Below are 140,009 nucleotides of genomic sequence, written 5' to 3' on the forward strand. Positions count from 1 at the left end.
CACTGTCTCCTGGGCTGCTGCAACCTTCGCCTCCCGGGTTCAAGCAATTCTCCTGCCTCAGCCTCCCGAGACGCCCACCACCACAACCAGCTAATTTTTTGCATTTTTAGTAGATATGGGCTTTCACTATGTTGGCTAGGCTGGTCTTGAACTCCTGACCTTGTGATGTACCCACCTCAGCCTCCCAAAGTGCTGGGATTACAGGCTTGAACCACTGCACTCAGCCTTCACAAGAGACTTTTATTAGGCCAGTATGTCTTGTTCACTGCTAAAGCCTGGCATGTAGAAAGCAATTCATACTTTTTGGTTTTTTTTTTTGGAGACAGAGTCTTGCTGTGTCCTCCAGGCTGGAGTACAGTGCCGTAATCTCGGCTCACCGCAACCTCCGCCTCGTGGGTTCAGGCAATTCTTCCTCAGCCTCCCAGGTAGCTGGAACTACAGGTGCATGCCACCACGCCCAGCCAATTTTTGTACTTTTTTTTTTTTTTTTTTTTTTTGAGACGGTGTTTCGCTCTTGTTACCCAGGCTGGAGTGCAATGGCGCGATCTCGGCTCACCGCAACCTCCGCCTCCTGGGTTCAGGCAATTCTCCTGCCTCAGCCTCCTGAGTATCTGGGATTACAGGCACACGCCACCATGCCCAGCTAATGTTTTGTATTTTTAGTAGAGACGGGGTTTCACCATGTTGACCAGGATGGTCTCGATCTCTCGACCTTGTGATCCACCCGCCTCGGCCTCCCAAAGTGCTGGGATTACAAGCTTGAGCCACTGCGCCTGGCCTTTTTTTTTGAGACAGAGTCTCACTCTGTTGCCTAGGCTGGAGTGCAATGGTGCAGTCTCAGCTCACTGTAAACTCTACCTCCTGGTTTCAAGCGATTCTCTTGCCTCAGCCTCCTGAGTAGCTGGAATTACAGGTGCCTGCCACCACAACCCACTAATTTTTGTACTTTTAGTAGAGACAGTGTTTCACCATGTTGGCCAGACTGGTCTCGAACTCCTGACCTCGTGATCCACCCGCCTTGGCCTCCCAAAGTGCTGAGATTACAGGTGTGAGCCCATACATGTTTTTTGGAAGTTGAAATGAATACACCTTAGCCAGGTGTGGTGGCTCACATCTGTAGTTCCAACACTTTGGGAGGCTGAGGCAGGTGAATCACATGAGGTCAGGAGTTCCAGAACAACCGAGCCAACATGGTGAAACCCTGTCTCTACTAAAAATATAAAAATTAACAGGGCATAGTGGCAGCTGCCTGTAATCCCAGTTACTTGGGAGGCTGAGAAGGGAAAATCGCTTGAACCCAGGAGGCAGAGGTTGCAGTGAGCCGAGATTCTGCCACTGCACTCCAGCCTGGGCAACAGAGCAAGACTTCAGCTAAAAAAAAAAAAAAAAAAAAAAAAAAAGAAATGAATACACCTTAAACACCAGCTTCATCATGAAGTTCTGTTGCTGAAGTCCCTGCCATGTGTCTCAGTTGCCCCCTCTGCCATCCAAATGCCCAGACAGGCTCTCTGGGCCTCTCAGTATCCACCCTCCTCACCTTTTCCCACATCTTCCTCTGCTCTGGTCCAGACAAACTGCTCATCACCCCTTCCCCAAGATGTGCGTTTACCACCTGCAGACATCCTTCCCTCAGAGTCCTGCCTGAAGTTCCTTCCTTTTTGACCTCCCTTTAAAAAGCATGAGTAGGCCTGATGCGGAGGCTCACACCTGTCATCCCTGTGCTTTAGGAGGCTGAGGAAGGAGGTTTGCTTAAGGCCACGGGTTCGAGACCAGCCTGGGCAATATAGCAAGACCTTATCTCTACAAAAAAATAAAAAATAAAAAATTAGCTTGGCTACAGGCTTAGTACACCCTTGTAGTCCCAGTTGCTCAGGAGGCTGATATGGGAGGATCACTTGAGTCCAGGAGTTCAGGACTACAGTGAGCTCTAATTATGCCACTGCACTCCAGCCTGTGTGACAGAGCAAGACACTGTCTTTAAAAAAAAAAAAAAAGTGCGCCGGGCGCGGTGGCTCAAGCCTGTAATCCCAGCACGTTGGGAGGCCGAGGCGGGTGGATCACAAGGTCGAGAGATCGAGACCATCCTGGTCAACATGGTGAAACCCCGTCTCTACTAAAAGTGCAAAAAATTAGCTGGGCATGGTGGCACGTGCCTGTAATCCCAGCTACTCAGGAGGCTGAGGCAGGAGAATTGCCTGAGCCCAGGAGGCGGAGGTTGCGGTGAGCCGAGATCGCGCCATTGCACTCCAGCCTGGGTAACAAGGGCGAAACTCCGTCTCAAAAAAAAAAAAAAAAAAAAAAAAAAAAAAAAAAAAAGTATGAGAGAGAGAGAGAGAGAGAGAGAGTGTGTGTGTGTGTGTGTGTGTGTGTGTGTGTGCGTGTGTGTGTATGAGAGAGAGAGAGAGAATGAGCTAGAACTTTGGACCTATAGAGGATTTCTATTTGGAAAGAAAAAAAAAAAAAAGCTTTTACAGGCTGGGTGCGGTGGCTCATGCCTGTAATCCCAGAACTTTGGGAGGCTGAAGTGGGCGGATCACTCAGGTTTGAGACCAGCCTGGCCAGCATGGTGAAACCCCATCTCTACTAAAAATACAAAAACTTAGCCAGTGTGGTGGCGTACACCTGTAATCACAGCTACTCAGAAGTCTGAGGCAGGAGAACTTCTTGAACCCAGGAGGCGGAGGTTGCAGTGAGCTGAGATTGCACCGCTGCACTCCAGCCTGGACGACAGAGCAAGACTCTATCTTAAAAAAAAAAAAAAGAAAGAAAAAGTCTTTTACATATACAACATTATTTAATAGCAAAATTGGTCATGCAAGTATTTTACAATTATACGTATTAGGAAACTAATGCTCAGAGAAGTTATATTTGTAATTTTCAAACACGTGTGGACCAAGCAATTTGATTGATTGACCTCCATTCAAAATAGAAAGAGGGCAGGCCGGGCGCGGTGGCTCAAGCCTGTAATCCCAGCACTTTGGGAGGCCGAGGCGGGTGGATCACGAGGTCAAGAGATCGAGACCATCCTGGTCAACATGGTGAAACCCCGTCTCTACTAAAAATACAAAAAATTAGCTGGCCATGGTGGCGCGTGCCTGTAATCCCAGCTACTCAGGAGGCTGAGGCAGGAGAATTGCCTGAACCCAGGAGGCGGAGGTTGCGGTGAGCCGAGATCGGGCCATTGCACTCCAGCCTGGGTAACAAGAGCGAAACTCCGTCTCAAAAAAAAAAAAAAAAAAAAAAAATCAAAATAGAAAGAGGGCCAGGCATGGTGGCTCACATCTACAATCTCAACACTTTGGGAGGTCAGGGTGGGAGGATGGCTTAAGCCCAGGAGTTTGAAGCCAGCCTGGGCAACATAGCAAGACCCCATGTCTACAATAAATTTTAAAATTAGCTGAGTGTGGTGGTGCACACCTGTAGTCCCAGTTACTCAGGAGCTGAGGTGGGGGGATCACTTGAGCCTGGGAGGTGGAGGCTGCAATGAGCCATGATTATGCCACTGCACTCCAGCCTGGGTGATATAGTGAGACTCCATCTCTACAAAAAAGAAAAGAAGGAGAGAAAGAAAGAGGGAAGGAAAGGAAGGAGAAAAGGAGGGAAGGAGGAAAAGTAGAAAATGTAAGTATGCTACACATACTAAGCGGTGTTTATGAAACTTGCTGTGTATTTGTGTGTATGTGTTCATGCACGCATGTCCAACTAGCTTGTGATATAAAATATATTTCTTCCTATGGGTCATGGTCAAAGTGACAGGATTACACGACATGCTGAAGGCTAACTAGTAGAGCTCATGCATTACTAATTAGGGTAGAGCTGAGACCGACCAGAGAGGTAGAGGTGTGATCCGTCAGAGCCTGGGAGGCATCACAGAAATCTCAACAGTGCCAGAGAGGGCCCCGGGAGGCCAGTATTCTGGGAAAACCAACTGTTGTGTGCTGGTCATATGAAGTGCTGTGTTGTTGTGGGTTGCATGCTGGTTGTATGAGGTGCTGTGTCGTTGTGTGTTGCGTGCTGGTTGTATGAGGTGCTGTGTCGTTGTGGGTTGCGTGCTGGTTGTATGAGGTGCTGTGTCGTTGTGGGTTGCGTGCTGGTTGTATGAGGTGCTGTGTTGTTGTGTGTTGCGTGCTGGTTGAGGTGCTGTGTTGTGTGTTGCGTGCTGGTTGTATGAGGTGCTGTGTTGTTGTGTGTTGCGTGCTGGTTGTATGAGGTGCTGTGTTGTGTGTTGCGTGCTGGTTCTATGAGGTGCTGTGTTGTTGTGGGTAGCGTGCTGGTTGTATGAGGTGCTGGTTGTATGAGGTGCTGTGTTGTTGTGTGCTGCGTACTGGTTGTATGAGGTGCTGTGTTGTGTGTTGCGTGCTGGTTGTATGAGGTGCTGTGTTGTGTGTTGCGTGCTGGTTCTATGAGGTGCTGTGTTGTTGTGGGTTGCGTGCTGGTTGTATGAGGTGCTGGTTGTATGAGGTGCCGTCAACTATGGCACCCTTTGTGTGGAGGGACTGAAGGGCCTGCTGGGTGTTTGGGAGCTCCAGGTTGGAAGACATGCTGTGTGGAGGCGAGTTTACAATCAGTATATGGCTATATGCCAGTCCCTCATGGCCTAAGGCCGTGGTTCTGGGAGTGTAGTTCTCAGGCCACTGCATAGCATCACCTGGACACTTGTTAGAAATGCACATTCTCAGGTCCCACCCCAGACCTCCTGAATCAGGCACTCTTGGGGTGGAGCCTGGGAATCTGGAGGTAACAAGCCCTCCGGGTGACTCTGAGGCATAAAATGTGAGGCGCATTCTCCCAGGGATGCCTGTTCGGCATTCTGTGTGTGGTGTGTCTTCACACAAGTAGGCAGGGTCCAGTTTCAAAGCGGTCTTGCTGGGAAGCAAAAGTGCTGGCCTCCACTGCAGCGTTCCTTCTGTCACCCACTCAGCCTCACAGCTTACCCAGCGCATGCACCCACAGCACGTATGTGTGAAGGATGCTGCAAGTTTCCCCCATCCCCCGTGCCTTCCACACTGCTGACTCCACCCACACTACCTGTAGCAGCATGGTAGAGTTTTGCATTCTGCTTTGAAAACGTGCCCAGTTGCATGTGCATATGAGCGTGCCAACTTGCATGATGTGTCTGTTTTGCTTTGTCTGTTAGACAAGGTGCTCCTCCAGCAGATTCTCCCCTCTGGCTGCTGCTTAGCTCAGTACTCAGTATACAAATGCCTGATCCAAGCACCTGACTCACTCTAACCCTGGCCACACAGCCCGCTCCGGGCCAATGTTCCCAAGCTCTCTCGTGGCCCCTGTAACCTTGTGGTAACCTTCATGTGCCTACCCGGCACCTGCAGCCCATTTCCTCCCTGTAGGACTCTTGTTTCCTAACGAGAGGAGCTGTGCGTGGGTGCCGGCTGCCGGCAGTGGCAGCCTTTACCACCCCACTTCCTGTGTTGACTTGTATTGGGGTGTTGGGTCGTGCTGCCTGAGCTGTGAACATTCATGCTACTTCCCATTACTGTCTGAAGCTTGGTTTCCGCATCTGCAGTGCGGTAATAAAAATACTCAACACTCAAAGACTGTCCAGGGGAAGAAAGGAAATGACATGTGAAGAACCTGTTATAGTTCGTGGCACATAGAAAGTACCTGATGAAGAGCCCGTGCAGGGCTTAGGCATGGTTTTCCCCTTAGCCAGCCAGGTAAGTGCCTGTCCTTTGCAAAATGGCGCCTCTGAGAGAATCCCATGTGGTCTTGTGGAGGGAGCCCCAGATTTGGTGCCTACAGGGCTGATCAGGCCCTGACTCTGCCACGAAACCTCCCTGCAATCAGGAGCAAGAAAAGGAGACTCTGTCTCCTTATCCCTCCAAAATACGGCCAGGAGTGATGCAAATCCCTCCTGCACAAGCTACCTCAAGGACTGCATATAATTAAATGTGAAGATTAAAATATAAATTAAGTAGGCCGGGCATGGTGGCTCACGGCTGTAATCCCAGCACTTTGGGAAGCCGAGGCTGGCAGATTATGATGTCAGGAGATCGAGCCAGCCTGGCCAACATGGTAAAACCCCGTCACTACTAAAAATAATTTTTAAAAAAATTAGCCGGGTATGGTGGCGCACGCCTTTAGTCCCAGCTACTCCGGAGGCTGACGCAGGAGAATCGCTTGAACCCAGAAGGCAGAGGTTGCAGTGAGCTGAGATCGGGCCTCTGCACTCCAGCCTGGTGACAGAGCGAGACTCTGTCTCAAAAAAAAAAAAAAAAAAAAAAGATTAAGTAACATTAAATTTAAACTCTCACGGGGCTGTGTAAACCGGTGAGTGCTACGCAAGTACTATGGCGAGTTTCCTTTGATGCTGAGAAGCATACCCTACTCTTCCTGAGGCCGATGAGGTCGCGACTTGGGAGCTCAGCTGTTGGGAAAGATCCAGAGAAAGAAGAGAACAAGGTCTCTGGCCAGGTCAGAGAGGGAGAGAGTTCCAAGTTAACAGAGGGGGAAACCCCAGCCCATTCCCTGCAGCAGCACCCCAAGACTGTATGGAACAGCTTACTTTTTACGTGGAATATGGAAAATGAACTCCAAGACAAGTGATTGTATCTAATCTCTGGAACAAATAGAAATTTAATGTAATCCATGGACAGTAAAGTATAATTACTGAGAAAAATCTACCTGAGCTGATGTAAGCAGCCACCCATGCCGAAACCAGACACAAACCCAGTCTTGGCAGATGCGTCAGTAGTTTTTCTGACTTTTTTTTTTTTTTTTTTTTTTTTAGATAGGATCTTGCTTTGTCATCCAAGCCAGAGTGCAGTGGTGCAATCTCAGCTCACTGCAGCCTCAACCTCCCAGGCCCAGGTAATCCTCCCACCTTAGCCCCCTGAGTAGCTAGAACCACCAGTATGCACCACCATACCCAGCTAATATTTTTATTTTTTATAGAGACAGGGGTATCCCTATGTTGCCCAGGCTGATCTCAAACTCCGGGGCTCAAGTGATTCTCCCACCTTGGCCTCCCAAATGCTGGTATTACAGGGGTGAGCTACTGAGCTCAGCCTCCAGAGGTCATTTTGACAAGAAGACCAGAAAATAATTTAGCCTTGGTTAAACTGCCTATCGGGTGGGGATTCGGACCCTGCATAGGTGAAATATAAACAAGTTGCAAACTGAAATAGAACTTGGGCTGCCTGACCTGGAAGGTCCTCTCCCGTCTGATTGTCACACACAGGTGGAACCTCTGCCATCTCGTCTTCAAAGGCAAAGGATCATAGCTCAGGCATTGCCCTTTTTATCCTAGGGAGCTAGTCTGACTTTACATGTGTGAAGATCATAAGATCATAGTTTTGTTTTGTTTTTTAATGGGAAAAAGTGGGTACTAAAGATCATAGTTTCTAGTGGACACAGTAACTCTCTGAGCTTCCCAAGACAATATTAGAACTCCTGGTTGCCAGTCATGGTGGCTCACGCCTGTAATCCCAACACTTTGGGAAGCTGAGACAGGTGGATCACTTGAGCCTAGGACTTCAAGACCAGCCTGGGCAACATGGTGAAACTCTGTCTTGACAAAACATGCAAAAATTAGCCAGGTGAAGTGGCACGTACCTGTAGTCCCAGCTGCTTGGGAGGCTGAGGCAGGAAGATGGCTTGAGCTCAGGAGGTTGAGGCTGCATTGAGGCATGATCATGCCACTGCACTCCAGCCTGGGTGACGAAGTGAGATCCTGTCTCAAACAAAAAAAAATAAAAAAAAAAAAAAAAGAAGAAGAAGAAAGAAAAAAAGCCTCATGATCAGGAGGTATTTGCCATTTAGGGCAAACTGAGTTGACTATTAAAGGTCAGTAGCCAACACAAGTAGACCCTGGGAAGCTGTAGTGTGTCCGTCCAGCATCTGAAGAGAAGGATGAGATCTCTGAATGGGCCAAGAGTGCAAGAAGCACCAAAAATTCAAAGATTTCAGGTGACAGTCACAGATGTGTCTAGACTATGAATCCTGGGTCAGCCATATAGAAGCTGCTAGGCTACCTCTCTGCTGCCCCAATCATCATAGCTGAAACTGGCCAGAGCCTGCTGCTACCGCACCTGAGAAGTAGTCTTGAGCCTCCCCCAAAACTCTTCTCTTTTTAATTTAATTTTATTTTATTTTTGAGATGGAGTCTCATTGTGTTGCCCAGTCTGGAGTGTGGTGGTGTGATTTTGGGCTCACTGCAACCTCTGCTCCTGGGTTCAAGCAATTCTCCTGCCTCAGCTTCCTGAGCATCTGGGATTATAGGTGCCTGGCACCATGCTTGGCTAATTTTTTTTTCTTTCTTTTTTTTTTGTTTTTAGTAGAGACAGGGTTTCGACATCTTGGCCGGGCTAGTCTTGAACTCCTGACCTCATGATCCACCCACCTCGGCCTCCCAAAGTGCTGGGATTACAGGCGTGAGCCACCACGCCCGGCCCAAAACTCTTCTTCTAGGCCTGCAGCACTTTGTGGAACACATAGAACTGTGGAAAGAGTAGGTGAGGAGAAGGCTGTAGAGCAGGTCCGACACCTTGCCCAGTACATGCTCCAATCACCTTGGCTCCTCCCCCTGCCCTATCTCCTCCTCCTCCTCATCACCATCATTATCATTGCCATAGCCATACCCACCACACACAGAGTGCCCATGATGGCCAGGCACTGGGTAATTCTTTCTACACATTTTTTCCAAGCAGTCTTCTTCCTGTCCCACACTCTCTACCCTGTCCCCCTCTCCAGGCACACCAAGCCTTCACTCCCCGCAAGCCTTCAGTGGCCAAGACTTCCATGAAGTCTTTCCTGACCTTTGGGTATAGTAGGTCTCTAATGACTTGAAGTAGTGTTCTGGTTTTGGCTTTACCCTGTCAATATTTGCCATCAGGACTTGGATAGACCCAAGGATGACTTATTGATGTTGTTATCACATCACTAGTTGACAATCAGGGTCACAAAAGTTTCCCTTTATAGGTGCAACGATGGCCCAGAACCTTCAAAATGAAATCCATTAGGCATGTTATTAAGAGGACTAGGGGCCCGCAGGAAAGTCCAAATGTATTATAGTTACCTAGTTGTAGAAGTATGGAATCGTTTATCTTTTTTTTTTTTTTTTTTTTTTGAGTGTTACCAAGGCTAGAGTGCAGTAGAGTGGTCACAGCTCATTGTAACCTCAACCTCATGGGCTCAAGCAATCCTCCTACCTCAGCCTCCCAAAGAGCTGGGACTACAGGTGTGAGCCACCATACCCAGCTGATTTTTGTATTTTTTGTAGAGATGGGTTTTTGCCGTGTTGCCCAGTCTAGTCTCAAACTCCTAGGCTCAAACGATCCTCCCATTTGGCCTCCCAAAGTGCTGGGATTACAGGCATGAGCCACCACACCCAGCTTGGAAATGCATCTAGTCCTGTATTTTTTCCTAGTTAGATAATATCTAGACCATTGACAAGAAATCACCCAGAGGTCAAAAAACAAGGTGACAAAGAACCCAGAAACCAAGACTTCGAATAATGACTGAAGACACTGTGAAAGTGTGTCTTGGGGAACAGAAGCCTCTCGGGATGTGCTGCCTGTCTTCGGAGGATGCTTATTGGAAGAGGAGCTACAGTCCAGACAGAAGGCACAGCCAGGACCTCTGGGGAGGAGTTACAGGAAGACATATTTTGACTCATCATGAGGAATAGGTTTCTAATCACGAAACCATCCTCCATTGAAACACGATCTAAAGGAGCAAATGTCTCACCTTCAGTGATGTTTATCTAACGCTGATAAGGACAGTTGTGACAAGAATCTTGCATTTGCTGGGGGTGGGGGTGTGGTTGAGGATAGTCTTCCAAAGTCCCTTTCAATTCCTCTATGATATATGCTGTATTCCTTCCTGATCAGCGTCCCTAGCCAGGGTGGCCAAGGCTGAGGGATTGGAGTGTGCTGAGGGATTGGAGGGACAGGAATGTTGAGGACAGGGTAAGTAGAAAGATGAGTTCCCAGTAAGCTTGGGACATAGAAAACCTTGGGGCAGCTTCCTCCCGGAGGTTTCAGGACTGGAAGTGCTGGAGAAGAAGTGTGATACCTTGTCCTGAGAGCCTTCCTCCTTGAAAGCAGACTCTAAAGGCAGTGAATGGAGCAGAGTGAGGAGGAAACCACCCCAATAGCACCAACAGAGGCTGAAAACTCCTCGGGCTGTTTAACCCGAAGAATGATGCATCTGTTGGGGATGCCCTGGGGACTGTAAGCAAGGTGTAAAATGGGGAAAGAGGGAAGATGAATACGGAGGAGAGGGTGAAGGAGGGCACTGGAAAAGGTAGGATCCCAGCAAAGGGTGATTTGGCTGGAAGGGAGCGTGATAACAAGGGTGGGGGTGGGGGTCAAGAAACAGCCACCGTGTGCGGTGTCTCTGTGCCTGCAGTCATTGCTTTCACATCAATGTAGACCAAGAGTGAAAATGCCCGCTTCTGGAAGAAAAAGCACAAAGATGAAACTTGGAGGGGAAATTGACCAACATCTACACAAGGGTTTCTTAAAGGAAGAAGCCCTCAGACAGGGCAGAGTTGAGGGAAAGGACAGGGGTTATGAGAGCCTGCAAGCGTGGCAGCCTGATGGAGTAGAGAAAACACTAAACATGGAGTCAAAAGACCTGAGTTCAAGTCCCGTCTGTGCCACTGGTTAGCTGTGGGATCCTTGGTAAGTTGGCCTCACGGACCTCCTACATAAAAATTGGGGGTTAAACTGGATGATCTCTGAAGTCCTCTCTAGCCTAATACTTTATGAGCTGGCCGGGTGTGGTGGCTCACGCCTGTAAGCCAAGCACTTTGGAGGCCAAGGCAGACGGATCATCTGAGGTTGGGATTTCAAGACCAGCCTGACCAACATGGTGAAACCTGTCTTTTTAAAAATATATATATTTTTTTTTAAAAAAGAAAAAACAATTTATGAGCCAACCAAGTTAATTTATAGATAGAACATCATTATTTTTGAGTCAGAAAATGACTGTAACTATAAGCTTTTCTTGGCGATTTCACTTTTTTTTTTTTTCCTTTTAGAGACAGGGTCTTGCTATATTGCCCAGGCTGGTATTCAGCTCCTGTCCTCAAGTGATCTTCCTGCCTCAGCCTTCCAAAGTTGATTTCATTTTGTCTTCCAGTATTGTTTTACTGTTGTTCCCTTTGAAAACTTCTAACTTATCTTTTCCGAACTTGAGCTGAGAAGGGAAGGGGTTTTGTCCCTGCTGGGCAAAAGGATGGTGGCAAGTAGTTTGACCAAGTGCCTTGATTTGCTGTGACTTAGGGGTTTCCCAAGTCAAGGGACTTTCAGTCCCGGGCAGACTGGAATGGTTGATCACCCTAGTGGTGAGGAAGATGAAGGTTTGGAGGTGGCTTGGAGGAGAGGTTGCTGGGAGAGCGCTTCTCCTGTTCTCTGTGGATCAGGGGTTTCCCTTAACAGCCTGATGACTTTGTATGGTGGTTTCATTACAAGTCGTGAGACCCTTATTGGGGGTACAGGGAGGAGAAGTGAGGGCAGCCTTTAAACTAGTCATCGGCCCCAGTTGACACGATTGTTGCCGGGAAAGAAGCTGAAATGCTTGACTAGCACTGATGCTGTGGGGGATTTTCCCTATCTTCAAAAAAACAGAAAAGACCCAGTGGAAAAAAAAAAAAGTGATGAGTTGTGAGGCAGGTTGCAGGCCCTAGCCGCCCCAGGAGACGATGCGCAGCTCATTTGCTTAAATTTGCAGCTGACGGCAGCCACCTCTCTAGAGGCACCTGGTGGGGAGCCTCTCGACATCAGACAGTGACCAGTCTGGTGATTCACGGCCGGCGCAGCCATGAACTACCCACTGATGCTGGAAATGGACCTCGAGAAACTGGAGGGCCTGGTGAGTAGACACAGGTAGCTTCCTGTCGCCCAGGCCCTGCCTGGAATTCTAATATCCTGTGCCAAAGTCCCAGGGAGAAGGGACAGCTTGGGAATCCCCTCCCACTGTGGATTTGTGGACTCTTGACAGGTCTGTCAGCTCCTGCCCTTTAAGAGTTTATTTTCCATTCTGTAGAAGAAGCAGATAAGGAGAGGTGCTGCCCTTGGTAGACATCTTTTAGAGGAACCTGGAAGACATGGGTTCAGGCCCTGCATCCTCCCCTGAGTTGCTATGTGACCGGGAACAGCATACTTCACCTCTCCATTCTTTCTCTCCTATTTGCTTAGGGTCGGAATATGGGACTAGACAGGAAAGTACTTTGGAGGTTTTCTTACCGAAAGGAGGCTGGCATTGCTAATCAGTCAATCAACGCATAGCTGTTCATCTCTCGCCATGTGATTATATCATCAGGGAACTACCTTCTGTGTTGGGTAGAAAAGTTGAGGATCTGGTCTTTGCCCTCAAATAGCTTCCACTTTGGCCAGAGGAAAAAAGTCACTCACTGGAAGCTATTAGACAACAAGTATATGCTAAACGGAGGAAGTGTGAGACCAGATGGTAGCAAGGAAGAGGATCCCAGCAGGCTGGAGTCAGGGAGCGCTTGAGAAAACCGTTAATCTGAAAAATGTCTTAGAACTTGTAGAATCTCTAGAGATAAGATATTCTTGGAAGGGTTTCTTGGGTGGGCTAAGAAAATGGTCCCCAGCACCACACTGCCGCCACTCAAGTCTCTCCAGTGAAGCGTAGTGGTACAGTTGACTTGGTTGTCACTGGACTTCCAAAAGACGTGTGTATGTGGAGCAGCTCAGCCAGAGAAACACAGGGCCGTCGGCAGAGGCTGGTTGCAAGGTTTCTTGGAAACTTCTTCACGGTCTTTTCTCCCCCCGGGGAAAGGTCTTGTCTCAGAGCTGCATTCTGGGTTAGATCATGAAGGAACCAAACTCTGGCTCCTACCAACTCTCCTGGCCCAAACTTACCCTGAGATGTTGTCTGACTCCCTCCTGCTCCCCCAGCTGGAGTGGAACACCAACCGTGTTCCCAGACTTGCTTGGAGAAGCCTGCCTCTGGCTTGCCCACATCCCAAGGCTGGGAAGTATAAGACACGGGGAGAAAGTTAGCAGAAGGGCTAGCTACCCAAAGCCTGGCCTCTGGAATACAAACCACAGGTGGAATCAGAGCCGGACCATTCATCTAATCAGAACCTGATGCATAATTTGCGGGACCCAGTGCAAAATGCAAACGTGGGGCCCCTTGTTGAAAAATTGTTAAAAAGATCAAGAAGGCAACAGCAGAGCACTAAACCAAGTCGGGGGTCCTGCTAGCTGCAGCCCCTGTGTGACTGACTGCACAAGCTGCACACCCATGAAGCTGCCCTGAGCCTAATCGCAGAGTCTGGGCAATACTGCAAATCGGACTAAAAACCCACGGCCCCAAAGGAGCAATGTGCTCCCACCCTGGCCCCCGGGCACAGTCGCTGGCCTCACCTGATTAGGTTACTGGGTGTCTTCCTCTCCTGCAGCTTCAAACTGACCACGAGCCCTGACCCAGTTGGATATCTTAGTAACCAGCTGGAGACCTGGCTGGTCCTGGCTTCTGAGAAACCTAAGAGTTTCCTCTAACTGCGCGCCTCGCCTCACTGAGTGACCTACTAGAGACAGGTGGTGGCAGGGGGCAGGGGCAGCAGGTTATGTCCCAAGAAAACCTATATCTGGGGGAAAAAGACCTAGTGACTTGTTTCATGTCACACCTCAAATGAGTGATCCTCAGCCAGGCATTCAAATGTCTGGATCCCTCACTCAGGTCTAGCCAGGAGCCCAGGAGTTCTAGAACTATCTGAGCTCTGGAGCTCTTCAGCTAGCCACCACCGCCTCGTCCCCACTTCACGGACCTCCTACATATTCTGTCTCGGGGTCATTGTCCTCTCAGAACACTGACCCTCTTCTCCACCCCCACCCACTCACTGAAGGGCCGTGAGCAGCCTTGGCAGACTGTCCCTCAGTGTCGCAGCACAAAAACCTTGGGGTTAGCAGTACAGGCAAGAGAATCTTGAATGTAGTAGCTTCTCAATAAATATTTATTGATTTGTGATGCAGTAACAGTCTGAGCTGACCATTTCCCTCTGGAGTTAGTGTAGATTCTTCTCTATTCCTTCTGCTTCCTATTCTCCTCCTTGTCCTTGCCCATACCAAGTACTGGTTCACATTCCTTGAACACTGGGTTTTACATTTTAATGTTGGGTTAAGAAATGGGGGTTTTTTAGGCCGGGCACGGTGGCTCAAGCCTGTAATCCCAGCACTTTGGGAGGCCGAGGCGTGTGGATCACGAGGTCGAGAGATCGGGACCATCCTGGTCAACATGGTGAAACCCCGTCTCTACGAAAAATACAAAAAATTAGCTGGGCATGGTGGCGTGTGCCTGTAATCCCAGCTACTCAGGAGGCTGAGGCAGGAGAATTGCCTGAACCCGGGAGGCGGAGGTTGCGGTGAGCCAAGATTGCGCCATTGCACTCCAGCCTGGGTAACAAGAGCGAAACTCCGTCTCAAAAAAAAAAAAAAAAAAAAAAAAGAAATGGGGGTTTTTGATTATACAAACTTGCCAGAAAAAAAAAAAAGAAAGTGGGAGTGCCTGGCCATAAGCCAGGTTGGTCATTCTGTATTCTATTTGTCCTCTGTAATTTGAAGACCAACTCTAGCTGCTTACAATGTCCACTTCTTCAGGTCAGGGGCCAGGGGTGCTGGAGAAAAGGGGCTGCTAATTCTCATGAATGAATGGTCCAAATAGGAAAAAATCTAGATGGCTAAGAACCAGAAACAAGAAGATTCCAGGTTCTGGGCATTCCGGGGACCCATCCTGCTGGAAAGGCAGATCCAGGCAGACCTAGAGCAGATCCTGTCTATGGGAACCTTGATCTGAGAGCCTCCCCCCAACAGAACCAGGGCCTGGGCTAGGACACCCACAGAGCCTGGTCATAAAGCACACCTCCAGCCCCACCCTGCATACCAGCCAGGAGGGGAAGCTGCTATAGCGCAGGGTGAGGCTGGCCCAAGCTCCAGAGCTGGCTTTATGCCCCCTCTCCATAGATGATCGCCACACACCATGCCTTCAGTGTGACCGGAGCGTCGCAGGCTACACAGCCCGTCCACATGGACCATCTCATTTCACCATGGAGGTGTGAAGAAGAGGAACCAAAACCAGCTCAGGCTGTTTCTGGGCTTCATCTGGGAGGAAGGGAGGTTCTCCACCCCCCGAACCAGGTCAAAAGTCCCAGAGGAACCCCGGTGGAGGAGGCCCCAACTGGGGGTGTGGTTGGAGGGGTCAGAGATGAGGGAGAGCCCCAAGGCCATGCTGAGGATGAGTCAGGGTCGAAGTGAATCTGGGTTCAGGCATACAGGCTGCCGAGTCTCTGTCAGGAGTTCTTGCCTTCCCTAGGGATGCAGGTGGCAGCTGATCCCACTCCTTTGGCTGAACAGCATAAACAGTGGCCATGCATGTGGACCTGAGAATCAGGACACAAGAATGAGAATTCTTCCAGGAGTGACGGGGCAAAATATTTCCAACGCAGGAGATGGTTCAAGAGGCTGCCACACACGCCTGGGAGGCCTGTCTACTTGTGCCTTGGACTGTGTGACTCTGTACCTAAAGGACAAAGAGACGCTGGGGTGCCAGGTGGGGCCCCTTTAACCCTGAAGCCTTGCTGCAGAGGTTTGGAGTAGCTTAACCTCTTCCCCTAAAACCACACCCAGAGCAGTACCTGCTTCTAATGGCCAAAACTCGTGGATAGAGATTGAAGAGGAATCTCGCAGGCTTGTCCCTGAAGGCTGTGGGTGGGGAAAAGGAGATGTGACAAATGGCAAGCCAGTCTTAGATGGTCTTTAGAGGCTGCGGGCCTTCTGAAGAAAGAGGGGATACGGGTACAAACCTACACCTTCACCACAGCCCAGTCTCCCTCCTCCAGACCCCACACCCCTTAGGCCGCTGAAGGCTGGAATGAGTGATGCCCTGGCCGGCCCTACTCACAGCTCCTGATTCTCGGCTGGGAATATCCACGCAGGCCCATCAAAGGAGATGGAGCTTGTGTGCTCCCCCTGGTCAGAGCAATGACTGACATCTGTGTGCAGACAACTCCCTCGGCCAGCATGACTCAGGCCTAGGAGTCCTGGGGTTCAGCCTGAGTGAGCCATGCATGCAGGCAGCCCTGCCCCCTCCTCAGGGCTGAGAAGCAAGGTCATGCTGGGGCATTCATTGGCGGCATGATGGACTAGAAAAGCAAAGGCTCTGGCCCCTGAGCTAAATGGAGATCATGCTGAGAACCAGCTCAGCCCCAGGCAGGACAGGACGGACAGAGGATCTGGGAGTGGGAGCCAGGGGCATTTGAAGGCAGAGTCCATCCTCCTTCTTCCCAGGGCAGGAATCTCCTCCCACACACTTGGGCTCAAACGTTCCTCTCCTTCCCAAGGGTCCCATCTCATGGCTGGACGGTTCTGCCTGTTAGGAAATTCTCTCTCGTTTGACTGAAACACCATCCCCTCAGCTTCTGCCCACTCTTTCTGGACTGCCCCTGGAAGCTCACAGCATAAGTCCATCGCCGCCTTCATGCCCATGGGTCTTCTTTCCAATCCTTGACATCAGCCCTCACGGACTCAAGTCTTCCCTGTTCTAGACACTACACCCCTAGTACCTAAAAACTTCCTCCACGGGCAGGGTTTTCCAAGCCCCTCAACGAAGTGGTCACCCTTGTCCAGACCAACCAAACTGGGCTGGTGTCACCTGCCCACTTACAGGCTTCTGTTCATCTAGGTGAAGGTAACAGTGGCCCTTCTGGTGGCCACATCACCCCCATGACTCATCTTAAGCTTATAGGCAACAAATTCCCAAGTTTTTCTCACGAACTGTCATTACCTGGTCTTCCCTAACTTATCCCTGGATGGGTAATGTTTGAAACCTGAGTCCTGGTTTGTATATTTTTCCCCATGCAATTTCATCTAGTTAGGTTGGGCCCGTGGTTCCAGCTTGTAAAGACCTCTTCGTTGCCCGAGTGTGCCCCCAAAGCTGAGTTGAGAGTGCTGAAGAGGAGGGGACCTGGGATAGATCCCTGAGGCATGCTAGACACCCCTGCCCAATGCACCCGCTGACGTAGAATCCCCATTAGCAAATGTGCGCTGAGCTTCGCGCTGGCCAGTGCTGGGCAGTTGGGCAGCCTCATTATTTGGAGAAGTCAGGTGGGGCTTGGGGAACTTAATTATCCAGGGAGGAGCCTGTGCCCTGCAGTGGAGGAAGGAGAAGGGTAACATTATGGGCCCCACTGCAGGCCAAGCGCTTTGCATCTCTTTACACCCCCACCTCCCGCTACTCCGCTCAATACTAGGACAGTCTTACCGCCCCTTCTCCTCCCCAGTGCCCACAGCGATTTTCTAACTAGATTCTAGCTCCCCACTCAGCCTCATTTGGTCATTGTGTTTCTTCCCTTCTTGGGGGCATGAGGCCCATGGGCTATGACCCGGCTGTTGTCTGCTGGGTGACTGTCGATGCCACATGCTGGTGTGGCCCATCTTGGCACCTGTGTCTATGCAAGGTGTGTGTTGCTGTCAGAGTGTGTGCATGAGGGCCTTGGGTTTCTGCAGCTTTTCATGTCAAAGAATGGGAACACTGCTCATGCAAATGGTCTGCCCTGTGCTCCCTGTGGGCGTGGGTCTTGGAGGGCTTCCTTCAGCACCGCATGCCCCATGGTGTTCAGGATTCCTGATTCCTCAACTTCCTATGAGGCCAGAGCCAACCTTGCTTTATTGCCTTGCTCCATAGTTTGGGGGAGACTGGGGGAGCTAGAAATCGTGTGTGGGAAGTGGCTTTAACATGTGCCACTCCCGAACCCCCAAAAATGTCTGTTTGACACCTCCTGCTGAGATGTGCTGCCGGTTCCCAGCACCCCTCAAACCAGCTTCCTCCCATCTTCCCCCTCTGAACACTGCCAAGCAAATGCCTCTTGGCAAGCAGGAAGAGACAGACCCCTCCCACCCCCCTTAAACCTGGTTCTCACTGCATTGACTTTATTTTTTTATTTTGATTTTTTGAGACGGAATCTCTCTCTGTCACCCAGGCTGGAGTGCGGTGGCGTGATCTCAGGTCACTGCAACCTCTGCCTCCCAGGTTCAAGCGATTCTCCTGCCTCGGCCTCCCAAGTGGCTGGGGTTACAGGCATGAGCCACCATGCCTATAATTTTTGTATTTTTGGCAGAGATGGGATTTCACCACGTTGGTCAGTCTGGTCTCAAACTCCTGACCTCGTGATCAGCCGGCCTTGGCCTCCCAAAGTGCTGGGATTACAGGTATGAGCCACCACACCCGGCCTGCATTGACTTTAGATGAGCAATAACCCAGTCAGCCTGGAGGCTTTGGAGGGCGAGCCCAGAAACCCAGGGCTTTCTGGGTCAGATAGGTTGGCTGGACCTAAGCCTTCCCCAGGCACAGCCAAGGTAGGTGGAGTCCAGCCTGCTGTCCACCCCAGGCCATGCTTCTCTCCTCCCTCTGTCTGAAAGGCTTGGCTCTGCATGAAGACTGCTGAATGCCACTATTAGTCAAGCGGGTGTGCTCAATGACAATATTGGAAATAGCTCCCAGTAGGGAGAGAGAACACAAGATAGGATCTAGAATCCAGGCCGTCCAGGTTATTGGGAGAAGGCAGAATGCAGAAATTTACGGAGTGAGTCCCTGAGAAGGCACCTACCTAAGTCTCAGTTATAAAGGCTCCTGGCCCTCTCTAGGAAACTGCTTTCAGAGCGGGTCAACACACATCTGTCCTACGTAAAACACATGGCCTTGGGAGGGCGACACAGAAGGTCTGCTTCCAGGACCTTGCCATCTGGTTAGAAAGTGGTCATCCCAACCCTGAGTGCTGTAATAAATGCACATGCATCATAAGGAGAAGGGAGAATTTCAAGTGGGGAGCCGGGAAGGATGTAGGAAGATGGGATTGAATTCAGCTTTGGAGGAAGGGTAGAGATTAGATAGGCAAACTTGGGCAGAAAGTCTGGCTAGGCAGAAGGAAAAGGCCAAGTAGAGGTTTGGAGACAGGAATGTGTTGGGGTGTTGGGGGACAGGCTTGGGGGTGGCCTAGAGCAATAATATATTAATGGAAGACAAAGTTTGAAAGGTCAGAGGAATATACATTTGGGAGGAGCATAAAGGCTCTGTTGGGAGGTTAGACTTCATCCCACAGGTCCATGGTATTCTTTTTTTTTTTTTTAAGACGGAGTTTCGCTCTTGTTACCCAGCCTGGAGTGCAATGACGCGATCTCAGCTCACCGCAACCTCCGCCTCCTGGGTTCAGGCAATTCTCCTGCCTCAGCCTCCTGAGTAGCTGGGATTACAGGCACGAGCCACCATGCCCAGCTAATTTTTTGTATTTTTAGTAGAGACGGGGTTTCACCATGTTGACCGGGATGGTCTCGATCTCTCGACCTCGTGATCCACCCGCCTCGGCCTCCCAAAGTGCTGGGATTACAGGCTTGAGCCACCGCGCCCGGCCATGGGTCCATGGTTTTCAAATGAAAGTAGAACCATTTTTTTTTTTTTTTCAACAAAAGCTTACGTGTGAAACACCACAAGTCAAAAGTGGAGAGCTCTAGTTTAAAGGCAAAGAGGGGAGCCTGGAGCCCCAACACCACTCCCCACCCCAGGGGAACCCTGTGGCACACACACAGTCATGGGTACTCTAAAGAAAATCCATGGAGCTGGGCACTGTTGGCACACACCTGCAGTTTCGGCTACCCAGGAGGCTGAGGCAGGCGGATCACTTGAGCCCAAGAGGTCGAGGCTGTAGTGTGCTGTGACCACACCTATTAATAGCCACCGCTCTCCAGCCTGGGCAACATAGCAAGACATTATTGATCCAGAAACAAAAGCAAAGGTGTGTGTTTGGGGGAGAAACACACACCTTTGCTTTTGTTTGTGATATTCTGAAATTAGTTCTAAAATTTACTTTATTTTTTTTTAATTGTTTTGAAGAGATGGGATCTTGCTATGTTTCCCAGGTTGGTCTTGAACTCCTGGCTTCAAGCAATCCCCTCACCTAAACCTCCCAAAGTGCTAGAATTACAGACATGACCGCTGTGCCCAGCAGTTCTGAAATTTAGCAATGTGTGAAGGCCACTACGTTTGGCTTACTCCAATCTTTTTTTTTTTTTTTTTTTTTTTTTTTTTTTGAGACTGGATCTTGCTCTGTTGCCAGGCTAGAGCATAGTGGCATGATCATAGTTCACTATAGCCCCAAATTCCTTGGTTCCTAAAAGGGGGGCAGCATTAAGCCAGCCAGAGCCTGGGAGACAGAGTACCCCATCCCATCCTCTGCCTCCCTGGGGCTCATCATTTATAGAATTGCCTTTTTGAACCCACATAGGTTGATTGTAATTGGTTTTGAATTGCCTGGGGAGGGGCTTGGGTAAGGAGGGTGGGAAGAGGAGAGCTGGGAAGTGAGGAGGAACAGGTGCAGGGGACAGCTGTGAGTGAAAGGTGTGAAAACAGGCACATGTCTTCCTTTGTGGTTAGCTGGGTAAACAACCTGAGTGCTGGGGTGATGGGGGGGCGTGATGGGGAGAGGAGGAGGAGAATGGGGAGGAGGGAACTTCCGGAGACATCATGGGCACGCCCCCGCACTTGGAGCAGGCTCTCTCCTTCTCTCCTGCCGGTCTCTCCGGTCTCCGTGTCTCCCTCACTTTCTCCTGCCTCTCTCTGCCTCTGGGCTTTCTGCTTCTGAGTGCTCCTAGCTGCAGGGAGGTTGCCAGTGACGGGAAGTAGCAGGGAGCCTGCATCTGCTGCCTCTAGAAGGAAGCCCAGGCAGGGTTGCTCAGTGGGAAGTACTGGCTTTGGAAGTAGCTGAACATCGGTCCACACAAACCTGATCTTTAGCAAGACACATCTGTGAAACACGAATAATATTACATACCTTGAGTGGGTTGTGCATACTGAACCAGATGGGAGGCTATTACTGCCATTTCAGTGATAAGGGAGATAGGAACAGGGAGACAGTCAGGAACAGGGAGACCCATGAAGAGGGAGCCCATACCCGCCTGCCCCCAGACCCCAGCACGATGCTAAGTTGCTAAGAACTGGAACGGATGGCTCCTTGTACCAACCAGGTCCATTCCCCAAATTGAAGTCCTGCGACTCCAGCCCCTAAGACCACAGGCTTCCGTACGTGAGAACCCAAAAACACAAGCTGACTTATGGGGCAAGCCCTTCAGCACTTAGAAAACATGGCCACTCCACACTCCCCTCTTCATCTGCACTATGACACTAAAGAACGCTTCCCTTTGATAGGCAAAAAATTGAAGCTGGAAAAGACAAAGTGATTTGTTCAGAATTGAAATTCAAAACTTGAGACTGGGCGGGTGGCTCACACCTGTAATCCCAGCACTTTGGGAGGCTGAGGTGGGTGGATCTCAGGAGTTTGAGACCAGCCTGACCAACACGGAGAAACCCCGTCTCTACTAAATATAAAAAATTAGCTGGGCATGGTGGTGCACGCGTGTAATCCCAGCTACTTGGGAGGCTGAGGCAGAAGAATTGCTTGAACCCGGGAGGTGGAGGTTGTAGTGAGCCGAGATCATGCCATTGCACCCCAGCCTGGGCAACAAGAGCGAAACTTGGTCTCCAAAAAAAAAAAAAGAAACAAATTTGAAACTTGACATTGGCATTTGGTCAGCGGGCCCTATGTAGGAAAACCTCCAAGAGAGCTAGGGTTCCTCTCAGAGAGGAAAGACAGGTCCTCAGCTCCTCACCCTCCTGTCTCCTTGCCCTTGCAGCTATGGGAATTGGACAAATTTGACAACTATAACGACACCTCCCCGGTGGAAAATCACCTCTGCCCCGTCGCAGAGGGGACCCTCATGACCTCCTTCAAGGCCGTGTTCGTGCCCGTGGCCTACAGCCTCATCTTCCTCCTGGGCGTGATCGGCAATGTCCTGGTGCTGGTGATCCTGGAGCGGCACCGGCAGACACGAAGCTCCACCGAGACCTTCCTGTTCCACCTGGCTGTGGCCGACCTCCTACTGGTCTTCATCTTGCCCTTTGCCGTGGCTGAGGGCTCTGTGGGCTGGGTCCTAGGGACCTTCCTCTGCAAAACTGTGATTGCCCTGCACAAGATCAACTTCTACTGCAGCAGCCTGCTCCTGGCCTGCATCGCTGTGGACCGCTACCTGGCCATTGTCCACGCTGTCCACGCCTACCGCCACCGCCGCCTTCTCTCCATCCACATCACCTGCGCCACCATCTGGCTGACGGCCTTCCTCCTTGCCTTCCCAGAGATTCTCTTTGCCAAAGTCAGCCAGCCCTATCACAACAACTCCCTGCCACACTGTACCTTCTCCCAAGAGAGCCAAGCCGAAACGCATGCCTGGTTCACCTCCCGCTTCCTCTACCACGTGGCGGGATTCCTGCTGCCGATGCTAGTGATGGGCTGGTGCTACGTGGGGGTGGTGCACAGGTTGCGCCAGGCCCAGCGGCGCCCTCAGCGGCAGAAGGCAGTCAGGGTGGCCATCCTGGTGACGAGCATCTTCTTCCTCTGCTGGTCACCCTACCATATTGTCATCTTCCTGGACACCCTGGCGAGGCTGAAGGCCATGGACAATAGCTGCGAGCTGAACGGCTCTCTCCCTGCGGCCATCACTGTGTGCGAGTTCCTGGGCCTGGCCCACTGCTGCCTCAACCCCATGCTCTACACTTTCGCTGGCGTGAAGTTCCGCAGTGACTTGTCGCGGCTCCTGACCAAGCTGGGCTGTACTGGCCCTGCCTCCCTGTGCCAGCTCTTCCCTAGCTGGCGCAGGAGCAGTCTCTCTGAGTCAGAGAATGCCACCTCCCTCACCACTTTCTAGATCCCAGTGTCCCCCTTTATTGCTGCTTTTCCTTGGGGCATGCAGTGATGCTGGATGCGCCTTCTAACAGGAGCTGAGATCTTAAGGGCTCACCGTGGCTCACCTAGGAGTGTCCTCAGTTGGGGTAGCTAGAGGAACCAACCTCCATTTCTAGGACATCCCTGCCAGCTCTTCTGCCAGCCCTGGGGCTAGGCTGGAGCTCAGGGAGCAGAAAGCAGCCCAAAGGCACAGTGAAGGCTGTCTCTACCCACCTGTGCCCCCTTAGGCTGAGAGAACCCCACACACCTCCCATCGTAATCATCCGAAGCTCAGGAAACAACTTCTACTTCCGCCCTTGCCAAGGAACAGCGCTGGTCCCTCCCAGAACACACTCCACCGGCTTAGGGGCTGCTGACCTCCACTGCTTCCCCTCTCTCTTCCTACCCACCTGCCAAACAAAGCCAGGAGAAGCTGAGCACCAGGGGATGAGTGGAGGTTCAAACTGAGGAAAGGCCAGCTGGCAGCAGAGTGTGGCCCTCAGACATTTCAGTCCCTAAAAACACACATAACGCAGACATTCTGCCAGGCCCCCAAGCCTGAAGCCATCTTGACCAAGCAGGAAGCTCAGACTGGTTGTGTTCAGGTAGCTGCCCCTGGCTCTGACAGAAACAGCACGGGGTCCACCCCAGGTCACTGGGTCCTGGGTGGTCTGCAGGCAGGGCTGACTCTAGGTGCCCTTGGAGGCCAGCAGTGACCTGAGGAAGCTCAGAGGCTGAGCAGCAAGAGATAAGCCCAACAGAGGGAAGGAAAGAGCCTTCTTCCCCAACCCCAAGGAGGGACATGGATCAATCAAATTTGGCCATCCCCTCCGCCAGGGGACACGGAGTGGGGTGGAGAGCTCCTGTGGTGGCTGGGTCCAGGGATGGGGGATTGTGGACACTGATGGTGAAGGAGGCTGCCTTGTCCCCTCCCTACTCCCTTCTCACAAGCTACAGGCCCGAGGAAACTCAGAGTCTGAATGGAGAAAGGCTGCCTGGAGGGGGCCTGTGGGAGTCATCTCAACCAGCCCCTCTGTGGCATCACCCTAGGCAGGGAAGTAAAACAGACTGGGGCAGGGAAGTCCCCAGGCCCCAGGAAGCCGGGCCCTGCCCCGGTGAGGATGTCACTCAGATGGAACCGCAGGAAGCTGCTCTGTGCTTGTTTGCTCACCTGGGGTGTGGGAGGCCCGACTAGCTGGCAGTTCTGGGTGCTCCCTCCTGCCTCCCCAGCCTCGGATAGTGTGGAGCCAGGGACCAGGGACCCCTGCACTCGTCCCACTCAAGCCCAGCAGCCAAGCTCCTTGGGAGGCCCCACTGGGGAAATCACAGCTGGCCCAGGGGAGAGTGTCTTCATCGAGGAACAACGAGGAAGCCCTGGGATGCCCCTTTTTTCCTCTGAGTATCTCCTAGCAAGCTGGGCAATCAATGGAGGAGTCTGAAGCAGAGGCAAAGAGGCAAGAGGCTGGATTTTGAATTTTCTTTTTAATAAAAAGGCACCTATAAAACAGGTCAATACAGTACAGGCAGCACAGAGACCCCCGGAACAAGCCTAAAAATTGTTTCAAAATAAAAACCAAGAAGATGTCTTCACATATTGTATTTATATATTTATATTTATATATATATTTATATAATGGTACAAAATGGCTGGGGGTATGGCCATGGATGGAGGGAAGTAGGCTGGCCTGTGGCGCGGGTGGGAGAAGAGGGGACGGAGAGGGCACTGGGCCTGCTGCAATCTCACCCCTCTCTCCTCAGGGCAGGAAACACAGAGTCAGACAGTTTGGGGGGTCTTGGGCCAGGGGTAGAGGGCTCAAGGGCACAGGGCCCAGGCTGAGGCAGGGTGGGCAAAAAGCGCCTGGCAGGATGAAGGGCAGGTGCCCCCCTAAACACAGAGGCCCTGGCCATGGCCCCTGGGAGGTGGCTGGGGGGAGTCAGGGGCCTGTTGTCAGCCCCAGAGGAAGCGCTGGACCTGGCCGATGGCGGACCCAGAGGACAGCACCAGGCTGGGAGGAGTGGGGCGAGTTCCCTTTGTATTACAGCTGCCAGTGCGAGACCAGGCCCTCCAGGCTAGGAAGGCTAGGGATGGGTCCTGGTAGAAGACACCCTGTCTAGAACGGCCCCTTGGCCCTGGAGGTGGGGCACAGCCAGGGAACTGCCCAGCCTCCTCCTGAGACAGGAAAGGAAGTAAGAAAAGAAGTTTTTTACTCCTGGGGCCAAAGTAGGGGACAAACACCCAGTCGTATATGGCTTCAGCTCTGACCAGAGGCGGACAGGGGACTCTTCTGGGGAAGAGCAGGGAGCCGAGGGGGAGGCAGTGGCTGTGCCTGGGTGGGCACAGACAGGTCTGGTACATGGCCCTGAGCCCTGGGCAGAGGGACAACCTCGTCGGTGAGTGGGCAGGCAGAGAGGAGGTGGCGGGATGCTGTTCTCCCGATTCCATTCTCGGGGGTGGAGGCTGGAGGGGAGGTGGACTGACTCAAACTAACGGTTCCCCCTTCTTTGATAAGAAGTAGGTGGCAGCCTCTGGAAGTGTCAGGGCCCTGGAGGTTACTGGCCCAGGGCTACTGCAGCCACAGGCCCCAGCGGCACCATGCCACCCTTCCATGGCTCCACTCACGGGGGCCACACAGCCACCGCCTCTTCCTCCTTTCCTTCATCCCAGACTGGGACAAAAGACTTCAAGTTCTGGCTAAGATGTAGCAGCAGAGGACACCCAGGCATCCAAAGTGGGAAGCCAGGGCCCCGTGTCACCGGTGTGGGCAAACAGCGTGCACACGCACGTGTTCTCCCTGAATCTCTCAGCAGCAGACAGGCTGCCGCCCTGGGGGTCTCAGCCCTGCTAGGGCTCACCAGGTGGAAGCCTAGGTGGTCTGACCTCAGTTTAGGAGTGGGGCATTTCGTCATTTTACCATTTGGGGAGGGGACAGGAATGGTATCCCTTAAGGACTCAGACACTGCAAACACTGGGTGGCCGTGTAGGGCTGCATGTCCCTGGGTCCAGGGGAATGGAGGGAGTAGTAACTTGAAGAAGGGGGAAAGGTTTCTTTTATCCTTTTTTTTTTTTGTGTGACTTCTATCAAAACACAGAAATACAGCACACGCACAAACCGGCACAAAAGCGCAGCGCTCTATTTACAGCTCCAGCTGGCACCTGCCCACCTGGCCAGCCGCCTGCAGGGAGGGGTGGGAGAGGGGTCAGCCACATCAGCAGGGAAAGGATACGACGCAGGTAAAGACAGAAGGAAAACAGGTGGGTGCAGAGAAACCGAGAGGGAGGTGGAGCTCCAGCAACGCAGACACGAGGAGACAGGAGCAGAAGGGGCTGGGGGAGACCTGACCTCTCCTTCCTCTGTCCCCCCAGATCCCATCCAGGACTCCAGAAGCATAGCTGAAGTGGGCGTGGTGGGTGCAGGAAAAGAGGTAAAATAGAGAGGCTCCATAGGAACTGGGAGTAGGGGAGGGGCAGTCCTGGTGGCCGCAATGGAACCAACCCCAAGCCAAAATCCCCCACCCCACTCTGCCACTTCCCCCTAAGCTGCCAGCACATCTGGTTTCCACAAATGCCACTCCCCACACAAGCCCCCTCCCACCCCCTCCACCCCACCCCGAGACCCAGGCCATCCCAACACTGAGGGGAAGAACTTTGTTAAGGTTATCGTATTTGCAACATTGCCCCGGCTCCAGCCCCAGCAGTGACTTCTAGAAGGGCAGGTTGGCCATGCCGCCTGGTGCCGGGAGGTAGCCCATCTGGCTGTCCAGGGACACACTGCGCTGCCGAAGGGGGTGGGACACCATGAGGTTCTGCTGGGGTGGGGGGCCCATGAGGGAGCCCTGCGGGGACAGCATGTGGGGAGGCTGGCTGTAGACCTCGCCCCCCACGCCCCGCTGCTTCATCAGCATGAAATTCTGCTGGGTCATGAGGCCTTGTGGAGGGGACATGACCCCCTGGTGCAGGCCATGGGGCACCATGCCTTGCTGTGGGGGCACGCCTGTCCTGCCCAGCAAGGACATCTGTCCGGGGTGGCACATGGACATGTTGAGCCCCCGCTGGACACCCTGCTGGCCTGGGAGGTTGGGGGGCCGAGAGGGAGTCTGCTCCGCCATCATGTTCTGCAGGTTCATGAGATGCAGATTCGGGGGCTGAGCCTTGGGGGGCTGGTTCTCGCTCTTGGGGAAGTACTGGAGGGTGCTGCTTGGCTTCTCAGAGGGGATGATCCTCGACAAGTCGAACTCGGGGATCCCCGTTGGGGTGGGCCGGATCACCTCGCTCAGCTCGGGGTCGTTCAACACTGATGCCACCCCAGGGAGCACGCCCGGTGGGTATGCGTCGCCCATGCGCCCAGCCATGCCTTTGCCCATCAGGTGCTGCTGGGGCGGCATGGGGCCTGGTGGCTGGTTGGGCAGGTCCTCGGGGGGCAGGGGCATGCCTGACGGATAGTGCTGTTGCAGGCCAGGCCCCCCACCCCCACCCCCAGTGGGGGCCATGGCACCATGGGGCTGCTGCAGCCGAGGGGGAAAGGGCATCATCTGGGAGGAGCTGGGCACCGGGCCGCAGGGGGCAGTCAGGGAGTCGGGGCCCCCTGGGGCCATCATCATGGAGTTTTGAGGGGGCCCTCCTGTCCCCTGTGCATTGGGGTGCAATGGAATGTTGGAGCCCAGAGGCGTGGGGGAGGGCAGCATGGCAGGTGGGGGCTCATGGGACAGGGGCTGCTGGCCTGGCAGGTTCATGCCCATGGGGCTCTGGGCAGCAGCTGAGTTCAGGTGCATCTGGCTGGGCTGGCTGTTGTTGATCCCTGTAGGGAATAGAGGAGAGGGTCAGGCATGGTGCCCCCAGCTGGGGGAGGATGCAGGGCTCAGGCCTTCCCCAGTCTGCAGCCAGGTGGTGCCAGGGCTTGGAGCTTTCCCACTGGCTTCCCCTGGCTGGGAAGGAAGGGACTAGAGGCATTGAAGCTAGAAGCCAAGAGACTAAGTTCTGGCCCAGTCCTCCACAGACATGCCATCAAGTGTTGGAAAGACCATTCGAGTGCTCTGGGCTGGATTTCACTAATGACTCCAGTGAGTGGGAACGGGAGTGCATCCAGGAGCCTCCACCCCAACACCCAGGGCCTTCAGAAGCTCAGAGAAGCCAGCACAACCACAGCTGTAATCCCCGTTCCCAGTGCCCACACCAGCTGGCCTCCCCCGAGCCCCAGCCTGTCCTCGCACCTGGCCCGGAGCCCTGCGGTGGTGGGGGGGGTGGTAGAAGGGGCCGGTCAGGCAGCAGCTCGTCGTCTGAGGTGGCGATGGTCTTGATGGCATTGTGGTAGAGTGGGGTGGAGCTGGGCATGGCGTACTTGGACATCTGGGTCATCATCAGTGACAGGGGGTTCTGGGAAGGCGTGGGGTCTGGGGAGGAAGTGAATGGTAGGCTGGGGTTCATGAGGCCGCTGGGAGGGTTGGCGGGAGGTGCAGAGGAGCTGCTCCGGGGGCCGCTAGGCGGGAGGGCACCTACAGAAACGTGGAGACAAAGAGAGCAGGGGGTGACTGGGGAGGGGAAGATGAATTTGGCTGTGGATATTGGGGGGTTTAGGAAGAGGTCAGCTCCCCATATCACCTGATCCTTCAGACACGCCCACAGGCCCCCACTATCTCCAGAGCCCACCAGTCTTCAAGCAATCTCTGCAGCCTTAGAGCCCCAGGCAAGAAGATCCCGAGCCCCAAGTACGATCCCTCGAAATGCCTGGGAGACTCACATGGTGCCCCCTGAGAAAGCCCAACACAGCTGTCACCATCTGCCCTGCAAGCAGAGCCATCCACCTCTGGGCCCCTAGCACAGAGGCCTTGACTCACTGCCCAGCCCCAGCAGGGACACACCCGTCTCAGAGGCTCCCAGTATCAGCGCTCGGCGCCTGCCTGCGCAACGGACTCACCCTGTTCCATGTTGCTCAGGGTGGTGGAAGAGTTCATGGTGAGAGGCGGCTGCTTGTTCTGGGAGACCCCAGGGCTAGGCATGGCCGTCTTGGGTGAGGCAACCCAGCCTGGAGAAGGCACCGCCATGGAGGGAGACTTGAGCCTGCTGGGCGAGCCAGTGGGCGAACGGACGCTGAGGGAGGAGCTGAGGACCTGGGGCGACTTGAGAGGTCCTGGCGGGTTGGCGGAAGGCAAGGGCACCATCTGTGAGGGAGTCTGGGGTGACTTGAGGTTGGCAGAGGGTGAGGTGACCAGGGGTGAGTGCACCTGGCTAAGAGTGGGCGACTTCAAGTGCCCCATGCTGGGTGAGCCCATCTGATTAATACTGATGGTGAGGTCCGAAGGCCGCCTGCCTAGCCCCCGGTTTGGGGCTGAATGCACGGTCGCGGGAGGATTGGATGCAGGGGGCAGAGGCATGTGGCTGAGCCGGGTGGTGCCCACATTGCTCATAGGCATTGAGCTCTGGTCAGGGCTGAACATGTCTTGGGTATTGCCCATGTCCTGGGACATGGCTTGGTAGGGTCCCTGGCCCCCAGAGAATCCCTGCTGGCCCTGGTTGGGAAACTGTGAAGGCATCAGCATCTTCTGTGGGCCGCCCATCACGCCACTGCTGTTCTGGGCCCGAACCCGGGCCATCTCCTCAGGACTGAGGCCCTGGGGTCCCATCATATCCCCAGGACCCCGCATTTTCTGAGACATCAGCATCTGCTGCTGCGGGGTCATCTGCACGTTCAGGTTCATGTTCATGTTCATGTTCACATTCATGTTCATGTTGAGGTTGCCTGGCCCCATGGGCGGGTCCACCTCCCTCAGCCCAGACTGTCCCATGGGAGGGCTCAGGAGGCCTCGGCCTCCACCAAACTCCATGCCCATGGGAGTGCCAGCCAGGCCCTCACCACCAGCCATCTGCCCGGGGAACATGGTAGGATCCATCTGCCGGTGCGCCTGTATCATCCGCTCCATCTCCATGCTCTGTCCCATGCCACTGCCGGCCATGCCCAGAGGGCGCTGCATGCCCATCGACCGCTTCTCCAGCAGCTGGTGCCGCAGCAGCTCCTCACGAACCCGGGGGGTCATGAATCGCTCTGCCTCACCCTGCCCACCTGGGTAGGGCATGGTATTCTGGGCAAAATTGCTGGGTCCCCCCATAGGGGGCAAGTCTTCAGTCCAGCCCAAGCCTGGTCTCACGGGCCTCTGCATGGCATTCATGGGCACCTCCATGGGCATACTCTGCATGCCCCCAAACCCAGGCACCCGTTGTATCTGGTTGCCTGGGAAACGGGGGCCGGGAAAGGGAGGTCCGCCCCGGAGCTGCATGGGATCTTGAACGTCTATGGGCCCCCGCAGCTGCGCACCCATTCCAGGAGGCCACTGATCCCCAGGCTTGCTGTGGTAAGGAGGCGGGGGTCCCCTCACCATCATGCCCCCCATGCTCATCATGTCCTGCAGAGGGCGGCCCCCATGCAGCCCAATCTGTTCCTCTTTCCGCCGTTTCTCCTCGTAGTACTCCTCCTGCAGCTTGCGCCAGGCCACCTGCTCGGGCGTGAGGCTGTCCTGGCCCAGCCTCTGTATCATCATGTTCATCTGCTGCCCCATGTCCCCACCTGGGGGGTGCCCAGGCACTTCGTGCTCCAGCGGGGGGCCCCCCAGGCTCTGTGTCTGCGAAATCATGGACTGCAAGGGCTCCTCATACTTCTTCAACCCGCTGGGAGGGGCCGTGGGTGGCTGCTGAGGGGGAGGGGGGCCTTGTGCTGGTGGGCCCCCCTCACCCACTACTCCTGGGGGGCCCTTGAGGAAGGGCTCAGTCTCTCCGCTGCGGAGCAGCAGTCGCTCAATGTCTCGCAGCGTCTGGAGGGACCGCTCCCGATGCTCCAGCTGCTCTTTGGACAGGCCCTCTGAGCCCACCAGGCTGCGCTGCCCATTTCCAGTGGGGGCTGCCTCCCCCAGCAGGGCAGAGCTGGGGGCACTGCTGGGGTCTCCTCCAGGAGGCAGAGGGTTGTTCGTGGTAGCCGTCGGGGTGTTAGGGTGGGTGCCCCCCGTCCCACCACCTGTGCTGGCAGCTCCCACAGAGTTGGGGGCCAGGTCCTGACTGCTGTCCTCAGGAGGCCCCTCTGGGGGCAGAGCAGGCGGGGCACTGCCAGGGGCCGGGGGTGGCGGTGGCGGCAGTGGAGGTGGCTGGGACTGCGGGGTGCCCGCTGACGGCGTGCTCAGGGGTAGCGGTTCTGGGGTGGGGGGCACTTTAGGGGCCTGCAGAAGGACAAAGAGAGCATGAGGCAGGTAAGAGGACATTCTGCCCAGTCCCACTGCTCACAGGTGCCACACTCACCTGGTCAAGCTTGGCCCGGGGCACGTTCTGCTGATGGTAGGCGAGGATGGAGTCTGCCCGGCCCTGCAGCACTGCCTCCGCAGCCCTGCATGGAGTGGGGACACCGGCAGCTCAGAGAAGTGAGCAGGAGGGAGCCCCGCCCTCACCCACCTCACCCTGCCCCTGCACAGGCTCCCTCGGGACCCCAGGCTGAGAGGTACTGGGCAGAGAGACAGCCTGCCCACCAGGCACTTACGTGTTGGCCAGGTGGGTGGTGAAGACATACACGAACTGCGAGGGAGGCTTTCCGGAGACGCCTCCGCCCCCACCCCCAGGGGCATCAGGCCGAAGGCCGGGAGGGGGGCCGTGCGGGGCGCCTGGCACGTTGCTCTCGCTGAGGGGCAGTTGGGTGGTTTGGCCTGGACCCAGCTGTGGGGCCGCCATGGCTGGGTCTGCTACATTACAATCTGCAGGAGGAGAGAGGAGAGGGAACAGGGCTAAGAGGTGCAGACGCAGGAAGGACCAGCTGATACCCCCTCCCACTGATGCTCTCGGCCTTACAGCTCCTGCCCACAGGAACATCTGGTGTTTTCACCAGGTGGCTTTTCAGGAGTGCTTGCTCTAGACTAGTTATTTGACCAGGATGGCAAGAGTGGTGACCACATGGAGAGCAGGGACAGAGAAAATGTGTCCTTTCCACAGGCTCTCACGGGCCTGGGAGTCTGCTGGGGACTTAGCAGGTGTGATTTCCTCTCATCGACATACCCCGGGAGGAATGTGTCACACTCCACTTTACAAAGGAGGATAGAAGTTCCTCAGTGCACAGTTACACAGCCAGCTAGTGCAGAGCCAGAACTGAACCCAAGGCAGGGATTCCAAAGCCCTTCTCTGAGCTCTGCTGCCCTCACACTGGGTGAGTGTATGTGTGCACAGTCTAGTGACCCAGGTGGGGAGAAGCCAGAAACAGTGCACAAGCTGATGACTCAAACCATGGATGGTTTTTCACTCCAGCCTCACCACTGTCTTGGTGATTTTATGAACCACACATCCCTCTAAGCCTCAGTTTCTTCATCTATAAAATGGAAACACTAACCTCCTCCTTGCACAGGGGGCAGGTCAAAGATTTTTTTTTTTTTTGAGACTGAGTCTTGCTCTGTCACCCAGGTTGGGGTGCAGGCTCATTGCAACCTCCACCACCCAGGTTCAAGTGATTCTCCTGCCTCAGCCTCCCGAGTAGCTGGGATTACAGGCTCGTCTCTCTCTCTATATATATATATATATATAATATTATATATATAATATATATATAATATATATATATATTTGTGTGTGTGTGTGTATATATATATACACACACACACACAAATACACACACACACACACACATATATACATATATATATAATTTTTTTTGAGATGGAGTTTTGCTTTTGTTGCCTAGGCTGGAGTGCAATGGCGTAATCTCAGCTCACGGCAACCTCCACCTGCTGGGTTCAAGCGATTCTCCTGCCTCAGCCTCCTGAGTAGCTGGGATTACAGGCATGTGCAACCATGTTTAGCTAATTTTGTACTTTTAGTAGAGACAGGGTTTCTCCATGTTGGCGAGACTGGTCTTGAACTCCCGACCTCAGGTGATCCACCCTCCTCAGCCTCCCAAAGTGCTGGGATTACAGGCGTGAGCCACTGTGCCTGGCATGAGATAAATAATATATATATATTTTTTTTTTTTTTGAGACGGAGTTTTGCTCTTGTTACCCAGGCTGGAGTGCAATGGCAGGATCCCGGCTCACCGCAACCTCCGCCTCCCGGGTTCAGGTAATTCTCCTGCCTCAGCCTCCTGAGTAGCTGGGATTACAGGCACGTGCCACCATGCCCAGCTAATTTTTTGTATTTCTAGTAGAGACGGGGTTTCACCATGCTGACCAGGATGGTCTCGATCTCTAGACCTCATAGTGCTGGGATTACAGGCTTGAGCCACCACGCCCGGCTGAGATAAATAATATTTTTATAGATGAGGAAACTGAGGCCCTTTCCCAAATTTACAGAAATAACCAGGCAGCCTGATGGCAGAGCTAGTACTGTTAAATGTCTACTTCTATCACCCCTCCAGTAAGAACTCTTTAAGAATCTAAGAGCAGGCTGGGCATGGTGGCTCACACCTGTAATCTCAGCATTTTGGGAGGCTGAGGGGGGCGGATCATTTGAGGTCAGGAGTTTGAGACTAGCCTGGCCATGATGGTGAAACCTGTCTCTACTAAAAATACAAAAATTAGCGAGGCATGGTGGTGCATGCCTATAATCCTAGCTACTTGGGAGGCTGAGGCAAGAGAATCGCTTGAACCCAAGAGTCGGAGGTTGCAGTGAGCCGAGATTGCACCACTGCACTTCAGCCTAGGTGACACAGTGAGTGAGACTGCATCTCAAAAAAAAAAAGAATCTAAGGGTCGTGCGAATAAAATAAAATAGTCACTTGAGTATAGGTCGCCTTCAGTATAGGATGTTAGCAATTTCTACTTTGTACTTCCCATGTTTGCCAGGCACAGTGGCTCACTCCTGTAATTCCAGCATGTTAGGAAGCCAAGGCAGAAGGATTGCTTGAGGGCAGAAGTTCAAGATCAGTCTGGTCAACATGGCAAGACTGTCTCTATAAAAAATACAGAAATTAGGCCGGGTGCGGTGGCTCAAGCCTGTAATCCCAGCACTTTGGGAGGCCGAGGGGGGGCGGATCACAAGGTCAAGAGATCGAGATCATCCTGGTCAACATGGTGAAACCCCCGTCTCTTAAAAATACAAAAAATTAGATGGGTCGTGCCTGTAATCCCAGCTACTCGGGAGGCTGAGGCAGGAGAATTGCCTGAACCCAGGAGGCGGAGGTTGCGGTGAGCCGAGATCGCGCCATTGCACTCCAGCCTGGGTAACAAGAGCGAAACTCTGTCTCAAAAAAAAAAAAAAAATACAGAAATTATCCAGATGTGATGTATGCCTGAGTCCCAACTACTTGGGAGTCTGAGGTAAAAGGATCACACGAGCTTAGGAGTTTGAGGTTGGAGTGAGCTGTGATCACACCACTGCACTCCAGCCTGGGTATCAGAGCGAGACCTTCTCTCTAAACAATGAATAAATAAAACCCACAAAGTTTCTATAATGGTGCAGTCTGGGCCGGGTGCGGTGCTCACGCCTGTAATCCCAGCACTTTGGGAGGCCGAGGCATGAATCACAAGGTACAGGAGTTCGAGACCAGCTTGGCCAGCATGGTGAAACCCTGTCTCTACGAAAATTAGGCTGAGTGCGGTGGCTCACGCCTGTAATCACAGCACTTTGGGAGGCTGAGGCGCAGCCTTCCAAAGTCAGGAGATCTGGACCATCCTGGCCAACATGGTGAAACCCCCATCTATACTAAAATACAAAAATTAGCCAGGCGTGGCGGTGCACACTTGTAGTCCTAGCTACTCGGGAGGCTGAGGCAACAGAATCACTTGAACATGGGAGGTGGAAGTTGAAGTGAGTCAGGATGGCACCACTGTACTCCAGCCTAGAGATAGAGCAATACTCCGTAAAAAAAAAAAAAGAAAGAAAAGAAAAGAAAAGAAAATTAGGCGGGCATGGTGTCATGCACCTATAATCCCAGCTACTTGTGGGGGGGGCTGAGGTAGGAGAATCACTTGAACCCAGGAGGCAGAGGTTGCAGTGAGCTAAGATTGCACCACTGCACTCCAGCTGGGGCGACAGAATGAGACACTGTTTCAAAAAAAAAAAAAGGTGCAGTCTGATGTGACATAAGTGAACTGGAGGTGGTGGCTATGGGGGGAGACAATTAACTCCAATTTCTATGGTCAAGAAGTTCACAATTTAACAGTCTCTGGCTAGTTTCTTTCTTTCTCTTCTCTCTTTTTTAGAGATGGAGTCTCCCTATGTTGGCCAGGCTGTTCTTGAACTCCTGGGCTCAAGCAATCCTCCAGCTTCAGCACCCCCAAATTGTGGGGATCACAGGTGAAAGCCACCATATCCAGCCTCTCTGGCTAGTTTCTTATATCTCTCCCCCAAAGAAGATATAAATATTGAAGGAAAAATAAATAAATAAATGTGTACAAGCTTCCCAGGGGCAGGGGTGATGGCTGGCTCTCCCCCATCGCTCATGGAAGGCCAAACTACAGGCAGTTCCATAAAAGAACCAGAGGAGGAGTGGGCATCCCTCCACACCCACTCCTTGTCCTGGTGACACACCCTGCTGACACACCTTGCCAGGAGTCAATTAGAGGTTAGGGAAGGGCACCAGAGACACAGCAAAGTGGCCGTTCACACCCAGGCTTAGCAGGGCTTTGCACAGCAGAACCAACAACTGTCCGGCTCCCAGGGACGCTGGACCTTTATCGCCCTCCCTCCACTAACCAGTAGGTGGCAGCATAAGCCAGGAATTCAGGGGTAGAGGTGTAGGTGATGTGACCAGGAAGGGGGGCCACTCCATTCTGCCCCATCTAAGGTCCTAGGGAGAGGAGGCCACTGAGCCTCTGGAAGGGAGAGGCGAGGCTGTTGCAGTGCAGGGAGGAACAGAGTCTGAAAGGTGGGATGGGAGAGAAAAATCCTGGGCTCCCAGGCCCTCGTTTCTTGCCCAGGCTCAGTCCTCTCAAGTCCACCCCCGCCCCCCACCCCACCCCCGCCCCTGGCGTTACATCACGGGCCACAGCACCCTGGCATGGGCAGGCACTCACTGTGGGTGGCCCCAATGGGCTTGTCGTCCTCCTCACTGTCTGGTCCAGAGCACCATTCGTCCCCACTGTACGGCTGCTTCCGTTCCAGCACACAGCGCCGCTTACTCCGGGGCGCCACCTCTGCCCAAGCAGGACGGAGGAGAGAGTTGAGTGTCCAGAGGCCCCACTCACCCACACCCAGGGTCCCTCCCAAACCCATCCTCTAGGATGCCCCCCCTAGAGAGCACTGCCCAGGCCATGGTGGGCACTTCGCCAGCCCGTGGCCCCCACCACACCACCATTTGTTTCTGATTTCTCTCTATAGCCCATGCCTGTCTCCCCTCCCCCCCCCCCAACACCAAGTACAGCATAATCCCCAACCACAACTGGTTCTAATTAGGGCGGGGGGGCGGGGGAGGGGGAGCTGCTGCTACTCTTCCAGGCCCCAGTGCCTGCTCCCAAAGGGCTACCACTAGCCGGGACACCAGAAGGCTCCTGGGAAGTGTATGGGTCTGGGGTCTGCTCCTCATTCCACAGGACCTCCCTCTCCCGCTCTGGAGCTCTGATGGGGAAGCAGGAGGGGAAGGGGTCCAGAAGTCCGACCGCTCTGTGTGGCCCCTCCATGGGTGGCACCATGGCCAACCCCAATCCCAAATGACCCAGTTGGTGGGTATCAAAAGGTACCCATACAAAAACTCTGAAGAACGTGGGATGAGGACTTTGGACAAGCAAGGGGCAGTGAGGTGATGTCCCAGAACGTCTGAGCCTTGGACTATGGGGGATGGTAGGGTGTTAGGGATCAGGAAATGGGGTACCTTTGGCCTCCGAATCCAGGGATGGGGTCCCAGCCTCTCGCTGCTCTCCAGAGTCCACAGATACACTCCGTTCCCTCTTCACCTTGCCCTTGAGAGAGCTGAAAGGGGGCACCCCTGCCTGGGGGTTCTTCAGACTTGAGTTGCTAGGCGAGATCTGGTTGGCCTTGGCCCCATGGTTCCCCGCCCCCACGCCCTTCGAGCCCAGGTTGCAGGTGGGTCCTTGGTTCACATTCTGGTGCTGAGATTGGGCCCCGCCATTCCCTGTCTTGCCATGATTGGTCAATTTATTTTCTGGGTGCATTGGCTTGGCTGGGGCAGGGGGGCAATGGCCGCGGGGGGACAGCGGCGGGCTCCCTGGAGCTTCTCTCCTCCTGGGGTGGGGTAACCTGGGAGAAGGTAGGAGAGATGTGAAAAGTTAACCTTGCTAGGGGCTAGGCAGGCCAGGAGCTTAACTGACCCTTCCAGCCTCTCCTAATAATGGGGAAGGATGGGGGAAATGGGTGGCATCACAAGACCACCAGCAGCTATTCCCTACCTCCTCCATGGCTTCCTCAGACAAGGGCTGAGGCCCTTATCCACCTTGGGAAGTGGAGATGGGGAAAATCCTCCACCCCTCAGCCTCCACAATTTGAATGGAAACCAAGGCCTAGAGTTGGCAGAATTCGCCCACCCCAGCCCCAACAGCCATCAGCCTGCAAGCTTCTGTGGCAACCCTGCCCTCTGTATCGGACTTAAGCATCCTCTTTTCTAAGATCTGTTGTCTTCAGACTCGTTCCAAGGTCTCAGACCTCAACTCTCCTATGTCCCAACACCAGCAGAGAAGGGCCACAGGACCTGAGGGTCACCGTGCATGCCCGGCTCTCATTCCCCAGGGGCGGTGGGGAAAAGCACACCCGAGGGTGTACCCACTGGCCCAAACAGCCAGAGGGGAAGGTCTGAGGAGGGTGGCCCGGTAGGCCAGGCCAGCAGGCAGAAGCAGGAGGAAAGGAGGAGGGGAGCGGTGTGTCAAGCAGATGGGCAGTGCAGCTTGAAGCCAAGGATTCCTGCAGCCTAGGCTGCGGGCCCTTTAAGCTCCAGCCCGCTCCCCCCGCCGCCTCCCCCTCCCCGGAGACCTATTAATAGCCGCTGGAAAGATCACATCACGGGAGAGGATATTTATCCCCCCTCATTCCACACCAGCTCAGATTTATTTCAGCTCTGCTGTCCTGCTGCTGCCGCCTGGCCCTGTCTGCCGGCTTCTCCGGGGAGGGGGAGGGAGGCAGGCACCGCCCCCCACTCCAGCTCCCACCTCCAGCTAGACTGCGGCCAGAGGCCGCCTTCGGACCCCACAGTAGGGTGGGAGGGGGTCTGCTCAAACCATTTTAAGGAGGGAAGAGCTAGAAGGGACCAGAAGCCTCAAGCATAGCTGACTGCCAGTCCCCTCTGCCCCCGGGGCCCAGGCTCTAAGGCTGGCTGCGCCTCCTGCCTCGGGCCAGGCCTTCCCTTGCTAACCCCTCTTTAGCCCACTGGTGGCCTGGGAGCCAGGTACCCAGGGCAGCTCCTCTCCTATAGCCAGGACAGCTTGGGCCCCATCACCACTGGACCCTTCCCTTCCCGCACTCCACACACACACACACACACGTCCCGCCCTCCACGACACCCACACACCTTGTCTTGTTAGCCAGGATCCTCATGGCTCCCACACACAGTGGGGCTACGGCCCCTGTGCGTGCCCAGGGCCCAGCCAGGTACTCGGTACTGGAGCACGGACTGCAGCAACAAGCCCCAAAGAGAAAACTCGTGACTTGGGGAGGGGGTGTGAGAGGGGGAGGGGAGAAGGGAGGACCCAACAGCCCTGGGACTTGGGAGCTGGATAGGGTGGGGTGGCACTGGAAAAAGAGGACTACGAGATGAGATCTCGATCCTGGAGGCCGGCCCTGTCCGCATCCCTCCCGCGCCTTGCCCTCAGGGGGCTTGCAGTCTCCAGCAAGCCTCCGCCCCGACGGGTGGCACAGACAGAATTCACTAAAAGGCTACGTAGCAAAGGTGCCTCGTGGGGCGGACGTGAGGTCTGCCGTGGCCCCCTGAGGGATTCCCGCTCCCAGACGCGCCCCTCACCCAGGGTGGGGAACCCCTCGCGCCCCGCCCCCAGTGCGCTCCAGCAGTGGAGGAGGCCCGGGATGGGGGCCACGCCCCGCCCTGTCCCCAGCTCGAGGCCTAGCCCGTGCCCATCCCAGCAGGCCCAGGCGGGCAGCGAGAGGCCTGGCGGGGCCCCGGGGCTGCAGCTGGGCTCTTCTGGAGACCAGTAAGGCTGGCTCGGATTCCTCCCCGACCGCAAGAATGCAGGAGCCTCCCCTCCCCCCGCCCTGCACCCCACCCCGCCCCCTTCGGCAGAGCCCGGGCGGGGAGGCAGAGCGAGCGAGCGACAGCCAGCGAGGCAGCGAGCGGGAGGCAGACAGGACTGCAGCGTGCTTCTCCAGGCCCCGCGCGCGGACAGATACACGGACAAGTCCCGCCAGGGGCTGGGCGCGCGCCGGCCGGGCGAGAGCTTGGCGAGCCCTGGGTGCTGCCGGCAGGGGCTCAGAGATCCACAGACACCCGAACTCTGACTCACACACACACTCACAGCTCACACGTGGACAGGGAGACAAAGACACGCACGGAGCCCAGGAAGCTAGAGACGCGCCAGAGGCCAGGGAAGCGCCGGCCGAAGCGGGAGCCGCGGAGACAGCCTGGGGCACGCGAAGACACCGGGGCTGCCCGAGGGCAGAGTGGGAACGCCCGGACTCATTGAACAGATGAAAAGACTGAGGCCGGCCACAAGGGAGCCGAAGAAAGTTGAGCCTGGTAGTCACAAAGAAACACGCACAGGGCCATAGATACAGCAACAGACTTACACAAGCACAGAGGCCTCACCCAACCGCCCCCAGCCCTGGCTCCCCCCTCGCCTCCCCTACCCGCCCTCCAGCAGCCGATCTCGGTCAAAGGGGAGGAGTCTTGGGCTCAGGAGCTTCGTCCCGGTGACAGGCCCGGCCAGACACCGGCGCACACTCCTGCTACTCCCTGCGGGGCTGCTGGAGGCTGGGCGGGGACCTCGGGGTGAGGGGCCCCCATCTGCCACTCTGGGGGAGTCTAACCCCAACTTAACCCTAGGGCACATTGGCCTTTGCCACTTCAGCCCTGTCTCTGGGGAGGAAGGCTCTTGGGGGAAGGTTCCAAAGTCCAGGACCTGCCTGGGAAGCAGCCCGTCACCCTCAGCTTCTTCATCACAACCAGGAAAGAGCAGAGGCAGAGGCTGGAGTCACTGGACACACCAGGGCTCGGAGCTGGCTCCTGGCTGGCATGCGTCTCTGGCTCTCCCTTCACCTACTGGCTGATTCTCAAAAGGATCGACCCCATTTCACAACAAGGAAACTGAGGTCTGGGAAAAGGAAGTGATGTAACCTTGAGTCACATAACCAGTATATGGCACTGTGGGGACCCTCATTCCAGACACTGCAGTGACCCACCTCGCCACCCCAGCCATGACTGTTCCTCTGAGCCTGCATCAGATAGGTAGGCTTCCCACATTCCAGCCACAGCGCCCAGGCCCCCCATAAGCAGGGAGGGGCAGGGCAAGGGCCACTCACTACCTCTTATATTCACAGCCTCAAAAATTGAGGACCTGTAAAAATTTGGGAAGGGGCTATTAAAAATCCTCTCTAGTGGCCATTCAGGCCTAGGCTCCTCCCCAGAAGACTCTCCCAGTCACCCTCCTCTCCGGGACTCCACCCCCTCTCTCCCACCCCGCCGCAGGGCGAGCTGAGTCAAGCGTGGATGAGTCAGGACTTTCCCATCTCACACCTCCCCCCTTTGCCCCTCAGAAGTCTGACCCAGCTCCCAAAGACCCCTCCTCCTTCACACACTCTGATACCTGGAAGGCCTGGTGATAGGAAGCAAGAGGGTTAATCCCAGCCAGTGCAATTTTAAAGTACCCAGTGAAGGGGGCTTCCTAGTACCAGGCCAGGGGCCCCTGGGGTGGGAGAAAGCAAAGGGATGGGGCTCTGGGAACACAACGCCTTGCCTCCCTCTTAGAGGGTAAGGTGGGGAGGAATAGCGAGCTCACAAACAGGGAGCAGGTGCGAGTCACCTGAGTGGAAGGCCAGGCACATACCAGGAGAGTGAATGTGCCCCGAGGAGAGGAGGCGGCTTGACAAAGGGCCTGAGATATCCATCCGTTCCCCCACCTGCCACCCCCATCCCCACCCCTAGTGACTCGAGGGTAGGGGCCAGCAGCCTAAGGGTTGCTAAGGGTCAAACTGGACCCGATTCTGCCTGGGGAGGGAGCTGAGTAAGGCCCAGATGCCCAGAGCCTCCAGGTGTGACACACCGACTCTGCTCCACACAGCTACCACAGGTATGGCAGGCGTTCACACATCCAGTGGCAACCTGCCTGCTTCCAGCTGCCCCCATGTTGGGAGCCTCTGCTTGGCTCACCAGCTGGCCCACCAGCCTGACTGGCTTGCTCAAAACCACCCCAAAGAGACAGTAAGAAAATGTTTTGGAGGGTCTATGATCCTCTGCTGCCAGGGGCCCCTGTGATGAGGTGAGGGCTCAGGGCCCTGCTGGGGACGAAGGAGACAAATGAGATCCTTGGCTTCTGGCTCAGGGAGATACAGTGCCTGAGACGACAGGGTCCCAAATCCCCTTCCTCCTGGGTGTCAGGACCCCTTGGTCCTCAGAAGCTCTCTCTAGCACTCAGGTCACTTCCTCTTCCTGAGGTGGTGACTCAGTGGGTGGGGAGGTCAAGGATTGGTAGCCCAGCAGGAAATCTGCTCAAGGACCAAGGTGCTGCTCTGGGACCCTCGGTGTGGGGACTTCCAGGCTCAGGGGGCCTTCCCATGGCCCTGGTTCCTAGTAGTTCTCCCCACTTCCCCCCACCCTGTGCCAAAGGAGACCATGCATATCAGCCATTTTTGCTTGGGAGGTTTTCCCTGGGAGTTTCCAGCCCCACCCCACCTGCAGCCCCAGGGTAATGTCATACAACCCCAGCTCCACAGGGCCCTGGAAACTACTGGTCCCAGATCTTTCTAGTCTGGGATCTTTGAACAGAGTACTGGGGGGCGATTGGCAGTTTTGCCCATTCTGGCCCACTGTCCCTTCTGGAGCCTGCAGGGACAAGTGACATTGCTTGAACAGGCCTGCTTCTCTTGGCTCCTACAGTCATTGTCAATGTGTCCGGGCCTCGGGAAGCAATCATGGCCTGGCACTGGGGTGCCCCCAAAGACGGCTACCCAATCCCCAGCTGCTCCTTCCCACAGGGGGAGGGGTGGGGAGGGAGTGGGGGGCACAAGGAAACAAGACAGGGCAGGAAGCCCAGGCAGGCGGCGGGCACTCTGGGCCAGGCACAAACAACCAACACAGGAAACCACAGCCCACCCCCGCCCACCCCACCCGCCCAAGGCTCTGGGAGAGAGGAGTGCCAAAAGCCTGGTACCCCAACAGAAGCAAGGACCAGGGGTTAGCCCAGGGCAAGGGAGGAGCAAGAAGCTCTCCAGTCCCTTCTCTGCCCCAGACCCTACCTGGGGAGGGGGAGAGGAAGCCAGGCTGGCAGGGATGGTGCTGCCTCTTTAAATCCACCGAAATCCTGAGCTAGGCCCAGCCTAGCTCTGGTTTCACAGGAAGGAAAGGAGCTCAGGAGCCAGTAGGGCAGGCAGTGGTGGCTGGAATTAGCCCCACCGGCCCAAATATATCTGGTCTCTGCCCGCCACCCCACTGGTACTTCCTGTCCCCTGGCACCTGCAGCAGGGTGGGGGTGGGAGATGGTCCAGGTGCCACTCTACCCGGTGAAGACTCCCATCTCAGGAGGTGGCCTGGTGCTGGGTTCACGTGGGTAGACGGTAACTTCCCAAGCCTGGGTTCCCAGAATAGGCAGAGATGGGCAAGGCAGCTCCCTGTGGGCCCTCACCTGGCCTCAGTCCTCCAAGGGGTTAATCTGGCCCCTACTTAGGGGGGTAGGGGTGGCCAAGGAACCTCCTCCAAACTGCCGGGCTGCTGGGAACAATGGGGCCATTGTGGGAGGAGTGGAGTGCAGCAGACTGCTGGCACAGCCAAGCGCACCACGGTGGGACCTCACCCAGCGCCCGTCCGCCTGCCCGCCCGCTCTGCTCTCTCCCCAGGTAGGACCAGAGGCAGAGGCATCGTCCTAGCCCCTCACCTCGACGGCTGGCCCACACTCTTGGCACTAGCAGCACCTGGGGGCCCCATGAGCTCTGCCCACATTAACATCCAGACTGCCATGACCCTCCAGGATGCAGGGGCACGTGGGCCAGGCTGGGAGGGGTGGGGGTGATGAGACAGGATGTATGCCTGTGATCCTCTGCAGGGGAGACAGGAAGGCCACACGGGGTTTCTGGTGTCAGTTCTGGCACCCTCAGGCAAGAAGGGCTTAGGGGATTGTGACAGCAGTGACAGGCAGGGTCCCCTGTCTCCAGGCCTCCTCTCCCACACCCATTCAGTAAAACTGCTTCCAAAGGAGGTCTGGTGCCTGGTGGCCTCGCCTTCTCAGGTTGGGGCCCTGGCAGGCAGTATGATGCAGTGGAATAAGAAACTGAGTTTGAGGGCCTGGCGAGATGGCTCACGGCTGTAATCCCAGCACCATGGGAGGCTGAGATGGGCGGATCACGAGGTCAGGAGTTCAAGACCAGCCTGGCCAAAATGGTAAAACCCCATCTCTACTAAAAATTCAAAAATTAGCCGGGTGTGGTGGTGGGCCCCTATAATCCCAGCTACTCAGAAGGCTGAGGCAGAGATTGCTTGAACCTGGGAAGTGGAGGTTGCAGTGAGCCAAGATTGTACCACTGCACTCCAGCCTGGGTGACAGTGCAATACTCTGTCTCAAAAAAAGAAAAAAACAAGAAAAGCTGAGCACAGTGGCTCATGCCTATTACAGGAGCCACTACAAGCCCCCCCAGCATTTGGGAGGCCAAATTACAGGCCTCCTAGCACTTTGGGAAGCCAAGGCAGGCAGATCACTTGAAGTCAGGAGTTTGAGACCAGCCTGGTCAATATGGTGAAACCCTATCTCTACTAAAACTACAAAAATTAGCCAGGCATGGTGGCGGGTGCCTGTAATCCCAGCTACTCAGGAGGCAGAGGCAGAGAGAATTGCTTGAACCTGGGAGGTGGGGGTTGCAGTGAGCCTAGATCATGCCATTGCACTCCAGCCTGGGCAACAGAGCGAGACTCTGTCTCAAAACAAAACAAAACAGGCCGGGCGCGGTGGCTCAAGCCTGTAATCCCAGCACTTTGGGAGGCCGAGGCGGGTGGATCACAAGGTCAAGAGATCGAGACCATCCTGGTCAACATGGTGAAACCCCGTCTCTACTAAAAATACAAAAAATTAGCTGGGCGTGGTGGCACATGCCTGTAATCCCAGCTACTCAGGAGGCTGAGGTAGGAGAATTGCCTGAACCCAGGAGGCGGAGGTTGCGGTGAGCCGAGATTGCGCCATTGCACTCCAGCCTGGGTAACAAGAGCGAAACTCCATCTCAAAAAACAAAACAAAACAAAACAAAACAACTAAGTTTGTAGTCAGACAGTGCCCATCACACCCTGCCCCTTCTCAGCTATGGAGCATTGTTCTTCCCTTTGTCCCTCTGAGCCTCAGTTTCCTCATCTGCAAAATGAGAATAATTTTATACAGTGAGGTAATGGGAGTGAAACTGGCAGAATGCCTAAGACACATCAGCCCTCAACCAACCACCTGTGGCTCTGATGTCCTCATCTTTACCTCCTGCCATAACACCCAAATATGTGGGCCTTTGGTAAAGGTGGGCACTGTTCAGATATTTGCCCTTTGAGTGTCCAAGTGAATAGGGCCCATGGGCGTCATATTAGCTATACCAAGTACAAAGACTTGGCTCCTCCCCTGCTTTCCTCTCACAGGCCAGCTCCCTCCTCTGGCACACTCCTGGGTATCTCGGGCTTACTGACACACTCAAACCCAGGACATGAACCCAGAGAGGGGCTGGGCGGCTGTCCGTTCTCTTAGCCTCAGGACTATGTCTCAAAAGCCCAGGAGGCAAAGCGAAGGGGGATTTCCCTTCAAGAGAGCCAGCCTCCACTCTGCCAGGTACCCTTCTCCCTGCCTGCCCCCTTGGCAGTCACCCTGTAGTACCTGGGCTGGAAGAAAGCTTAAGCCTACTCTCTTGCCAAGGATCTCAAAGGAAAAGTCTGGGAGAGAAAGAGAAACTGACAAGCAGTTCTGCAAAGTAGAAGGCCCAGGGAGAAGACCTGTTATCTTCTCAACTAGAGAGGACTCTATCTCTCAGGTGGCCCCACAAGCCCCCAAAGGGTTAACAAGGCCCTAAAAATAACCTGCGCCCAGCAGGACCCACTGATCGGAACCCTCCAGCCATCTGTTCCCATTTTCTCCCGTTCACACTGGAACATCTGAAACCAGCCCCAGAGCCCCAGCCCAATCCCAAAAATAGCCCCAGCCTGCCCAAGGAACAGGCCCCAGGGGCTGGGCACAGGAGGCATGGCCAACCCAGCAGTGAGGCATGGCCCAGGCAGACCCTGAGCCCTCATCCCCAGGCCCATGGAAGGGAGGTGTCCTCTCTGGATCCAGAGCGACATGGTAAGCAGGGCCAAGGGATCCGCCCACCCCTCTTGGTGCCAAGCCAGAGAGGGCACCTGCTAGCCAAGTTCCAGGCCTCAGACCCAGGGGCCCTGGGATCCTAGGTACTTCCACCGCAACTTAGTACCTGGAAGATTTTACCCACCTGTCTGCATAGCTTCCCCACCTAATTGTGGGTACCTCATCCCTGCTGCCCACTCCTGGGCTCCTCATCCAGAAGTTCCCAAGCCTCAGCCCCTCCACCATGTCATCCCAGGCTTCACTCAGCATTCTCCCTTGCCAGCACACAGGGATAAGGCAGAAAGGCAGAACTTTTCCTAGCACTGCCCACACTCTCCCTTGCAGCTCAGGGAAGGACTCTGGAGGGTGTCCCTTGCACGCTATGGATGCTGATATAACCACACTTCCCTTCTGGGCTCCAGGATGCCCCCTCCCGATCATCTGTGTCTGGCAGGTGCCAGCCAGGCCCGTCAGGGCTCCCCCACATTATCCCAGGCCTGGACACTGCCCCTCAGGGAAAGGCCCAGGCAGGGTACAGGGAATCCGGGGGCCCAGGGCCCTCAGGGGCTCCTAACAGCTGCCATCCAGGTCACAGCTTCACACTGACACTTTTCTCCCCAAGCCAGGTCCCTGACCCCTAGGCCAGGAAGGAGAGGAGGCGGCCATTTAAGGACGGAATGCCTTGTTTGCCTGGTGAGAGCTGAGCAGCAGGGGATGGGGCAGTGGGAGGAGTGCTGGAGCTGAACGGAGCAAACAGCCTCAGGGAGGGAGGGCTGGCCCTGAGAAGCCTGGAGATAGGCAGGGAGACGTGTCCTAAGCAACCTGGGCCTTCTCCAGGCCCCTGGCTATTTGGCAAACTTGCAATCAAGATGTCAGTGGGCACCAACGGTGGGGAAACGGAGGCAGCAAACAGTGGGTCTGGAGGGATATTAGAATCCCAGAATCTGGAGTGCTGGAAAACCTGTCTCTTCCCCACCCCCACACTCCCTCTTCTCACTATCAGTTCTTTCCTGCCAAAACCCCTGGGAGGGTCAAAAATTCCTGTGAAGAGCTCTGATTAATCAAGTGAGGAAGATCACCAATATTTATTGAGCATTTACTTAGTAACTTCACTAGTCCTAAATGCTCCATGTGCATCATCTAATTTAATCCTCAGAACAACCTGGTAAGAAAGTATTCTTATTATCCCCACTTTTCCGCTGAAAAAAGGGAGGTGCCGAGAAGTGAAATCACTCGCCTAAGGCCCATAATCTTAGAAGAAGCAGGATTTGAATTCAGACACCCTGGCATCTGGGCCGTTTCACAATACTCCAGATGCACCACGGTATCATCAGTCCTCTGAACGATGACGAAAGAAAGCATGGGTGCCCAGGTCCCACCCTCTGGCTCCTCACACTCTCCCTCCATGCCTGATGTGCCCGGGGCCTGCCCAGGAAGATCAGAGAGAGAGCACTGCCCCTCACTCCCTCAGCCCAGGTCCCTGCCTGGCCTGGCCTGGCCTGTGCGGCTTCCCCGAGCCCTGCCCAACTCCGGTCCGTTACATCCTCACCCATCCTTGTCCCTGCCGGTCAGAGGAGGGCATAAGGCCAGTCACCAGGACAACAGTACAGAGCCCCTGCCAAGAGCTACCACAGGCTCATGAGAGGCCCCAGGTGGGGGTCAAAGGTCAAGTGGGGCTCCCCAGTGAGTGTGGAGTCCCAGCCCTGCCCCCACCCACCTGCTCAGCCACACCTGTCCAATGCTCCCCATCTCTTTCATTCCTCAGTAGAAAGCAGGACCACTTCCTCAATGTCCCTGGGGGGGTGGCTTCAATGGGGAGGGTGGAGGCCAAGGTGAGGGGATGAGAAGCCCCTCCCTCCTGGGGACATCGAGGAGAAGCGCCTGCTCCCAGGCCCCAGCTTCCTCCAGCTTTCCCTAGTCGGACTGGGAGCCCTCAGGAGTGTTTGTTGTGAATTCAGGGAGTTGTTGCTAAGTAAGGAAGGGGGGCTGGCGGAGGAAAAGAGGCTGGCCTCTGTGTGTGTGTGTGTGTGTGTGTGTGTGTGTGCGTGTGTGTGTGTGTGTGTGTACCCACGAATGTGTATGCTAGGGGACCAAGGGACCAGGGCAGAAACCACACTACCATGGCTGGTAGCCACCCTGGCTTGGACTGAGCCAGAAGAGGCCAAGCCAGCCAGGAGGAGCAAAGACTTGGGATAACCAGGAAATCGTACCTTGCCCTCCAGGGCGATTGGGAGGAATCTCCTCGCCTCCTGCAGGGTGGGGCGGGTCAGGGGGTGAGATCGCCTGAGATAGAGAAGGGCTGGACTCTCACTAGAGCTGGGCTCTAACCCCTCCCGCCCCAGCCCCACTCCCCACCTGGTTGGGTTTAGCGTTCTAGGTCAGGCTGTTTGCCCACCAGGAGCCAGAGGAGACCTCCCTCCTCTGGAGGGAGGGGAATGAAAGGAGAGGTGGGGGCAGAAAGCCAAGAGGAGGGAGCCCAGAAGACAAAAAGCCAAGCAGGAGGCCACACCAGGGCGACGCGCTGCAGCAGACAGAGATCAGGAAGACTGAGGGACACACAGGGGCACACGGACCTCTCACCTCAGAGATAATGTCGGGCTCAGGCTCAAGGGTGTGGTCTGGGATGGGGACTCCCTGTGGAGAGAGGGTCAAAGCTAGAAGCCCCCTCCAGCAATCTATGCCCTGCTCCTCCCATCACCCCAGCACCCCCCAACAAACACACCACATAAACACGTACACACCGTCCACACAGCCTGCAGCTCCAGGAAGTCTCTGAGCTACTCATTTGCCACCCCGCCAGGACTTCTGTGGATTGGCTGGGAGCCAGGCCTGACCCAGCTGCACCCCCCCAATGCCATCATCCCCTCCCTAGCCTAGAAGCAGGAGAGGAGAAGGCACCAGAAGACCTTAGAGCTCCCTTAGAGCTTGGCCCCACGGGGAGGAGGAGAGGCAGAGGACTCCCACCACCTGACATGGGGGCCTGGGGGAGTGGAGGGAGGAGGGGGCTGGAGGACCCCAGATTCTAACGACAGCCACCCCCAGGTTATCCCGTGTCAGGGAACAGAATGGCTGTGTATTCTATGTCCCTGTGTGGTCTCCTTGGCTATAGTCCTAGTCCCCTAAAGATGCCAAGTCCTGAGGACCTGGTCTGGTTGGGAGGCCCTGGGGTGAGGGAATTGGTTTAGCAGTTCTGTAGGAGGGGGCTGGGCGAAGCTCCCACAGCAGGCAGGAGGGAGGCTGGTGGCTGGGCTCAGTTTGTACTGGGGGGTCAAAGGGGAGTTCTTTTCCGAAGAATTCTGGGAGAGACGCCAACTAGAGCAAGCTGCTAACCACCCCTCCCTCTCTCTCACTGCACTGGGCGGAGGGGGGGGGCGGTGGGGGGGTGTCCCTGCCAACCAGACTTAACCCTCTCCAGCCTGTGTTCCTCCCAGACCTGAGACGGGGGCTGCTGGGGAGGAGGCCTCTGGCTGGGCTCAGCTTTCCACTCGGAGGCTCATGCAGCCCCCGGCGTCTACCAGCACAAGGCTGGTTCTGCATGGCCCCATCTGGCACTGCCCTGCCCTTCCACTACCTAGATGACTTTTCTGGGCTCATCTCCTAAAGGTGTCTGCAGTGACGTGTGTGCATGTCTCAGAGACGGAGATTGAGAAACAAACTAAAAATTCCTTGCCAAGGCCCTCCCCCTGCTGGGTCACTGAGCACTGTACCAACCTGTACCCCTCCCTTCCTCCCACTGTGCTCTGGGACCAGAGGCCACTGGGGGTGGGGATGTAAAAGGGACAGCTTATCCTTACGTCCACCTCCTGCTACTGTCTCCGCAGGTCTCTGACTCACACAAACAGCCCCTGCCCCAGCACTCTGCTTCCTCACTGATTTGTCACGAGATTTGTGCTTCTGGAGGAAAGTATTCCATTCTAGCCTGAGATCCCAGGATGGGAAACTGAGATACAGCAAGGTTACGGGGGTTCTAGTGCCTGCATCCCACGCTGATGTAACTCTGCTATTACCATTCTTACTTTGGCCCCAAATCAAAACACCTAGGAACCTCCCCTGACGTAGAATACTGTCTAAGTGCAGTAGGAGGGAATGAGATTAAACATCAAGAAGGACTTCCCATGATCAAGGCTACAAGGGCAGCTGGCCCCACCCCAGATTCCTGGATTCCAGCCCCCCTGTCTTCTGCTCATGCTGGAAGTATGAGCCTCTTCTCTTGTTCAGCTATTTGTTCCTAGTTGGAGAAGTCAACTTTTCTGAACCTTAAACTTGCCACCAAGCTCCCAGGTCCGATGTGATTGGCTGTTCCTTGCCCTCCACGAAGCAAGTGACCCCAGAGTTGGGGGTGAACTCCCTTTCTCCATCCCTTTTCCTTTAGAGCACTGGGCTTCCCTATAACAACCACTACTGCATAATCAGGACTAGAAGAGGGTGGACAGGTGGGATGGGGACCCTTCAAGGTGCTAGATGTCAGTGAGGGGTAGAGGGAGAGAACCAAGTCCCCAGGGAAAGTTCATCACACAGTCTCTCCATTGCACCACTCTCCTCTCTCCAAGGACCACAGAACTGCCAGAAGCCTTGGCCCCACTCCAGGAATCTTCCCTATCAAAGGGCAGAGGACTCCATGTCCCAGGGAGCTGTGGGGAGACCTGTGACTACACACCCCAGACATGTTCCCAGGGAGGAGAGAGGAAAGAAGAGAAGCGAAGGGCGTATGTGTGCACGCACACTCACATACACATCAACAAGACGTGCCCCCAGCACACACACTCTCTGGAGGTACCCCGGAAACTTACAACACGGACACAACTCCCAAAGATGTACATCCAAAGACATTTCCAAAAAAGCACTCCAAATTCTCCCAGAGTGGCCCCTTAAGACCCATAGAGGTTCCCGTATTCATAGAGACAGCCCAGGGGAACTCAGAAACACACATGACATCGACCAATCACACAGAACTGCCAAACAGAACTGCTGACAGAAGATACACCCACACTGGGACACACACACACACACACACACTTACACAAAGTAGTACGCAGCCATGTGCTAGCACACAAACTCAAACACACAAACTTGCACGGCGCAGTGTGTGAAGTCAGATTAGAAGGCAATGTTCTGGGGAGGAGGGGAGCCTGCAGGGGGTGGAGAAGAACTCAGGGATTTCAAAACAATCCTGGTTTCGAAATGCTGGAAATGCTGGATTCAGGGCCATTCCCAGTTGAGGTTGGGGGTGGGGGAGTGGAGAGTGGGGGGAGGGGAGGGGAAGACGGACCAATCCAAGGCTACCAGGCCATTGGAGGAGGAACGGGAATGAACAGAGGGAGTCCCAGCCCTGGTGGAAGGGGGCCTAGAATAAAACACCAATGTTAGGAAGCGGGGAGCCAGTCCAGGGCCAAACAGGGAGGGCCTGGGCTGCAAAGGAGAGGCCTCTGCCTTTGCCACTGACAGGAAAAGTGAGAAGGCAGGCGAGGCCGCCTCTCCCCCTCAGCATGGAGAATCAGAGGGAACCTGTCTGTGTCCTTTCCCCTACTCCTGGGCAGTGGTGACCACCTTCTCCCCTCCTGAGTGGCACCCTGGCTCCCCTTTCCCACCAGCTAGCATAGCCCCAAGGTGGGTGGAAAGCTAAGGGGTCACAGGGGATGGGGACATGGTAAGGGCCTGCAGGAGGAGTTGGGGTCTTCCACAGGATCCAGGACCTCCCTGTCCCCGTCCCCCCCCCCAATCCTTGCACTCAGAGCAGACTGTGGGCATCCCCCTGGGAGCCAAGGCTTTCTTCCTCTCCACAGGGATGCAGGACTCTCAGGGAGACTGAGGCAGTGCAACGCATGCCCACACCAAGAAGCTGCCTCTCCCACGGCAGCCAGAATCTCCTTACTGCCCCTCCCCCAGCCTCCAGGGAAAGTCGGGCCATGCTCTCCCAGGAGGGAAGGGAGGGGAGGTCAGGCCAGGCTGGGGGTGGGGCTCGGAGGCCTGGCCCTGGCACCAGGCAGAGGAAATTCCAGGCTGTAAGTCCAGGCAGCCTTCAGGGCCGCTGATCCAAGTGACATGCACCAGCTCAGGAGCTGCAATGCTCTGGCCTTCCCCACCTAGTCCTCCAACTGGCTCCAGCCCCAGCTCTGGGAGTTAGAGGATGGGACTCAGATGGGGTCCTCAGCCCTGGCAGGAGCTCCCACCAGCCCCATCCCAGCCGGCCCTTCTGGCCACTTAGAGCCTCCTTTCTTTTTTTTTTTTTTTTGAGACGGAGTTTCGCTCTTGTTACCCAGGCTGGAGTGCAATGGTGCGATCTCGGCTCACCGCAACCTCCGCCTCCTGGGTTCAGGCAATTCTCCTGCCTCAGCCTCCTGAGTAGCTGGGATTACAGGCAGGTGCCACCATGCCCAGCTAGTTTTTTGTATTTTTAGTAGAGACGGGGTTTCACCGTGTTGACCAGGAGGTCTCGATCTCTTGACCTCGTGATCCACCCGCCTCGGCCTCCCAAAGTGCTGGGATTACAGGCTTGAGCCACCGCGCCCGGCCTAGAGCCTCCTTTCTTTAGTTTCCTGAGGGCAGCCCCTACGATGTGGCTACGGGTGGGCAGCTGTCAGGGCTGGCAGGCAGGGGCACACATGCCAAGCTAGAGCAGCCAGGTGCTCAACAGGTTGAGCCAGTCCATGGAACAGCCGCCCCACCCCAGGGAGAGCGGGCCTGGCAGAGGCTCCCTGCCCGCGGCACCCAGCCTGTACCCGCTTGGCTCCCACGGCTGCCCACTTTCCCACAGTGCCAACCCTCTTCTGCCCCCTCCCCTCACCAGAGGTCACCACCCGGGCAGTGCCCAGGGCTCTGGCACAAGGAAGGAAGGGATGCCATTTCCCTGTCACCCCTGGGTGCCCAGGGTCTTGATATGCCTTACTCTCAGCACCCAAGGAGCCCCAGAAAGAGCCAGCATGGCACCAGGACCACAGGAACTCCAAAGGACCCCCCACCTCCTTGTGGGCCTCTTCTGATCCTAGGAAGACTGGACACTTGGACACCCCAGCTCTCCAGAGCTGCCCAATGTGTGGCACCAGAGGCAGTGGGGGGGTTGCCCCCAGCACCTCCTCTTGGACTCCCTGGGGGAGGGGCCGCAGAGCTGGGTGACAGTGGCTCCCTCCACTCCTGCCAGGGCTGCTGCTGCCTGCCGCCCTGGTCCTTTCCGCCCACTCCACTTCTGGACTCCATGGAGCTCCATCCTAGCTGCTCCCCCAGCAGGCAGGCAGCCCCCCTTTGCTCCGCATCTCCTTTAATCTAAAGCAGGTGCCAGGCATTCCAGCCCTCGCTGAGCCCACACTGCCACCCCCTAGGCCTCTGCCCAGAGGCTACTGTCCTGCCTGGTCTGGAAGTTAAGCCTCCAGCCCAGGCTCCTGCTTCACCCAGGTACCAGGACTCCAAAGGCAGGAACTATCTAAGCAGGGTCATGGGTACCCAACACAGATTCAACAAGCAAGATCAGTAGGTCCACAACTGCCACGGAGGCGCTAGATTTCTGTGGACTGCCAATCCCTCTCTAGGACCCTGTAGCATCTAGCATCTCCCCAGTCCGGTGACTCCCCATCCTAGTAGAGACTCATTCTGAGCCTCCATAGGGGCCTCCAGAACCCATCACCAGTCACAGGACCCCTGCTACTCCGGGGACAAGACTCTCTCTGGCAGGAAATTCCAGGCTGTAAGTCCAGGCAGCCTTCAGGGCCGCCAATCCAAGTGACATGCACCAGCTCAGGAGCTGCAGTGCTCTGGCCTTCCCCACCCAGCCCTGGCCATCCAGCCCTCCACCTGGCTCCAGCCCCAGCTCTGGGAGTTAGAGAATGGGACTCAGATGAGCTCCTCAGCCCTGGCGGGAGCTCCCACTGGCCCCATCCCGGCCCCTCTGGCCAGGCCAGTTAGATCCTCCCTTCAGTTCCCTGAGGGCAGCCCCTAGGGTGTGGCTATGGATCCAAGATTTTAGGTATTCTACCCTCCTCCCAGCACCCCTCCCTCTGTGAACCATCACTCCACCCCACTAAGGAGAAACACGGGTAAGCAGGTAACCCCTAGAGGGAGGTGGCCAGAAGGCTAGCCTTCCAGACCTGGCTCTCCAAGGCCAAGGAGCCAAATCACCTGGAGAGGCAGCACCTTCCTTCCTGGCACCAGCCTCCCAGTCTCTCTCCCTGCTCACTTTCTCACCCATTCTCCCCAGTCCTGTCCTGAAGCCTCTATCAGCAGGGCCTCAGAGCTGACACCAGGAAGACAGGGCCTGACCATGCTCTTCCTCTGGGGTCATGAAATTGGGGTCCTGACCCCGAGAAGGCAGCCAGGCCCATGCTGAGAGGCAGGAGAAGAGCAAGGCAGCCCCTGCCCGGAAGTGGCTGCTCCCTGGAGAAGCTGAGAAGAGAGGGAGGAGAGAGTGGAAGCCCACTCACCGTGGCAATCTCATCCAGAAAGCTGCTCAGAGGTAGCAGCAGGGTTAGAACAGACACAGTGCACAGACAGCTTTCACCCTAAACCAAGGCTGGGAGTGAGGGCAAAAGATCCAGGGAGCCTTGAAGCCCCTTTCTGAGGGCTCAAACACATGCCCAGGTCACCTCTCTCAGCAATACTTTCCTCCCCACAGCAGAGTCCCCCCCAGACACAGACACAGACACACACCCCAAGCAGCAGACAGACAGAAAGAGGAGGGAGGGAGGGGGTGTCAGAAAAACCCGGAAGGAAGGAAGCTGGACAGACAGACAGAAGCTGATCCTAGCTTCATTGCTCCAGAGAGACACCCTCCAGACTCCTAGACTTCGAGGGACACTCTCCTTTTCAGAAAAGAGTAGCCCTCGGTCGCTTCTGAAAGCAAATTCCAGCAGCCCTGGAATAGGACCTACCCCAGCCAAGAAAGAAGCCTCAGCCTCACTTCTCTTCCTACATTCCTCCCGGAGGGTTCCTTTGGACCAAGGCAGGGGCCACCTCCCCTTAGCAGTGCAGGGACACCTCCAAGGAACTGTATGACCGCCCCACCCCCCCAGCCAAGCCCACATCACTCAGAAGCCTTGGAGGAAGAGACTCCTCAGTCACAGCCCCCGCCACTCATAGGCAGTGCCTGGGGGACAAGGGTGACCCCCAGCTCTTCCCAGTCCCAACCCACCTCCTTCTGGAGGCTCCATCAGCCAGGGGAGGAGGGCGGGGGTGCTGAGACCCAAGGGGTTGGTGAGCCTGGGAGGGGGACTACATCTCCCAGAAGCCCCCAGGGCAAGGTTCGCTGCTCCAGCTGGCCCAAGGCCGGCCTTGTTCTCTGCGCTAGGGTGGCAGGGTCCCCTGGCTGCCCCTAAGCCCTCCCCACTGTGTTCTGGAGCTGCCAACCTGATTGGGGGCTTAAGAGTAGCCTCCACTGACCCTGGGGGCATCCCCCACACCTTAAACAGCCTGAGGGTACGTGCCAAAGAGCAAGAGACAATCAGACTGTGTTCCCCCTCCCCGATTCAGACTAGATCTCCCTTCTCGCGCCTTTGCTGGCCTGGCATGACTTTCGCCTTGCCCCCAGCCCACCCCTCACCTCACGCGGATTGGGGGGTCCTCACGCCAGGCCGGAGCTGGACGCCATGACCAGGTCAGGGTCGGTGTGTGAATGGGGGTCCTCCTGCTCGCCAGTTGGAGATGCAGAGGGGGCGGCCAGTCAGTGATCTTTTGATCCTGGACGCCTTGATCTCAACACCAGCCCGGCCCGGGAGAGGCTATCCGGGGATCGCTGGGCGCCTGGGTTCCTGCCTCCCAACCGTGGAGCATGGTCGTGGGCGCCGGGCAGCGGCGGGAGAGCGCGCACACCCGCCGGGGCCGGGGCGCGGGGCTGGGGTTTCGGCCCCGAACCTCAGGGCTCCGGCTCCTGCTCCTCCTCCCTGGCTTGCTTCCTTCCTTCCTTCCTTCGCCTCCTCCTTTCACTTTCCCCGAAGCCCGTGGGGATGGCGGGCGCTGGGCGGGGAGGGGGCTGTCTGGGCGCTTATTGTTGCTCGGACGCCGAGGGTCCGGGTCGCAGCCCCCAGGCGGCGCGGCGCCGGGGGACCCAAGCGTGGGGGCGTCCGGCCGGCTGGCTCCGGGCGGCGGCGGTGGTGCAGCGGCCCCGGGTCCGGGGCATGTCCAGCCACTGGCTCTGCCGCGCGCCGCCGCCTCCCCGGGCTCCCCTGCACTGCCGGAGCCTCGATCGCCCCTCCACTCGGCTCCACTCCCCAGCCTGAATAAGCATCGGGGCTCTCTGGCTGCCTCCTTCTGCCTTCATACCAGAGCCCGGAGAGGCCCCTGTCAAAATAAGAGCTCCCCCATCTCGCTTGCCTCCTCGCCCAACCCGGCTCCCCCAGCCTCCCAGTGGTCTGACTCGGTAAGGCGCCCGACCGGCTAGCGGGAGGCAGGTTGGCCCGGGGACGGGAACGGGGAGGGGGGTTTCTAGCCTTCTCTCCTCCCCACTCCTGAGGATTGGGGAGGGGACGCGCCAACAACATCCCAGGCTAGGGAAAGGTTTGACAAACCTACTTTCCTATCTGCACTGATTGGAAGGAGTGGAAGTTGCCTGGACACACACACACACACACACACACACACACACACACACAGCACTGAGCACTGGGTCCCCTCTTCATTGTACCCACCCAAATCCATAATGCACTAAATATCCTTTATTCATGTATCTCCTAGCAGACCATGAGGTCCTTGAGGACACAGACTGAATTTTTTCATCTCAATCCTCAGCAGCACAAAGTAGATGCTAAGAAAATGTTTGTGGAAGTGAAACCTTTGTCTTCTCAAAAAGAACTCTCCTAACCTAACCTCAAAGTGCTTCTCTCTCTCTCTCTCTCTCTCTCACACACACACACACACGCACACACACACACTCACACACACTCTCACCACACTATAGGATGATCGATGCATGAAAAATAAATTGTAAAGCACTTTTTTTTTTTTTGAGATGGAGTTTCGCTCTTGTTGCCCAGGCTAGAGTGCAATGGCTTGGTGTCAGCTCAGGTGTCAACTTCCACCTCCCAGGTTGAAGCGATTCTTCTGTCTCAGCCTCTCAAGTAGCTGGGATTACAGGCGCCTGCCACCATGCCCAGCTAATTGTGTAGTTTTAGCAGAGATGGAGTTTAACCATGTTGGCCAGGCTGGTCTCTAACTGCTAACCTCAGGTGATCCGCCTGCCTTGGCTTCCCAAAGTGCTGGGATTATAGGTGTGAGCCAGTGCAGGCCCAGTGCACCTTTTTTTTGTTTGTCTGTTTTGTTTTGTTTTGTTTTTGAGACGGAGTTTGGCTCTTGTTGCCCAGGCTGGAGTGCAATGGCGCGATCTCAGTTCACTGCAGCCTCCACCTCCTGGGTTCAAGCGATTCTCCTGCCTCGGCCTCTCAAGTAGCTGGGATTACAGGTATGTGCAACCATGCCTGGTTAATATTGTATTTTTAGTAGAGATGGGGTTTCTCTAGGTTGGCCAGGCTGGTCTTGAACTCCTGACCTCAGGATATCCATCCGCCTTGGCCTCCCAAAGTGCTGGAATTACAGGGGTAAGCCACTGTGCCCAGCTTTTAAATTTTTTTTTTTTTTTTTGAGATGGAGTTTTGCTCTTGTCGCCCAGGCTAGAGTGCAGTTGATGCGATCTTGGCTCACTGCAACCTTCACCTCCCAGGTTCAAGCAATTCTCCTGCCTCAGCTTCCTGAGTAGCTGGGATTACAGGTGCCTGCCACCACGCCCAGCTAATTTTTAAAAACTTTTTGATAGAGAGAGGTTTCACCATGTGGGTCAGACTGGTCTCGAACTCCTGACCTCAGGTGATCCACCTGCCTCGGCCTCCCAAAGTGCTGGGATTACAGGCATCAGCCATCACGCCCCGCCCCAAAGCACTTTTTAAAAACGTTTCACGTCTTAATGTTCACCACAAACCTGCAAAAAAGATGTTATGTTCCCATTACAGAGGTCAGGAAATTGAGGTTTGTATTACCTAAGGACTTATCCAGAGCTACCCAGCTACAAAGTAGTAAACCCAGGACTAGAATTTGGGTTTCCTTATCCCTGGGGACTTTCCCTGTTTCCTACTGTCACCACCCACCCAGAATTAATACCAAGTGACAAGCATTGAATTTGTCTGGTAGCAAGGACACTAAGGCCAGCCTGCTTGCTCCTGCTGTTTCCTCGTCTCCCTTTCCCTGCCCCTCCTCACAGATGGTCCCCAGATAGCTCTAGCCTCACTGACCTCCCTCTCTTCTGACCACCTATCCCATCATAGCATCTAACAGAGTATTCCTCATGTGTTTTATCTTGTCACACACACACACACGTCTGTTTGCCCCCAAAAGATCCCTAAAAGCCCAGACCATGCCTCCTATTCTCTACATTCCCTGTAATACTCAAGTGTGGCTGAGTTCATAGTAGGACTTCAGTAAATACTGACTTGACTTGATGAGTTGATAGTGCCAACAGCTGGGCACTGAACAAGGTCTAGGGAGGCACAGGTGGAAGGGGGCACAAACCTGGTATAAGATAACATAGTGGGCCGGGCGCTGTGGCTCACGCCTGTAATCCCAGCACTCTGGGAGGCCGAGGCGGGTGGATCACGAGGTCAAGAGATCGAGACCATCCTGGTCAACATGGTGAAACCCCATCTCTACTAAAAATACAAAAAATTAGCTGGGCATGGTGGCGCGTGCCTGTAATCCCAGCTACTCAGGAGGCTGAGGCAGAATTGCCTGAACCCAGGAGGCGGAGATTGCGGTGAGCTGAGATCGAGCCATTGCACTCCAGCCTGGGTAACAAGAGCAAAACTCCGTCTCAAAAAAAAAAAAAAAAAAAAAAAAAAGATAACATAGCAATCACCCGTGTGTGCCATCACCACTTACAAATTAAAAATTACAAATTTTCATGCACGTTGTCTCATGATGATGCTTTGATCCAATCACCAAAACTTTTCCAAGTGCCAACTAACTGCTGTGCCAAGCACTGTGCTCGGTTCGGGGGCTAAATCACCACAGTCCTAAGAAGTCGGTTTTATCCCAGCTTAAAAGAAAAGAAAACCGAAGCCCAGAGAGGCTGCTAGTGTGAAAGATCCCAGCACCTAGCCTAGTATCTGACCCATGGAAATAAGGTTTAATTTCTTGTCTTCTCCCCAGAAAGGCATAATATGGGCTACTTCTCGAACCGGGTGCTTTTAGAGGGGGCCACTGCGTTTATGTGGATCAGTCTCCCCTTACATATATGACAAGCCACAGGGATGTGTTATGTATGATCCCTTTGGCACAATTCCTGGTTCATACTAGGTCCAAAACTGCTTGCAGGGGCGAGTAGGTCTGTGTTGCCAGGGGTCTCTTAGATGGTGCACAACACATGTCCTATGGAGCAGCCATGCGGAGCGCTCTCCTGGGTGGGGCTGTGACTCATTCCCCCAGAGGAGGTTCCAGGTTGGGATGCGGAGCTGAGCTCTGGGCAGCCACAAGTTCTGGGTGGAACCCTGGAGAGATCCGGGAGGAGAGAAGCAGGCGGCCCATTGCAGGAATCGAGCGGCTCCCTCTACTGGCCAACTAGGGGAACCTCTGTGTTTCCGCGTATCTGTGTGTCACTGTGTCACGAGGGGTGTCACAGGTGTGTCAGCGACTGTCGGTGGAAGTGCCCGCATGGGTATGGGTGCGTGAGGGTGCCCGTTCGTGACGCAGTGTGGGTGTGCCAACGCCGCGATGGGCTGTTTCTGGAAGCGCAGCGTGTACACACAACTGTATCTTGTAATACAATTTACTTTGGGGCTGCTGGGGGTCCGCGCGAGGGCTGCCGATGATCTGCGATTAAGCATCGCGTTGCCGGGGCTACTAAGACAAAAGGATTCACCTGCTGGTACTCCTCACGGGCTGGAGCACTACCCCGAAAAGGTGGGAGGAGTCCCGGCCAGACGGGTTCCTGGAAAGGACTCTATCGCCTGAAGCAAATAGGGACCCAAGAAAGAGTTAACACAGAGCCCCGCAGTGACTTCAATCATTGGCTCAGGGCATTGTCAGTCAGAGGTCTGGGGGCGGGGTTTGCGGGGCCGCCGTCTGACTGCCCAACGCCCCTCACTTGCCCCTCGACCCCCCATATCATCTCACTGCTGGGCTGCACCCACACCCCCATCTTGGTGGCGACACCTTCTTGGGCCCTGGAGGAAGAGCTGATCCGGGCATCCTGGCTTCCCCACTCACTCCAGCTGCCTGGCTTCCTGATAGATGGTGATTATTATATAATAGACTTGCTGGACAGAACGGTGCCAGCGCTCGGAACACTTTGCCCCCTCCTCGAAGTCTGCCCCAGGGCCTGGCACCTGCCACAAAGAGCCTGCTGCCGAGTTCTGCCTCTATTACAGGGCGGGAGACCCCAAGACCAGGGCCTGGGATGGAGCGGGCGCCAAGTGGAGAAGAGCCGGGCCGGTGCCCCGCGAGTCTCAGGGTCGGCCTGAGGAGTGTGGCTTCACCAGCGCCTCCAGGATGGTGGGACTCGCCTGGTCCCTTCCAACCTGAGCTTGCAACTTGGGAGCCCATAGTGGAGGTGCTAGGGGGCGCAGGGGCCATTGTGGGAACGGGAAGGAGTTTGGAAAAGGTGCGGGGGCAGGAAAGGGAGGCTGAGAGAGGGGGCCGACAGGGGCAGGGGGAAGGACTCTTATCCTGACAGGGCTCCCGCCTTCCCCGACTGGAGGGTTTGGAAAAACTGAGCAGGCAGCCAAGGCTTGGCTGGAAATCCTGCAGCCCACCCTCCTGGGGACACAAAGCTGGAGGGCGGGGGCAGGGCGGGGGGAGAGAGCAAGACCCCGGGGAGGACAGGGCCTCTTTTGGGGCTGGGGGCCCAGGGGCCAGGACCCTGGGGAGGGGGTTCCTGGCGCTGTCTCCCTGCAGTCTGCTTCCCCCTTCTCCTCTACCCCCTCTCCTTCCCCCTCCTCCCCCTCCGCGGCTCCAGTCTTGCAGATTGCGGGCAGACTTAACTCCTTGAGTGCCAGCCTGGTGGACTCTGTGGTGGTGACGCTGTGAGGGAGGGAAGGAGGAGGGACTCCGGACCCCACTACCACCCACAGTTTAACACCTTATGCCCCGGAACGAAATCCCGGAACTGGTCGGGTTCCAGGGCCCTGAAAGGCTGCCTGGTTCTGGAGTCGCCACACACAAAACCAGGCACCTGAGAGTTGCGGAATCGCCCGCTCTCTTGCCTAATCTTCCCTGCCTCCCCTCCCCACTGCCGCCCTCTGGGTCTCTCCCGCCACTCTTCGGCCACCCTCCCCCCACCCCACCCCCATCTCCAAGTAGCAGCCGACAGCCGAGATCCCTGCCAGATTGAAGGCTGCAGGGAGCCCGGAAGTCTGGGTGCCGTAGCTGCCTCTACATCCCACCTCTGAGGCCCAGCGCAGGTGACCGCAGCCCAAGCCTCTCTTGCCCCCAAAGGGGCTGCTTCACCCATCTGGGGAGCTAACTACCCAACGGAGGTAGGGGACGCTAGCCTCCCCCGGCTCCAGCGAGGACAAGGACCTGAGTAGCTGGAAACCTGACTTCACCTCTACCGTAGCCCCTCCCCCAGCGAACAGCCCCTCCTCCGTCCGCCGTGCCCCCTCAGCTTTGCTGTGAATGACTGCCGAGCGAGCACCAGAGTTTAGGCAGGAAGGGGTTAACGCAGCTACTGCGCTCGACTGGAGCGCCAGGTGAGGAACCGCCCATCTTGGCCTTCAGGTGTGTGGGTGGGGAAGAGGCGGGACAGTGACCTTAAGGGCTGCTTTTTTGCCCCCTGGTGGCTAAATCTGGCTTAGCAGCCGCTGGCAAAAATCTGCTCACAGGGGGATTCGCCGAAGAAGGACATTGGCAACAACAGTAGAGTGTTCTTGCGGGAATGGCACCTTCCTAGGGAAGGAGATCATTCTGGGAAGGCTGGTGGAAGGAGGGAGCTCCCACGGTCCCTGCCACACCATCCCGATCAGCAGGCTGCCTCAGCCATTTCCAGATCCTTGCCTTAGAGGCTCTACTTGTGGGTCCCAAACACCTAGATGAGCGTAAGAAAAACACAGAAGATATAGGCCGAGTCCTCCCAGCGTCTTCATCTAATAGAGAGGGTCCATAGAAGAAAATTGCTCCTACCTTTTCTTTCTGTGCCCCAGGCCTTCCCAGACCCAGGCATCAAATACAAACCTCTAGGCTGGCTTCAAAGCTCCTACCAGCTACCCCAACCCCCTTCAGCTTCTCTCCCCTCCAGCCAAGCTGCTTTCTGGGTTCCTCCCTGTAAAAAGACTCCACTTGAGGGATTCCAGGTGCTCTTATCTCCAGCATGGCTGAGACCCTTCCTCCCATTTTCCCTCCCTGGTTAGCAAAGCCAAAAATCTTGAAGAGCTCCTTCCCCTCCCCGCTTCAATTGCCTATGTTTCTCCCTCTCATTTCCCACTACTTTCCTTTCAAGACTTCTTTTTGAATAGGCCTGTTCACCCAATTGGAGACAATTCTGTCCTCCTTGTACCCTGTGATACCTTAACAATTGCCTTTTCTCCTAGCTCGATGGTAAGCCCTGAGTCTCAGCTACCCAGAGGGACGATCGCTTGAGCCCAGGAGTTCTGGGCTGTGATGCACTATGCTGATGGGTATCCACACCAAGTTCAGCATGATATGGTGACCTTCTTGGAGTGGGGGACTGCCAGGTTGACTAAGGAAGGGTGAACTGGCCCAGGTCAGAATGGAACAGATTGAAACTCTGGTCCTGATCATAGTGGAATTGGGCATTCCAGCCTGGACAACGTAAGGACATCTGTCTCTTTATTTTTTTCAAACACCAACTCAAAAAAAAAAAAAAAAAAAAAAACTAGGCCAGGCATGGTGGATCACACCTGTAATCCCGGCACTTTGGGAGGCCGAGGCAGGCGGATCACCAGGTCAGGAGTTTGAGACCATCCTGGCCAACATGGTGAAACTTCATCTCTACTAAAAATACAAAAAAATTAGCTGGGTGTCATGGCATGTGCCTGTAGTTCCAGCTATTTGGGAGGCTGAGGCAGGAGAATCTCTTGAGCCCAGGAGGTGGAGGTTGCAGTGAGCCAAGATTGTGCCATTGCACTCCAGCCTGGGCAAGAAGAGTGAAAATCCATCTCAAAAAGAAAAAAAAAAAAAAGGCCAGCTGAGGTGGCTCATGCCTGTAATCCCAGCACTTAGGGAGGCTGAGGTGGGCAGATCACCTGAGATTGGGAGTTCGAGATCAGCCTGACCAACAGAGAAACCCATCTCTATTAAATATACAAAACTAGCCGGACATGGTGGCACATACCTGTAATCCTAGCTACTTGAGAGGCTGTTGGGGAATCACTTGAACCTGAAGACGGAGGTTGCAGTTGCAGTGAGCCAAGATTGTGCCATTGCACTCCAGCCTGGGAAACAAGAGCAAAACTCCATCTAAAAAAAAAAAAAACTTTCGTCTGAGAGTCCAAAGTACAAGACCTTGGCCTAGTCACTCCCTGTCTCTGGGTTGCAATTTCTTCAAATGTAAAACAAGAGGCTTAGGTGCCTTTATCTTCATGTTCTTCTTTATCCTGTAGATAGCCATTAAATAGCTGGATTGTTGAGAGAAAACAATCACTTAGCTCTGATCTGCATGGGGCTAGCAAAGCTCATAAAACCCTGGAGAAACTATCAGAGGCAGGGCCTCAGAGAAAGCCAGTTAGTCAGTCACCTGTGTCTCGCCCACTACTCCCTTGGTCTGGCAGTTCTTCATCCTGGGAACATCTCATTCTTGCCACTAATGGAAGGCAAGAGGCTTTCTGAGATTGTGCTGGAGGGGACAGCATGCCCACAAGTATATTTCATTACTGCAGTAATCTGCTTTTTTTTTTTTTTTTTTTTGAGACAGAGTTTCACTCTTGTTACCCAGGCTGGAGTGCAATGGCGCGATCTCGGCTCACCGCAACCTCTGCCTCCTGGGTTCAGGCAATTCTCCTGCCTCAGCCTCCTGAGTAGCTGGGATTACAGGCACACGCCACCATGCCCAGCTAATTTTTTGTATTTTTAGTAGAGATGGGGTTTCACTATGTTGACCGGGATGGTCTCGATCTCTTGACTTCGTGATCCACCCGCCTCGGCCTCCCAAAGTGCTGGGATTACAGGCTTGAGCCACCGCGCCCGCCCTGTAATCTGCTTTAATATGTAGCACTAGGCAGGGCATAGTGGCTCACACCTGTAATCCAAGCACTTTGGAGGCCAAGGTGGGCGGATCACCTGAGGTCGGGAGTTCAAGACCAGCCTGAACAACATGGTGAAACCCCGTCTTTATTTTTTAATTATTTTTTTTCTTTTTTATAAAGACGGGGTTTCACCATGTTGGTCAGGCTGGTCTTGAATTCACCACCTCAGATGATCCGCCTGCCTTGACCTCCAAAGTGCTTGGATTACAGGCGTGAGCCACTGTGCCCGGCCAAAACCCCGTCTTTTTTTGTTTTTTTTTTTTTTTTTTTTTGAGACGGAGTTTCGCTCTCGTTACCCAGGCTGGAGTGCAATGGCGCGATCTCGGCTCACTGCAACCTCCGCCTCCTGAGTTCAGGCAATTCTCCTGCCTCAGCCGCCTGAGTAGCTGGGATTACAGGCACTCGCCACCATGCCCAGCTAATTTTTTGTATTTTTAGTAGAGATGGGGTTTCACCATGTTGACCACGTTGGTCTCGATCTCTTGACCTCGTGATCCACCCGCCTTGGCCTCCCAAAGTGCTGGGATTACAGGCTTGAGCCACCGCGCCCTGCGAACCCCGTCTTTATTTTTATTTATTTATTTATTTATTTTCTGAGGCGGAGTTTTCGCTCTTGTTACCCAGGCTGGAGTGCAATGGCGCGATCTCGGCTCACCGCAACCTCCGCCTCCTGGGTTCAGGCAATTCTCCTGCCTCAGCCTCCTGAGTAGCTGGGATTACAGGCACGTGCCACCATGCCCAGCTAATTTTTTTTTTTTTTTGTATTTTTAGTAGAGACGGGGTTTCACCATGTTGACCAGGATGGTCTCGATCTCTCGACCTCGTGATCCACCCACCTCGGCCTCCTAAAGTGCTGGGATTACAGGCTTGAGCCACCGCGCCCGGCAGTCTTTAAATAAATTAATTAATTAAATAAAATACGTAGCACTATAGGACTTTTTGTTTGTTTGCTTTGCTTTTTTGTTTTTGAGATGGAGTCTTGCTCTGTCACCAGGCTGGAGTGCAGTGGCTCGGTCTCGGCTCACTGCAACCTCCACCTCCCAGGTTCAAGAGATTCTCCTGCCTCAGCCTCCCAAGTAGCTGGAACTACAGGTATGCACCAGCATGCCCAGCTAATTTTTTTTTTTTTTTTAATAAAGACAGGGTTTCGGCCGGGCGCGGTGGCTCAAGCCTGTAATCCCAGCACTTTGGGAGGCCAAGGCGGGTGGATCACGAGGTCAAGAGATCGAGACCATCCTGGTTAACATAGTGAAACCCTGTCTCTACTAAAAATACAAAAAATTAGCTGGGCATGGTGGCGTGTGCCTGTAATCCCAGCTACTCAGGAGGCTGAGGCAGGAGAATTGCCTGAGCCCAGGAGCCGGAGGTTGCGGTGAGCCGAGATCGCGCCATTGCACTCCAGCCTGGGTAACAAGAGCGAAACTCCGTCTCAAAAAAAAAAAAAAAAAGACAGGGTTTCACCACGTTGGTCAGGCTGGTCTTGAACTCCCGACCTCAGGTGATCCACCCGCCTTGGCCTCCCAAACTGCTGTGGTTACAGGTGTGAGCCACCACGCCTAATTTTTGTATTTTTAGTAGAGACAGGGTTTCACCATGTTGGCCAAGATGATCTCAATGTCTTGACTTTGTGAACCGCCTGACTCAGCCTCCCAAAGTGCTGGGATGACAGATGTGAGCCACTACGCCGGGCCAGAACTGTTATTTTTGAGAGATGGAATGTTCTCAGGTGAGTAAACTGCGTGGTGAAGGTCCAGAGTGGTGAAAGGACTTGCCTAAAAACATAAGGCTGGTGGTGATAGCTGGAAGAGGTACCCAGGTCTCCTGATTCCCTGTCCAGACTCTTTCCACAACACCACTGTAGCACTTGTTCCAACTTTCCATTGGACTTCTTCCTGTGTCTGGCTCATTTCCCTGTGAGGCCATAAGATCTGGGAAGGCAAGCTTGGCCTCCTTGTCTGGACATCCCCCAGAGCCTGGAGGGGTGCTCAGAACCTGCTGTCCCCCCGGTCCCCCTTTTTTCTCTCATCATGACCCTGTTTATATTTATGTAGCTCTCTTACTCATTCTAAAAAGGCTCCCTTGGATTGTGGACAAAGTCCTGGACCAGGCATAATCCCAATCCTAGCCAGACCTAAAACCTACCCTGTGACTTAAAACAAACTGATTCACTTCCCTGGGCCTTGTGTTCTCCATCTGTCAAGACCCATAACCTGAGCAGGTGAGGTGGCTCATGCCTGTAATCCCAGCACTTTGGGAGGCCGAGGTGGGTGGATCACTTGAAATGAGGAGTTCAAGACCAGCTTGGCCAACATGGTGAAACCCCATCTCTACTAAAAATACAAAAATTAGCTGAGCGTGGTGGTGCGTGCCTGTGATCCCAGCTACTCAGGAGGCCAAGGCAGGAGAATCGCAACAGAATGAGACTCCATCTCAAAAAAAAAAAAGACCTATAACCTATTCTGACTCCTAGATTTGTAATCTCACCTCTGAAATCCAAATCAGGAAGTGGTTTTTTTTTTTTTTTTTTGAGACGGAGTTTCGCTCTTGTTACCCAGGCTGGAGTGCAATGGCGCGATCTTGGCTCACCGCAACCTCCGCCTCCTGGGTTCAGGCAATTCTCCCGCCTCAGCCTCCTGAGTAGCTGGGATTACAGGCACGCGCCACCACGCCCAGCTAATTTTTTGTATTTTTGGTAGAGACGGGGTTTCGTCATGTTGACCAGGATGGTCTCGATCTCACGACCTCGTGATCCACCCGCCTCGGCCTCCCAAAGTGCTGGGATTACAGGCTTGAGCCACCGCGCCCGGCAGGAAGTGTTTTTTAAAGACATAGCTTTGGCCGAGAGCAGTGACTTACACTTGTAATCCCAGAACTTTGGGAGGCCAAGGCAGGTGGATCACCTGAGGTCAGGAGTTCAAGGCCAGCCTGGCCAACGTGATGAAACCCCATCTGTACCTAAAATGCAAAAATTTAGCCAGGTGTGGTGATGCACATCTGTAGTCCCAGCTATTTGGGAGGCTAAGGCAGGAGAATCGCTTGAACCTGGGAGGTGTAGATTACAGTGAACTGAGATTGCCCCACTGCACTCTAGCCTGGGTGACAGAGCAAGACTCCGTCACAAAAAAAAAAAAAAAAAAAAGATGCTGAATAATTAAATGATACGAAGTTTATGCAGGCAATGCAGATTGCATCCTCAGGTAGACCTGGTGGAGAAGGAGAAAACTGACCTGGGCCTGGAAAGACAGGCCAGGGACAGAGGCACACAGAGGGCTCAGTGAGGGGCAGGGAAAGAGCAAAAGCCGGACGAATGCTGACGGGAAGGTAGTGAATCTCAAAGACCAACTACCTAGTTCAAGTTCTCTCCTTTTTTTCTGAAAAGTGGTCTCACTTTGTTGCCCAGGCTGGAGTGCAGTGGTGTGATCATGGCTCACTGCAACCTGAACCTTCTGGGCTCAGGTGATCCTCTCACCTCAGCCTCCTGCATAGCTGGGACTACAGGCGCGTACCATGACACCTGGCTAATTTTTGTATTTTTTGTAGAGATGGGGTTTTTTCATGTTGCCCGGGCTTGTCTCGAACTCCTGCGCTCAAGCAACCCTCCTACCTTGGCCTCCCAAAGCACTGGGATTGTGAGCCACTGTACCCAGCCTTCAAATTCTTTCTGATGCTTACCTCTTTTCCAATATCTCTGGCCAGCAGTGTGTCAGCATCTTCTTCCTTTTTTTCTTTTTCTTTTCTTTTTTTTTTTGAGATGGAGTCTCGCTCTGTTCCCTAAGCTGGAGTGCAGTGGTGCGATCTTGGCTCACTGCAACCTCAGCCTCCCGGGTTCAAGCGATTCTCCTGCTTCAGCCTCCTGAGTAGCTAGGATTACAGGCACCCGCCACCATACGAGCTAATTTTTGTATTTTTAGTAGAGATGGGGTTTCACCACGTTGGCCAGGCTGGTCTCCAACTCCTGACCGCATGATCCACCTGGCTCAGCTTCCCAAAGTGCCGGAATTAGAGGCGTGAGCCACTGTGCCCGGCAAGCAGCATCTTCTTGAACACCTTCAGTAGCTGGGAGCTTACTGCCTCCCAAGACAGCTCACTCCATTTATGGACATCTGGTTTTCCTTCCTCCTAGCTGAATTTCATCTCCAGTGGTCTCCACAGAACTGAACTTTATTTTGAGCTGGTCTCATCTCCTGGTGGTGCATGCACTACCTTAGTGGGGGTGCACACTGTAAGTCTAATTCTTCTTCCTCATGATAGCCCTTCAGGTATTTGAGCTTTAGTGGTTCCTACTCTTTTCTTTTGCCTAAATATTTCCAGGTCACAAAGCAATGACTCCCATTGTAACACTTGGCCAATTTACACTAAAGCAAGATTATATCTTCTCCTTTATTCCAAATACTGTATTTCCAGTAACGTAACTAACATTGGATTTGCTCCTGGCAGCCATGTTATGCTGAGGTCCCTTTTTCTTTATTTGAGATGAAGTTTCACTCTTGTTGCCCAGGCTGGAGTGCAATGGTGTGGTTGGTCTCAGCTCACTGCAACTTCTGTCTGCAGGGTTCAAGAGATTCTCCTGCATCAGCTTCCCAAGTAGCTGGGATTACAGGCACTTGCCACCACATCCAGATAATTTTTTTTTTTTTTTTTTTTTTTTTTTTTTTTTTTTTTAGTACAGACAGGGTTTCACCATGTTGGCCAGGCTGGTGTGAAATTCCTGACCTCAAGTGATCTGCCCACCTCAGGCTCCCAAAGTGCTGGGATTATAGGCGTGAGCCACTGAGCCTGGCTTGATGGTTTCTTTTTCTCCCTATCCCCTCTCCCTGACCAATGCTGATGTCTCAGACTGAACTTACTAAAACCACTGATTTTTTTTCACCTGAACTGCTTCTAAGCCATGTCTGGCCCACTGTGCATTGCCGAGGTCGTACACAGATCTCTGATCACTTGATCCTGTTAGGTTTACCTAACCATTCTATACATAAAGATGATTTTTGGATCCTTGTCTTTCAGTGTTTACTACCCTGAAGGATATCTGTGAAATGTGACACTATATTTTCATATAAGCTGTTAATAAAAATATTTAACAGGAAAGAGACGGAGACAAAACCCGAAAGTATGTAAATGTTCCTCTGGTTGGTACCAATCCCCACCACACTGAGAAGTAGTAAGAATAAATGGTTTTGGGGGCCGGGCGCGGTGGCTCAAGCCTGTAATCCCAGCACTTTGGGAGGCCGAGGCGGGTGGATCATGAGGTCAAGAGATCGAGACCATCCTGGTCAACATGGTGAAACCCCGTCTCTACTAAAAATACAAAAAATTAGCTGGGCATGGTGGCGCATGCCTGTAATTCCAGCTACTCAGGAGGCTGAGGCAGGAGAATTGCCTGAACCCAGGAGGCGGAGGTTGCGGTGAGCCGAGATCGCGCCATTGCACTCCAGCCTGGGCAACAAGAGCGAAACTCTGTCTCAAAAAAAAAAAAAAGAAAAAAAAAAAAAAAAGAATAAATGGTTTTGGGGCCGGGCGCGGTGGCTCAAGCCTGTAATCCCAGCACTTTGGGAGGCCGAGGCAGGTGGATCACGAGGTCGAGAGATCGAGACCATCCTGGTCAACATGGTGAAACCTCCTCTCTACTAAAAATACAAAAAACTAGCTGGGCGTGGTGACGCGTGCCTGTAATCCCAGCTACTCAGGAGGCTGAGGCAGGAGAATTGCCTGAACCCAGGAGGCAGAGGTTGCGGTGAGCCGAGATGGCGCCATTGCACTCCAGCCTGGGTAACAAGAGTGAAACTCTGTCTCAAAAAAAAAAAAAAAAAATTAGCTGGGCATGGTGGCGTGTGCCTGTAATCCCAGCTACTCAGGAGGCTGAGGCAGGAGAATTGCCTGAACCCAGGAGGCGGAGGTTGCAGTGAGCCGAGATCGCGCCATTGCACTCCAGCCTGGGTAACAAGAGGAGTCAGAGCCAAAGTTAGGTTTCTGGGAAGCACTCCATGCCAGTGGTAGCTGCAACCATTGGGTGAGGTCTCTGAGGGTGAGCTGGGAAGTGAACCAAGGACAGGACCCTGCAGGACACATCCAGAGCCATGCTAATTCTGATTTAGGGCTGGAAAAGAAACTGCCCAACACCACTTTCCCTCCCCACCGTTCTCTGCCTTCTGGTCAGAGTTGAACAGATCAACACAACCTGACACCCACCCACCCACTGCATCACTGGAAATAGACCTTTGTGTAGAGCCCACTGGAACTCAAACCCTCCAGGACTCTGCTTTTCTGTCCTGATATCAGAAAGGAGACAAGTTCTTGTCTAACCTACAGAACTCAGCTTGTTGCTACAATCATACACTCGAAAAGGGAGAGGCAGAAGGGATGCCATAGAAACTAACTTGGACAGGCCAGGCGTGGTGGCTCACGTCTGTAGCCCCAGCACTTTGGGAGGCCGAGGTGGGTGGATAACCTGAGGTCAGGAGTTCGAGACCAGCCTGGCCAACAGGGCAAAACCCCATCTCTACTAAAAATATAAAAATTAGCTAGGCGTGGTGGTGCACACCTGTAATGACAGCTACTCCGGAGGCCGAGTCAGGAGAATCACATGAACCCAGGAGGCAGAGGTTGCAGTGAACCAAGATCACACCATTGCACTGCAGCCTGGGTAACAAAACAAAACTCCGCCTCAAAGAAAAAAAAAAAAAAAGTTGGGCGCAGTGGCTCACACCTGTAATCTCAGACCTTTGGAAGGCCAAGGTGAGCAGATCACCTGAGGTCAGGAGTTTGAGACCAGCCTGGCCAACGTGGTGAAACCCCATCTCTACTAAAAATACAAAATTAGCCAGGTGTGGTGGCGGGTGCCTATAATCCCAGCTACTCAGGAGGCTGAGGCAAGACAATCACTTGAACTCAGGAGGCAGAGTGAGCAGAGATCACATCATTGCACTCCTGGGTGACAGAGTGAGACTCCGTCTCAAAAAAAAAAAATAAATAAATAAAAGGGAAGGATTTGGACAGAGGCAGGTAGGGACACCTTCCTGAAGAATAGCAGAGAAACAGATGCTGAGGGACAAAGGGAAGGGGAGGGCTGTGAGCACCTCGAAAGGCCCACTGAGAGAGGAGGAGAAAAGGAGACTTAAGGAGGGGGCAGGAGAAAAGATTTGCTGAGAAGCTGATGAAGTGCAACTGAGAAAACTGTTGCCATGGTGATGGGTCCAGTGGAGGGAGTAAGGAATATAAATCGGATTATGAGTTGGGGGAGTCTGTGTGTGTCGGGGGTGTTCAAAACCCAGAGGCTGTCCCCCAACACCGGGCCCTCCCCATGAGACCTTCCACTGCCAGAGCTTTTCCAGAGGTCCTCCACAGGCCAGGCCAAGGGATGCAGTGAGCAGAAGCACTGGAGTGGCCCAGGGATCAGCATTCCCTCCCTTCCTCCCTCAAAGCCCCCTCAGTGAAACAGAATATCCCTACACTCCTACCCCAGGTGCCCCCTGCCCCTTGGAGAGCCCTCTGCACGAACCCTCATTTGTCTCGTTCCACCTCGTCAGGGCCCCACGGAGGAGAGGAGGATGTTTTGTTTTGTTTTGTTTTGTTTTTGAGATGTAGTCTCGCCCTGTCCACCAGACTGGAGTGCAATGGCACGATCTCGGCTCACTGCACCCTCTGCCTCCTGGATTCGAGCGATTCACCTGCCTCACCCTCCCAAGTAGCTGGGATTACAGGCATGTCCCACCACGTCCGGCTAAATTTTGTATTTTCAGCAGAGACAGGGTTTCACCACGTTGGTCAGGCTTGTCTTGAACTCCTGACCTCAAGTGATCCACCCACTTCAGCCTCCCAAAGTGCTGGGATTACAGGCGTGAGCCACCGTGCCTGTCGAGGAGGACATTTTAAGCCCCTACTATGTGGCAAGCAGTGTGTTGGGCACTTCACGCCTTGTTTATTTGGTCCTCAGCAGGGCTTGGTGGGTGGGGTTGGTATTACCACCTCTATTCACAGACGGGAAGCAGGTCCAGGGTACAAGCTAGAAGGCCACAGGCAGAGGGGATGTGGTCCTGGCCCATCCACTTCAAAGCCCATTCTCTTTCCCAACCCTGGCCTGCCTTGAAGGGCCTGCTTTCCATCCCCCGATGCCATCTCCTGCACCCTTAGGGCACTGCGGGCATCATGGGAGCGGCTGAGGAGATGGACTAGGGTGAGGCTCCAACTCCATTCTTGAAGAGAACTGGGGAGGCTTGAGGCAAATATGCCACAGTTAGTGAGACTCCAGGCTGGGCAGAGAGGTACAGGGGAGCTCTGAGCTCAGGGCTGGGGAAATGGGGAGGAAGGGCTGAGGTTGAGAGGCCCCGGGGGGTTGGGAGAAGCTTCAAGGCCCAGCCATTTCCGGCAGAGCAGAAACTCAGCATGGGCCACGTGGGGAGCTGGGGAAGCAGCGAGTCGGAGTGGGGAGGGAGACTGCTGGGGGTGGCTATTTTCCTGCAGGTCCTTGCAAGTGGAAGTGGCTGGACGGAGGAAAGAAGGGGGAGCAGCTTCCCTCCTTCATCTTCCCTCTGGTTTCTATACAAATAACAGTTTTGCAAAGGGAAAGGGCACCGTATCTGACTTGCTTGTCAAACAGGGCCTGGGGAGGTGGGAGAAGGCCAAGTTCAGAGCAGTGGCCTGGACAGCTGTGCCAAGAACACCCCCCAACCCCAGGAGGATGGGATGGGATTCCAAAGCATTCCCACCTGTTCCCATCATACCTGGCTGTTACTCCTGGTGACCATGAAACATCCCCCACTGCTCTCTCAGGGGACTGGCCTGAGCCACACCCCAACTGGGAAGTCCCTGTTAATGGGTGACTATTCAGAAATGCCTGGACTCCAAGAGGGGTTAAAGGTCACAATTCTAGCTCACGCCTTTAATTCCAGCACTTTGGGAGACTGAGGTGGGGTGGATCACAAGGTCAGGGGTTCGAGACTAGCATGGCCAACTTGGTGAAACCTCGTCTCTACTAAAAATACAAAAATTAGCCAGACGTGGTGGCAGGCATCTGTAATCCTGGCTACTCGGGAGGCTGAGGCAGGGAATTGCTTGAACCCGGGAAGGGGAGGTCTCAGGGAACCGAGATAGCGCCACTGCACTCCAGCCTGGGCAACAGAGCAAAACTCCATCTCAAAAAAAGAAAAGTCAGGCGCAGGCCGGGCGCGGTGGCTCACACCTGTAATCCCAGCACTTTGGGAGGTGGATCACCTGAGGTCGGGAGTTCAAGATCAACCAACACAGAGAGATCCTGTCTCTACTAAAAAATAAGCTGAGGCCGGGCGCGGTGGCTCAAGCCTGTAATCCCAGCACTTTGGGAGGCCGAGGCGGGTGGATCACGAGGTCGAGAGTTCGAGACCATCCTGGTCGACATGGTGAAACCCCGTCTCTACTAAAAATACAAAAAATTAGCTGGGCGTGGTGGCTCGTGCCTGTAATCCCAGCTACTCAGGAGGCTGAGGCAGGAGAATTGCCTGAACCCAGGAGACGGAGGTTGTGGTGAGCCGAGATCACGCCATTGCACTCCAGCCTGGGTAACAAGAGCGAAACTCCGTCTCAAAATAAATAAATAAATAAATAAATAAAAATAAAAAAATAAAATAAAATAAGCTGAGAGTGGTGGCATGTGCCTATAATTCCAGCTACTCGGGAGACTGAGGCAGGAGAATCTCTTGAACTCAAGGGCAGAGGTTGCGGTGAGCCAAGATCACGCCATTGCAACAAGAGGGAAACTCTGTCACAAAAAAAGAAAAAGAAAAAGAAAAAGAAAAGCCAGGCACAGTGGCTCACACCTATAATCCCAGCACTTTGGGAGGCTGAGGAGGGTGGATCACGAGGGCAGGAGATTTGAGACCATCCTGGCCAACATGGTAAAACCCCATCTCTACTAAAAATTTAAAAATCAGCTGGGAGTCCAAGGCCAGGCGCGGTGGCTCACGCCTGTAATCCCAGCACTTTGGGAGGCGGAGGCGGGTGGATCACGAGGTTAAGAGATCGAGACCGGCCGGGCGCGGTGGCTCAAGCCTGTAATCCCAGCACTTTGGGAGGCCGAGGCGGGTGGATCACGAGGTCAAGAGATCGAGACCATCCTGGTCAACATAGTGAAACCCCGTCTCTACTAAAAATACAAAAAATTAGCTGGGCATGGTGGCACGTGCCTGTAATTCCAGCTACTCAGGAGGCTGAGGCAGGAGAATTGCCTGAACCCAGGGGGCGGAGGTTGCGGTGAGCCGAGATCGCGCCATTGCACTCCAGCCTGGGTAACAGGAGCGAAACTCGGTCTCAAAAAAAAAAAAAAAAAAAAAGAGATCGAGACCATTCTGGTCAACATGGTGAAACCCCATCTCTACTAAAAACACAAAAAATAGGCCGGGCGCGGTGGCTCAAGCCTGTAATCCCAGCACTTTGGGAGGCCGAGGTGGGTGGATCACGAGGTTGAGAGATCAAGACCATCCTGGTCAACATGGTGAAACCCCGTCTCTACTAAAAATACAAAAAACTAGCTGGACATGGTGATGCGTGCCTGTAATCTCAGCTACTTTGGAGGCTGAGGCAGGAGAATTGCCTGAACCCAGGAGGCGGAGGTTGCGGTGAGCCGAGATCGCGCCATTGCACTCCAGCCTGGGTAACAAGAGCGAAACTCCGTCTCAAAAAAAAAAAAAAATTAGCTGGGCATGGTGGTGCGTGCCTGTAATCCCAGCTACTCAGGAGGCTGAGGCAAGAGAATTGCCTGAACCCAGGAGGCGGAGGTTGTGGTGAGCCAAGATTGCGCCATTGCACTCCAGCCTGGGTAACAAGAGCGAAACTCTGTCTCCAAAAAAAAAAAAAAAAAAAAAAAAAAATCAGCTGGGAGGCCGGGCGCAGTGGCTCAAGCCTGTAATCTCAGCACTTTGGGAGGCCGAGGCGGGTGGATAACGCGGTCAAGAGATCGAGACCATCCTGGTCAACATGGTGAAACCCCGTCTCTACTAAAAATACAAAAAATTAGCTGGGCATGGTGGCGTGTGCCTGTAATCCCAGCTACTCAGGAGGCTGAGGCAGGAGAATTGCCTGAACCCAAGAGGTGGAGGTTGCGGTGAGCCGAGATTGCGCCATTGCACTCCAGCCTGGGTAATAAGAGTGAAACTCCGTCTCAAAAACAAACAAACAAAATCAGCTGGGTACGGTGGCTCTTAAAATGCATGCGCTGAATGAAGAGATCCCCAAAGAGACTTCGTGTGAGCTGCATGGCTGTGTATTCACCTGGATGCAGGTGGGCTGAGGCTGAAAAGGGTGTCAGTGAAGGGCGATGGGATAGGATTTGGTTTTAAAGGTTTGGGGTAAACAGTGGAAAGTTACAGAAGTTATAGTTGGTGGTTTTTTGCAAGCTGGGAGGGGGTCGTAGGGTATGGAGTCATGAGGTTGGCCAAGCTGGGAGGGGTTCATGGGGTGTGGAGTCACGAGGTTGGCCAAGGTCAGTTACAAAGTCCAACGGCCTTGGCAATTGAGGCTGAAATAAGAAACAATAGAGTGCTCTAGCATCTGTGTCCGAAATAGTGCAATAAAACAAAACAAAACAAAAAAAGAAACAATAGAGAATGTCTCAGGCTAGTTAGGCACGACAGAGGTTTGGTCCTTGCTTCCAGGAACTCATCTGTGGTGTACGTGCAGGCCACAGAGATTACCATGCCTTTCGTGGCACATTCAGACCTTACAGTGGCACGCATCTGTAATCCCAGCTACTCTGGAGGCTGAGGCACAAGAATTGCCTGAATCCAGGAGGTGGAGGTTCCAGAGGCTGAGGCACAAGAATCACTTAAATCCAGGAGGTGGAGGTTGCAATGAGATGAGGTCTCACCACTACACTCCAGCCTGGCAACAGAGCAAGACTTTGTCTCAAAAACAAAAAGAAAAAAAAAAAAAATCTAAGGAACTACACCGTGGTGGTGGATCCTTCCCTTCCCTTCTCCTGCCTGCCCCAGGCTCTCTGGTCTCTCAGCCTTTCACTGAGTCCTAGGCCCTTCACACAGCTCTTCCTAGCTGCACCCGCTCCTGACAACAGCTATTTCAAGCACTTGCCCCTCTCTGGCCCCCAAACCCTTCTCCCCACTGAGTTTCCTATTTCTCAGGAAAAGCAGATGACTCCAGAAAGGAGCTCCCTTTTTTCTCCCATCTTCCTGCCTTTCCCACCCCAACTCCCCGAAAAAGCATCGCATTTTTCTGCATCATCATCCCCATTCTTCTCTCTGCTGGGAAATGTCACCCTTTCGGCCAAAGGCTAACCTGAACACCCCAATTTCTTCCTCTTTCAGAAACCCCTCAATCCATTTTACTCATCTCTCCTGCATCCTATATATATATATATATATATATATATATATATATATATATGTATATGTAACTATATATATATAGTTGTTTTTGCTTTTTTTAAGATAGAATCTCACTCTGTCGCCAAGGCTGGAGTACAATGGCGTGATCTCAGTTCACTGCAACCTCTGCCTCCTGGATTCAAGCAATTCTCCTGCCTCAGACAGGCAGACGGTCCTAAGGCTTGTCTTTTTTTTTTTTTTTTTAAGATGGGGTTTCACCATATTGGTCATGCTGGTCTCGAACTCCTGACCTCAGGTGATCTGCCCACCTCAGCCTCCCAAAGTGCTGGGATTACAGGCATGAGCCACTGAGGTTTGTCTTTTAAAATATATATATATATATATATATATATTGGCCGGGCGTGGTGGCTCACACCTGTAATCCCTGAACTTTGGAAGGGCGAGGTGGGCAGATCACGAGGTCAGGAGGTCAAGACCATCCTGGCTAACACAGTGAAACTCTGGCTCTACTAAAAATACCAAAACAAACAAACAAACAAACAAACAAACAAAAAAGCCTTTCCTGTATTCCAAATTCCCCTCCAGTTATCCTTCTCTTTCCTTTCCTAGCCAAGCTTCTTCAAAGAGCTGTCTACACTAACTCTAGTGCCTCACCTTATTTAATTCTGTACTCTTACAGGCGGCTTCTGCCTTCCTCACCTGTAGGCAGCTGGTGCCCCCAAAAATATGCATAATCCCCAAGACACTAGGCCCAATGGATATATTTTAGTCTTTACCTTTAATCCCGATCCTCATACTATTTGACACCTCTTCTTTTTTTTTAATATTTTTTCTTTTTTTTTTTTTTTGAGACGGAGTTTCGCTCTTGTTAACCCAGGGTGGAGTGCAATGGCACGATCTCGGCTCACCGCAACCTCCGCCTCCTGGGTTCAGGCAATTCTCCTGCCTCAGCCTCCTGAGTAGCTGGGATTACAGGCACACGCCACCATGCCCAGCTAATTTTTTGTATTTTTAGTAGAGACGGGGTTTCACCATGTTGACCAGGCTGGTCTCGATCTCTTGACCTCGTGATCCACTCGCCTCGGCCTCCCAAAGTGCTGGGATTACAGGCTTGAGCCACCGCGCCCGGCCTATTTTTTCTTTTTTTGAGACGGAGTTTCGCTCTTGTTACCCAGGCTGGAGTGCAATGGCGCGGTCTCGGCTCACCACAACCTCTGCCTCCTGAGTTCAGGCAATTCTCCTGCCTCAGCCTCCTGAGTAGCTGGAATTCAGGCATGTGCCACCATGCCCAGCTAATTTTTTTTTTTTTTTGGATTTTTATTAGAGACAGGGTTTCACCATGTTGACCAGGATGGTCTCGATCTATTGACCTCATGATCCACCCGCCTCGGCCTCCCAAAGTGCTGGGATTACAGGCTAAAGCCACTGCGCCCGGCCTTCTTTTTTTTTTTTTTTTTTTTTAAGACGGGGTTTCACCATATTGGTCAGGCTGGTCTCGGACTCCTGACCTCAGGTGATCCGCCGGCCTCAGCCTCCCAAAGTGCTGTGATTACAGGCATGAGCCACCGCGCCCGGCTCTCTTTTTTGTTTTTGTTTTTGAGACAGAGTCTCATTCTGTCACCAGGGTGGAGTGCAGTGGGGAAATCTCCACTCACTGCAACCTCTGCTTCCTGGGTTCAAGTGATTCTCCTGCCTCAGCCTCCTGAGTAGCTTGGACTACAGGTACGCACCACCATGCCTGGCTAATTTTTTTGTATTTTAGTAGAGATGGGATTTCGCCAGTTGGCCAGGATGATCTCAATCTCCTGACCTCATGATCTGCCCACCTCGGCCTCCCAAAGTGCTGGGATTACAGGCATCAGCCACCAAGCCCAGCAACACCTCTTTTTTGAAACTCTTCATTTACTCCCTCCTGATTTTCCTCTTTTTCTTTTTTGGAGACAGGGTCTCCTTCTGTCACCCAGGCTGGGGTGTGGTAGCATGATCAGAGCTCACTGCAGCCTTGAACCCCTAGGCTCAAGTGCTCCTCCTGCCTCAGACTCCTGAGAAGCTGGGAGTACAGACCTGTCCCACCACATCTAGCTATCTCCTAATTTTCATTCCTCCTTCAACAGCTCGCCTTGCTGTATCTGTCCTTTAAATGCTTTATTTCCCAGAATTCTGTCCTTGACTGCCTTCTCCCACTCTCCTTCTACTGCTCCCCTCAAGGACTCTCTTCCACAGGCATGATATTAACCAGTGCCACCTCCCGTCTGCATCCCACACCTCTCTTCCACACTCCAGAACCCTAGGCTCAATTTTAAGTTTCCCAAGACATTTGTATTCATTATTTATTACTGGGTAACAAATTATCCCCCAAATCTAGTGGCTTATAAAAATAAACATTTGGCGGCCGGGTGCGGTGGCTCAAGCCTGTAATCCCAGCACTTTGGGAGGCCGAGGCGGGTGGATCACGAGGTCGAGAGATCGAGACCATCCTGGTCAACATGGTGAAACCCCGTCTCTACTAAAAATACAAAAAACTAGCTAGGCGTGGTGGCGCGTGCCTGTAATCCCAGCTACTCAGGAGGCTGAGGCAGGAGAATTGCCTGAGCCCAGGAGTGGGAGGTTGCAGTGAGCCGAGATCGCGCCATTGCACTCCAGCCTGGGTAACAAGAGCGAAACTCCGTCTCAAAAAAAACAAAAACAAAAACAAAAACAAAAATAAACATTTGGCCAGGCACAGTGGCTCACGCCTGTCATCCCAGCACTTTGGGAGACTGAGGCAGGTAGATCACTTGAGGTCAGGAGTTCGAGACCAGCCTGGCCAACTTGATGAAAACACTGTTTCTATGAAAAACACAAAAAGTTAGCCAGGTGTGTTGGTAGGCACCTGTAATCTCAGCTGTTCAGGAGGCTGGGTAGGAGAATCACTTGAGCCCAGGAGGTGGAGGTTGCAGTGAGCCGAGACTACACTGCAGTCCAGCCTGTGACAGAACAAGACTCTGTCTCAAGAAAAAAAAAAAAAAAAAAGAAAAAAAGGAAAAAAAAATTATCCTGAGAGTCAGGAGTTTGGGAGAGACCTACCTGGGTGGTTTGGGCTCAGAGTGTCTTGGGAAACTGCAGTGACAAAGATATTGACCTGGGCCATAGTCATCTGAAGGCTTGACTGGGGCTGGAGGATCTGCTTCCAATCTTGCTCATTCCCATACCTACTGCCTGGAAGTCTCACAACCTCATAGGTCATTGGCGAGAGGCCTCAGTCCCTTGTCACACAGACCTCCCCACAGAGGAGCTCCCACATTCTCCAGAGTGAGCAACCCAAGACAGGGTGAGGAGGAAGCCACCCTAGCTACCCTCAGAAGTGACGTGCCATCACTTCTGTTGTATTTATTGGCCACACAAACCAATCCTGATATGATGTGGGAGGGGACCATATGAGAACACAAATATGAAGAAGCAGGGATTATTCAGAGCCCCGTCAGAGGTTGGCAGCTACAACACCTCAGACTCACTGGGCACGGTGGCTGACGTCTATAATCCCAGCACTTTGGGAGGCCAAGGCAGGCGAATCACAAGGTCAAGAGATCAAGACCATCCTGGCCAATGTGGTAAAACCCCATCTCCACTAAAAATTCAAAAATTAGCTGGGCATGGTGGCATGTGCCTGTAATCCCAGCTACTCAGGAGGCTGAGGCAGGAGAATTGCCTGAACCCAGGAGGTGGAGGTTGCGGTGAGCCGAGATCGCGCCATTGCACTCCAGCCTGGGTAACAAGAGCGAAACTCCATCTCAAAAAAAAAAAAAAAAAAAAAAAAAAAACAAACACAAAAACACCTCAGACTCAACAGATCCACAAGTGAACTTTCTCTTCCCCAGCCCTCCCTTCAAATCTGCTCCAAGCCATACATCTGGAAATAGTTCTTGATTCTTCCTTCCTTAAACTTACTCTGCAGTCAGTCACTGATTCCAGTCAATCTTTCCCTAAAATCACTGCAGTTTGTCTGCGTCTCTCCACTCCCATGCTCACTGCTTGGCCATGAACTTTTTCACCTGGATCATTTTGCTTCTCACTTAGTTTCACTGCTTTATGTCTTACCTGCTGCCAATCCATTCTCCACACTGTTGCCAGAATGATCTTTACACATTTTAAACTCCTCCAAGGCTTGCTAAGAAACATGCTCCTTAGTGTGGGATACAAAGCCAGTGGCTGTAGCTCCCACCATGCCTGTCTTTCTCTCCAGCCAAGATGTATCATTTGCAGTTCCCAGCTGTCAGCGTAATTCACATCCCCGAGCCTTTTCATAGGCTGCTCCCACTTTTTGGAATTTGCCCTTCTACTTATCTCATACAGGCAGACCCTGATTCATTCTTCAAAGCCCAGTAAGTTTTTTGTTTTGTTTTGTTTTTTGAGATGGAGTTTCGCTCTTGTTACCCAGGCTGGAGTGCAATGGCGCGATCTCGGCTCACCGCAACCTCCGCCTCCTGGGTTCAGGCAATTCTCCTGCCTCAGCCTCCTGAGTAGCTGGGATTACAGGCACGAGCCACCATGCCCAGCTAATTTTTTGTGTTTTTAGTAAAGACGGGGTTTCACCATGTTGACCAGGATGGTCTCGATCTCTTGACTTCGTGATCTACCCGCCTTGGCCTCCCAAACTGCTGGGATTACAGGCTTGAGCCACCACACCTGGCCAGCTCAGCAAGTTTTGAGAGCTGGAACCATGTTGTGTCCTCTCTGTATCTCAGCCCCTATCACAGTACATACCATAGAGGAGGTGCTCAACAAATGTGTGATGAGTGAACAAATGACCAGACAGTTCCTGTGTGCCTGGCTCCCATGTGGCATGCTTGGCACACAGGAACAGCAGGTCCACAGCTCAGTCACTATCCCCCTTGGACTACCTTTCCCTGCCCAAAGAGTTCCCTCTGCGTCAATGACACAGCTGGAAAAACAAATTGTGAATCATATCCCACCTCATTCCCTGTGACCTTGGCAAAGTCATTTATTGCCTCTAGTCTTCTTCTACAGTAAGGGTTAATAAAAAGATAAAATGAAAAAAATAAAAAGATAAAATGAATTACTTAGCAATCAAGTTCATTATTAAAAAAAGAAAGAAAGAAAGAAAGAAAGAAATAAGACGCCAGGCTCAGGTGGCTCAAGTCTAATCCCAGCAGTTTGGGAGGCCAAGGTGGGCGAATCATGAGGTCAGGAGTTCAAGACCGGCCTGGCCAACATGGTGAAACCCTGTCTCTACTAAAAATACAAAAAATTAGCTGGGCATGCTGGCGAGCACCTGTAATCCCAGCTACTCGGAAGGCTGAGGCATGAGAATCACTTGAACCCAGGAGGCGGGGGTTGCAGTGAGCCAAGATCGTGCCACTGCACTACACCCCAGGCAACAGCACGAGACTCCGTCCCCCCCCGCCAAAAGAAAGAAATAAGAAAAAGAAATTTTAAAAATAAAAAAAGAAGAATTTAAAAATTACCAAAAAACACACAAAAAATTCACAGAGCAGGTGGCTAAGAAAAAAAAAAGGCGGGGTGGAAAACAAGAATGACTTACATTAACATATATTGAACCAGATACTGTGCTCGGCACTTATAAATTCGCTTGAGGGACCAGGCTCAGTGGCTCACGCCTGTAATCCTAGCACTTTGGGAGGCCGAGGCAAGCAGATCACTTGAGGCCAGGAGTTCGAGACCAGCCTGGCCAACATGGTGAAATCCCATCTCTACTAAAAATACAAAAAGTTAGCTAGGAGTGGTGGTGTGCACCTGTAATCCCAGCTACTTGGGAGGCTGAGGTGGGAGAATTGCTTGAACCCAGGAGGCAGAGGCTGCAGTGAACTGAGATCATGCCACTGCACTCCAGCCTGGGCGACAGAGCAAATGATACTGTCTCAAAAAAAAAAAAAAAAAAAAAAAAATTGCTTGAAGAAGAGTCACAATATCCCAATGAGACAGGTTTTATACTTTCTTTGTACTCTTTCTTTCTTTTTCTTTCTACTATTTTTTTTCTACTCCCAAGTAGCTTAGACTGGAGGCATGTGCCACCATGCCGAGCTTGTTTATTTTAGTAGAGACAAGATATCACCATATCACCCAGGCTGGTCTTGAACTCCTGGGCTCAAGCAAGCCTCCCATCTTGGCTTCCCAAAGTGCTAGGATTATACGCTGCGAGCCATGGCACCTGGTTATATATATATATATATACATATTTTAATTTTGTAGCGATGGAGCCTTGTTATATTGGTCAGGCTGGTCTCAAACTCCAGGCCTCAAGTGATCCTCCCACTCCAGCCTCCCAAAGTGCTGAGATGATTGGCATGTGTCACTGTCCGTTTTATTTATTTACTTTTTATTTATTTATTTTTTGAGATGGAGTCTTGCTCTGTCGCCCAGGCTGGAGTTTAGTGGTGCAATATCGGCTCACTGCAACCTCCACCTCCTGGATTGAAGCCATTCAATGCCTCAGCCTTCTGAGTAGCTGAGATTACAGGTGTGCACCACCACCCCCAGGTAATTTTTGTATTTTTAGTAGAGATGGGGTTCACCATGTTGGCCAGGCTGGTCTTGAACTCCTGACTTCAGGTGATCCTCCCACCTTGGCCTCTCAAACTGCTGGGATTACAGGCATGAGCCATGGCACCCAGCTAAGTCTTCCATTTTAAATGTGAGAAAATTGAGGTCCACCTAAAGTCATATGGTATCTCATCAACAAGAGGACAGTAGCTGCCATCAGAGGCTGACCTGCCCCTGCTGCCAAGTAGACATGTTTTTCTAATTGACTGGGAGGCAGAGTGGCGCTGTGGAAGGAGAATCCTGGGATGTCAGACACACCTGGGTTCTGATCCTAGCTCTCTTGGTTGCAGACCTGCTATAGTTCAAGTGAAAAAAAAAAAAAAAAAAAAGGAGAAAAGAGACCATAGTCCAGAAAGAGGAGGGGTTTTTTTTGTTTTTTTGGTTTTTTTTTAATTTTTTTTTTTTTTTTTTTGAGACGGAGTTTCGCTCTTGTTACCCAGGCTGGAGTGCAATGGCGCGATCTCGGCTCACCGCAACCTCCGCCTCCTGGGTTCAGGCAATTCTCCTGCCTCAGCCTCCTGAGTAGCTGGGATTACAGGCACGTGCCACCATGCCCAGCTAATTTTTTGTATTTTTTGTAGAGACGGGGTTTCACCATGTTGACTAGGATGGTCTCGATCTCCTGACCTCGTGATCCACCCGCCTCAGCCTCCCAAAGTGTTGGGATTACAGGCTTGAGCCACCGCGCCTGGCCAGAGGAGGTTTGTTTTAGGAGATAGTCTTCTAGGCTGAGCAGACTAGAGCTATTAAGAGCTCTCTGAGGGCAGAAACTTATCTTACCTTTATGTCCCTGGTGGCTAGTGCAGTTGCAAGGACATACTTGCTACTCAATAGGAGTACTTGAATAGGAGATTTGGAAGAAAGGAGGCAGAGGAGGGAACTCAAGAGAGTTTAGAATCAAGAATCCAAAGAGGAGACAACCAAGAAAGAATGGGTCTAAGACAGAGACTTCAGGCATGTGGGGCCCTGGTTCCCTTACTCCAAGCCTTTGGGAAATCCTCCAGAGGAACGTGGTGCTGTGGCTTTAAATGACTTCAGCATTGTCAATGAATCCGCTCTGCTAAAAGAGTTATCCTCTTGCTCCTGTGCTTGGCCTCCCCCTCCTCTCAGCTCCCCAAACCCTTCTCGGCCGCTGTGATGGGATAATTAGATGCGAGAGCTCAGCACAGATGATGCTCCAGTTGCTTAGCAACTAATGGTTTCCATGGAGACCGCAAAGCACAGCCTCCAGAGCAGCCAGTGAGCAGCTCGGCAGGGCAGGGAGAAGACGCAACTCTCGGCTCCTCCAGAAACCTGGGGAGGGCCGGGGTGGGGAAGGTGGGGGGAATTGGAAGGAGAAGGGAGTGCTTAAAGGCACAGGGCCCTCTTATCCCTTTAAAATCTGGTCAGAGATCTGCCCTCCCCTACCTCACTCTGTCCCACTCATAATTTTAGATGCGGATGGGGGCTTAAGAGTGGACCCAACGCAACCCACCTTGCAATAAATCCAACCTCTTCTTTCTGCTTCTTGGTTGTGCATGAGGAGAGAGGCCTCCCAAGTCCAAGTGTAAACAAGTTACTGGTGTGTGACAGGTTTTGAGGAGTACCAGGAAGATCCCCTCACCCTGGCGTTCCATCATTTAGTCTGTCCCCCCCTCTCAAGCTCTCCTTAATGTGCAAAAGATCCTCTTTCAGTTCGTGCAGTGGTGGTAGGATCTAGTCTAAAAGGAACAAAAGCCAAGGTGCAGGAAAACAGAATCAAATTCTTTCCCCAAAAGCAGCCTGTTTGGACAGATTGAGAAGGAACACCTGCCCTGATCCCTGATGTTGGTGGAAGAGGATTCAGTTGGGGGTGGGGATGGTGTTTACCAATACAGAGCCCCTGGTAACTCCAAGTGTGGGCCTCTCAGACCAGCATCATCAATGTTATTGAGAAGTCACTAGAAATGCAGGATTGACCAGGCGCGGTGGCTCACGCCTGTAATCCCAGCACTTTGGGAGGCCAAGACGGGTGGATCACTTGTGGTCAGGAGTTTGAGACCAGCCTTGCTAACATGGTGAAACTCCATCTCTACTAAAAATACGAAAATTAACTGGGTGTGGTGGCAGGAGCCTCTAATCCATGCAACTTGGGAGGCTGAGGTTGCAGTGAGCCAAGATCATGCCACTGCACTCCAGCCTGGATGACAGAGACTGTCTCAAAAACAAAAACAAACAAAAAAAAGAAATGGATAATTTCAGACCCACTGCATGACTGCATGAGAAGCTGCATCTTAATAAGATCCCTGGTAATTCATATGCACATTAAATTTGGAGAAACACTGGCTTTAAGACCCTCCTACCCTCTCCTTAGGCCCATGAGCTCTACCTTTACTGTCATTCTCCACTCACACCCCAGACTTTGAGCCTACCCTTCCCACCTTGGCCGTAAGGACACAACCTCCCTCACTTTCCTACCAGAACCCTAACCCTTCCCTGGGACTTAGGAGGATAGAATAATTCATGGAGCACATAGATGTACAACAGCAGTCTCTGTACAGCTTTCAGGCTTCTGTAAATTCTACTACCTCTCCTGACAAAGTATTCCACTCTTCACAAGTAACTCTATGTGTCTGAGTCTCAATTTTCACAACTTTTTTTTTTCTTTTTTTCTTTTTTTTTTTTGAGACGGAGTCTCGCTCTGTCGCCAGGCTGGAGTGCAGTGGCGCAATCTTAGCTCACTGCAACCTCTGCCTCCTGGGGTCAAGCGATTCTTGCACCTTAGCCTCTCGAGTAGCTGGGACCACAGGCTCATGCCACCACGCCCAGCTAATTTTTTTATTTTTAGTGGCCTGGCTAATTTTTGTATTTTTAGTAGAGATGGGGTTTCACCATGTTGGCCAGGATGGTCTCAATCTCTTGACCTTGTGATCCGCCCGCCTTGGCCTCCCAAAGTGTTGGGATTACAGGCATAAGCCACCATGCCCGGCCTCAGCTCTACTTCTACAAAAGGGAACCAATACCATCTACCACCCAGGATGGCTGTAAGGCTATGATGGAGCACACAGAACGCCTGCCCAGCGCCCAGGGGAGGTCCTGACTGCTCTCCTCTCCTCTCCTCTCCATCGGCTCAGAACTCCTCCTCTGCTTCTCTCTGATGTAGTGAGGGCTGGAGAAGGCAGTCAGAGAAGTTCTTTTTCTTTTTTTTTTTTTTTTTGAGACAGTCTCACTCTGTCCCCAAGCTGGAGTGCAGTGGCACAATCTCAGCTCACTGCAACCTCTGCTTCCTGGGTTCAAGCAATTCTCCTGCCTCAGCCTCCTGAGTAGCTGGGACTACAGGCACACGCCACCATGCCCAGCTAATTTTTGTATTTTTAGTAGAGACGGGGTTTCACCATGTTGGCCAGGCTGGTCTCGATCTTTTGACCTCATGATCTGCCCGCCTCGGCCTCCCAAAGTGCTGGGATTACAGGCGTGATCCACTGCACCCAGCCAGTTCTGTCTTTTTCATGTTCTCTTATGAGGTCTCTTTGTTTTCTTCATTTTCAGTTCAACAGATGGCTGTTGCCCAAAGCTGACAGCACCCACCCCAACCCCTGCTGGCCCAGGTCAATGTCAGTATCTCTGGTCTCTCTAGAAGTCTTCCATGGCCACCCTCGTCCCTACCCTCCAGAGGACTCTGAAGCCACATGTGCTCCCTGGCCCCCACAGTCCCTGCTTCTCCCAGAGCAGCAGCACCTGAGCTCAGTGCGCTCCAAGAATTGAAACCTTTGGTCTGCTGCTTCTCCCTACCAGAATGTTTCTCTCCCATTCTTACCACCCAAGATCCTTCTTATTTATTTATTTATTTTTAAGAGACGGGGTCTCACTATGTTGCCCAGGCTGGTGTGCAGTGGCTATTCACAGGCGCAATCCCACTACTGATCAGCACAGGAGTTTTGACTTGCTCCGTTTCTGACCTGGGCCGGTTCACCTCTCCTTAGGCAACCTGGTGGTCCCCCGCTCCCGGGAGGTCACTATATATATATATATGTATATATAATTTTTTTTTTTTTGAGATGGAGTTTCGCTCTTGTTACCCAGACTGGAGTGCAATGGCGTGATCTCGGCTCACCGCAACCTCCGCCTCCTGGGTTCAAGCAATTCTCCTGCCTCAGCCTCCTGAGTAGCTGGGACTACAGGCACGCGCCACCATGCCCAGCTAATTTTTTTTGTATTTTACTAGAGACGAGGTTTCACCATGTTGACCAGGATGGTCTCGATTTCTTGACCTTGTGATCCACCCGCCTCGGCCTACCAAAGTGCTGGGATTACAGGCTTGAGCCACCGCACCCGGCCTAAGGTCACCATATTGATGCCAAACTTAGTGCAGACACCTGATCAGCATAGCACACTACAGCCCAGAACTCCTGGGTTCCAGAGATCCTCCAGCCTCAGCCTCCCGAATAGCTGGGACTACAGGCATGCACCACTGTGGTGCCCTTTGGGGTATTATCTTCCTACACACCAGGGCAACTTCTGAACTCATCACCCTCCTGGAAAGACCCCCCCACCATTTTGGGGGAGCAGTCCCTCAAGGACAGGCTGGGTTCCAGATGCTCATGCACACAGGAATACTGCCTTACACAGGAGTCCCAAAAGAAGGGGTGATTTATATCCCCACCTTAGTTACCCAGCTCTCAACAGCTGGCTAAGCCACTAGGATCCAGCCAGAGTGGCCCCCTCCTGGCCTGAGGGCCAGCTACCCATCCTGAAAAACCTGTCTGTTGCCCCCACCCTTTTGAGGCTATAGGGCCCAAGGGGCAGGTTGGACTGGATTCCCTCCAGCCCCTCCCACCCCCAGGACAAAATCAGCCACCTCAGGGGCAGGGCCTCACTTGCCTCAAGAACCCTGGCCTGCCAGCACCTGTTCCGGCTCCCAGCCCAGCATGGCACCCCTGCTGCCCATCCGGACCTTGCCCTTGATCCTGATTCTGCTGGTGGTGCTGTCCCCAGGGGTTGCAGGTCTCTGCCATCTCTGGCAGGGGTGGGAAGGGAGCTGGGGCCCTGGAGAGGGAGCACTGTACCTTCCAGGGCTCTCAAAGAGAGGTCTGGATAGTTGGGAATCAGGGCTGGTGATGGGAGTGATCAGGTATCAGACACTGGGCCCAGGACACACTCCTGATCCTCCTTCAGACCTAGGAGGCAGAGGAGTGTGGGCAAGGATCCGAGGCTGCAGGGAGGGGTGAGGTTGGGTGCTGCCCAGCTCCTGGCATCCTGGATCTGGCTCTGGGGACTGCTTGGTAGAGCATGCAGCTTCTGCAGCCCAAGCCTGCCATCTGGTGGTCACACGGCACAGGCTTGCCAGGCGTCCCCAAACTTTTTACACAGGGGGCCAGTTCACTGTCCCTCAGACCGTTGGAGGGCCGCCACATACTGTGCTCCTCTCACTGACCACCAATGAAAGAGGTGCCCCTTCCTGAAGTGTGGCAGCGGGGTGGATAAATGGCCTCAGGGGGCCGCATGCGGCCCGCAGGCCGTAGGTTGGGGACGCCTGGCTTGGCTATTCTGCCCAGGCTTCGCAGAGTGGAAAGGGAGACGGCTCCAATTGGACGGAACAGATCTGTTGGCCAGGAGGTCAATCCCCACCTGAGCTCCCTCCTGCCTCCCATCAGAGTTCAACATCTCAAGCCTCTCTGGTCTGCTGTCCCCGGTGCTATCGGAGAGCCTGCTGGTTGCCTTACCACCCTGTCACCTCACAGGAGGCAACGCCACACTGATGGTCCGGAGAGCCAATGACAGCAAAGGTCTGCTACCTTCTCCCAAGGCATCCCTCTAGTCCCCAAAGGCCCCTTCCTGGGACACCCCCTGTGCCCCTTTTCCCATTCATGCCTTCCGTCCACCCTTTCCTGGGGCACCCTAAAAGCTACCCCTTCTCCTTGGGGCCTCCAGAAACTTGACCAAGCCTTCCCCTCTCCCAATTTCTGTCCAGTGGTGAAGTCCAGCTTTGTGGTGCCTCCGTGCCATGGGCGCAGGGAACTGGTGAGTGTGGTGGACAGTGGAGCTGGCTTCACAGTCACGCGGCTCAGTGCATACCAGGTGACCAACCTTGTGCCAGGAACCAAATACTAGTAGGTACTGGGTCCAGCCTGGAGTGCCTATGGAAAGGGGTACAGGAAGAGAAGCCGGTGTGGGGGAGATCTGGTGGACATGGGGAGAGAGTGAGGGCACAGCAAAAGGGGGTGAAAGCTGGGCCTCTCTTGGAGCAGTGCACATAAGGGAGCCGCAGCTGCAAAGGGAGGTGACCCAGGCTGGAGCCCCTCTTCCTCTAAGTCCCAGATACTCACTGAGGTTTCTCTACTCTCTCCCAAACCCACCACAAAAGCATCTCCTACCTAGTGAAGAAGGGGACAGCCACTGAGTCCAGCAGAGAGATCCCAATGTCCACACTCCCTCGTAAGTAACACTCCCACCTCCCTTTCCTGTCTCAGTGGACAAAATCTTCCCTGATCGTTCCTGCCTCATCCCCAGTCCGGGTTGCCTGTGCCTCCCCGTGTGTCCTCAGGGCCCCTGCTTACCTCTATCCTAGCACAGAGCCTTTGGCATGGCAACTGCACACTCAGCTAAAGGTTCCTCCTGGGCAGGGACTGTGTTCTATTAACTTTTCCTCAGCAGCTGACGTAGGAGACGCTTCATAACTGTGTATATGACGGGTGTTTGGATCCATCAGCTGGTCAGTTTGTTGGCTGGCTGAGTGCAAGGCTGTGAGCCCCAGGCAAGCTGGGGACTTCTGCCCACAGTGGCCTCCCTCTCCCTCTTCTAACAGGAAGTAACATGGAGTCCATTGGATTGGGCATGGCCCGAACGGGGGGCATGGTGATCATCACAGTGCTGCTCTCTGTTGCCATGTTCCTGCTGGTCCTGGGCTTCATCATTGCCCTGGCACTGGGTGCCCGCAAGTGAGGAGGTCCACCCAGAACACTGGCTTCTCCAGGAAGCCCCGGACACCGTCCAGCTCCCAACCCTGCCTACTCCCAGGCCCAGGCCTGTGGCTCCCTTGGTGCCCCCACCTCCTCCTCCTGTCCCCCTCTCCCCGAGAACCTTCTCCTCCCTCTGTCCCTCTCCTTGCCCCCAGTGCCTCACCTTCCAATACTGTTATTCCTCTCACCTCACTCCTGTCAGAATCAACTTTCCTCCCATTTTATCACTTCAAACCCCTGCATAACAATTCCCCCTCCTTCCGTGAACTAAGTCCCTCTAATAAAGGCTGAGGCCATCTGCCACGTGTTTCCCTTTAGTGGTCTCCATCTTGGCTCAAACCTATCAAATCTATGTCCAGGCTGCAGGTGCTCCCAGTCCCCTCCTGGCCCACAGCCCAGAGTTACTTTGCCCATGAGGCAGGCAAGGGCCAGATAAGAACAGAACCCAGGAGTCAGAGTTCTTGGAGACACACCGGGACTGTGGGCTTGGCACTGTCTACAGCACACAGTAGGGCACCCAACCAGGGGTAGGGGTCAGGGCAGAAGCTGGGGCTGGTGCTCCATGTGGAGGCCTGGAGGCCTGAGGGTTGGGGGTGGGAGGCAGGCAGAGCAAGGGAAGTGCTGGGGAAGAGGAGAGGCTCTGTCTGGGAGAAGGCGCAGTGGCTCACGCCTGTAATCCCAGCACTTCTGAAGGCCAAGGTGGTCAGATGGCTTGAGGTTAGGAGTTTGAGACCAGCCTGGCCAACATGTTGAAACCCCGTCTCTACTAAATGTACAAAAAAAAAAAAAAAATTAGCCAGGTGTTCTGGTGGGTGCCTGTAACCCCAGCTACATCCTAGTGGCTAAGGCATGAGAATTGTTTGAACCCAGGAGGTAGAGGTTGCAGTGAGCTGAAATTGCACCACTGCACTCCAGCCTGGGCGACAGTGAGACCCTGTCTCAAAAAAAAAAGACAAAGAAGACGCCACCAGGCTGAGACCCAAGGACAGGACATTGAGGAGGGAAGAACAGCTAAAAGAATTCTCGGACATGAAAACGAAAGCAGAAGAACCCTGGCTGGAGTGGCCCAAGAGTAGAACAGCTTAGTACTGAGGGAAAAGGGCAGGAGTGGTCACCTTCCTTCATTTTTGTCCTCTGAAGTATAAAATATATTCTTTTTTTTTTTTTTTTTTTTTTTAAAGATGGGGTTTCACCCTGATGGCCAGGCTGGTCTTGAACTCCTGACCTCAGGTGATCCATCCACTTCAGCCTCCCAAAGTGTTAGGATTACGGGCGTGAGCCACTGCGCCCGGCCACAATATATTCTTTATAAGGATCGGTGATTTTTTTTTTTTTTTTTTTTGAGATGGAGTTTCGTTCTGTCACCCAGGCTGGAGAGCAGTGGCACCATCTCAGCTCACCATAATCTCTGCCTCCCAGGTTCAAGCGATTCTCCTGCCTCAGCCTCCTGAGTAGCTGGGACTGCAGGTGCACAACACTGTCATGCCTGCCTAGTTATTGTTGTTTTGTATTTTAGAAGAGACGGGGTTTCACCTTGCTGCCCAGGATGGTCTCAAACTCCTGAGCTCAGACAATATGCCTGCCTCATCCTCCCAAAGTGCTAGGATTATAGGCATGAGCCACCACGACTGGCCAGGATCGGTGATCTTTGCATAGGGTAAAGATCTTCAATGCCAGGCCTGATCCCCTAACTGTCCCCCAGCTCTTACCGGGTTCCCTCCAGTGTCCCAGGCTCCCTCTTGCCTCAGGGCCTTTGCACAACTATTCCATATGCCCACATTAATCTTGGGACCACCCCCACCCACCTCCACTCCGGTTTGCATAGTTGGCTTACTGTCCCTTCTCCAGGGAAGCCTTCTCTGACCACCATTTTCTCCCATTTGGTTAGGTTCCACTCTCCTGTCTTTCATGGCATTACCATGGTTTATAACCATGTGTTTGTGTGATTATTTGGTTGTCTCTCCCATCAGACTGTAAGCAGTTGCTTTGCTCCCAAGAGCATATAGTACCTTTGCTCCACAGTGCCTGGGACACAGTACTCAATAAATGCTTGTTGAATAAGTGAACAAATGCACAAATGAATGAACCAGCCACTGAAGAGAAGGACAGAGCTGGAAAAGTGCCCACAATTCTGTGAAAACAATCAGAAATGAATCACAGAATGAGATACGGTATACTGCTACAGTCACAGCTACTTGGGAGGCTGAGGTGGGAGGATCACTTGAGCCTAGGAGTTCATGGCTGGAAGATGCTGTGACAGTGCCTGTGAATAGGCACTATACTCCAGCCTGGGCAATGTAATGAAACCCCATCTCTGAAAAAAATAAAAAAGAAAGAAAACCGGGCACGGTGGCACATGCCTGTAATCCTAGCACTTTGGGAGGCCAAAGTGGGTGGGTTGCTTGAGCCCAGTAGACCAGCTTGGGCAACATGGTGAAACCCTATCGCTCTGTCACTCTGACACCCAGGCTGAAGTGAAGTGTCTCAATTGTAGCTCACTGCAGCCTCAAAATCCCGGGCTCAAGTGATCCTCCTGCCTCAAGTTTTTGTGTACCTAGGGATACAGGTGTGTACCACCATACCCAGCTAACTTTTAAATTTTTTTGTAGAGATGGCATCTCACTATGTTGCCTAGGCTGGTCTCAAACTCCTGGGCTCAAGTGACACTCTCACCTCAGCCTCTCAAAGTGCCGGTGTTACAGGATCTCTGAGGTGTTGAATTTTCTGGCTGGAAACCTTTGTGGCCATGGCGCCTCTGCCTGAGTTCTTGTCTTGCATCAGGAAGAATGAAGTATGCAGACAAGTGAAGGGTAAAGAAGAATTTTTTTTTTTTAACAGAGTCTCGTTCTGTTGCCCAGGCCAGAGTGCACTGGCACATTCTTGGCTCACTGCATCCTCCATCTCCTGGGTTCAAGCAACTCTCCTGCCTCAGCCTCCCAAGTATCTGGGACTACATGCGCACACCACCATGCCCAGCCAATTTTTATTTTTAGTAGAGACGGGGTTTCACCATGTTGAGCAGATTAGCCTTGAACTCCTGACCTCAAGTGATCTGCCCGCCTTGGCCTCCCAGAGTGCTAAGATTATAGTTGTGAGCCACCGTGCCCGCCAGTTTTGGTTTTTTGGTGTTTTTTTTTTTTTGAGACAGAGTTTCGCTCTCGTTGCCCAGGATAGAGTGCAATGGTGCAATCTCAGCTCACCGCAACCTCTGCCTCTTGGGTTCAAGTGATTCTCCTGCCTCAGCCTCATGAGTAGCTGGGATTACAGGCATGGACCACCATGCCTGGTTAATTTTGTATTTTTAGTAGAGACAGGATTTCTTCATGTTGGTCAGGCTGGTCTCCAACTCCCAACCTAAGGTGATCTACCCCACTGGGCCTCCCAAAGTGCTGGGATTACAGGCCACTGACTTGACCAGAAGAGTTTTATTTAGAATTAGAATAGCTCGGGAGTGTTCAGTTCTTAGGAAAGAAGCAGCCCTAGAGAGGGTGGCTCCTCTCTGCAGGCAAGTCATTCCAACACTTCTGCAGGTCTCTGAAGCTCTCAGAAGACAGGGTAGCTCCTCTCTGCTAGCAGATCGTCTCCTCAGCTCTTTTTTTTTTTTTGAGACGGAGTTTCACTCTTGTTACCCAGGCTGGAGTGCAATGGCGCGATCTCGGCTCACCGCAACCTCTGCCTCCTGGGTGCAGGCGATTCTCCTGCCTCAGCCTCCTGAGTAGCTGGGATTACAGGCACGTGCCACCATGCCCAGCTAATTTTTTGTATTTTTAGTAGAGACGGGGTTTCACCATGTTGACCAGGTTGGTCTCGATCTCTCGACCTTGTGATCCACCCGCCTCAGCCTCCCAAAGTGCTGGGATTACAGGCTTGAGCCACCGCGCCCGGCTTCTCTCCTCAGCTCTTAGTGGAGAGGATACTCCCTCTGCAACTGCTTGTCCCATAGTCTCCTGCTATCAGCAGAAAGGGTACTCCTCTCTCTGCAGCTGGCCATCAAGTCCCATCGTCTCTCTGCCCTCTTCATCCTCCAGACATCCCCTGCCCTCTCTGGTTGAGCCCAGGGCTTTTATGGACCTCAGAGGGGAGGAAGGTCCATAGGCAGCCATGGGCAAGCTCACAAGAGGCACCATGAGTCCCCACTCCAGTCAGTGGGACTGGCAGCCCAGCCACCAGCCTTCAGGCCCTCCCTGGCCTGAGGGTGGGGCCTTATTGTGGACCCCACCCCCTCCCACCCACGACTCTGTCTGCCTCCTGCTGCCATTCACAACCCCTGGGCTTGTCCCCAACTCTGCTCTGCTCCAAGATCAGAGCAGGTTCTAGGAGCAGAGAGAGGCCAGGCAGTGGGAATAGACATCCCTAAGCCTGCAGGGATAGGGGATCGGGATGGGGGGCGTCCTTCAGGGGGCCCCTGAGGGTGCAGAGATGCCCAGGTCCTGTGCCTGGGAGGGCAGCAGCTGCAGCTGTACCCAGAAGCTCCCATCCTGCTTCCTGGAACAGGAGGCCCAGGTCTGCAGCCGCACCTGGGAGGGCAGATACTGCCTGTTCCAGGCTCCCCGGAGAGCACAGGGAGGCAATGATCCACAGCTGCAGTCTGGGCAGTTGTAGCCTCCTGGGTGGGGCTCCTGCCTGCTCCATAGAGCAGGAGGGCCTGGGTCTGCAGCTGTGTTTGGTGGCTGCAGTGGCACAGGGAGCTCCTGTCCCAACTCAGATGGGCTCCCACTGGCTCCAGGTACAAGAATCGTTTAAGCCTAGGAAGCAGAGGTTACAGTGAGCCAAGCTAAGGTCATGTCACTGCACTCAAGCCTGGGCAACACAGCAAGACTCTGTCTCCAAAAAAAAAAAAAAAAGTACTACGAGTTTAACTGATCATTTCAGTGGCATTAAGTATACGGACACTGTACAACTATCACTGCTGTCCATTCCCCAATTTTTCATTATCCCAAATAGAAACTCTGTACCCATTAAACAATGACTCTCCACTACCATCCCCTTCAGCTTCTGGCAACTACCATTGATTGTACTATGCATTTGGGCTACTGTAGGTACCTCATATAAGAGGTATTGTACAAAATGTATCCCATTGTGTCTGACTTATTTCACTAAGGATGTCTTCAAGGTCCATCCACATCCTAGCATGTATCAGAATTTCATTTTTTTTTTTTTTTTGAAACAGAACCTCAAAAAAAGGCTCAGATTTGAGGTAGCTGGGATTACAAGCATGCACCACCATGCCTGGTTAATTTTTGTGTTTTTAGTAGAGACAGGGTTTCGCCATGTTGGCCAAGCTGGTCTGAACACTTGGCCTCAAGTGATCCATGTGCTTTGGCTTCCCAAAATGTTGGGATTACAGGTGTGAGCCACTGCACCTAGCAGCATTTTATTCCTTTTTATGGCTGAATAATATTCCATTGGATGGATATTCCACATTTGGTTTATTCATCTGTTGATGAGTGTTTGGGTTTTTCCACTCTTCGGCTATTGTGAATAATGCTGCTGTGAACATGGGTATACAAATACTGATTCAAGGCTCTGCTTTCAGTTATTTTAGGCATATAATCAGAAATAGAATTGTTGAAACATACAGTGATCCTATGTGTAATTTTTTGAGGAATTGTCAAACTGTTTTCTTTTTTCTCTTTGAAATTTTTTTTTTTTTTTTTTTTTGAGACGGAGTTTCGCTCTTGTTACCCAGGCTAGAGTGCAATGGCACGATCTCAGCTCACCGCAACCTCCGCCCCCTGGGTTCAGGCAATTCTCCTGCCTCAGCCTCCTTAAAAAAAAATTTTTTTAAGATGGAGTTTCACTCTTGCCACCTAGGCTGGACTGCAATGGTGTGATCTTGGCTCACTGCAACCTCTGCCTTTTGGGTTCAAGTGATTCTCCTGCCTCAGCCTCCCAAGTAGCTGGGATTACAGGTGTATGCCACCTCGCCTGGCTAATTTTTGTAATTTTTGTATTTTCAGTAGAGACAGAGTTTCACCATGTTGGTCAAGCTGCTAGAACTCCTGACCTCAGGTGATATGTCCATCTCAGATTCCCAAAGTGTTGGGATTACAGGCATGAGTCACCGTGCCCAGCCTAAAATTTTTTCTATTTTTTCCTGCCATACTGCTTTCCACATTGGCTGAACCATTTTACATTATCACCAGTATTATATAAAGAGTTTCCATTTCTCCACATCCTCACCAACACTGTTTTTTGTTTGTTTCTTTGAGACAGAGTCTTGCTCTGTTGCTCAGGCCAGAGTGCAGTGGCGCCATCTCAGCTCACTGCAACCTCTGCCTCCTGGGTGCGAGGGATTCTCCTGCCTCAGCCTCCCAAGTAACTGGGATCACAGGTGCCTACCACAATGCCCAGCTCATTTTTGTACTTTTAGCAGAAACAATGTTTTGCCATGTTGGTCTGGAACTCCTAACCTCAAGGGATCCACCCACCTTGGCCTCCCAAAGTGCTGAAATTATAGGCATGAGCCACCACTCCCAGCCTGTTTTTTCTAATAGCCATCTTATGAAGTGCGAAGTGGTATCTCATTGTTGTTTTGATTTGCATTTTTCTAATGATGTATGCATCTCTTCATGTGCTGATTATTTGTATATTTTCGTTGGAGAAACGTCAATTCAAGTTCTGTGCATATTGTATTTTTTCTTTAGAGAGAGGATCCATGTGCGGTGGCTCATACCTCTAATCCCAGCACTTTGGGAGTCAGAGGCAGCAGGATTGCTGGAGTCCAGGAGTTTGAGACCAGCCTGGGCAGCAGAGTAAGATCTCATCTCTACAAAAAAATTATCAAAAATTGGCCGAGCGCAGTGTCTCACACCTAAAATCCCAGCACCTGGGGAGGCCGAGGTGGGCAGATTACCTGAAGTTGGGAGTTTGAGACCAGCCTCACCAACATGGTGAAACCCTGTCTCTGCTAAAAATACAAAATTATTTGGGCATGGTGGCACATGCCTGTAATCCCAGCTACTCAGGACACTGAGGGAGGAGAATTGCTTGAACCTTGGAGACAAAGGTCACAGTGAGCCGAGATCGCCCCGTTGCACTCCAGCCTGGACAATAAGAGTGAAACTTCGTCCAAAAAAAAAAAATCATAATCAAAAACTAGCCAGGCACGGTGGTGCTCTGTGGTGGGAGGACTGCTTGAGTCCTGGAGGTCGAGGCTACAGTGAGCCATGATTGTGCCACTGCACTCTAGCCTGGATGACAGAGTAAGACTCTGTCTCAAAAAAATAAATAAATACCTAAAATAAAACAATAGAGATAAGGTCTTGCTCTGAAGATCCTCCCACCTCAGCCTCCCAAAGTGCTAGGATTACAGGCTTGAGCCATGGTACCCAGCTCAAACACATATTTGTAAAATTAGGGTAGAAAAATTATTATTATTATTATTTGAAACAGAGTCTTGTTCTATCGCCAGGATGGAATGCAGTGACACAATCTCTGCTCCCTGCAACCTTCACCTCTTGGGTTCAAGCAATTCTCCTGCCTCAGCCTCCCAAGTAGCTGGAATTACAGGCACACACCACCATGCCCAGCTAATTTTTGTATTTTCAGTAGACACAGGGTTTCACCATTTTGGTCAGGCTGGTCTTGAACTACTGACCTTTCGATCCACCTACCTCGGCCTCCCAACGTGCTGGGATTACAGATGTGAGCCACTGTGCCTGACTGAAAAATTATTATTAAAATTATTATTGTTGGCTGGGCACGGTGGTTCACGCCTGTAATCCCGGCACTTTGGGAAGCTGAGTCAGGTGGATCACCTGAGGTCAGGAGTTCAAGACCAGCCTGGCCAACATGGTAAAATACTGTCTCTACTAAAAACACAAAAATTAGCCAGGTATGGTGGCGGATGCCTGTGATCCTAACCACTCAAGAGACTGAGGCAGGAAAACGGGAGGTAGAGGTTGCAACAAGCCAAGATCAAGTCACCGTGCTCCAGCCTGGGTAACAGAGCGGAACTCCATCTCAAAAAAAGAAAAAAAAATTGGCCGGGCATGATGGCTCATGCTTGTAATCCCAGCACTTTGGGAGGCCGAGGCAGGCGGATTACGAGGTCAAGAGATGGAGACCATCCTGACCGACGTGGTGAAACCCCGTCTCTACTAAAAAATACAAAAATTAGCTGAGCGTGGTGGTGTGCAATTGTAGTCCCAGCTACTTGGCAGGCTGAGGCAGAAGAATCACTTGAACTGGTTGGGCACGTTGGCTCACGCCTGTAATCCCAGCACTTTGGGAGACCACGGTGGGTGGATCACCTGAGGTCAGGTGTTCAAGATCAGCCTGACCAATATGGTGAAACTCCGTTTCTACAAAAAAATAAAATAAAATAAAATATAAAAATAAAAGTGGGAGGCAGAGGTTGCAGTGAGCCCAGATTGTGCCACTGCGCTCCAGCCTGGGTGACAGAGTAAGGCACTGTCTCAAAAATACATATATGTGTGCATATATATATATATACACATATACATATATTTTAGAGTCCAGCGGGCTTGGTGGCTCACACCTGTAATCCCAGCACTTTGGAAGGCCAAGGTGGAAGAATCACCTGAGGTCGGGAGTTCGAGACCAGCCTGATTAACATGGTGAAACCCCATCTATACTAAAAATTTAAAAATTAGCTGGGCATAGTGGCAGGCACCTGTAATTCCAGCTACTCAGGAGGCTGAGCAAGAGAATCACATGAACCTGGGAAGTGGAGATTGCAGTGAACCGAGATCATGCCATTTTACTCCAGCCTGGACAACAGTGTGAGACTGTCTCAAAAAACAAAAAACAAAAAGTGTAGAATACTAGCAAACTTTGTTGTTGTTGATTGAGACAGAGACTCAGTCCATTGTTCAGACCGGAGTACAGTGACACGATCTCGACTCATTGCAACCTATACCTCCTGGGTCAGCCTCCAGAGTAGTTCAGACTACAGATATGTGCCACCATGTCCAGCTAATTTTTCTATTTTTAGTAGAGATGGGGTTTCACCATATTGGCCAGGCTTGTATTGAACTCCTGGCCTCAAGTGATCTGCCCACCTCAGCTTCCCAAAGTGCTGGGATTACAAGTGTGAGCCACTGCACCCAGCCAAACTTATTATTATTATTATTATTATTATTAGAAACAAGGTCTTGCTATGTTGCTCAGGAAGGTCTCCACTCCTGGGCTCAAGTTTGATTTTGAGACCAGCCTAGGCAAGAAAGGAGACCACTGTCTCAAAATAAAATGAATTTTAAAAAATAAAAGCAAGGCTGGGTGCGGTGGCTCAAGCCTGTAATCCCAGCACTTTGGGAGGCCAAGGCGGGTGGATCACGAGGTCAAGAGATGGAGACCATCCTGGTCAACATGGTGAAACCCCGTCTCTACTAAAAATACAAAAAATTAGCTGGGCATGGTGGCACGTGCCTGTAGTCCCAGCTACTCAGGAGGCTGAGGCAGGAGAATTGCCTGAACTCAGGAGGCGGAGGTTGCGGTGAGCTGAGATCACGTCATTGCACTCCAGCCTGGGTAATAAGAGTGGAACTCCGTCTCAAAAATAAAATAAAATAAAATAAAAGCAGCTCTTTCCAATCACAAGCATCTGGGGGGTGGTGGAGGAAACTGCTGATTTCACTTTAGTTAAATCAGCATTTATTGAGGGTCTCCTATGTATCAAATCCTAAAATACCTTGCAAAGTTTCTGGTCTGGTACACACGCAGCACATAACACAGTACAGGGTGGATGGTCTCTGCTAGGGGAACCCAGGATGCCACACCAAGGACACAGAGGAGGATGCCTCATCCCCTGGGAAAGTCTGGGACATTTCTAGGACTAAAAGAATAACAGTAATGAATTATAGTCTACTCAACAAAATAAAAATTCAGAGTTGGGCCAGGTGTGGTGGCTCACGCCTGTAATCCCAGCACTTTGGGAGGCTGAGGTGCGTGGATCACTTGAGGTCATGAGTTTGAGACCAGCCTGACCAACATGGTGAAATCTCATCTCTACTAAAAAAACAAAAAACAATTCCTGTGTCCCAGTCGGACTTAAAAAAAAAAAAAATTAGCCAGGTGTGGTGGCACACACCCATAATACCAGCTACTTGAGAGGCTGAGGCAGGAGAATCACTTGAACCTGGGAGGCAAAGGTTGCAGTAAGCTGAGATTGCTCCATTGCACTCCAGCCTGGACAACAAGAACGAAACTCCGTCTCAAAAAAAAAAAAAAAATAAAAAAATCCACTGAGTCTATTCTTTCTTTCCTTTTTTTTTTTTTTTTTTTTTTTTTTTTTTTTTTTTGAGACAGAGTTTTGCTCTTGTTACCCAGGCTGGAGTGCAATGGCACGATCTCGGCTCACCGCAACCTCCGCCTCCCAGGTTCAGGCAATTCTCCTGCCTCAGCCTCCTGAGTAGCTGGGATTACAGGCACGTGCCACCATGCCCAGCTAATTTTTTGTATTTTTAGTAGAGATGGGGTTTCACCATGTTGACCAGGATGGTCTCGATCTCTTGACCTCGTGATCCACCCATCTCGGCCTCCCAAAGTGCTGGGATTACAGGCTTAAGCCACCGCGCCCGGCCTTCTTTTCTTTTTAAAAAATATCTATATATATTTTTTTCTTTTTAAAAGACAGGGTTTCAGCCAGGCACGGTGGTTCACGCCTGTAATCCCAGCACTCTGGGACGCCGAGGTGGGTGGATCACGAGGTCAAGAGATTGAGACCATCCTGGCCAACATGGTGAAACCCCGTCTCTACTAAAAATACAAAAATTAGCTGGGCGTGGTGGCATGTGCCTGTAATCCCAGCTACTCGGGAGGCTGAGGCAGCAGAATTGCTTGAACCCGGGAGGTGGAGGTGTGCCACTGCACTCCAGCCTGGCGCCTGGTGACAGAGTGAGACACTGCCTCAAAAAAAAAAAAAAAAGAAAAGAAAAAGAAAAAGAAAAAGGTTTCACCATGTTGGCCAGGCTGGTCTTGAACTCCTGACCTCAGGGGATCCGCCTGCCTCGGCCTTCCAAAATGCTGAGATTACAGGCGTGAGCCACCACGGCCAGCTGAATCTATTCTTATTTTTTATTTTTTTGACACAGGATCTCACTCTGTTGCCCAGGATGGAGTGTAGTGGCATGATCACAGCTCATTGCAGCCTTGATGACCAGCTAATTTCTAAATTTTTTGTCAAGATGGGGTGTTTGATGTTGCCCAGGCTGGTCTCACATTCATCTGCTTAAGCAATCCTTCCAACTCAGCCTCCCAAAATGCTGAGATTACAGTAGTGACCCACCATGGTTGTCAAGTACATTCTCTGATAAATATGGGAGAAAAAGCTCTTTTTTTACAATAGAATGCTAACTAAATAAATGGAGAAGGAATGATAAATTGAGAAAAATTATCATTTTACAACCATGATACTAACGACTGATTCAAGCAAGAATCATAAACAAATGTTAGTGAGTCCAAGTTTAATGATGAACAGAATTTTAGATCATTTCAGAATATCTCCCCACAAATTATTTACTAATTACAAAAGTGAAAAAAGATAACTTTACAGTAGAGAAACCTTACAGATACCACTAAATAAAATGATTGAAGTTAAACATCACTAATAATGAGACAAACTGACACCATCTGCTTCTTGATACCATGCACTAAGAAAGATCAGCACTTCTTTGGCCCAAAAGCTCCCTCAGCTGGTAAACAACTTCAGCAGTTTCAGGATAAAAATCAATTTACAAAAATCACTAGCACTCCTATACACCAACAACAGCCAAGCCGAGAGCCAAATCAGGAATGCAATCCCATTCATAATCACCACAAAAAGAATAAACTATCTAGTAATACAGCTAACCAGGGAGGTGAAAGATCTTTATAATGAGAATTACAAAACACTGCTCAAAGAAATCAGAGTGGCCAGGTGCAGTGGCTCATGCCTGTAATCCCAGCACTTTGGGAGGCCAAGGCAGGCAGATCATGTGAGGTTGGAAGTTTGAGACCAGCCTGGCCAACACGGAGAAACCCTGTTTCTACTAAAAATACAAAATTAGCTGAGCATGGTGTCACATGCCTGCAATCCCAGCTACTTGGGAGGCTGAGGCAGGAGAATTGCTTCAACCCGGGAGGCGGAGGTTATGGTGACCCAAGATCACGCCATTGCACTCCAGCCTGGGCAACAGCGCTTAAAAAAAAAAAAAAAAGAAAGAAAAACCTCATGAACACAAAGAGGGGAACCACACAGACACTGGGGCCTACTAGAGGGTGGAAAATGGAAGGAGGGAGAGGCGCAGAAAAAAATAACTATTGGGTACTAGGTTTAGTACCTAGGTGATGAAATAATCTGTACAACAAAACCCTGTGACATGAGTTTACCTATATAGCAAACCTGCACATGTATGCTTGAACCTAAAAGTTAGAAAAAAAAAATCACTTCTGTGGTATTCTTGTCAAAAATGCATTCTCTAATTAAGAGGAGACATTAGCCAAACTCAAACTGAGGGCCATTCTACAAAATAAATGGCCTGTACTCTTCAAAAATGTCAATGTTATGAAAGATTATAAAGACAGGGAGGCTGGGTGTGGTGGCTCATGCCTGCAATCACGGCACTTTGGGAGGCTGAGGCAGGTGGATCACTTGAGGTCAGGAGTTTGAGACCTAGCCTGGGCAACATGGCAAAACCCTGTCTCTGCCAAAAATTAGTTGGACATGGTTTCCCACACCTGTGTGGTCCCAGCTACTCAGGAGGCTAAGGTGGGAGGATTGTTGGAGCCTGAGAAGTCAAAGCTTCAGTGAGCTGTGATTGTATCACTGCATTCCAGCCTTTGTGACAGAGTGAAACCCTGTCTCAAAAACAACAAAAAAAGTAAGGATGGCTTGTCCAATGGTAGTGGGTTATCAGAACTTATTAATAAAATTTGTGTCACTAAAGTTGGCATACAATCTCCTATTGCTAAATTTGACTGGCTTAAAAAAAAAAAAAGAGAAATTGTTCCAGATTAATGAAGAGTAAAGAGACATGAATATTAAATGTATTGCATAATGCTGAAAGGGATCCTAGGCCAGAAAAAAAAAATTATATAAATGACATCATTGGGACAATTGATAAAGTTTGAGAAATAACTATATTAAATATAACATTGAATCAATCTTAAATTTTCTGATTTCTGATTTTCTGAATACATAAAACAATATCCGGTCCGGTGTAGTGGCTCACGCCTGTAATCCAAGCACTTTGGAGGCCAAGGTGGGCGGATCACTCCCTTGAGGTTGGGAGTTCAAGACCAGCCTGACCAACATGGTGAAACCCCAACTTAAAAAAAACAAAAAACAAAAAAAAAACCCTTGTTTTAGGAAATACAGAACTATGTATGAGTAAAGGTACATAATGTCTGCAAATTACTCTCAAATCATTAAGCAAAACAATATACATGCACTATATATTGAAATAAAGATATAAATGTGATAAAGTATTAACAGTTAGTGAATCTGGGTGAAAAAGTATAGGGGAATTTTTAGAATTCTTGGGGTTTTCCTGCAAATCTGAAATTATTAAAAACACAATTTTTATTTTATTTTATTTACTTATCTTTGAGACAGAGTCTCGCTCTTGTCCCCCAGGCTAGGGTGCAGTGGTGCGATCTCGGCTCACTGCAACCTCCGCCTCCTGGGGGTCAAGGGGTCAAGCGATTCCCCTGCCTCAGCCTCCCGAGTAGCTGGGACTAACAGGTGCCCAGTACCAGGCCCAGCTAATTTTTTGTGTTTTTAGTAGAGACTGGGGTCTCACCATCAGTCAGGCTGGTCTCAAACTCCTGACCTCAGGTGATCCGCCCACCTCGGCCTCCCAAAGTGCTGGGATTACAGGTATGATCCACTGCCCCGGGCAAAAGAACAATTTTTTAATCAAATCACCATCCAATCTAATTCCATCTCCATCTACTACAGATGTGATCGTGGATAAGCCATAAACCTTTCAGAAACTCTAGAAAGTAGCTACTAGTAGTATTATGGTAGGATTACTATTAAAGCGAAACTATAAAAATAAATACGATCATCAGACCATGACGCCTTTTCAGCGAAATAAGGGGCAAGGGTCTTGGGCAAACGAGGATGCGGAAGATGCTCTGGGATGCCTCCCTTCCGGATCCCCGGGTCCTTGACCCCCAGCATGCAAGGGGCAGGGTTGAGGAGGGACCTCTTAGGCGTTCCTCCAAGAGGTCCTGAGGAGATAAAAGGCGTCAAAAGGGCCCCTCCACACCTGAGCTGCCGCCAAGCTCACTCAATAGGAGCCGGCGCATTGGAGGAGGCGCCTGCGAGGGTCGCTCCTCAGCCGCCGCCGCGACCCCACTCCACGCCCCCACTCCTCGTCGCAGCGCCTCTGCCCGCCCGGAAGGTGGACGTGAAGCTCCAACACCTCGACTTCTGGGCCAGCCTCCATGGCCAGGTCCCGGGACTGCTGGACTGGGACATGGGGAATGAGCTCTTTCTGGCCTTCACCACATCTCACCTCCCCTTAGCCGAGCAGAAACGTGAGTAGCGGGTCGGGGGCGGCGGGGCGGCTTCCCAGCCTTGCCCCCACCTCACGGGAAGGCTTTGGGGGGGCGCCCAGGCTTAGCTCCTCCGCCGCCGCCCCGCCCCCACTCGCGAACTCCACTTGGGAGTTGGGTGGGGGGGTTCGTTCCTGCCTTAATTGGAATCTCCCCAAGGGCAGCTGGTCTCACCTAAAAACCGAGGCTTTCAACTCGAGGTCGCCCGCCAGGCTCCTAGAACGTTCCAAGGCCCCTTCTGGGTCTTTGCTCCGTGGCGCTGGTCGCCATTTGCCATACTGTATATTTCAGTTACTTTTCTGTCTCTTAAAAAAAAAACAGGCCTAATCGTTTTGTCCATGGCTGTATTCCTAATATATTGCCTGACGTCTAGAAGTTCTCCGTACTTGCCGAATGCTTGGTTGACCATCATGAGCTTTTAGGTTTAATTTTTCTTCTTTGGACCTCAGGTGTGGAGAGTTGAGGTAATCACGCCTCACATTCCTGGTACCTTTTTGCCTACAAGGCCCTTGGATTAACTCTTTATTTTCTTCTTTTTTTTTTTCTAATTTATTTTTTTAATACGCAGTCTCTCTCTGTGGCCCAGGCTGGAGTGCAGTGGCGCCATCTCTGCTCACTGCAACCTCCGCCCCCCGGTATCAAGCGATTTGCCTCAGCCTCGCGAGTAGCCTGGATTGCAGGCGGGCGCCGCCACTCCCTGTTAATTTTTGTATTTTTAGTAGAGGCAGGGTTTCACCATGTTGTCCAGGCCAATGTCGTCCTCCCAAAGTGCTCGGATTGTAGGCTTGAGCCTCCGCCCCCGGCTTTAACTCTTCCTTTTGCCCCTTAAGTCTCCACCCCTTCTTCCATTACCTCCACCCCTCCCGTTACCAACCCTAATCCATTTAACGTCTGTTTTCTCCATTCATTGGTTTTGAGAGCTATTGTTCTGGGTTGGTAAATTTAGGCCTGGTTCATTATTTCTGATTATTATTGTTAGTTTTTTGTTTTTTTTTTTTTAAGACTAGTCAAGTGCTGTAGTGAGAAGGAAGAAAAGACTAGAACAAGGAGTTATTGTAGTATTCTATGGGCTGCATATCCCACATTTGACATTTTAATTTTCTTTACACCTAGATTGCTTCCAACTCTTTGCCACCATAATTAGTGCTAGTGGACATTCTTACATGTTTCTTCATTCAATAAATATGTATTTTGCACCTCCAGTTGACCTGGTACTGATCTAGACACTCATGATACACAGTGGACAAAACAGACAGGGAACCTTACATTCTACCAGGGGCAGACACATAATCCACATAATAAACAGGTAGATCATATAGTATGCGATAATCTGTGATGGCAAAAGAACAGGAGAAGTAGACTCAGGAATAGGGGAAGCGAGTGGTGGCAGCTACAGTTTTTTTGTTTTTGACATGGAATCTCACTCTGTCACAGTGGCACAATCTCGGCTCACTGCACCCTCCACCTCCCAGGTTCAAGTGATTCTCGTGCCTCAGGCTCCTGAGTAGCTGGGATCACAGGCATGTGCCACCCCGCCCAGCTAATTTTTATATTTTTAGTAGAGATAGGATTTCACCATGTTGGCCAGGCTGGTCTTGAACTCCCAACCTCAGGTGATCCGCCCACCTTGGCCTCCAAAGTGCTGGGATTACAGGCATGAGCCACCACGCCCCTCCTAAGGCTGGTCTTAAATTCCTGGCCTCAAGTGATCTGACTGCCTTGGCCTCCCAAAGTGCTGGGATTACAGGCATGAGCTACCACGCCTGGCCACAACTACAGTTTTAAATAAGATTGTGGGATTGAATTTAATTGGGAACATAATATTTGAGCAAAGAGTTGACAGTTACTTGAGGCCAATTCTCCATATCTTTTGTTTTGTTTTGTTTTTTGAGATGTGGAGTCTCACTCTGTCTCCAGGCTGGAATGCAGTGGTGTGGTCTCGGCTCACTGCAACCACCACCTCCTGTGTTCAAGCTATTCTCCTGCCTCATCTTCCCAAGTAGCTGGGACTACAAAGGCGGGAGGTGGAGGAGCGCACCTAGAGGGTGTTTGAAGGGAAAGTGGTAAGGAGGTCAGTAAGGCTGGCTGACAGTAAATAAAGAGCTCTGAAGGGTGTGGTTAAGAGCAGGAATGCCTGTCTTCTAACAACTTGAGGGTTGACTTTGAGTCAGATAAGGAATGGTTTTAAGGTTTTGAGATGGGCTCTTTTGCTCAGGCTGGAGTGCAGTGGCACAATTATCTCTAGGCTCAAGCAGTGTTCCCACCTTAGTCCTCAAAGTAGCTGCAACCACAGGCATGGGGCACCACACTGGCTAACTTTTTTATTATTTGTAGAGATTGTGAGGGTTGGGGGGGGGTCCCCTCTATGTTGCCCAGGCTGGTCTTGAACTCCTAGACTCAAGCAATCCTCCTACCTCCCAAATTGATTAGAGGAGTGACATGCTCTCAGAGTCTGCTTCATGAGTGTGTGACCCATGCAGTTGCCTAGGTGCCTGTATTTGGTTTAATACTCTGCTATCACTGTCTTGAAATTTTTAATTTTCAACAAGGAGCCCCATGTTTTCTTTACTAGACCCTACAGATTATGTGGCTAGTGTTAAAATGCACTTGCTGAATGAAGAGACCCCTCAAACAGGCTTTGTGTGAACAACATGGCTGTTTATTCACCTGGGTGCAGGCAGGCTGAGGCCGGAAAAAGGGCATCATTGAAGGCAGTGGGATAGGAGTTGGTTTTATAGGTTTGGAGTGGGCAGTGGAAAGTTACAGAAGTTACAGTTGGCAGTGTTTTGCAAGCTGGGAGGGGGTCATAGGGGTTGGTCAAGATCGGTTATAAAGTTCTATGGCCTGATCAATTAGGGTGGGAATAAGGAACAATAGATAATATCTCAATGTTAAGTAGGTGCCGCAGAGGTTGATCATTTCTTCAGTCTTCCAGTTACTTTAGATTTTCCAAGAACCTATCTGGAGTATCAGTGCAAGTCACAGAGGTTAACATGGTGTCCATTGCACTGTCAGCCGGCCTAAAAGACCTTACAGCTAGTCCTGCATGATCTATATTTGAAAAAAACACTCTGGCTGTTGTGTCACGGGTAGACTATGGATGTACAGAGACTAGGAGGCTGCAGTAGTAATCCAGACAAGAGATGATGGTAGATTGGGCCAGGTTAATAGCAGGGAGAACCAGCTAGATATGCTGATGGATTGGATATGGTGTATAAGACAGACAATTGAGTATGAGCCTTTCCAAGTGTTTTGACCTAGAGGAATGATGAGGTTGCCTTGTGCTGCGAGTGGGAGACACGTTTAGGAAATAAGATCAGGAGTTCTGTTCTGGATATGCTGAGCTGGAAATTCTTAGACATCCAAGTAGAAGTGTTGAGTCTGCAGTTGGATAGGTGAGCTTGGAGTTCTGGAGAGAGGTGGGGACTGCAGTTGTTAATTTTGGGTCTTTTGGTATATGAGTGGAACTTAAGGGTTAAGAATAGAGGAGGAACAAGAATGAGCCCTAGGGGCAGTCCATTGTAAAGAGATTGGAGAGCAAAAAAGACCATTGAGAATCAAAACTAGGGGGTCTGTTGTGTCCTGGAAACCAAGTGGAAAAAGCCTTTCAAGGAGGGGTTGGTCAATGAATAGAATGTAAGTGATGACTGGATTTAACTAAGAGAGGTTCCTGGTTAGTGGTTTTCGTAAGTGTTAGAATGAAAAACCTGACTTTGGGGGGTTTAAGAATGAAAGAAGGGGGCGGGGCACGGTGGCTCACACCTGTAATCCCAGCACTTTGGGAGGTGGAGGTGGGTGGATCACGAGGTCAAGAGATCGAGACCATACTGGTCAACATGGTGAAACCCGGTCTCTACTAAAAATACAAAAAATTAGCTGGGCATGGTAGTGCATGCCTGTAATCCCAGCTACTCAGGAGGCTGAGGCAGGAGAATTGCCTGAACCCAGGAGGTGGAGGTTTTGGTGAGCCGAGATCACGCCATTGCACTCCAGCCTGGGTAACAAGAGCGAAACTCCATCTCAAAAAAAATAAATAAATAAAAGACGGGCAAGCCGTGGCTCACGCCTGTAATCCCAGCACTTTGGGAGGCTGAGGCTGGTGGATCACCTGAGGTCAGGAGTTTGAGACCAGCCTTGCCAACACAGTAAAACCCCATCTTTAAAAAATAAAATTAAAATTAAAAAAATAAAAGAATGGAAGGAAGAGAAGTAGAGACAAAGTAGAAGCAATGTGTTAATGCCTCAACAGGAAACAAGATGGGAGAATTTTTTTCTTTATTTTTGTATTTTAGAGACAGGGTCTCCATCTGGTCCTCATGCTGGAGTGCAGTGGCATGAGCACAGCTCACTGCAGACTTGAGTAGCCTTAAACTCCTAGGCTCAAGTGATCCTCCTAGCCTCAGCTCTCCAAAAGAGGCTGGAATTGAGCCGGCCGCGGTGGCTCAAGCCTGTAATCCCAGCACTTTGGGAGGCCGAGGTGGGTGGATCACGAGGTCAAGAGATCGAGACCATCCTGGTCAACATGGTGAAACCCTGTCTCTACTAAAAATACTAAAAATTAGCTGGGCATGGTGGTGCGTGCCTGTAATCCCAGCTACTCAGGAGGCTGAGGCAGGAGAATTGCCTGAACCCAGGAGGCGGAGGTTGCGGTGAGCCGAGGTCGCGCCATTGCACTCCAGCCTGGGCAACAAGAGCGAAACTCAGTCTCAAAAAAAAAAAAAAAAAAGAGGCTGGAATTACAAGCATGAGCCACTGCACCTGGTCCCTAAAATGGGAGAATTAACAGCAAGTTTGCATGCTGAAGAGAATGACCCAACAAAGACAAAAATTAGGGACACAGGAAAGACGGGGGAAGATTTGTGGAACATTTTCCTTGAAAAAGCTCAGGGGGTATCTGTGCCAAAGTAAGACACAGACATACAGAGACATTATCTTTGGTTTGCACTGAGATCATCAGTCCATTGATCCTATCACCTTTTCACTGTTTCAGTCACTTGATGTGTTCACCCTTATTCAACTAACGTGAATCCCATGGTCAAATACTATGCAGGTTCCTTGGAGCACTTTGTTGGCCAAACCACAACCCTGACTAAATCCAACTCTGCCAAACAAATGTGCCAAAACCATAGTTCAGTGGACTTCTGATCTCAGTGGGATCTTAGCTGGGGTTGAGGGAGTAAGCCAGAAAGACACAAGGTGGTGCCTTTTTATATGGTGCATAAATGAGGTTACGGAGAGGTTGCAGTTGTTGGTTTAGGACAGGCGTCCCCAAAGTACGGCCCACAGGCCACATGTGGCCCCCTGAGGCCATTTATCCGGCCCCCCCGCCGCACTTCAGGAAGGGGCACCTCTTTCATTGGTGGTCAGTGAGAGGAGCACAGTATGTGGCGGCCCTCCAACGGTCTGAGGGACAGCGAACTGGCCCCCTGTGTAAAAAGTCTGGGGACGCCTGGTTTAGGATATGACTGAGGGAGTGTCTACAGTAGAATAGAAGTCAGATTTCCCGGAGATGAGTTCAATAAATAGCAAAGATCATATTTTTGTTTTTGAAACAAGGTCTGGCTTTGTTGCCCAAGCTGGACTGCAATGGCGTGAGCGTGGCTCACTGCAGCCTCCCCTTTCCTGCTCAAGCCATCCTTCTACTTCAGCCTTCTGAGTAGCTGGGACTACAGGCTCGTACCACCACACTTGGCTAGATTATTGTTATCGTTGTATTTTTTTATAGTGATGGGGTTTCACCATGTTGCACAGGCTGATTTCAAACTCCTGAACCCAAGCAATCCGCCTGCCTAAGCCTCTTATAGTGCTGGGATTATAGACATGAGCCATCACACCTGGCCAACAGCCAAGATTTAAGGCAGGAGTCATACTGGAGAGTGATAGTAAGTCAGGAGCTAAACCAGTAGATGATGGTAACAATGGAGATTGATTAGTCTCTTTTCCTTTTTTTTTTTTTTTTTTTTTTTTTTTTTTTGAGACGGAGTTTCGCTCTTGTTACCCAGGCTGGAGTGCAATGGCGCAATCTCGGCTCACCGCAACCTCCGCCTCCTGGGTTCAGGCAATTCTCCTGCCTCAGCCTCCTGAATAGCTGGGATTACAGGCACGCGCCACCATGCCCAGCTAATTTTTTGTATTTTTAGTAGAGACGGGTTTCACCATGTTGACCAGGGTGGTCTGGATCTCTTGACCTTGTGATCCACCCGCCTCGGCCTCCCAAAGTGCTGGGATTACAGGCTTGAGCCACTGCGCCCGGCCTTCTCTTTTCCTTTTTAAAAAATTTTTGCTTTGTTTTATTTTTTGAGATTGATTAGTATCTAAGTTCTTCTATTAACTTGAATCTATGCATCCAAGAGCAGACAGTAAGCTATAGTACATTGTAGTCCTACCTGATTGTGCTTAACAATGGCTGTTCCAGTTGATACTCAGAACTGCAGTATAAGAGATTCTATTTCCTTTGCATATTTCTCCAGACTTTGTACTATCTTTATAATTCTAGTTGATTTGATTGATGTAAAGTGTTATTTCATTATCTTACTGTGTTTTTTCTTATTACTAATAGTGCTGAGCACCTTATTAGCCATTCAGTTATACCCTCCTTGTGAATGCTGATTCGTATTATTTGCCCATTTGTAAGTTTGTGTTGGCCTTTTACATATTGATTTGTAGGAGCTCTCTATATATTAGAGAACCTAGAAATTCGGGTTGAAGTTTTGCTGTCTATTGATTTTTTTTTTTTTTTTTTGCTTATGGTGATTTTTAGTATGTAGAACTTTTTTGAGAAGGAGTCTCGCTTTTTTTTCTTTTTTCTTTTTTTTTAACCTTAGGAGTCTCGCTTTTTGAGAGTCTTGCTCTGTCACCCAGGCTGGAGTGCAGTGGCACAGTCTCAGCTCACTTCAACCTCTGCCTCTCAGGTTCAAGTGATTCTTCTGCCTCAGCCTCCCAAGTAGCTGGGACTACAGGTACGCATCACCACGCCCGGCTAATTTTTTGTACTTTTAGCAGAGATGGAGTTTTGCCATGTTGGTAAGGTTGGTCTTGAACTCTTGACCTCAAGTGATTCACCTGCCTTGGCCTCCCAAAGTGCTGGGTTTACAGGTACACACCACTGCACCTGGCCAGACTTTAATTTTTGTACTATAATATGTGCATAAAATTATAGATTAGGCCGGGCGCGGTGGCTCAAGCCTGTAATCCCAGCACTTTGGGAGGCCGAGGCGGGTGGATCACGAGGTCGAGAGATCGAGACCATCCTGGTCAACATTGTGAAACCCCGTCTCTACTAAAAATACAAAAAACTAGCTGGGCGTGGTGGCGCGTGCCTGTAATCCCAGCTACTCAGGAGGCTGAGGCAGGAGAATTGCCTGAACCCAGGAGGCGGAGGTTGCGGTGAGCCGAGATCGTGCCATTGCACTCCAGCCTGGGTAACAAGAGCGAAACTCCGTTTCAAAAAAAAAATATATATATATATATAGATTAATTTTGAGGGTAACTGGCATCTTAATAGTATGTATTATGAGTCTTTGTTCAAGTCTTTTCTTTTTTTTCTTTTTTTTTTTTTTTGAGACGGAGTTTCGCTCTCCTTACCCAGGCTGGAGTGCAATGGCGCGATCTCAGCTCACGGCAACCTCCGCCTCCTGGGTTCAGGCAATTCTCCTGCCTCAGCCTCCTGAGTAGCTGGGATTACAGGCACGAGCCACCATGCCCAGCTAACTTTCTGTATTTTTAGTAGAGACGGGGTTTCACCATGTTGACCAGGATGGTCTCGATCTCTTGACCTCGTGATCCACCGGCCTCGGCCTCCCAAAGTGCTGGGATTACAGGCTTGAGCCACCGCGCCCGGCCCAAGTCTTTTCTTTATTTAAGAGCTGATATGGGAGGATTACTTGAGCTGGGAGGTGGAGATTGCAGTGAGCCAGTGTCACACCACTGCCCTCCAGCACGGGCAACCAAGTAAGACCCCATCTCAAAAAAAAAAACCCCAAGTTTTATGTCTTTTGCTACTTTTTCCTTTTTTGAGTACTACGTTGAATATTAGCAACATAATGGGCATCCTCTCTAATTACTGAGCTCTCCTATAAGTATATCATCGGCCCCTTCTGAGATTGTTAAGCAGATTACTTCCAGGAGTTGAGCCAGGAGTTGAGGTGGAAGTCACCATTGCAGATGCTTAAGTCAGCTATTTTGATAAATTGATTACCAGCTGTTAAAAAAAAGATTACAGGACCGGGTGCGGTGGCTCAAGCCTGTAATCCGAGCACTTTGGGAGGCCGAGGCGGGTGGATCACAAGGTCAAGAGATCGAGACCATCCTGGTCAACATGGTGAAACCCCGTCTCTACTAAAAATCTAAAAAATTAGCTGGGCATGGTGGCGTGTGCCTGTAATCCCAGCTACTCAGGAGGCTGAGGCAGGAGAATTGCCTGAACCCAGGAGGCGGAGGTTGCGGTGAGCCGAGGTCGCGCCATTGCACTCCAGCCTGGGTAACAAGAGCGAAACTCTTCTCAAAAAAAAAAAAAAAAAAAAAAAAAAAAGATTACAGGAAGGCCAGGCATGGTAGCTCACAGCTGTAATCCCAAAATTCTGGGAGCCCAAGGCAGGACGATCACTTGAGCCCAGGGGTTTGAGACCAGGCCAGGCAATATAGCGAGACCTTCATCTCTATAAAAAATACAAAGATTAGCTGGACATAGTGGCGTGCACCTGCAGTCCCAGCTACTTGGGAGGCTGAGGTGGGAGGATCTCTTGAGCACACCACTGCACTCCCGTGTGTGCGACAGAGTGAGACTCTGTCTCAAAAGAAAACAAGAATACAGAAGTAAGAGCAAGAAGATGGAATTCAGTTTTAGAAACAAGTTTGAAGTGCCTGTGGGCTACCCAAGTAAAGATATCCAGTAGGTAGTTCTCCTTAAAGTTTAGCACAGAAGGCTAGGCTAGAGGTGAAAATTTGAGAGCTCTACATTTTTATAGGTGTTAACGGAAGCCACAGGCATGCTTGAGATCATTCAGGGATGCTATATGTAGAGTGAGAAGAAACGAATGCAGAGGGGAATGAGAACGTCAGAGAGGTAAAGGGAAAACCGGTAGAATATGATGTAAACTCTCCAGGCAGGGTCCACAACCTTCTCTCAGAGAAGCCTTAAGGTCTGGAATCCTAGGGTCACAAAGGGATATCCTAGGATGTTTGACTTTCTTTCTTTTTGCCAGTTGCCAGGTATAAACTCCGAATTGTTAAGCCACCAAAATTACCTCTAGAGAAAAAACCCAACCCTGATAAGGATGGTAAGTATTGAGTTCTCTGATGTGTTTCTGTGGCCTGGGCTGGAGACTGGGGGCACCCAAAGCCAGTGGGCTGTGGCATACAATCTCCTTTTGTTCTGCACAGGTCCAGATTATGAGCCCAACCTGTGGATGTGGGTAAACCCTAACATCGTGTATCCCCCTGGAAAGCTGGAGGTCCCAGGACTTACGAAGAGGGAGGATCTGACAAGCACACTCCCCTCCTCTCAGTCATTCCAGAAGGAGGAAGATGTCAGCTGCTCAGAGCCCACAGGGGTGGAATCGCTGTCCCGGTCCTCCAGCGAGTGGTCGCCCCCTCGGAAGCGGTTTGCCTTTTCCCCCAGCATCTGGGAGGTATGGATTTCTGGGGGTGGGAGCCGGACTTGGGCAGTAGGTAAGGGGCATGGGAAGAGCTGTCACAGTTCTGCTCTCTAAGCCATAGCAAAAGGTGAATGGGTTTAGAAACTACCTACATGCTTGGGTTGGGGAGAAGCCCAGATGGTGGCCCTAGACCACCCCCCTTCTTGCCACTGCACCCTGGAGTAGAGGCCGAGGAGTCAGGACCAGTTCCTACTCTGTGCTCCTCTAGCTCACAGAAGAGGAGGAGGCTCAGGACCAGGAAGACAGCTCCTCTGTGGCTCTCCCATCCCCTCACAAAAGGGCCCCCCTCCAGAGTCGGAGGCTTCGGCAAGCCAACAGCCAGGCAGGGAGGCTCTGGTCCCGGCCCCCTCTCAATTACTTCCACCTAATTGCCCTGGCATTAAGAAACAGTTCCCCCTGTGGCCTCAACGTGCAACAGATCTACAGTTTCACTCGGTATGTGCCGGGGGCCCTGTGAGGAGGGGGAAGTGGGGGCCAGGGCCCCGGGCTGATGCCTTCCAATCCATCCCAGGCTCTGGGTTCCCTATCTGGGTCTGAGAGGAGGAGCATGTTCCCAGTTCCCTTTTCCCAGGCTCCTTTGTCCCCACATATGTACAAGAACATATCCATTCCCACCCCCTTTCACATTGAAAACATCCTCCAACCTTTTATGGCTTTTGTTCTTTTTTTTGTTGTCCTTTTTTTTTTTTTTTTTTTTTTAATTAGTTTTCAGTGCTCTTTGGGTATAGTTCTCTTTTAAGATATAAATTCACCTGGGTCAGGTAACAGTTTCCCCCCATCCCTCTGATGATCAGCCAGTCTAAAGTCAGGTTTCCCCAACAGTTCCCCACCTGCCTCTGCTAGAACTGGACTGCCTGGCACAGCTCCCTGCACCCCCAGGGGCCAGGGAGCTTAGTTGAAAAGGGTTTTCCATTTAGCTCAGATAGTTCTGCGCACAGGAGTATGAGGGAGGGAGTTTCTTGGGCTCTTTCCCAGTGTTAGGAGAAGTGCCTCATGTCTCAGGATACAAATCCTCAAATGGTCCATCCTCAACCAAGATTCCTCTTACAGGAGCTGCTTGGCCTGATTCTGCTTTGTTCATGCTGTGGTCCAAGCCCTAGGCCCTCGGAGGGAGGGCTCAGTTGAGCCATGCACCATGTGGATGCTTTGCCATGTGCTCAGTCAGCAAAGAGCAGCTCCAGGCCAACTTGGCAACTATCCCCCTGGAGAGAAGGGCTGAGGCCCCTTGCCCCTGGGTAGAACATGCTCCAGAAAAGGGCATTCCCCAAACATATCATGCCTTTCCTTACCTCTCCTCCCTGTCCACAGAAAGCACTTCCCCTTTTTCCGGACGGCCCCGGAAGGCTGGAAGAATACCGTCCGTCACAATCTCTGTTTCCGAGACAGCTTTGAGAAAGTGCCTGTCAGCAGCATGCAGGGTGGGGCCAGCACAAGGCCTCGATCTTGCCTCTGGAAGTTGACCGAGGAGGGACACCGCCGCTTTGTGGAGGAGGCCCGAGCCTTGGCTTCCACTCGACTGGAAAGTATCCAACAGTGCATGAGCCAGCCAGGTGTGAAGCCTTGTTGTGCGTGGGCCCAAGGGGAGGAGACCTGAAGTTCCTGACCCAAAGCTGAGTGTGGAAGCCTGGGTCACACCATGGGGGGCATCTTCTGTAGAAAACAAATAAAGTGGGGTACAGTGGCTCACGCCTGTAATCCCAGCCCTTTGGGAGGCTGAGGTGGATGGATCACCTGAGGCCAGGAGTTTGGGACCAGCCTGGCCAGCACAGTAAAATCCCATCTCTACTGAAAATACAAAAAATTAGCTGGGCATGGTGGTGCACACTGTTAGTCCCAGTTACTTGGGAGGCTGAGGCAGGAGAATTGCTTGAACCTGGCAGGTGGAGGTTGCAGTGAGCTGAGATTGCATCACTCCACTCCAGCCTGGGCAACAGACTGAGACTCTGTCTCAAAAAAAAAAAAGAAAAAGAAAAAAAAGAAACAGATTAGCAGTGATCTGAGACCCTCAGGTGATGCCTGCCTAAGATGAGACCTCCCCCACCAGTGTGGGAGGTAATGTGGCAAGAATCCATGGGCAAACAACTAAGGTGCAACTGGCCTTACCAAGCCCAGCAGCCTAGGCAACAGTGAGCACACAATGTGAGAAGTACAGTAATAGAGGTTATGTGCAAAGAGGACTTATACTTTCCCTGGAGCAGTGCAGGGACGCTTTAGAGAAGAGGTGGCATTTGAGCCATGAGTGAGAGAAGCAGATCACCTGCTGTGAGAGAGCATCCCAGGCCTAGGAAACAGCAACTGTGAAGCATAAACTCCTGAACTCTCTCCTTTTCTTACAGATGTGATGCCCTTTCTCTTTGACCTCTAACCCCAAGAAGTGAGAGCCAACTAATTCTTTATTAAATTTACCCTCAGCAGCCTTCTGTGTGTGTGTGTGTCTGTGGAGGTGGGGTCTCTGAGGATGGGGTTAAGGGTGGAGGTGGAGTTCAACTCCAAGGTTGGAGATGGGATGCCTTCAGCTGACAGATGCTCCTGAGGCAATGGGGCAGGTGCCTGCTGTGCAGCAAAGGGAGTCTACTTTTCTTGCCTCAAAGGAGGAAAATGTGCAGCCTTCTAAAGCATCTTGGAGCCATTTCCATTTTTCTAGGTTATGAAGATAATCTTGGCTGGGCGCGGTGGCTCACACCTGTAATCCCAGCACTTTGGGAGGCTGAGGTGGGTGGATCACCTGTGGTCAAGAGTTCAAGACTAGCCTGACCAACATGGTGAACCCGTCTCTACTAAAAATACAAATCTGCTTTGGCCTCAATTTGTCTACCTCATCTGCACTTTGTATACAACCTCATCGATGTCCACATTCTTGTTAACACCTCAGGAGTTTTGTTTTGTTTTGTTTTGTTTTTTTTTGCTTTTGTTCTTGGGTTTTTTGAGATGGAGTCTTATTCTGTTGCCCAGGCTGGAGTGTAATGGAGCCATCTCAGCTCACTCAGCTCACTGCAACTTCTGCCTCCCAGGTTCAAGTGATTGTCCTGCCTCAGCCTCCCAGTAGCTGGGCCTACAGGTGTGCACCACCACACCTGGCTAATTTTTGTATTTTAGTAGAGACAGGGTTTCATCACATGGCCCAAGCTGGTCTCAAACTTCTGAGCCCTGGCAATCCATCTGCCTTGGCCTCCCACAGTGCTAGAATACAAGCGAGAGTAACACCTGGCCAACATCAGGTTTAAGTTGCAAGTGGATCCAAAATGCAACAAATCAGAAGGAAAGTACAAAATACAGCCTTTGGGGAAAAAGGGACTGATAAAAATCTGCCTTTGCCCACTTTGGTCTCTAATAAATTCCTATACTTGTACCTAGTTTTCACTTATCAATTAATAAATTTTTGTTTGTTTTTGTGGTTCTTCTTCCTCAGCCTCCCAAGTAGCTGGGATTACAGGTGTGTGTACCACCACCCCCAGCTAATTTCTGTATTTTTAGTAGAGATGGGGTTTCACCATGTTGGTCAGGCTGGTCTTGAACTCTTGACCTCATGATCTGCCTGTCTCAGCCTCCCAAAGTGCTGGGATTACAGGCGTAGGCGTAATCTTTTTTTTTTTTTTTTTTGAGACAGAATGGCAATCCTGCTTACCACAACCTCTACCTCCCAGGTTCAAGTGATTCTCCCACCTCAGCCCCCTAAGTAGCTGGGACCACAGGCATGTGCCATCACATCCTGCTAATTTTTGTATTTTTAGTAGAGATGGTGTTTCACCATGTTGCCCAGGCTGGTCTTGTACTCCTGAGGTCAAGCAATCCACCCACCTCAGCCTCTCAAACCATTGGGATTACAGGCGTGAGCCACCACGCCTGGACTTCTTAGTGTTAAGCATTTTCACTATACTAGAACCTTGCCAGGTGTTAGGGATACAGCAAAGAAACTCAACTGGTTCCTCACAGTTTTCAGTCTAGATGAAAAGATACTAAACCAAAACACTAATGGTAATAAATATTACGTAAAGATTGGGTTATTGGCTGGTCTTGGTGGTTCACACCTGTAATCCCAGCACTCTGAGAGGCTGAAGCAGACAGATCACCTGAAGTCAGAAGTTCAAGACCAGCCTGACCAACATAGTGAAACCCCATCTCTACAAAAATACATAAATTAGCTGGGCATGATGGTGGGTGCTTGGAATCCCAGCTACTCAACGAGACTGAGGCAGGAGAATTGCTTGAACCTGGCAGGTGGAGGTTACAGGGAGCTGAGATGATGCCATTGAGCTCCAGCCTGGGTGACAGTGACGCTCTGTCTCAAAAACAAAAAAGATTGGGTTATTGTGAGAGAAAGCAATATTGGTATCTAAGGTAGATTGGAGGGAAGATCAGAGAGGACCCTTTCTAAGAAAGTGGCATTTTAGACTGGGCACAGTGGCTCACCCCTGTAATCCCAGGACTTTCGGAGGTAGAGGCAGGTGCATCACCTGAGGTCAAGAGTTCGAGACCAGCCTGATCAACATGGTGGAACCCTATATCTACTAAAAATACAAAAATTAGCAAGGCATGGTGGCAGGCGCCTGTGATCCCAACTACTTGGGAGGCTGAGGCAGGAGAATTGCTTGAACCCAGGAGGTGGAAGTTGAAGTGAGCTGAGATTGTGCCATTGCACTCCAGCCTGGGCAACAGAGCAAGACTCCAACTCAAAAAAAAAAAGCCGGGCGCGGTGGCTCAAGCCTGTAATCCTAGCACTTTGGGAGGCCAAGGCGGGCGGATCACAAGGTCAAGAGATCGAGACCATCCTGGTCAACATGGTGAAACCCCGTCTCTACTAAAAATACAAAAAATTAGCTGAGCATGGTGGCGCATGCCGGTAATCCCAGCTACTCGGGAGGCTGAGGCAGGAGAATTGCCTGAACCCAGGAGGCGGAGGTTGCGGTGAGCCGAGATCGTGCCATTGCACTCCAGCCTGGGTAACAAGAGCGAAACTCCGTCTCACAAAAAAAAAAAAAAAAAAGTGACATTTTAACCAAGACCTATAGTATGGGGAGAAGTTAGCCAGGCTGAAGAATGGGAAGGAAAAGCATTCTAATAGAGGCATTGGACTGGACAAAGCCCTGGAGGTAGAAACACATCTTGGCCTTTTGAGAAAATGGGGCTGAAACCATGGAAGACAGAATACACTAAACGAGGGCAGAAAGGTCCAAGGTGAAACTGGGAGAGGGGCAGGGACTAGACCAGGTATATTTTTCTAGGCGATGACAGGGGATTTGGATTTTTTTCAAATACAGTAGAAAGTAATTGAAGTAACTGACATAACCTGTTTGTTGTCATTGTTGTTAATCACAATTAGCCACTCATGAAAGTGGCTTGTCCGAGGGAAGCCAACATGGAAGCAGGAAGACCCATGAGGAGGTGACTGTGATAAATCAGGCCAGCTGGAGTATTAGTGGCAGTAGAGATGAAGACAGAAGAACAATTTGATGATATGTCGCAGAGGTAGAAAAAACAAGTCAATAGGATTGATTGCAGGAGGAGAAGACAAGAATGACTCTGAGGTTTTTGGCTGCAGAAAATAGGTGAATGGTGAGGAGAAGCAGCCTGCAGGAGTAGCAGGTTTAAGCCATTCTGTGTTTAGTATCTGTGAGACAAGGCCAGGCACAATGGCTCACACCTGTAATCCCAGCACTTGGGGAGGCAGAGGTGGGTGGGTCACTTGAGCCCAGGAGTTGGAAACCAGCATGGGCAACATGGTGAGACCTCCTCTCTATAAAATATAAAAAAATAGCTGGGGGTGGTGGTATGTGCCTGTGGTCCCAGCTACTTGGGAGGTTAAGGTGGGAAGATTGCTTGCGCCCATGGAGGCAAGGCTTCAGTGAGTCATAATTGTGCCACTGCACTCCAGCCTGAGTAGTGACAGAGTAAGATCCTGTCTCCAATTTAAAAAAAGGAATATGTGAGGTCAGGCATCGTGGCTCACACCTCTAATGCCAGCACTTTGGGAGGCCGAGGTGGAAGGATCACTTGAGGTCAGGAGTTTGAGACCAGCCTAGCCAACATGATGAAACCTCATCTCTACTAAAAATACAAAAATTAGTTGGGCATGGGGGCAGGTGCCTGTAATCCCAGCTACTCAGGAGGCTGAGACAGGAGAATCGCTTGAACCTAGGAGGCAGAGGTTGCAGTGAGTTGAGATTGTGCCACTGCACTCCAGCCTGGGTGACACAGCAAGACTCCATCTTGGGGGGAAAAAAAAGGGAATCTGTGAGACATCAGGGTGGTTATGTCAGTGCCAGGTAGATAGTTGTATGTCTGGAGTTCAGAAGAGAAGTCTGAGCTGAAAATGTAAATACACTGAGAATCATCAGTATATAGATAGCACTTAATATCATGCTCTATGTACTGACATAGATATCCACAATACATTTTTGGGAGTTAAAAAAGTAGCAGAACAGTGTTCAAAATTATTCTGAATATGGCAGAAATTATGTTCATTTATATAAATGTGAAGTCTAAACACAGAAAACATCTTGAAGAATATAGGTGTCAAACAGCAATGGTGCCCACCCTCCCCCACTTCGCCAAAAAAAAAAAAAAAAAAAAAACAGCAATGGCCATCTTTGAGGACTAGGTAGGCAACATAAATGGGGCAATGATTTATTTATAGCCTCTGTACAGTGTTTGTATTTTACAACAAGAAATTGCTTTAAAAATTTTTTCTTTCTTTTTTTTTTTTTTGAAACTGAGTCTCACTCTATTACCCAGGCTGGAATGCAGTGGCAAGATCTCAGCTCACTACAACCTCTGCCTCCCAGGCTCAAGCAATCATCTTGTCTCAGCCTCCCTGGTGGCTGGGACCACAGACATGTCCCATCAGGCCTGGCTAAATTTTTTTTTTTTTTTAGTAGAGATGAGGTTTCCTCACATGGCCCAGGCTTGTCTCAAACTCCTGAGCTCAAGCAATTTGCCCACTGGGATTACAGGTGTGAGCGACCGTGTCTGGCCTACAGTTTTTTTTTTTTTTTGATACAGGGTGTTACTCTGTCACCCAGGCTAGAGTACAGTGCCACAATCTTGGCTCACTGCAACTTCCACCTCCCAGGTTCAAGCAGTTCTCATGCTTCAGTCTCCAGGTAGCTGGCACTATAGGTGAGCACCAACACACCCAGCTAATTTTTGTATTTTTAGTAGAGACCACGTTTCGCCATGTTGGCCAGGCTGGTCTCAATCTCTTGACCTCAAGTCTCAAGTGATCCACCCACCACGGCCTCCCAAAGTGCTAGGATTACAGGCATGAACCACCGCATCTGGCCAACAATTTTTAATAAAGGAATTTTTTTTTTTTTTTTTGAGAAAGAGTTTCACTCTTGTTACCCAGGCTGGAGTGCAATGGCACGATCTCAGCTCACCGCAACCTCCACCTCCTGGGTTCAGGCAATTCTCCTGCCTCAGCCTCCTGAGTAGCTGGGATTACAGGCATGTGCCACCATGCCCAGCTAATTTTTTGTATTTTTAGTAGAGACGGGGTTTCACCATGTTGACCAGGATGGTCTCGATCTCTTGACCTCGTGATCCACCTGCCTCGGCCTCCCAAAGTGCTGGAATTACAGGCTTGAGCCACCGCGCCCGGCCCAATAAAGGAAATTTTTAACAATTTTTTTTTCAGAGCTAGCTGAGTTTTTATTTTGGACCAAAAAAAAAAAAAAGGCAATTGAATTGTTTTGCAGCTGGAGGCCTGGGCAAGGGCTTCCCCAGCAGTAAACTCCCCGCAAGTGGGCTCAGGGCTAGGGCTGAGCTTCAGGTGGGTCACCTGTTCCCTGCGCTCCCTGCACAGGGGCCTCCCTCCTGGGCTCTGGGGCAGCCTCAGGAGGGGCAGGCTGGGAGGGGCTGCCGCAGCTGTTCACTTCAGCAGGACGTCAGAGGACTCGGACACCAGCCTCCCATGGCAGGTCTCAATCTTTTTCACAACCACGGCCTTGGTGGTGCTGGTGTGGCTGAAGGAGCTGGAGCCTGTGCCAGAGCCAAAGCTGGAGCCCAGGCCATAGCTGAGGCTGGGGCTTGTGAGGCCCGCATAGGCTGAACTCAGACCACCTGCATAGCCGCTGCTGGTCTTTGTATGGATACTCATTTTCTGCATCCCATATGCCAGCCAGCTTTCCTAGCCCTCCAGCAGCTTATGGTAGGTGGCAATCTCGATGTCCAGGGCCAGCTTGACATTCATCAGCTTCTGGTACTCATGCAGCTGCAGCGCCGTGTCCTGCTTGGCCCGCTGCAGGATGGCCTCCAGCTCCTCCTGCTTGGCATGAGCATCCATAATGGCCAGCTCCATGCACTGCTCAGCATCTGTGATGGCGGCCTCCAGGGAAGCCCTCTGGCCTTTGAGGCCCTCAGTCTCAGCCTGAAGCCAGCTGATGTTCTGGTTCATCTCAGGGATCTCAGTCTTTGTACGCTGCAGATCATCCCCATGCTTCCCAGCCTGTGTCTGCAGCTCCTCATACTTAATCTGGTATATGTTGTCTGCCTCAGCCCAGTTGCGGTTGGCAATCTCCTTGTACTGTGCCTTGACCTCAGCAATGGTGCTATCCATGTCCAGGGAGCAGCTGTTGTCCATGGATAGCACCACAGATGTGTCTGAGATCTGGGACTGCAGCTCCTGGATCTTCTCTTCATACAGCTGCCTGAGAAGTTGATCCTGTCAGTCAGTCCTTCCAGGCGAGACTCCAGCTCTACCTTGTTCATGTAAGCTTCATCCACATCCTTCCTGAGAGGACAAATTCATTCTCCGTCTCTGTACACTTATTGATCTCATCCTTATACTTGTTTTGAAGTCCTCCACCAGCCCCTGCATGTTGCCAAGCTCTGCCTCCAGCTTCAGCCTCTCCTGGCACTGAATCTCCAGCTGCCACCTAAGGTTGTTGATGTAGCTCTCAAACGTGTTGTCCATGTTGCTCCCAGCCATCTTCTGCTGCTGCAGGAGGATCCACCCGGTCTCCAGCATCTTGTTCTGCTGCTCCAGGAACCGTACCTTGTTGATGAAGGAGGCAAACTTGTTGAGGGTCTTGATGTGCTCCTTCTAAGTGTGCACGGTCTGGTTGTTGGGGTCCACTTCCATGTTAAGGGGGCTCAGCAGGCTCTGGTTGACCGTGACAGCAGTGATGCCTCCCATGCCCATGCCGCTGGCCCCACCATAGCCTGCACCCAGGCCACCCTGGAAGCTGCTGCTGCCCACTTGGGAGAAGCTCGAGGAGCTGATGCGGGCACCGGGCCCACTAGTGTAGGAGTGGCTGCCAAAGGCCAGGGGGCTAGAGGTGAACACCTTGTAGGACTTCCGGGTCACCCTGATGGACATGGTGGAGGCAGAAGTGGAGGCAGGCGGGCTGAACCAGTGGAGATTCCCGAAGGAATGGAGAAGCTGCTGCTTCGGAAATTTTTAACAATTTTTAAGGAATTTTCAAGTTACCCATGATCCCATTCGGTAGCTTGATACTACTAATTAGGCTGTTAGCTTCATGCTCTCTGGGCTCCTTGCGTACACTACTCCCACCACTAAAGGGCATCTTAACCTTAGGGTGCCTGAGTTTTGACGTTTTTTACTTAATTTGACAAGGATACATAGAGGACCACCATCTGTTCATTAAGAGTCAGGCATGAATAGAACACAATCCCTGCACTTGAGGAGCTTTTCCATGATTGGTTTTCAACTGACTACTAGACAAAAACGATGACAGGATGAACAAAGGACCTTGGAGTTGAGAAATTAATCCTTCAAGGACAACTCTGAAAGGCTTCACAAAGGGGTGACATTTTATTCTTTCAATAAACATTGATTCAGAGCTTACCATATGCCAGATAAAGTCATCAGCTTCACTGAAATTACTTCTAGTTCATATTTCAGAGCCTTATATAATAGAAAATTTGTGAGGTAGTTTTGGAAAGATGTAAATTCCAGGCAGAGGAGCTGAAGATGCTGTAGTTCATAGGAGGAATAGAACTATTGGAATTGGGGCCGGGCGCGGTGGCTCAAGCCTGTAATCCCAGCACTTTGGGAGGCCGAGGCGGGTGGATCACGAGATCGAGAGATCGAGACCAACCTGGTCAACATGGTGAAACCCCGTCTCTACTAAAAATACAAAAAATTAGCTGGGCATGGTGGCGCATGCCTGTAATCCCAGCTACTCAGGAGGCTGAGGCAGGAGAATTGCCTGAACCCAGGAGGCGGAGGTTGCGGTGAGCCAAGATCGCGCCATTGCACTCCAGCCTGGGTAACAAGAGCGAAACTCCATCTCAAAAAAAAAAAAAAAAAAAAAAAAAAAAGAACTATTGGAATTGCCTGGAGGAGGGATTCAAGTGGGGCAGTGGATAGGGAAGGGAGACCCAAGGAAGTTGGGAATCATGTAAAAGGCTTTGAATGGCTTGTTGAGTTAAGTTTAGATTTGTCCTGAAATTAGAGGTATTAATTAGAAAAGTCATCATAAGCCCAGGCGAGGTGGCTCACGCCTATAATCCCAGCACTTTGGGAGGCTGAGACGGGTGGATCACGAGGTCAAGAGATCGAGACCATCCTGGTCAACATGGTGAAACCCCATCTCTACTAAAAATACAAAAATTAGCTGGGCATGGTGGCACACACCTATAGTCCAAGCTACTCGGGAGGCTGAGGCAGGAGAATTGCTTGAACCCAGGAGACGGAAGTTGTGGTGAGCCGAGATCGCGCCATTGCACTCCAGCCTGGGTAACAAGAGCGAAACTCCGTCTCAAAAAAAAAAAAAAAGAAAAAAGAAAAGTCATTATAGAGATTTTCTTAAGACTACAGTAAGGAAGATGTACAGAGCAGAATAGAGCAGACACTTAGAAACCAGTTCGAATGATTTTACGTGAATCCGAGCAAGAGAGGAGGAGAATTGAAATGAGGTATGCACTAAGTTTAAAAGAATGTAAGAAAGGCTGGGTGTGGTGTAATCCCAGCACTTTGGGAGGCTGAGGTTGGAGGATCCTCTGAGCCCAGGAGTTCAAGACCAGCCTGGGCAACATAGCAAGACCTTGTCTCTATAAAATATATTTATGTAGAAATTGTTTTTTTTTTTTTTTAAAGGAGACCAGGTACAGTGACTCATGCCTGTAATCCTAGCACTTTGGGAGGCCGAAGCAGGCAGATCACCTGAGGTCAGGAGTTCAAGACCAGTCTGGCCAACCTGGTGAAACCCCATCTTTTTTTTTTTTGAGACAGAGTTTCGCTCTTGTTACCCAGGCTGGAGTGCAATGGCGCGATCTCGGCTCACCGCAACCTCCGCCTCCTGGGTTCAGGCAATTCTCCTGCCTCAGCCTCCTGAGTAGCTGGGATTACAGGCACGCGCCACCATGCCCAGCTAATTTTTTGTATTTTTAGTAGAGACGGGGTTTCACCATGTTGACCAAGATGGTCTCGATCTCTTGACCTCGTGATCCACCCGCCTCGGCCTCCCAAAGTGCTGGGATTACAGGCTTGAGCCACCGCGCCCGGCCGAAACCCCATCTTTACTAAAATATAAAAATTAGCCTGGCATGATGGCAGGTACCTGTAATCCCAGCTACTCAGGAGGCTGAGACAGAAGAATCACTTGAACGTGGGAGATGGTGGTGGCAGTGAGTCAAGATCGCACTACTGCACTCCAGCTTGGACACTAAGCAAGACTCCATCTCAAGAAAAAAATAAAAGCTGGGCACTGTGGCTCATGCCTGTAATCCCAGCTCTTAGGGAGGCAGTGGGGGAGGATAGCTTGAGCCCAGGAGTTCGAGACCTGCCTGGGCAATATAGTGAGACCTCGTTCTCCACAAAAAGTAGAAAAAAAAAAAAAGGAAGACAGCTGGGTGCACTGGCATACGCTATGGTTGTTGCTACTCAGGAGGCTTAGTTGGGAGGATCCCTTGAGCCCAGGAATTTGACTGTAATGCATTATGCAGTTTGGGTGTTTGCACTAAGCTCAGTATCAATATGGTAACCTCCCAGGACAGGGGACCATCCAGGTCACCCCTCCAGGTGACCACCCTTATGGAGGGGTGAAGCAGCCCAGGTCAGAAATGGAGCAGGTCCAAACTCTCAGGTTGGGCTGGTCTGATGGTAGTGGGTTATTAGAATTTAATAACATTAATGTCACTAAAGTTGGTATACAACCCCCCCTGCTAAATTTGACTGGCTTAAAATTTTTTTTTAAAAACTCCAAAGCTCCCATGCCGATCAGTAGTAGGTTGGCACCTGTGAATAACCACTGCACTCCACCCTGGGCAACACGGCAAGACCCTGAAATGGGGACAGACTTTAAACATATTAGAAGTCCAATGAATAAGACGACTTTTGCATGGTAGATGTTGGGGTGGGGTTGAGTAAAAGGGAGTGTCAAGAATAACTCACCCTAGGCCAGGCACAGTGACTTACACCTGTAATCCCAGGACTTTGGGAGGCCAAGGCAGGTGGATCACCTGAGGTCAGGAGTTTGAGACCAGCCTGACCAACATGGCGAAACCCTGTCTCTACTAAAAATACAAAACTTAGCTGGGCGTGGTGGCGTATGCCTGTAATCCCAGCTACTTGGGAGGCTGAGACAGGAGAATCCCTTGAACCAAGGAGGTAGAGGTTGCATTGAGCCAAGATTGAGCCACTGCACTCCAGCCTGGGTGACAGAACAATAATCCATCTTTTAAAAAAACACTCACCCCAAACCTCCAGGCTGTTTTTTTTTTTTTTTTTTTGACAAATCTTATTTTATTCAGATAGCAATCTGATCACACATGGTCCAACAACACTCAAATAATAAATTTAATCAGATGTTAAAAAGATTGGTCTTCAAACATCATAGCCAATGATGCCACACTTGCCTATCTTCTCTCTGACATAAAATCACATCAGCGGCCGGGTGCGGTGGCTCAAGCCTGTAATCCCAGCACTTTGGGAGGCCGAGGCGGGTGGATCACGAGGTCAAGAGATCAAGACCATCCTGGTCAACATGGTGAAACCCCGTCTCTACTAATGGTGCAAAAAAATTAGCTGAGCATGGTGGCGCGTGCCTGTAATCCCAGCTACTCCGGAGGCTGAGGCAGGAGAATTGCCTGAACCCAGGAGGCGGAGGTTGCGGTGAGCCGAGATCGCGCCATTGCACTCCAGCCTGGGTAACAAGAGCGAAACTCCGTCTCAAAAAAAAAAAAAAAAAATCACATCAGCACCTCAGTGGCCACCAAACCATTCAGCACAGCTTCCTTAACTGAGTTGTTTGAAGCTACCAGTCTAAGCACTCTTGACTATTTTTTTCAGGCTCTGAATAGCTCTTGGGATCTCAGCAGGGGTGGAAGGAATCAGCTCAACCTTGGCGTAGTACCAAAATGTAGCTAATTGAGACTTCGAATAAGTCACAGCTGCGTTCACAAGCACCAGGGTCTTCTCTACAAGGTTACGGATAAATTGGGCCACGGTTCTGGGATGGAAAGCTCATTGCCCTGAATGGCCAGCTGAATCTGTTTATTTTTTGAGATAGTCTCACTCTGTCGCCCAGGCTGGAGTGCAGTGGCATAATCTCGGCTCACTACAACCTCTGCCTCGCAGGTTCTAGAGATTTTCCTGCCTCAATGTCCCGAGTAGCTGGGATTACAGGCACCCACCAATACACCCAGCTAATTTTTGTATTTTTAGTAGAGACAAAGTTTCACCATGTCAGCCAGGCTGGTCTCAAAATCCTGACCTCAGATGATCTGACCACCTCAGCCTCCCAAAGTGCTGGGATTACAGGTGGGAGCCACTGAGCCCAGCCTGTTTGCTTGTTTTTCTGAGACAGAGTCTCGTTGTGTCACCCAGGCTGGAGTGCAGTGGCACGATCTCAGCTCACTGCAACCCCTGCCTCCTGGGTTCAAGCAGTTCTACTGCCTCAGCCCCTCAAGTAGCTAGGACTACAGGCACGTGCCACCACACCTGGCTAATTTTTGTATTAGCCTCAAACTCCTGACCTCAGGTGACCCATCTGCTCAGCCTCCCAAAGTGCTGGGATTACAGGTGTGAGCCACCAGGCCTGGCAGTATTTTTTTTGTTGAGACAGAGCTTCGCCATGTTGGCTAGGCTGCTCTCAAATGCCTGGGCACAAGCCATCTGCCCACCTCAGTTTCCTAAACTGCTGGGATTATAGGCGTGAGCCACGGCACCCAACCTCCAGGCTGTAACTTGGTGGTGTCATTCACTGGGAGAATGAAAATAGGAGATGTCCTGAAGAGGAAGATGTTGAGTTCCATTTGACCCAAGCCGAGTTCTGATGCCCGCAGACTACTTGGTGGTAGAGAACATTAGTGAAGCAGCTTCATAAGCAAAACTGCTGAAGGCTTACAAGTTACTAGAAGTTGAAACAGTAGTGTAGACTACTATGACCAGCTTTGGCACACATGAGGGAAGCATGCCTGGGTTGATCCAAAATTGGGGTTTGATAGAATGAGAGGTCTTGGAAGGTCAAGTGAAGTAAGAAGTTGCCCTGAGAGTGTAGCTGAACATTCCTGGGATCCAATGAGGAAAAGTGAACCAAGAGAATCTAAGACCTAGACCAGTGCTTCTCAAATTTGAGCATCAGTATCCCCTGAAGAGCTCATGAAACCATAGCCAGCTGAGCTTCACCCCAGGTTTCTTTCTTTCTTTTTTTTTTTTTTTGAGACGGAGTTTCGCCCTTGTTACCCAGGCTGGAGTGCAATGGCGCGATCTCGGCTCACCGCAACCTCCGCCTCCTGGGCTCAGGCAATTCTCCTGCCTCAGCCTCCTGAGCAGCTGGGATTACAGGCACGTGCCACCATGCCCAGCTAATTTTTTGCACTTTTAGTAGAGACGGGGTTTCACCATGTTGACCAGGATGGTCTCGATCTCTCGACCTCGTGATCCACCCGCCTCGGCCTCCCAAAGTGCTGGGATTACAGGCTTGAGCCACCGCGCCCGGCTCTTTTTTTTTTTTTTTGAGATGAAGTCGCACTCTGTTGCCCAGGCTAGAGTGCAGTGGTGCAATCCTGGCTCACTGCAACCTCCGCCTCTTAAGTTCAAGTGAGTCTCCTGCCTTAGCCTCTGGAGTAGCTGGAATGATGGGCACACACCACCACATCTGGCTAATTTTTCTATTTTTAGTAGAGACAGGGTTTCACCATGTTGGCCAGGCTGGTCTTGAACTCCTGACCTCAGGTGATCTGCCCTCCTTGGCTTCCCAAAGTGCTGGGATAACAGGCATGAGGCACTGTGATGGGCCCTCACCTCGAGTTTCTGATTCAGTAGGTAGGTCTGGGTTGGGGCCTAAGAATGTGCATTGCTGACCAGTTCCCTGATGCTGATGCTGTAGGCCCTGGGGAGCGGGGAAGCACACTTTGAAAACCCCTGGTCGAGAGCAAAGCGTTCGGCAGCTGGCAAACGTTGAATCATTTTCAGAGTGAATGGATGAAAACAGACGTCTTCTTCAGGAAGAGAGGTCTCCCTGCAGTCCAACACTAGGCCGACGGTAAGGCCACATGAGATAACGGCAGGGGGTAGGCAGAGCCCAACTTCAGAGTCTGGATTCAGAGAAGGAGAAATTTGGGAGGACAAGGTCCAGGACTGACCCTGCCAAGGTAATGATGGGAGATCAAGGAATTGAGTGTTACAAGGGTATTCAAAATGAATTATTTCTGGCAGAGGCTAGAGTTTAAAGGGAAGTTCCAACAGGAAGTGAAGATCTGAAGAGGGAAGTAGCTACGCTGGGGCTGAATTCTGTAAAGCTGACCCTGCGTAGGCCCTACAGACAGCAGCCCATCCAGAACTAGCAACACAGTCTCCGGGAAGTGTGCGATCCCTCAGCAACGACGCTGCACGCAGTGTAGCTTCCCTTACAGCTTCGCAGGGGCCGCGGCGAGCACACCCTGTGGGGGCGACTGTGACTGAGTTTAGTTCGTGGTCCCTCCAGCAGGCGTTCTCCTCCAGCCGCTGTACTGATGGGTGCCAGGGCTCAGGTGCTGACCGCGCTACGTAACACCTGTGCAGCCCTCCTCAATGTTCCTTACCTCTACAGGCCTCAGGTTTCCCGCCTAAAAATACGCTAATAATAGTAATAGTAAACCACACAACCTCAGCGAGAGGACACGGTGAGGTGATTAACGTAAGGCTGTGGTCATGTTGTCTACTACAGGTCCTGGTCAATGCTCAGAGTGGCGTGTGGCCTGCGAGCTTCACGTGGCTGGGGGCCCGTGTGGCCGCACGTCTGCAGCACGGCACCAACCTTTTGCTTAACCCGCCCGGCTGCCTCTGGGATGTTCGGGCCGCGGCCGGACTAGGGGGCCTGAAAAGGGTCTGCGCAGCCGCAGAAGGGCTTGCAGCGGCGCCTCCCGGCCGCTGGGAACCACGGGAACCGCTGGGTTAGCCCCGCCCCGAGGGGTCAGGGGTCAGGGGCCACCGGCTGGCGAGGGATCTGCTGCTGGTGGTGGAGATACCCGGTTCCCGGCCTATGGCGCCGGCGCAGCGCTGCCCCCTGTGCCGCCAGACTTTCTTCTGTGGTCGCGGGCACGTCTACAGCCGCAAGCACCAGCGGCAGCTGAAGGAGGCTTTGGAAAGGCTCCTGCCTCGGGTGCGGAGGCAAGGCTAGAGATGGGCTGGGAGTGCGGGGCGGGTTAGTGAAGGCCAGAGCGGGTGTGATTTGGGGGTCCTCCTCAGGGTTCTACTTGGCCTCTTCGCCGCAGGTGGAGAGGGCCCGCAAGGCCATCCGCGCCGCTCAGGTGGAGCGCTATGTGCCGGAACACGAGCGATGCTGCTGGTGCCTGTGCTGCGGCTGTGAGGTGCGGGAACACCTGAGCCATGGAAACCTGACGGTGCTGCACGGGGGGCTGCTGGAGCATCTGGCCAGGTGAGAGCCGGGCTGGGAGCCTCCTCCAGCACAGACGCGTACATACATATACGGGAGGACGCTTTTGTGATTTGGTCAGGATGGATGGATTGAGTCACTTCACAGGTGTTGCCAGCCTTGTTGGGGTAGGGGTCGTATGCAGCCACGGTCCCAAGTGGTTCTGGTGGTCTAGCTGCGAAAGGCAGCTTGGTCACCGCCCCTGACTTCCCCTTGGATTCTCACAATTTTATGGGAAGAAAAGAGATGAGATCTTGGAGACTGATAACAGTGTTCCTCTCTCAGCCCTGCCCCAGGTAGAAACCCAGATGTCAGTTTGCACCGCAAACCTAATGTTTAATATCTGAGTAATATTTTATAACCTATAGCTGAGATTGCTTATCCTCTCCATTTTCAGCCCAGAGCATAAGAAGGCGACCAACAAATTCTGGTGGGAGAACAAAGCTGAGGTCCAGATGAAAGAGAAGTTTCTGGTCACTCCCCAGGATTATGCACGGTGAGTCACTCGTATTGAAGGTGAAGTAGCAGAGTGAATTCTCTGGATCCTTGTCAGGTATGGGAGGTTACTCTATTAACTAGAAAGTTCAGGAGGGACTTCTGAAGTATCTACTATTTTCACAACACTTATTATTCTAGGTACTATATTGGACACAAAAGTGTGACAGTTCTTGAGGTTTAGTTGGGGAATGGGATTTAGCAAATAGAGGACAATACCAAAAGTTGACTATTATCAACTACTTAAATGTGAGGCACAGACAATACTAAAGTTTGTTAGAAGAGGCTGTTTGTAGTGTGTAAGAAACTGCTACTCAGCCAGTACCTACTTTTAATATTTTTGAACTCGTATTTTTATTATTATTTTTTTAGGTGGAATTTTGCTCTTCTCGCCCAACACGGAGTGCAGTGGCATGATCTCAGCTCACTGCAAACTCTGCCTCCCGGGTACAAGTAGCTGGGATTACAGGCATGTGTCGCCGCACCTGTCTAATTTTTTTTTCTTCTTCTTCTTTAAGACAGAGTCTCCCTCTGTCACCCAGACTAGAGTGCAATGGCATGATCTCGGCTCACTGAAACTTCCATCTCCCAGGTTCAAGCAATTCTCCTGCCTTAGCCTCCTGAGTAGCTGGGATTACAGGTGCCCACCACCACACTCAACTAATTTTTGTATTTTTAGTAGAGACTGGGTTTCACCACATTGGCCAGGCTGGTCATGAACTCCTGATCTCGTGATCTGCCCACCTTGGCGTCCCAGAACGTTGGGATTACATGTGTGAGCCACCACTCTCAGCCTAATTTTGTATTTTTAGTAGACCTGGGTTTCACCATGTTGGCCAGGCTGGTTACTGATTCCTGATCTAAGGTGATCAGCCTGCCTTGACCTCCCAGAGTGCTGGGATTATAGGCGTGAGCCACCACACCTGGCCTCAATGATTTTCTTTTTTTTTTTTTTGAGACAGAGTCTTGCTCTGTCACCAGGCACCAGGCTGGAGTGCAGTGGCACAGTCTCGGCTCACTGCAACCTCTGTCTCCCGGGTTCAAGCAATTCTCCTGCCTCAGCCTCCCAAGTAGCTGGGACTGCAGGTGCACTCCACCACACCCAGCTAATTTTTTGTATTTTAGTAGAGACGGGGTTTAACTATGTTGGCCAGGATGGTCTCAATCTCCTGACCTTGTGATCTGCCCACCTCTGCCTCCCAAAGTGTTGGGATCCTCAATGATTTTCTTACTGGCATCTGGGAATTCATCTGCTGCCTCTTGGTTGGCAGAAGCTGCCCCTTCTGCTATTTTGACATATTTTAAGCCAAACCTCTTTCTAAAATTATCAAACCATCCTCTGTTGGCATTAAATTTTCCAGCTTTAGATCCTTTACTTTCCTATTGTTTTACGTTGTCATGTCATGACTTTGTTTTTTCTTGAATCCTATTAGAATCGGTAGGTAGGCCTTTCTAATAACAACCCTTTACCCACATAAAAGCTGTGTTTTCAATATGAAGATAAAAAGGTATTGTGCAAAGCATGCAAGGTTTTCATGCCTCCTGGAATAGGTGCAGTCATAGCTTCATGAATTTCCTTTTTTTTTTTTTTTTGCCTTTAAAAAACATTTTTTATTTTTTATTTTTTGCTGGGTGTGGTGGCTCACGCCTGTAATCCTACCACTTTGGGAGGCTAAGGCAGGTGGAACACCTGAGGTCAGGAATTCAAGAGCAGCCTGGCCAACATGGCAAAACCCGTTTCTACTAAAAATACAAAAATTAGCTGGGTATGGTGGTGGGTGCTTATAATCCCAGCTACTCAGGAGGCTGAAACAGAAGAATCACTTGAACCTGGCAGAGCAGAGGTTGCAGTGAGCCAAGATCACGCCACTTCACTGCAGCCTGGGCAAAAGACCGAAACCCCATCTCAGAAAAAAAGAAATTTTTTTCTTTTATTGAATCGGGGTTTTGCTATGTTGCCCAGCCTGATCTCAAACTCCTGGGCTCAAACAATCCGCCTGCCTCAGCCTTCCAAAGTGCTGGGACTGCAGGCATGAGCCACCATGCTCACCTCCCACTCTTTTTTTTCACAGGGGTTTTGTCAGTGTGCATGGATTAATTTGTCTTGATACACTGGGCAACTGCAGCTATAGATCTACAGTACATATCAAGCAAGTCAACTTTTTCTTTTGATGTCATGACTTTTCTCTGCTTCTTGGGAGCACTTCCAGTATCACTAGTGGCACCTCCTATAGGTCCCATGATACTATTCGTGGTTAATGGTATGACATTACTGAAAATACTTAAGATTACTTTTACCATGATATGCAGTTTACTGGAGAGACAACTGCTTTTAAGATGACTAGCATTACTCGTAACACTTGAGCTCACTGCAATAGGTGGCTACAAAATTGTGACAGTTGTACAATTTGGACTGTAATTTTATGCAGTTATGTAATATTGCATCTTTATGTTTGTTTTCATTTCTCTTTTTTTAAAATTATTATTTTTTTTAATAAAGACGGGGTTTCACCATGTTAGTCAGGCTGGTCTTGAACTCCCAAGGCGGGTGATCCACCCGCCTTGGCCTCCAAAGTGCTTGGATTACAGGCATGAGCCACCATGCCCGGCCTGTTTTCATTTCTCTTGACTGTGAATGTCACAATGTATGGTCTGTAAGTGTTTCTGTAAGTTTTGATTTTTTTTTTTTTTTTTTTTTTTTGAGATGGAGTCTTACTGTGTTGCCAGGCTGGAGTGCAGAGGCATGATCTCTGCTCACTGCAGAGGTTGCAACCTTCACCTTCCGGGTTCAAGCAAGTCTCCTGCCTCAGCCTCCCGAATAGCTGAGATTACAGGCACACACCACCACACCCAGCTAACTTTTTTTTGTATTTTTCGTAGAGACATGGGGTTTCACCATGTTGGCCAGGTCTTGATCTCCTGACCTTGTGATCCACCTGCCTGAAAAAAAAAGGGAAACTGGTCACATGACAGTTAGTATAACCAGTTGTTGTGACCTAGATTGTGGGTTAGAGGTGATAGGAATGGTATAAAAGTTTTTTTTTTTTTTCCTTTTTTTTTTTTTTTGAGAAGAAGTTTTGCTCTTGTTGCCCAGTCTGGAGTGCAATGGCATGATCTCGGCTCACTGCAACCTCTGCCTCCTGGGTTCAAGCAATTCTCCTGCCTCACCCTCCTGAGTAGCTGGGATTACAGGCACCCACCATCACACCCGGCTAATTTTTTGCATTTTAGTAGAGATAGGATTTCACCATGTTGGCCAGCCTGATCTTGAACTCCTGACCTCAAGTGATCCACCCGACTCGGCCTCCCAAAGTGCTGGGATTACAGGCATGAGCCAGCGCTCCCAGCCTAGAAAAAAGATTTCTATGTATACTTTTAAAAATAAGTTGTTTTGGCCAGGCGCAGTGGCTCACAACTGTAATCCCAGCACTTTGGGAGGCTGAGGCGGGTGGATCACGAGGTCAAGAGATCGAGACCATCCTGGTCAACATGGTGAAACCCTGTCTCTACTAAAAATACAAAAAATTAGCTGGGCATAGTAGCGCGTGCCTGTAATCCCAGCTACTCAGGAGGCTGAGGCAGGAGAATTGCCTGAACCCAGGAGGCGGAGGTTGCGGTGAGCCGAGACCACGTCATTGCACTCCAGCCTGGGTAACAAGAGCAAAACTCCGTCTCAAAAAAAAAAAAAAAAAGTTGTTTTTTTCTTTTTTTTGATGGTACATTTGGGAATTATACTGTAACAGGCATAAGAAGTAAGATTTCTACCCTAGGGACATTCTATATTCAGAATCCAATAGAAATATTTCGGTTATTTTTTTTGAGACAGAGTCTCACTCCATGGTCCAGGCTGGAGTGCAGTGGTGTGATCTCGGCTCAATGCAACCCCCACCTCCTGGGTTAAAGCAGTTCTGCCTTGCCTCCTGAATAGCTGGGATGATGGGGTGTGCCACCATACCTGATGACTTTTTTTTTTAATGGTGAAAAGATATACATATATTTAGAATTAGCCAGCTGCACTCAGTTGAGATGTTTCATGTTTTGTTGGCAACATCCAAAGCATCATAATCCGGAGCCAGTTGAACATAGGCCTTCATCTCTTCATCAGGCCGAATCAGGGTGTTGACCTTGGCCATGTCAGTGTCCAGCTTCTTCACAGCCTGTTTGATCTGGTGCTTGTTGGCTTTAACATCAACAAGGAACACAAGTATGTTGTTGTCTTCTATCTTCTTCACGGCTTACTCAGTGGTGAGAGGAAACTTGATGATAACATAGTGGTCAAGCTTGTTTCTCTTGGATGCATTCTTCCAAGGATATTTGCACTGCCTCTGGAGTCGCAGTGTCTTGGGCCACCAGAAGGTGGGTGATGTGCGGATCTTCTTTTTTTTGTGGCTGTGGACACCTTTCAACACTGCCTTCTTGACCTTCAAAGCCTTCACTTTGGCTTCGGCTTTAGGAAGGTCAGGAGCTTCCGTCTTCACTTTTGGCACCATCTTGTGAAAAGGAGCTAATTTTTCCATTTTTCTTTTTTTTTTTTTTTTTGAGACGGAGTTTCACTCTTGTTACCCAGGCTGGAGTGCAATGGCGCGGTCTCAGCTCATCGCAACTTCCACTCCATCTCAAAAAAAAAAAAAAAAAGAAAAGAAATATTTCTAATCAGACATTTCCATGGTTATAGATACTTGGTTGCTTGATTCATATGCATAGAAAGAAACAGTTGTTGTAACTGTAAAAAGCAGTACTTAGCGGGTATTTCTAAGTGATTAGAGTAGTTTTCCTTTAATATTACAATACTGCCTATTGGTTTGGAAATTAGGTCACCCTATTTGATGTTTTGAATTTACTCAAAAGCATCATGAATACTCTGCTTGTTCTTTCATTCTTTATAATTTTTTAGTTGAGTTAGGAACTATTTTATCAGAAATCATTTTAGCACTATAATAAGGGTAGATTACATACCATAATGACTGTCAGACTTTTTTTTTTTGGAGACCGAGTCTTAATCTGTCACCCAGGCGGGAGTACAGTGGCGTGATATCAGCTCACTGCAACCTCTATCTCCTGGGTTCAAGCAATTCTTCTACCTCAGCCTCCCAAGTAGCTGGGACTACAGGCATGCACCACCATGCCTGGCTAATTTTTGTATTTTTAGTGGTGACAGGGTTTTACCATGTTGGCCAGGCTGGTCTCAAACTCCTCACCTCCTTATCTGCCCACCTTGGCCTCCCAAAGTCCTGGGATTACAGGTATGAGCCACCGGACCTGGCCTGGTTTTCAGACTTTTAATAATAAAAAGAGTATCTGGATTAGCTGGGGTTGGTGGCACATGCCTATAGTCCATCCTACTCTGGAGGCTGAGGGAGGAGGACCACTTGAGCCTGGAGGATCACTTGAGCCCAGGAAGTTGAAGAACAGTGAGCTGTGATTCCACCACTGCATTTCAGCCTGGGCAACATAGCAAGAATGTCTCTTTTTTAAAAAGGTAAAAAGGGCTGGGCGAGGTGGCTCATGTCTTTAATCCCAGCACTTTGGGAGGCCAAGGTGGGCAGATCACAAGGCCAAGAGATTGAGACCAGCCTGACTAAAAAGGTGAAACCCTGTCTCTACTAAAAATGCAAAAATTAGCTGGGCTTGGTGGCATGTGCCTGTAATTCCAGCCACTTGGGAGGCTGAGTAGAGGAATTGCTTGAACCCGGGAGGCGGAGGTTTCAGTGAGCCAAGATCACGCTACTGTACTCCAGCCTGGCAATAGAGCAAGACTCCGTCTCAAAAAAAAAAAAAAAAAAAAACCAAAAAGGTCAGCTGTAATGGCTCACAACTGTAATTCCGCAATTTGGGAGGCTGAGGCAGAGGATCATTTGAGCCCAGGAGTTTAAGACCAGCCTGGACAACATGGCAAAACCCCATTTCTAAAAAAAAATATTACATTAGCCAAGCATGGTGACATATGCCTGTAGTGCTAGCTACTGGGGAGGCTGAGGCAGGAGGATTGCTTGAGCTCACGAGGTTGAGGCTGCAGTGAGCCATCATCATGCCACTGCACTCTAGGGCAACAGAGCAAGACCCTGTCTCAAAAAAAAAAGATAAAACAGTACGTACAGACCTTGAACAGGCTGAAAAGAACAAAACATGGAGGAGTCTGCTAAAGCACAAAACTTCTCTCTGGTCCTCGAATCAATCTTTTTTTTTTTTTTTTTTTTTGAGACAGAGTTTTGCTCTTGTTACCCAGGCTGGAGTGCAATGGCGCGATCTCGGCTCAAAGCAACCTCCGCCTCCTGGGTTCAGGCAATTCTCCTGCCTCCGAGTAGCTGGGATTACAGGCACGCGCCACCATGCCCAGCTAGTTTTTTGTATTTTTAGTAGAGACGGGGTTTCACCATGTTGACCAGGATGATCTCGATCTCTCGACCTCGTGATCCACTCGCCTCGGCCTCCCAAAGTGCTGGGATTACAGGCTTGAGGCACCGCACCCGGCAGAATCAATCTTTTTTCTCTTTCTTTTTTCTTTTCTTTTTTTTTTTTTTTTTGAGACGGAGTTTCGCTCTTGTTACCCAGGCTGGAGTGCAATGGCGCAATCTCGGCTCACCGCAACTTCTGCCTCCTGGGTTCAGGCAATTCTCCTGCCTCAGCCTCCTGAGTAGCTGGGATTACAGGAACACACCACCATGCCCAGCTAATTTTTTGTATTTTTAGTAGAGGTGGGGTTTTGCCATGTTGACCAGGATGGTCTTGATCTCTTGACCTTGTGATCCACCCGCCTTGGCCTCCCAAAGTGCTGGGATTACAGGCATGAGCCACCATGCCCAGCCTTTTTATTTTTATTTTTTAAGATGGAGTTTCACCATTTTGGCCAGGCTGGTCTTGAACATCTGACCTCGTGATCCACCCGCCTCAGCCTCCCAAAGTGCTGGGATTACAGGCATGAGCCACCAAGGCTGGTATGTCATTTTCTTTTCCTCTGGTCTCAAACTCCTGGCCTCAGGCAGTCCTCCAACCTCAGTCTCCCAGAGTGCTGGGACTATACGTATGAGCCACTGCACTCAGCCAGCCCGCTAGAAATGTCTGAGCTTTAACCACATTGTAATTTTTTTTTGTTTTAAATCAGTTCCTTCTATTTTCCTGAACTCAGTTTCCAGGAACTTCTTTCTGGTTTGGAGATTAGACACCTTCCTTCCAGGTTAGTCTACCGAAAGTCCAGTTGTGTTCCACTCTGTCTTCATTAGCCTTCTCACTCATGTGATAAATACTTGAGTGTTCCAGATTATGAGACCCAGAGAGATACTTCCTGGTGATAATCACAGGGTCCAAAAGTAAAGGAAAAAACCTGGCAGTCTGTACTATTTTATCATTATGTGCTTATTCCATTTGGTGACATAGTTTGAGATGCCTATTTTTTTTTTGTTTTTTTTTTTGTTTTTTTTTTGAGACAGGGTCTTCCTCTGTCACCTAGGCTGGAGTGCAGCAGTACAATCACAGCTCACTGCAGCCTCAAACTCCTGGGCTCAAGCAATCCTCCTGCCCCGGCCTTCAGAGTAGCTAGGATTTTTTTTTTTTTTTTTTTTTTTTTGTAACAGAGCCTCGCTCTGTTGCCAGGCTGGAGTGCAGTGGCATGCTGGGATCACAGATGTTGTAGCAGGAGCGGCTGCGGGAAAAGATTTCTCGGACACTGAATACAGGAGGAAGGAATTTATTGCAGCTGGTAGCTTGGCGGCATATGTGCCCAACAGCCAAGCTCCTTTAACAAAGGGAGGTTCAGCCTTTATATAGGCTTAAACTTTAGATGTTACACATAGAAAAATCTTAGGTTCATAGTTTTTTTTTGTTTTTTTTTTGGGGGGGGACGGAGTTTCGCTCTTGTTACCCAGGCTGGAGTGCAATGGTGCGATCTCGGCTCACCGCAACCTCCGCCTCCTGGGTTCAGGCAATTCTCCTGCCTCAGCCTCCTGAGTAGCTGGGATTACAGGCACGCGCCACCATGCCCAGCTAATTTTTGTATTTTTTAGTAGAGACAGGGTTTCACCATGTTGACCGGGATGGTCTCGATCTCTTGACCTTGTGATCCACCCGCCTCAGCCTCCCAAAGTGCTGGGATTGCAGGCTTGAGCCACCGCGCCCGGCCTAGGTTCATAGTTTTAGGACTCACATGTGAAAAGTTTTTTGTTTACAGTTTCAGGAATCACATATGAAAGGTTTCCGGTTTACAGTTTTAGGTCTTACCTGTGAAAAGGTTTCTGGTTTGATCTTGTTTTAAAAAATAGTTCCTTCTCCATGGTGCCTTTTGGAGAGTTTCCCCAAGGCCTAGCTTGTTTTCAGGAAGGAGATTCAGGAGGCACCAGCTGGCCTGCTCCCTCTTCTATTGAGATACACAGAGGATGACAGCGGGGAAGGGAATCCTAAATGCTTGGGTCTCCCTCCTCAACGTGAGCCACCACGCCCAGCCTAGAGTAGCTAGGGTTTGAGATGCTTTCTAGTTAAGGAATGGACCTTGGTGATGATGGTTACTTGGGTTATGATGTCAGCCACTGGATTGGGGTACTTAGATATGGAGTAATCTGAGGAAATATCCACAGAATGGATACAAAGCCTTAGGGTCACTGAGACAATGAACCAAGAGCTAAGTCTGGTAAAAATCTATTTCCTTTTGAAGTAGATTAAATTTCTTGAAATCCAGGGTTAAAAGAAAGTTCTTAAGAAGTTGAGGATATATCAGAAAAGAGGTCCATCCCAATCAATGAGCTCTGTCTTGAGGGTCTTGACATGTGGGGAAACATCCCTCAAACATGCCTGCAAGCATGGGATACAGATAATGGGTCACAGTGGGAAGAGATAGTGTATACAAGTCCACCTACTTATTATTATTTTTTTGATATGGACTTTTGCTCTTGTTGCCCAGGCTGGAGCACAGTGGCATGATAGCTCACCGCATCCTCCACCTCCCAGGTTCAAGTGATTCTCTTGCCTCAGCCTCCCTAGTAGTTGGGATTATAGGCATGTGCCACCACACTCAGCTAATTTTGTTTTGTTTTGTCTTCTGAGATAGAGTCTCTGTCACCAGGCTGGAGCGCAGTCTTGTCTCACTGTAACCTCTGCTTCTCGTGCCTCAGCTTCCCGAGTAGCTGGGATTAGAGGCATGCACTACCACACTCAGCTAATTTTTGTATTTTTAGTAGAGACGGGATTTCACCATGTTGGCCAGGATGGTCTTGATATCTTGACCTCAGGGTCCGCCCACCTCAGCCTCCCAAAGTGCTGAGATTACAGGTGTGAGCCACTGCGTCCAGCCTAATTTTATGTTTTTAGTAGAGATGGGTTTTTCCATGTTGATCATGCTGGTCTCGAACTCCTAACCTCAGGCAATCCGCCTGCCTCGGCCTCCCAAAGTGCTGGGATTACAGGTGAGAACTATCATGCCTGGCCAAGTCCACCTATTTCTAATGTGACTGGGTCAGTCATCAACCCTTTGATATGGTT

General features: G+C 51.5%; 5 protein-coding genes and 1 pseudogene across 9 annotated transcripts in view; 4 read left to right on the forward strand and 2 right to left on the reverse strand.

The window, feature by feature from the left end:
- The first annotated feature begins 11,490 nt into the window (after nt 1–11,490).
- Nucleotides 11,491–25,841, forward strand: CXCR5 (C-X-C motif chemokine receptor 5). Its single transcript, XM_003923622.3, has 2 exons — nt 11,491–11,835; nt 21,672–25,841. Exons 1-2 carry the CDS (start codon nt 11,785–11,787, stop codon nt 22,737–22,739), a joined length of 1,119 nt encoding a protein of 372 aa, XP_003923671.1. The 5' UTR covers nt 11,491–11,784; the 3' UTR covers nt 22,740–25,841.
- Nucleotides 24,220–55,391, reverse strand: BCL9L (BCL9 like). Of its 3 annotated transcripts, XM_003923621.4 has the most exons (10): nt 54,642–55,391; nt 47,696–47,749; nt 38,164–38,265; nt 36,517–36,902; nt 35,723–35,842; nt 31,270–31,480; nt 31,035–31,119; nt 28,669–30,955; nt 27,965–28,246; nt 24,220–27,552 (listed from the first exon to the last, which is right to left on the reverse strand). In XM_003923621.4, exons 3-10 carry the CDS (start codon nt 38,187–38,189, stop codon nt 26,459–26,461), a joined length of 4,491 nt encoding a protein of 1,496 aa, XP_003923670.3. In that variant the 5' UTR covers nt 38,190–38,265; nt 47,696–47,749; nt 54,642–55,391; the 3' UTR covers nt 24,220–26,458. The 3 variants fall into 3 exon arrangements, with proteins under 3 accessions (XP_003923670.3, XP_010332761.3, XP_010332762.3); XM_010334459.3 differs by lacking the exon at nt 38,164–38,265; XM_010334460.3 differs by lacking the exons at nt 38,164–38,265; nt 47,696–47,749.
- Nucleotides 55,392–86,981: 31,590 nt separating this feature from the next.
- Nucleotides 86,982–89,368, forward strand: UPK2 (uroplakin 2). 2 transcript variants are annotated; one of them, XM_003923620.3, is made up of 5 exons: nt 86,982–87,110; nt 87,761–87,892; nt 88,078–88,216; nt 88,471–88,541; nt 88,912–89,368. In XM_003923620.3, the coding sequence occupies exons 1-5, from the start codon at nt 87,035–87,037 to the stop codon at nt 89,046–89,048; spliced, it is 555 nt and encodes a 184-aa protein (XP_003923669.3). In that variant the 5' UTR covers nt 86,982–87,034; the 3' UTR covers nt 89,049–89,368. The 2 variants fall into 2 exon arrangements, with proteins under 2 accessions (XP_003923669.3, XP_074256381.1); XM_074400280.1 differs by having other exon boundaries at nt 87,006–87,110; nt 88,471–88,545; nt 88,916–89,243.
- A 13,949-nt stretch (nt 89,369–103,317) lies between these two features.
- FOXR1 (forkhead box R1) lies at nt 103,318–115,642 on the forward strand. Its single transcript, XM_003923619.3, has 6 exons — nt 103,318–103,552; nt 112,774–112,848; nt 112,952–113,199; nt 113,435–113,661; nt 114,535–114,776; nt 115,563–115,642. Exons 1-6 carry the CDS (start codon nt 103,492–103,494, stop codon nt 115,589–115,591), a joined length of 882 nt encoding a protein of 293 aa, XP_003923668.1. The 5' UTR covers nt 103,318–103,491; the 3' UTR covers nt 115,592–115,642.
- Nucleotides 115,643–121,093: 5,451 nt separating this feature from the next.
- Nucleotides 121,094–122,542, reverse strand: LOC101027931 (keratin, type II cytoskeletal 8 pseudogene; annotated as a pseudogene).
- Nucleotides 122,543–129,582: 7,040 nt separating this feature from the next.
- Nucleotides 129,583–140,009, forward strand: part of CENATAC (centrosomal AT-AC splicing factor) — an 18,819-nt gene continuing 8,392 nt past the window's right edge. For both annotated transcript variants that reach the window (XM_003923618.4, XM_010334457.2), the window contains exons 1-3: nt 129,583–129,773; nt 129,886–130,049; nt 130,444–130,542. In XM_003923618.4, coding sequence (XP_003923667.1) covers nt 129,654–129,773; nt 129,886–130,049; nt 130,444–130,542 — 383 coding nt within the window. In that variant the 5' untranslated portion in view covers nt 129,583–129,653. The remainder of the gene's footprint in view (nt 129,774–129,885; nt 130,050–130,443; nt 130,543–140,009) is intronic.

Source organism: Saimiri boliviensis, chromosome 6 (assembly GCF_048565385.1).
Source record: "Saimiri boliviensis isolate mSaiBol1 chromosome 6, mSaiBol1.pri, whole genome shotgun sequence".
NCBI classification, from domain to species: Eukaryota; Metazoa; Chordata; class Mammalia; order Primates; family Cebidae; genus Saimiri; species Saimiri boliviensis.

Bases quoted from the DNA above. Each gene is read 5' to 3' on its own strand.
- BCL9L (XM_003923621.4), bottom strand. From the start codon at position 38,189: ATGAGGATCCTGGCTAACAAGACAAG. The intron at 35,843-36,516 runs GTACCCCATTTC...CTGCTTGGGCAG, and splicing joins CCTGGATTCGGAGGCCAAAG to AGGTGGCGCCCCGGAGTAAG. The intron at 30,956-31,034 runs GTGAGTGTGGCA...GTCCTTCTGCAG, and splicing joins CCCGGGCCAAGCTTGACCAG to GCCCCTAAAGTGCCCCCCAC.
- CXCR5 (XM_003923622.3), top strand. From the start codon at position 11,785: ATGAACTACCCACTGATGCTGGAAATGGACCTCGAGAAACTGGAGGGC. The intron at 11,836-21,671 runs GTGAGTAGACAC...TTGCCCTTGCAG, and splicing joins TCGAGAAACTGGAGGGCCTG to CTATGGGAATTGGACAAATT.
- FOXR1 (XM_003923619.3), top strand. From the start codon at position 103,492: ATGGGGAATGAGCTCTTTCTGGCCTTCACCACATCTCACCTCCCCTTA. The intron at 113,662-114,534 runs GTATGTGCCGGG...CCCTGTCCACAG, and splicing joins CAGATCTACAGTTTCACTCG to AAAGCACTTCCCCTTTTTCC. The intron at 114,777-115,562 runs GTGTGAAGCCTT...CTTTTCTTACAG, and splicing joins ACAGTGCATGAGCCAGCCAG to ATGTGATGCCCTTTCTCTTT.
- UPK2 (XM_003923620.3), top strand. From the start codon at position 87,035: ATGGCACCCCTGCTGCCCATCCGGACCTTGCCCTTGATCCTGATTCTG. The intron at 87,893-88,077 runs GTCTGCTACCTT...ATTTCTGTCCAG, and splicing joins GAGAGCCAATGACAGCAAAG to TGGTGAAGTCCAGCTTTGTG. The intron at 88,217-88,470 runs GTAGGTACTGGG...CCACCACAAAAG, and splicing joins GTGCCAGGAACCAAATACTA to CATCTCCTACCTAGTGAAGA.